The 128,807-nt window shown below is 37.2% G+C and overlaps 1 protein-coding gene across 1 annotated transcript; it reads left to right on the forward strand.

The window, feature by feature from the left end:
• The first annotated feature begins 37,932 nt into the window (after positions 1-37,932).
• On the forward strand, positions 37,933-114,925 carry LOC146001305 (E3 ubiquitin-protein ligase TRIM71-like). Its single transcript, XM_083138614.1, has 2 exons — positions 37,933-38,064; positions 112,186-114,925. The coding sequence occupies exons 1-2, from the start codon at positions 38,003-38,005 to the stop codon at positions 114,467-114,469; spliced, it is 2,346 nt and encodes a 781-aa protein (XP_082994740.1). The 5' UTR covers positions 37,933-38,002; the 3' UTR covers positions 114,470-114,925.
• The last annotated feature ends 13,882 nt before the right edge of the window (positions 114,926-128,807 follow it).

Below are 128,807 nucleotides of genomic sequence, written 5' to 3' on the forward strand. Positions count from 1 at the left end.
TGTGTTTACCTCCCCTTTTTCTCAATTTAAAATTAGGAATTGTGAAGTTCGTAGTCAACTTTGAGGCGCCGCGAACAACGTGGCAATATCATCCACCCCCCAATTGATTTTGCAAGTTCGTACCAAGGTGCTTAAAACTCTTCCACGGCCTTTGAGCTAGCATATAAGATCAAGCCCAGTCACGACTTTGAAAATAAAATGCACCTTGCAAACTTGAACGTACACATTGAACGCGAATATCTCGAAAAATCAAGTTTTCATCCTATTGTCGAAATGTCAGAAATAAAAGCTATTCAGCCTCTGAAAAGCATAGGAATACAACATTCTTATGAAAATCATTTCTGGTTTGGTCTGTATAGAAAATGAGTTTCAAGCGATTATTAGCATTAGGCTCGAATTTCCCGAAAAATCAAGTTTCGATCCCATTGTCGAAATCTCAGAATTAAGATGCTTTACAGGCTGTGAAAGGCATAATAATACTACATTTTTATGAAAATCATCTTTGGTTTGGTTTGTGTAGAAGATGAGTTTCAAAGGAGAATTAGCATTGAACGCGAATTTCTCGAAAAATCAAGTTTTCATCTTATTGTCGAAATGTCAGAAATAAAACGCTTTTCACGCTCTGAAAAGCATAATAATTCAGCAATTTTAAGAAAATTATCTCTGGCATGGTCAGTAGAGAAAATTACATTCAAAAGAATATTCGCATTGAACGCGAATTTACGAAAAATAAAGTTTTGATCCTATAGTTGAAATGCCATAATTAAAACGCTTTTCAGGCTCTGAAGAGCATAATAATTCAACATTTTAAAAAAACTCATGTCTGTCATGGTCTGTAGAGAAAATGAAATTCAAAAGAATACTAGCATTGAACGCATATTAATCGAAAAATCAAATATTGATCCTATAGTCGAAATGTAATAATTAAAATACTTTTAGGCTTTAAAAAGCAAATAATTCGACATTTTAAAGAAAATCAGCTCAGGCTTGGTCTGTAGAGAAAATGAGTTTCAAACGAATATTAGCATTGAACGCGTATTTATCGAGAAATCAAATATTGATCCTATAGTCGAAATGTAATAATTAAAACGCTTTTCAGGCTTTGAAAAGCAAATAATTCAACATTTTAAAGAAAATCAGCTCTGGCTTGGTCTGTAGAGAAAACGAGTTTCAAAGGAATATTAGCATTGAACGCGTATTTATCGAGAAAACAAATATTCATCCTATAGTCGAAATGCGATAATTAAAACGCTTTTCAGGCACTGAAAAGCATAATAATTCAACATTTTTCTGAAAATCATCTCCGGTTTGGTATTTTTAGAAAACGAGTTTCAAGTAAGTGTTAGCATTGAACGCGAATAACCCGAAATATCAAGTTTTGATCCTATAGTCGTAATGCGCTAATTAAAACTCTTTTCAGGCCCTGAAAAGCATAGTAATTCAACATTTTAATGCAAATGATCTCTGCCTTGGTCTGTATAGAAAATGAGTTTGAAGTGAGTATTAGCTTTGAACACGAATTTCTCGAAAAATTAAGTTTACATTCTATAGTCGAAATGTGATAATTAAAGCGTTTTCAGGCTCTGAAAAGCATAGTAATTCAAAATTTTAAAGAAACTCATCTCTGGCATGGTCTGTATGGAAAACTAATTTCAAGTGATTACTAGCATTGAACGTGAATGTCTCGAGAAATCAACTTTTGATCCTAAAGTCGAAATGTGATAATTAAAACGTTTTTGAGACTGAGAAGCATAATAATTCGACATCTTAAAGAAAATCATCTCTGGCTTGGTCTGTAGAGAAATTGAGTTTCAAAAGATTATTAGCCTTGAACGCGAATTTCTCAAAAATTTAAGATTTGATCCTTTGTGAAAGGTATAATAATACAACATTTTTACGAAAATCATCTCTGGTTTGGTTTGTGTAGAAAATGAGTTTGAAAGGAGTATTAGTATTGAACGCGAGTTTCCCGAAAAATCAAGTTTTCATCCTTTTGTCAAAATGTGATAATTAAAACGCTTTTCAGGCTCTTAAATGAATAATAATTCAACATCTTTACGAAAACCTTCTCTGGCTTAATCTGTAGAAAAATTAAGTTTCAAATCAGATCTAGCATTGAAAGTTAATTTCTGAAAAAATCAAGTTTTAATCGTATAGTTGAAATGTTATAATTAAAACGCTTGTCATGCACTGAAAAGCATAATAATTCAGCATTTTAATGTAATCATCTCTGGCTTGGTCTGTAGACAAAATTACTTTTAACGAGTACTAGCCTTGAACTTGAATTTCTAGAAATATCAAGTTTTGATCATATAGTGAAAATGTTATAACTAAAACGCTTTACAAGCTCTGATTTTCTCGAAAATCACGATTTGATCCTATAGTCGAAATGTCATAATTAAGACGCTTTTCAGGCTGTGAAAAGCATAATAATACAACATTCTTATGAAAATCATCTCTGGTTTGGTTTGTGTAGAAAATGAGTTTCAAAGGATTATCAGGATCGAACGCGAATTTCTCGAAAAATCAAGTTTTCATCCTATTGTCGAAATGTCAGAAATAAAAGCTATTCGGCCTCTAAGAAGCAAAAAAATACAACATTCTTATGAAAATCATCTCTGGTTTGGTCTGTATAGAGAAAGTGTTTCAAGCTAGTATTAGCATTGAAGGATAATTTCTTGAAAAATCAAGTTTTCATTCTGTAGTCGAATTGTCATAATTAAAACGCTTTTCATCCGGTTTGGTTTTATAGAAAGTGAGTTTCATACTAATATTATTTTTTAACACGAATTTATCGAAAAATCAAGTTTTCATCCCATAGTCCGAATATCAGAGTTCAAACGCTTTTCAGGCTTTTGATTTCCGTAGAAAATGAGTAACAAACGAGTATTTGCATGGAACGCGAATTTCCCGAAAAATCAAAATTTGATCCTAGAGTCGAAATGTGATAATTAAAACGCTTTTCAGGCTGTGAAAGGCAAAATAATAAAACATTTTTATGAAAATCATCTCTGGTTTGATATTTTTAGAAAATGAGTTTGAAGTGAGTATTAGCATTGAACGCGAATAACCCGAAAAATCAGGTTTTGATCCTATAGTCAAATTGTGGTAATTAAAACGTTTTTCAGGCTCTGAAAAGCATAATAATTCAATATTTAGGAAGAATATCATCTCTTGCATGGTCTGTAGAGAAAACAAATTTCAAAAGAATAATCGCATTCAACGCGAATTCCTCAAAAAATCAAGTTTTCATCCTATAGTCGAAATGTCAGAATTAAAACGCATTTCAGACTCTAAATAATACAACATTTTTATGAATATCTTATCTTGTATGGTCTGTATAGAAAATGAGTTTCAAGCGAGTATTAGCATTGAACGCGAATAACCTGAGAAATCAAGTTTTGATCCTTAAGTCGAAATGTGATAATCAAAACCCTTTTCAGGCTCTGAAATGAATAATAATTCAACATCTTTATGAAAATCTTCTTTGGCTTGGTCTGTAGAAAAATTGAGTTTCAAATCAGATCTAGCATTGAAAGTTAATTTCTCAAAAAATCAAGTTTTGATCGTATAGTTGAAATGTCATAATTAAAACGCTTGTCATGCACTGAAAAGCATAATAATTCAAAATTTTAAAGTAAATCATCACTGGCTTGGTCTGTAGGCAAAATTACTTTTAACGAGTACTAGCATTGAACTTGAATTTCTAGAAAAATCAAGTTTTGATCATATAGTCAAAACGTTATAACTAAAACCCTTTTCAAGCTTTGAAAAGCATAATAATAACACAAATAAAGAAATTCATCTCTGGCATGGTCTGTAGAGAAAATGAGTTTCAAAGGAATATTAGCATTGAACGCGTATTTATCGAGAAATCAAATATTGATCCTATAGTCGAAATGTAATAATTAAAACACTTTTCAGGCTTTGAAAAGCAAATAATTCAACATTTTAAAGAAAATCAGCTCTGGCTTGGTCTGTAGAGAAAATGAGTTTCAAACGAATATTAGCATTGAACGCGAATTTCTCGAAAAATCAAGTTTTGATCCTATAGTCCAAATGCGATAATTAAAACGCTTTTCAGGCCCTGAAAAGCATAATAATACAACATTTTTGAAAATCATCTCTAGTTTGATTTCCGTAGAAAATGAGTTACAAACGTGTATTAGCATTGAACGCGAATTTCCCGAAAAATCAAGATTTGATCCTATAGTCGAAACGTGATTTAATTATCAAAACTCTTTTCAGCCTCTCAAAAGCATAATAATTCAACATTTTAATGTAAATCTTCTCTGGCTTGGTCTGTATAGAAAAAAGGTTTCAAGCGAGTGGCTTGAACGCGATGTGGCCGTTCTTTCCCCCCTGGGCCGCTTGGTTGAAGCCGAACGATAGGCGGTTGGAGACCAAGCCGTCCAGGGTTCGATGTCCGGCTGTACCTGCACGGTGCACATAAACAATAGAAAAATTCTATTGAGATTGGGGAGAAGGATGGGGTTGCATATGAAATTATAGCGATTTGATTGATGGACTGTCATATGTGAATATGTATTATGTTAAGAATCTCTACATGATATGAGAATAGCAAGTCCACACCTTAATTTCAGTTCCGGTCACACTCACACCGATGTCCTGGCGCTGTGTATTGATGTCTCCATTGTCTGCCGTTAGGGCCCCTGGTTGTCTCAACTGTCCGTGCTGTCAATCGCACTACCCTCTGGTGACGATTCCTACATATATATCAGGCCGCGGAAGCACACGTCACAGTTCATTCTCTGAAAAGCATAATAGTTCAACATTTTAATGCAACTCATCTCTGGCATGGTCTGTACAGAAAATGAGTTTCATGTGAGTTCTAGCAATGAACGCGAATTTCTCGAAAAATTAAGTTTTCATTCTATAGTCGAAATGTCAGAATTATAACGCTTTTCATCTGGTTTGGTTTGTATAGAAAGTGAGTTTCAAACTAATATTATTATTTAACATGAATTTATCGAAATATCTAGTTTTGTTCATATACACAAAATTTCAGAATTAAAACGCTTTTCAGTGTCTAAAAAGCATAATAATAGAACATTTTTATGAAAATCTCTCGTTTGGCTTGTATAGAAAATGAGTTTCAAACGATTACTAGCATTGAACGTAAATTTCTCGGAAAATCAAGTTTGATCCTATAGTCGAAATGTGATAATTAAAACGCTTTTCAGGCTCTGAAAAACATAATAATTCAACATTTTAAAGAATCTCATCTCTCGCCTGGTCTGTAGAGAAAATGAGTTTCAAAAGAATATTAGCATTAAACGCGAATTTCTCGAGAAATCAAGTTTTTATCCTATAGTCGAAATGTGATAATTAAAACGCTTTTCAGGCTCTGAAAAGCATAATAACACTGATAAACAATGAAATACGCCTTTAAATAAAACTAAGTGATCTTTATGTATTCAGATGTGCTGATAACGAATATCGCATACGTTTTCCTGTATCATCTAAAGTTTTTGCAGAACACCCACATTTTATAGTTTTATGGTTTCAGGTCTCCGCACCTTGCTCCGAATACGGCGTAACGTTTGATTCCTTCCAAATGGATATTAACCTTTTAGCGACCTTGTGTGTTTATGACTGGCACTTAATATTTCATGGAGAAAACATCTGCCAGTAGAGTAATTTCCTGTTTATCTGTTAAAATTTGTTCTTTTGTGTGTTAGTCGAGTCTTAACTTCCTCCGATAACTTGGCAAGTAGCCGTATTTTATGTTTGTGTATGTTCGTGAAATTGTGAATGTAATATTGTGTATAGTGAAGTGAAGTGTAAGTTGTATTTTAACAAAACGATCAGAGCATTCATAATTGATTTTTTAAAGAAATATATTAGAACTCAATTCATGAGTTCGCCATGTCACGCAAAAGTGTGAATAACCCGAACTTGTTTTGTTATGTTTGCGGGGAATTTACTCCGAAGTTACAGAGAAATACTATCACTCCTATAGTGAAAAAAGGCATACGATTTGTATTTTGGAAGTAAAGTAAACGAGGAAAAAAGTTAAGCACCAGGTAAAATTTGTTGTAATTGTTCGCGAACTTTACGTGGTTGGCTTAATGGCACTCACAAATCAATGCCCTCCGGAAACCCTGTAATATGGACAGAACAGAAAGATCATACTACGAATTGTTACTTCTGTTTAACAAACATAGTGGGATATAGTTCAAAATCAAATCATTCTATATCTAAGCCTCCTAAAGAATGGACAGTGGATGAAACAGAACCAAGCAGTGCTTCTCCAGATGACGAACCTGGACCCTCATATTCAAACACCGATCCAAATTTTCCTCACCCAAATATACTTCACTCTATTTCCCAATCCGAACTAAATTATCTAGTCAGAGACCTCAACCTTTCTAAAGTTCAAGCGGAATTATTAGGTTCTCGTCTCCGAGGGTGGAATTTATTACAAGATGGTGTTAAGGTGTCATATCGAAAACGCCAACAATAACTGACACATTTTTTTTTCTGTTAGTAATGAGTTAACTTACTGCAATGATGTAGAAGGCCTTCTGCAAGAACTTGGAAGGAGTCACAACCCAAACGAGTGGAGACTATTTCTAGATTCATCTAAGAATAGTTTAAAAGTAGTATTGTTGCATAATGGGAATATATACCCATCAGTACCCCTTGACTATTCTTCCACTATGAAGGAAACATGAAAATATGGATACAATATTAAAAGTGATAAATTATAAAAAATACTGTTGGCAGATATGCGGAGACCTCAAAATTATTGTTAGGCATGAAGTCTGAGTTTACAAAATTTTGTTGCTTTCTTTGCGAATGGGACAGCCGGGCAAAAGATAAACATTACAACATTGTGGATTGGCCCATACGGAAAAACTTAATTCCTGGAGAGAAGAGTGTTAGGAATCACCCTCTACTTGAGAAAGACAAGATTTTGTTACCACCGTTGAATATAAAGTTAGGCCTGATGAAAAATTTTGTTAAGGCTTTGGATAAACACGGTGAGGGTTTTGGGTACTTGAGAAAAACATTTCCTAAACTCAGTGATAGTAAGTTAAAAGAAGGAATATTTATTGGGCCACAAATCCGTGAATTCATTCATGATGACAACTTTGTGGAATTGCTAACAGAAAAAGAGAAATGCGCATGGTTAGCATTCAAACAAGCATGCTGTAATTTTCTTGGATATGTGAAATCTGACAACTACAAAAAACTTGTTAAGAACTTGTTGAAGTGTTATCAGCACATGGGGTGCAATATGTCATTGAAAATTCACTTTTTACAATCGCATTTGGAATTTCCCCCCCTAACTTGAGCGCGGTTAGTGACGAATGCGGCAAGATATTTCACCAGGACATTTCTGTCATGAAGAAACAATATGCAGGAAAATCGATACAGAATAAGTTAGCAGACTACTGGAACCTCAAGGAAGAGGTTTCTGGTGGCAGTTGCAAACGGCAGGGTTTAAGAAAGAAATTTTGAAAATGTGAGTAAAAATGTGTTTTTTTCCCTTTCTTTTTGCATGAAATTTCTTAATTGAACAGTCAAAATCGATTCTATGTATTTATCGAAAAATAAAGTTTTGATCCTATAGTCGAAATAAAATAATTAAAACACTTTTCAGGTTCTGAAAAGCATAATAATTCAACATTTTTATGAAACTCATCTCTGGATTGGTCTGTAAAGAAAATGAGTTTCAAACAAATCTTAGCATTGAACGCGAATTTCTCGAAAAATCAAGTTTTGATCCTATAGTTCCAATGTCATAATTAAAACGCAATTCAGGCTTTGAAAAGCATAGTACTTCAACATTTTAATGTAAATCATCTTTGTCTTGGTCTGTATAGAAAATGAGTTTCAAATGAAAATAAGTACTGCACGCGAATTTCTAATCAAGTTTTGATCCTATAGTCGAAATGTGATAATTAAAACGTTTTTCAGGCTCTGAAAAGCATAATAATTCAACATTTTAATGCAAATCATCTCTGGCTTGGTCTGTATAGAAAATGAATTTCAAGTGAGTATTATCATTGAACGCGAATAACCCGAAAATTCACGTTTTGATCGTATAGTCAAAATGTGATAATTAAAACCCTTTTCAAGGTCTGAAAAGCAAATAACTCAACATTTTTATGTAAATCTTCTCTGGCTTGGTCTGTAGTGAAAATGTGTTTCAAGAGAATATTCGCATTGAACGCGAATTTCTCGAAAAATCAAGTATTCATCCTATAGTCCGAATGTAATAATTAAAACTCTTTTTAGGCTCTGAAAAGCATAATAATTCAACATTTTAAAGAAACACATATCTCGCATCGTCTGTAGAGAAATTGAGTTTCAAAAGAATATTAGCATTGAACGCGTATTTCTCGAAAAATCAAGTTTTGTCGTATAGTCGAAATGTCATTATTAAAGTGCCTTTCAGGTTCTGAAAAGCATAATAATTCAACATTTTAATGAAAATCATCTCTGGCATGGTCTCTAGAGAAAATGAGTTTCAAGAGAATATTCGCATTTAACGCGAATTTCTCGATAAATCAAGTATTCATCCTATAGTACTTCACTTACTTTACTTAGTCGATCCTCTTCTACCGTCAGGTGTAGAGGTTTTGCAAAGAGCTCTCCATCCTTCTCGGTCTCTGGCTAACATTTTTGCCCTGTTGGTATCCGATCCTCTTCTCCTCAAAACTTCTTCCATCCAGACGTCCCAGGTCTGCCTTGGTCTTCCCTTTGGTCTCTTTCCATCTACTTTAGCTTGCCATATCTTTTTAGGTATCCTTTCTTCACTCATTCTGTGAACATGACCAAACCACCTCAACTGCGACGCTTCTATTTGTTGTTGTAAAGGTTGGGTCTTAAGGCTCATTCGAATTGTCTGATTCCTTACTCTATCTCGTTTTGTTTTTCCTTCTATTCTTCTTAGGAATATCATTTCAATTGCTTTAAGTTTGCTAGAATAATTAGTTGTTAGTTGCCATGATTCACACCCGTAAATTAGTGTAGGTGCATACGTTGTTTTGTAAACTGTCAACTTTGTTTTCTTCGTAATTTCCTTTTTATTTATGAAGTTTATATTTAGAGCATCATATAATCTTCCTGCTGCAGCAATACTATTATTTTCTTCTTCATCTATTTTCCCACTGCTGCTTATTATAGACCCTAAATACTTCAACTTTGTTGCTTGTCCTAAGCTCTCGCCTTCTATCTTAATGGTATGAGTTCTATGTTCTCTACTTATTATCATTGTTTTTGTTTTATTGGTGTTAATTCTCATATTTACCTTTTGTAGTTCTCTGTTCCATACATCTAAATTATATTGTAAGTACTTTTCAGTTTTAGCAAATAAAACGGTATCGTCTGCAAAAGCTAGTTCTGATATTTCTACAGGTCTCATGAGCCAATTCCCAACAGTAAAGGGTTTAATCTTTGTTTTGCAAATTTTTGTAATTTCATCAATTAAAATTATGAACACAAGTGGACTTAAAATGTAGCCTTGTCTTACTCCAGTTGATGTATAAAATTCATCAGAATTTATGTTACTTTTACGGATGTAGTTACAACAGTTATTTTAAAAGCTCTGTATGATAACGATCAGGTTATCATTCACTTTTCTTCTTTGCAGCACTTCCCATAATTTAATTAACCCTGTCAAATGCCTTTTCCAAATCTATGAAACACATATGAATTTCTTTGTTATATTCTATCACTTTTCCTGATATTTGTCTTAGTGTAAAAATTAAGTCCTGGCAGCTTCGATTTGGTCTAAATCCACTTTGGCTTTCTTCTAGTTGGTGTTCAATTTCTTGCCTGAGCCTGTATTCCAATATTCTTGCATAGATTTTACTTGGGACACTCAACAATTAAATTAATCTGTGATTTGAACATAATCGGTTGTCTCTTTTTTTGAATATTGGTGTGATCACTGCAATTCTCCAATCTTTTGGTGTGATTTTGTATTTCCAAGCAAGGTTAATACTATGGAGTAATAATTTATTTCCTGTACTTCCCATATATTTAACCATTTCTTGTGTAATCCTTTCATGACCTGCAGCTTTACCGATTCTTACATTTTTATGGCATTATTAAGTTCTTCTTCCTTAATTGTGTCATCTTCTTCCAATATAACTTATAGAGTTGTTTCATCAGCTTGTTCCTCCATATTTGTACCTTCTAACAATTCCATAAAATATTCCTTCCACATATTCATAACTTCTGTTTCTTCTGTTAACATTTTCCCATTTTTATCTTTGATGAATTTCAGTGGACATTCTTTATCTTTCCTCATATTTTTTAACACTTTATAAAACAGTTTCTTGTTTTCCTTATAATTATTTTCCATAAATTTACCAAATTCTTCGCATGCTTCTTTCTTTGCAAGAATGACCATTTCTTTAGTACGTTGTCTTTCCAAATTGTATTTTTGGTAGTCTTCTTTGTCTTTTGTTGTTAAATATTTATGCCATGCTTGTTTCTTTTGTTTCACTTGTTCTCTTACTTCCTCTGTCCACCATGGGGTCCTCTTCTTCTTTATTCCTATTCTGTATGTGCCACATACTTCCTTTGTTGCATCTAGCACTATTTTCTTGAAATTCATCCAACTTTCTTCCAAATTTATTGTATCCCCTTCCTGCTCCTAGCTTTTCTATTCTATCCTTGATTTTCTCTTTATAGATATCCTGATATTTCTTCTCCTTCAACTTATAACTTTTGAGGGATTCTGACACATGCTTTTTCTTTGTCTTAAGATTCATTTCTTTAACTTGTGTTACTAATTTCATTGTAAGAAGATAGTGGTCACTGCCAATTTCCGGGCCTCTCCAAACGCTTGCATCTCTTACATATTTCATTTGGTCTCTGTTTATGATTATGTAGTCGATTATTGATTTTTCGTTCTTAGAGGGTTCAGCTCTTGTATATATGTGTATCTTTTTATGGTCGTATTTTGTATTTGTAATTATAATGTCATTTGCAATACAAAGATTTATCAGTCTTTGTCCATTGTCTGAACAGTGTTCTTCACCGTATTTGCCAATAACCATCTCAGCCTGTTCTGGATTGTTGCCTACTCTTGCATGAAGATCTCCCAGAATGATGATATTTCCTATTGTGATATCATCTATGGTACTCTGGAGTTCTTCATAAAAAGTCTCCCTTTCTCAACTGTTTCATCTTCGTTAGGTCCATACACTATTATTAAATTCCTTTCATGGTTATCGTCGTTGATGGATACTATCATAATTCTTTCGTTAATAGCTGTCTAGTTGGTTATGTTTTTAATATTGTCGTTGTGAATGATACAACCTACTCCTGCTCTTGCCCTCTCAGATCTTGGTACTCCACTATATATTGTCGTTGTGAATGATACAACCTACTCCTGCTCTTGCCCTCTCCGATCTTGGTACTCCACTATATATTAGCATATATCCATCCTCTAATGTTATACATCCCTGTCCTTTTTTTTAAATTCTGTTACTGCCAAGTATTTCACTCCTGTCTTTTTCATTTCAGAGACAATTTCTACCTCTTTTCCATTTAAACTCCTTACATTCCAAATTCCATATGTCATTTTAATTTTCTTTAGCCAGTTCGTAGTCAGATGTTTCCGTCCGGGGATAGCTCTTTGATTACTTATAACGAGATAATTTTTTCCAGGTTGGGGGTGTTGGCCCCACGCCCAACCCCCAACCTGGGGGACCAGGATTTTCTTTCAGGGTTTACTCCCTTAGCCTTTGGATCAACACCCTTTCCTCAAGGCAGAGGATTTTTGGTTCTTCCGCCTCCTTCGCCGTTGGGATGTTTATGTATCTTCATCCGTCGTCAGAGCCGTTGACCGATTGGTTGCTTCTTTGTCTGGCTCCTCCCCTCCAGTCTGTCTGGCATTGGTGTCCCCATCGGTAGCTGCGCTACCGCCAGTATAGCCTAGAGGATCTTTATAGCACGAAAGCCCCACCACCAGCGACAAGGTCATGCAATCAATAGGTCATCAATCTTAGGCTTAGAAAAGCATTATAATTCAACATTTTAAAGAAAATCATCTCTGGCTTGGTCAGTAGAAAAACTGAGTTTCAAAAGAATATTAGCATTAATCGCGTATTTCTCGAAAGATAAAGTTTTGGTCCTATAGTCAAAATGCGATAATTAAAACGCTTTTCAGGCCCTGAAAAGCATTAATAATTCAACATTTTAATGCAAGTCATCTCTGGCTTGGTCTGTATAGAAAATGAGTTTCAAGTGAGTATTAGCATTGAACGCGAATAACCCGAAAAATCAAGTTTTGATCCTATAGTCGAAATTTCATAATTAAAACGCTTTTCAGGCTCTGGAAAGCTAACAATTTAACATTTTAAAGAAACTAATTTCTCCACTGGTCTGTAGAGAAATTGAGTTTCAAAAGAATATTAGCATTAAACGCGCGTTTCTCGAAAAATTAAGTCCAAGAGTAATAATAAAACGCTTCTCAGCCTTTGAAAAGCATAATAATTCAACATATTTGTGAAAATCATCTCTGGCTTGGTCTGTAGAGAAAATGAGTATCAAATCAGATCTAGCATTGAAAATTAATTTCTCAAAAACTCAAGTTTTAATCGTATAGGTAAAATGTCATAATTAAAACGCTTTTCATGCTCTGAAAAGCATAATAACTCTACATTTTAATGTAAATCATCTCTGGCTTGGTCTGTAGAGAAAATGAGTTTCAAACGAATTTTTTCATTGAACACGATTTTCTCGAAAAATCAAGTTTTCATCCTATTGTCGAAATGTCAGAAATAAAAAGCTCTTCAGCCTCTGAAAAACATAAGAATACAACATTCTTATGAAAATCATCTCTGGTTTGGTCTGTATAGAAATAGTGTTTCAAGCTAGTATTAGCATTGAAAGAGAATTTCTTGAAATATCAAATTTCATCCTATAGTCGAAATGTCAGACTTAAAACGCTATTCAGGCTCTAAATAATACAACATTTTTATGAAAATCATACCTTGTATGGTCTGTATAGAAAATGAGTTACAAGCGAGTATTAGCTTTGAACGGGAATTTCTCGAAAAATCAAGTTTTCATTCTATTGTCGAAATGTCAGAAATAAAACGCTTTTCATCTGGTACGGTTTGTATAGAAAGTGAGTTTCAAACTAATATTATTTATCACAAATTTCTCGAGAAATCAAGATTTGATCCTATAGTCGAAATGTGATAATTAAAATGCTTCTCAGGCTCTGAAAAGCATAATAATTCAACATTTTAAAGAAACTCATCAATGGCATGGTCTGTAGAGAAAATGAGTTTCAAAATAATATTAGCATTGAACGCGTATTTCTCGAAAAATCAAGTTTTGTTCCTATAGTCGATATGTGATAATTAAAACGCTTCTCAGAATCTGGAAAGCATAATAATTCAATATCTTAATGTAAATCATCTCTGGCTTGGTCTGTAGGCAAAATTACTTTCAAACGAATAATAGCATTGAACGCGTATTTATCAAAAAATCATCCTATAGTCCGAATATAATAATTAAAACGCTTTTCAATCTCTGAAAAGCATAACAATTAAACATTTTAAAGAAAATCATCTCTGGCTTGGTCTGTAGGGGAAATGCGTTTCAAACGAATATTAGCATTGAACGAGAATTTCTTGAAAAATCAAATTTTCATCCTATAGTCGAAATGTCACAATTAAGACGCTTTTCAGTATCTGAAAAACATAATAATACAACATTTTTCTGATAATCATCATTTGCTCGGTTTAGAAAATGAGTTTCAAGTGAATATTTCCATTGAAAGCGAATTTCTCGAGAAATGAATTTTCATCCTAATGTCCAAATGTCAGAATTAAAACGCATTTCAGGCTCTGAATAATACAACATTTTTATGAAAATCATCTCTTGTATGGTCTGTATAGAAAATGAGTTTCAACCGAGTATTAGCATTCAACGCGAATTTCTCGAAAAATCAAGTTTTGATTCTATAGTCGATATGTCAGAATTAAAAGTCATTTCATCTGGTTTGGCCTGTATAGAAAATGAGTTTCAAATCAGTGTTATCTATCATTCTACGCTAATTTCTCAAAATAATCAAATTTTCATCTTATATTCGAAATTTCATAATTGACGTTTTTCAGGCTTTGAAAAGCATAATAATACAACATTTTTTGAAAATCATTTCTGGTTTGATTTGCGTAGAAAATGAGTTTCAAATTGAAGTCGAATTTCTCGAAAAATCAAGATTTGATCCTATGGTCTAAATGTCAGAATTAAAACGCTTTTAGGTTCTGAAAAGCATAAAAATACAACATTTTTATGAAAATCATCTCTGGATTGGTCTGTATAGAATATCAGTTTCAAGTCAGTATTAGTATTGAACGCGAATTTCTCGAAAAATCTAGTTTTGATCATATACTCAAAAATTTCAGAATTAAAACGCTTTTCAGGCCCTGAAAGGCATAATAATATAGCATTTTTATGAGAATCATCTCTGGTATGGTCTATATAGGGCCCGTTCCGAAAGTCGCACGAGTTTAACGCATTAAACGAGTTATGGTAACTGGCCGTTCCATAAGTGCTTCCGTGCGTTTCGTGAGTTTCATTATGCTGTCCCAAAAGTCGCATTCCGTGCGTTTCGTGCAAGAACGAGATTCACCAAACGCACGGGCCAGGATGCTGGTTTGTTCCGTGAAAATCGTCTGCTTCTTGCAGACAAAGCGCGTGCTGATGGATTCAAACTGCACTAGTTCGGAAAATGTATTATAATTTTAACAGATAGCGATATGAAGCAACATGCACAAGATAAGTATGCCTTGACCGTTCTTAGAATGTGATTAAAATGAGTAACAGTGGCCATAATAGAGTTTATTTTTGCCATAAGGACATTCCTTCCGCTGACGCCATGCGGAAACTTTCTCTGAACAAAACGCTGCGCCTGCGCTTTCGCCTAGCGTATCCCATAAGTCTGTAAAATAACTGGTTTCACCAGATTCACGAGACCAGTTATTTTCGTTGAATGCGTTCGTTTCGTTAAGACTTTCGGAACGCACCCATAGAAAATGAGTTTCAAGCAAGTTTCTCAAACAATCAAGTTTTGATCCTATAGTACAAATGTCAGTATTAAAACGCTTTTCAGGCTCTGAAAAGCATAATAATACAACATTTTTCTGAAAATCATCTCTGGTTTGGTTTGTGTAGAAAATGAGTTTCAAACGAATATTAGCATTGAACGCGAATTTCTCGAAAAATCAAGTTTTGATCCTATTGTCGACATGTCAATGTTTGTGAACCTGTAGTAGCACCATTTTGAATTCGACGTTGGCGCCTCTGTAGCATTTTAACCAAATTTAACGGAAACGATGCCATTTCGTAGTCTAGGTTATGTTTCTTTTTGCACAACCTTCAGAAAGTTTTGAATCCGAAGGACAATTTCAAGAATTCAAATTCAAAAATACTACTATAGCAGCACCTGTTTTAAATTCGAAAAATTCCTATGCCAGGATGATCTATGGGTCTTGTATAATTTTGAACAAACTTTAAAAAGTTTTGAATCCGATTCAGTTTTTCATAATAACGAATTTAAAAATGCTACTACAGGTTGACGCCTCAGTCACTTTAACCAAATTCAACGGAAACGATGCCATTTCGTAGTCTAGGTTATGTATCGTTTTGAATAACCTTCAGAAAGTTTTGTATCAGAAGGACAACTTCAAAAATTCAAATTAAGATATGCTACTATAGCAGCACTTGTTTTGAATTCGAAAAATTCCTATGCCAGGATGATCTATGGGTCTTGTATAGTTTTGAACAAACTTTAAAAAGTTTTGAATCCGATTCAGTTTTTCATAATAACGAATTCTAAAATGCTACTACATGTTGACGCCTGAGTTGTACTTTCACCAAATTCAAGGAAAACGATGCCATTTCGTAGTCTAGGTTATGTATCGTTTTGAACAATCTTCAGAAAGTTTTGAATCCGAAGGACAACTTCAAATATTCAAATTCAAAAATGCTACTATAGCAGCACTTGTTTTGAGTTGGACATATTCTTATGCTAGAATGTATAGTTTTGAAGAACTTTTAAAGGTTTTTGTATGTTACTTTGTAACTCCATATTTTTATACTATCCAAACATAATTTGTCAAATTTTCTAATTTATGTATTGCTCAAGCAATACTAAAAATAATAGCTCTACAGGCGAAAAAAAACAACCGAATTTTGGGTTACAGATTAACGTCTGAACCTCATCATCGGTTACGGCTAAGTTATCCACATCAAAATATTGTACTATTTATGTAACATTTTGTATCCATTAGAAGCAGCTATAGAAAAAGGCGGGAACAATTGTACCATGCAGCATCATATTTATGTACAGTCTCGAGTTGCCTCATAGAGTATTATGCTATTTTCGAACTAGTTTTTAAAATTAAACGTGCTACACACCAGCTTTGGATTAAATGGATGATATCAGATTCATATATCGATGTTTGAAAGCACAAAAAATATTTTTTTGAAATCTTTGCTTATTACTTACATACAGCAATTCTCTTAAAACTTGGAAAGTATATTATTGAATGTGTGCAGTTTTTATCTCCTTAAGGTTTAAATATAATCTTCTAAATTACTACTTTCTCTAAGCTCTTTTTTTATTTCTGTACCGTCCCGGAAAAACCGGGAAATATTTTTAAAATTCTTCCTTCCTCTGCAAGACACGCACTTCACAAGGAAATATGGACCAAATATTATCGAATGAGTGAGGTTTATATTTGTTTAACTTTTAAACAAAATCTTCTAAATGAGTACGTTCTATTGAGCCCTTTTTGATTTTTGTACCGCCACGTAAAACCTGGGGATTTTTTTTAAAAACATTTCTTCCTCGATATGACACTGAGTTCACAAGAAAATATGGACCATATAAAGGGTGTCTCAAAAATACGGGCTTTTTTTTAAATTGTTAGTTTGCAACACTTCAATACATGTAGCGCCGCGTAACACACACAACGTGAAATAGGTACCATGCCATTCAGTTATCATGTAGAAGTGTACATATGCTGTTAAACGTTTTATAAGAATAAAGACAGTGTGGAGGCTGCACGTCGCGATTTTCGGCGAATTATCAACTTCCGCGACATGCACAATTTCCATCCGCGCATGCAGTCTGAACTTGGGTTAAAAAATTCGAAAAAACAGGTTCGACTTTGAAGCTGAAACAAACAGGTCGACCTCGCAGTGCTCGAACACAGGATAACTTACCGGCTTGCCAGGTTCTCGTCGAGATAAAGCCAAGACGCTCTGTTCGACGCCAATCGTCATCTCTGCAGCTGCATAGGTCAAGTGTGCACCGCATAATGAAGTTTGACCTTAAGTTCCATCCATACAAACTTCAGATCGTCCCGTAATTGAAACCAAACGACCACATGCAACGCAGAGATTTCTGTGCAGCAGTGCTGGCAAAATTGGACATTGACGAACAGTTCATTGACAAGGTGTGGATGTCAGAGAGGCCCATTTTCACCTCCAGCGGCTTCATCAATAAGGAAAATTTCAGTTATTGGGCCCCTCAAAACCATGCATGAAGTGCATGAACTGCCGTTACACAGCCAGAAAGTGACTGTATGGTGTGCAGTGTCATCATCTGGCATCATACACCCTTATTTTTTTTGAAGATGGTGAAGGTAACCCAGTAATTCCGACCGTTATGGTGCTATGGTGAACAACTTCCTTGATCAAGAACTAAATCGCTTTCCACACATTCGTGACAACGCCTGGTTTCAACAGGACGGGGCAACATCACACACAACTTCGCAGTCATTTGCAGCATTGAGAGTTTTTTTCGCAATAGACTAATTTCTTGATTTTGTGACATCCCATGGCCCCCCATATCCTCAGATCTCTCGGTCTGCGATTTCCTTTTGTGGGGTAACCTCAAGACAAAGGTGTTCGAACATCGACCTGCGCCAGTTGAGGAACTGAAGACACGAATCAACGAGGAAATCAACAAGATTCCTGGGGGCATGTTACGTCGAGCCATGCACGATGTTCCTAGACGGCTTCAGAAATGTTTACGCAAAAACGGTAGCCATCTTCAAGACATGAGGCCATCTTGTAACTGTGAGTGAAATAATTTAGTAATGGCATACACTATACTATTCATAACCATAAATACACTTAGTTCGAAGTTCATCTTCTTTTATTTACCATATCTAAAAAGCCAGTATTTTTTAAACACCCTTTATTATCGAATGTGTGAGGTTGACATCTAATTAATGTTTAAATAAAGTCTTTTAAACGATTGCTTTATATTAAACTCCTTTTCCATATTTGTACCGTTACGGAAAACCCAAAAATTGTTCTCAAATTTTAGTTTTCTTCACTTCGATGTACTAATTCGTATGAATACATGGACAAGAAGTCATTATACTGGTAAGGTTTATAGCTCCTTAATCCTTCAATAATATTGTATGAATAAGTCCCTTTTCTGATTTTTGTACCGTCACGGAAAACCCGGAAAATATTTTTTAAACTTTTCCTTCCATGCTAAGACATACAGTTCACAAGAAAATATAGACCAAATATTACCGAATGTGTGAAGTTTATATATCTTTCATTTTTTATTAATATCATGTGTATAAGTAGGTCAAAATAGGCTTCATTTCGACAACACCTTGCAAAGTGCTGTGAAATGAGCGAAAATTAAAGAATCTCGCATTTTGCAGCGAAAATCTGTCCGTCGCATAGAAAAGTGATAGCTTGAGCAATCATCAAGACGTTTCAAAGAATCTTCTACAAGCGATGTTGTAGAGTATCTTTTTCCTAAGAATTAAGGGTCGCGGGTTCAAATCCAAAGCTCTCCAATTTTCTTTTTGTTTTGCAAGTATGACATCAGATAATTGAGCATGGAGTTTAGTAATTAAGTTGAATGATTTTATTTCAGAATGTTCGCAAAAAATAATTCGGTGTTGATATTGACGAATATTTCCGGCAGCTCAAAGTATTTATTTCTTCTATCTGGCACTAACATTCATAATGTTAGATCGAAAAATACCTAAATTGTTGTCGTATTCAAACAGATATTTGGTCAAGCAAGAAATGTGCTGACTATGGCTCGGAAGTTGATGAAGAATAATCTTTTCTGAGCCTACACAACAATGCTAAACCGAATATCACGTGAATATCCGTGAGTGTACAGAAATAAGAAAGGGAGTTAATAGAAAGTACTAATTTAGAAGATTTATTTAAACCTTTAAATAAAATCTTCTAAATTAGTACTTTCTATTCGCGATTAAAATTACCACCTGAGCGCTAGTGTCGCTTCCAATATGGCCGCTCTAAGTAGGATAGATCTTTGTTTACATTCAGCAGTAGTACAAAAGAGCAGCGTGTTGTCATGACTGGTATGGTAGAAAACGTTTAAATTACGCATTATTTTTAAATATTGCGAATGCGATGTGAATTCCAGGTACTCTAACAAACGTGAAGCTGTACTGAGAACGAAGCATTTAATTATGATAGGCAAAAATAACACGGAAAATGCAGACGAAACTATGTATACGCACTGGTTGTCCAAAGCAGTGCTGTATCATCTGCACGTCATGTAACTGGGGTTCTCGGAAATTATTTGAAAATAAAGGAATTGAAATTGACCTGTACTTGAAAAGCTGGGACAGGATAAAATTGCGAACATATCGTTGCAGTTCTTTCTCGAAAGAGAAAGGCTGGTTTAATAATAATATTCACGATTTCATGACCAGGCTATACTCACTGAAAAAGGACATCGTACTGAATGAAACAGTAACATTAGCATATCCACTTTTTTTCTGGTTACATTTGACATTAATTCATTCTAAAACTATTTTCATCTTCCCTCTTAATCGACTTGCACCTGTTCCAAATTTCACACATACGTAACACCGGTAATACATGGACGCATTGGTTAAGACGCTTCATGATTTTTCGAAAAAAAAAGCTTTATTTATAAAATACAATTTAAAACTTTACTTTCATGGAAATATATATTTATCTCTCGATAAATAAAGTAAGCAGACTCGTGCATTCTTCGTAATTTCCTTGCCGAATTACAGTGTTATATCCCCCATACCAATCTTCTGTCAATTACGTTTTCCCTGATTTATTAACAAATTTCATTTTGTTGATTCCACGGAGTGGAAACACATGAAAACTTTTAATTTGTTCTGACCCATAAAACTATTTAGAGCAAAAAAAACCAAAAAAAAAAACCTGAACAGTAGACCTTACTTTCTCGCATATTCACCATGCTTTAAACGACTTCAACACAACGTATCCTACTTAGAGTACTTCCTGAAAATCCCGGCAGATGGCATATCGGTTAATTTTAATCGCGAATTAAGGAGATATAAACCTCACACATTCGATAATATCCTTTCAAGTCTTCCGTGAATTGCTCTCTTAACGTAATAAGTAAACATTTAAATAAAAAATTGTGGTTTTAAACAACGATATAAGAATCCGATATCAACGTAATCGAAGTAGGTGTGTAGCAAGTTTAATTTTAAAATTTAGTAAAAAAAAATTGGAAATTACTCCACGAAGTAACTGGAGACGGTACAAAAATATGCGCTTGCAAGATACAAATTTTCCCGTCTTCTTCTCTGGCTGTTTCTAATGGGTACGAACTTTCTAAATAGTGGTACAAATGTAACATAAATGGTACAATCTTTGATGTGGATAACTTAGCCGTAACCGATGATGAGGTTCAGACATTACTCTGTAACCCCAAAATCGATATTTGCATATTGGCGGAAAATTGAGTGCTACAAAAATTAATTTTAGTATTTTTTAGTAACACATAAATATCACAACATTTAAAAAATAAGTCTTGGATAGTACAAAAATATGGGGCTACAAATTAACGGAGTAAAACCTTTAGAGGTTGTTCACAGCAATACAAAACCCACAGATCATCCTGGCATAGGAATTTTTCGAATTCAAAACAAGTGCTGCTATAGTAGCATTTTTGAATTTGAATTTTTGAAGTTGTCCTTCGGATTCAAAACTTCTGAAGGTTGTTCAAAACGATACATAACCTAGACTACGAAATGGCATCGTTTTCCTTGAATTTGGTGAAAGTACAACTCAGGCGTCAACATGTAGTAGCATTTTAGAATTCGTTATTATGAAAAACTGAATCGGATTCAAAACTTTTTGAAGGTTGTTCAAAACTATACAAAACCCATAGATCATCCTGGCATAGAAATTTTTCGAATTCGAAACAAGTGCTGCTATATTAGCATTGACCTTTGGATTCAAAACTTTCTGAAGGTTGTTCAAAACGATACATAACCTAGACTACGAAATGGCATCGTTTTCCTTGAATTTGGTGTAAGTGCTACTGAGGCGTCAACCCGTAGTAGCATTTTTGAATTCGTTATTATGAAAACAGAATCGGATTCAAAACTTTTTAAAGGTTGTTCAAAACTATACATCCTGGCATAGGAATTTCCCGAATTCAAAACAGGTGCTGCTATAGTAGCACTTTTGAAAATGAATTTTAGAAGTGTCCTTCGGATTCAAAACTTTCTGAAGGTTAACCAAAACGATACATAACCTAGACTACGAAATCGCATCGTTTCCGTTGAATTTTGTGTAAGTTCTTCTGAGGCGTCAACCTGTAGTAGCATTTTTGAATTCGTTATTATGAAAAACTGAATCGGATTCAAAACTTTTTAAAGGTTGTCCAAAATTATGCAAAACCCATAGATCATCCTGGCATAGGAATTTTTCGAATTCAAAACAAGTGCTGCTATAGTAGCATTTTTGAAGTTGTCCTTCAATTCAAAACTTTCTGAAGGTTGTTCAAAACGATACATAACCTAGACTAAGAAATTGCATTGTTTCCGTTGAATTTGGTGAAAGTGCTACTGAGGCGTCAACCCGTAGTAGCATTTTTGAATTAGTTATTATGAAAAACTGAATCGGATTCAAAACTTTTTAAAGGTTGTTCAAAACTATACAAAACCCATATATCATCCTGGCATAGAAATTTTTCGAATTCAAAACAGGTGCTGGTACAGCAGCATTTTTGAATTTGAATTCTTGAAGTTGTCCTTCGGATTCAAAACTTTTTAAAGGTTGTTCAAAACTATACAAAACCAATAGATCCTCCTGGCATAGGAATTTTTCGAATTCAAAACAGGTGCTGCTACAGTAGCATTTTTGAATTTGAATTTTTGATGTTGTCCTTCGGTTTCAAAACTTTCTGAAGGTTGTTCATAACTATACATAACGTAGACTACGAATTGGCATCGTTTTCCTTGAATTTGGTGAAAGTGCTACTGAGGCGTCAACCTGTAGTAGCATTTTTGAATTCGTTATTATGAAAAACTGAATCGGAATCAAAATTTTTAAAGGTTGTTCAAAACTATACATAGGAATTTCTCGAATTCAAAACAAGTGCTGCTATTGAATTTGAATTTTTGAAGTTGTCCTTTTGATTCAAAACTTTCTGAAGGTTGTTCAAAACTTTACATAAACTAAACTACGAAATGGCATCGTTTTCCTTGAATTTGGTGAAAGTGCAAACTGAGGCGTCAACCTGTAGTAGCATTTTTGAATTCTTTATTATGAAAAACTGAATCGGATTCAAAACTTTTTAAAGGTTGTTCAAAACTATACAAGACCCATAGATCATCCTGGCATAGGAATTTTTCGAATTCAAAATGGTGCTACTACAGGTTGACAGACATCATTTAGGGTATGTGGGGGAAGGACCCTACTAGAGAGCCTTGAATAACGTAGTGTGGAAAGCGGTACTGTTCCGGGCTCTCTGGCTGGTTCCACTCGAATATGATACCGCTAGAGGCGCTGGTGTCGGCACAGCTGCATGATATTCGTCTGCTTATAATTGATGTAAATGGAGTTTTCGCTGCAACGTCAGGTTCTTTTACATGAAGCATTTCTATGAAAGTGATAATTGCTATGATATTTGGTACAGTGGTCGCGAATATATTAACGAACATTCTAGACAGTCGACCACGTCCTGTTATCGTTATACTTTCATTAATAATACGGGAGAAAAAATACGCGTTGAATGCTCTTGGTAACTAAAATTTTGTGTATGAATTAGGTTCGTTATTATTATCATAACCATCATTTGTTTTAAAGATATACACACTGAAGCATTTGTATTTTTGGTATCTTTTCTTCCGCTTTAAACTAATCGCGGCGATGATGATAATGATGATTGCATGAAACGACAAGGGGAAACCCACAAAACTTCCTTAGTGCCATCGACATGAGTGTAAGGAAACTTTCAGACCAATGGGACAAGCGACACGGGATGTTCACACTGTCACACTAGTGACACACACTTCTAGACTGTAAAATAGCATTCATTGCGCATGAGGATCCAAACAGCAAACGACACGTTCATATGCCGTATTCGCGTGCTACTTGTTACTTCGGACAGAAGGACACGTGTCGCTTTGGTGTGAAATCGCCGTATCGTTTGTCGCGTGTCGCTTTGATCTAAAATCTCCTTGAGGAAACGGTGCAGTCAGAGCTTGTGTCCCTACGGTTCGAAAGGCCGCATTGATTACCAACTGCGTGCTTCCAAGCGACACTTGTGGTTTGTCGCCTCGGTATGAAATATCTCTCAGGATACTATTTATATTCTAATAACATAGAAAAATAAACTCTAGTACACAATCCAACACCTGACGTCCGGAATCACATTGCGATGTTTCTTCTTGTGTTACGCATGCTATTTATTTATTAATTTTATTTTACTTTTCTTTCCAAATTAATGCCATTTCCTGACTGCAAATCACTTCACAAATATAACTGTTTCCATCAATTCACGTACCGCCTTTCAAGACAAACAAATCTACAAAATATATTCCAAAAACTAACTAAGCCGCATTACTTTCATAAGATAACACTGTCCAACAAAATTGAAGTTGTTGTCTGTTAAAAGATTAGTTGTGGGTAATTCTAATTGAATTTGATGTGCTCATTTAAAATCTAATTACAGAATTTTTCCATCACCCATGAAATTTGAGTAACAGGGTACATATAAAATATCAGGTACATACAAATCTTATATAGCTTTATAGTGATACGATGCAATATTATTTACAATGGCATATCTAGAATGTCTTCGAACTTGATTTTCAGCTGTACTTTGCCTGAGTAACATCTCTTTTTAGTGTCCACCAATAATCTGCCAACATATTTGGAGTCCATTTTTCCTGGTTGCGCCTTTCCATTTCACCAATTTCCTGGTGGAAACGTTCTCCACGTTCGTCGCTCATTGTCCCAAGGTTTTGTGGGAAGAAATCGAGGTGGGAGTCTAAAAAGTATATATTCAGAGACATATTACACCCCAGAGCATGATAGTTCTGAATCAAATTACTGACAAGTTCACTGTAATTTTTTGACTTGTAGTTTCCGAGGAAATTTAGCAAACTTCCTTGAAAGATTGCAAAGCAGCCAATTCCAGGTAATTTAGGCTGTTTTCAAAATCATTATATTTCATTAGTTTCCTGATTTGAGGGCAAACAAATATTCCCTCTTTAGTTTCGCCTCAGTAATTCGCGGAAACTTCTCTTTGAGGAACATAAATCCACTACCCTCACGGTCCATTCCTTTTACAAAATTCTTCATCACACCAAGTTTTATGTGGAAAGGAGGCAGTAAGATTTTGTCTGAACTTACAAGTGGTGGATGAACAACATTCTCGGCCAGTTCTTTTTAACATAATGATGTTTTATATCTCTGCTGTCCCATTTACACAAGGAACAGCAAAATTTTGTGTAACCTAGTTGCAATCCTAAGAGGATAGCAATAACTTTTAAATCTCCACATATCTGCCAAGAGTATTTACAGTACTGGATATTTGTTAACAACAGTTTCATGTTTTCATTACTTTCCTTCATGGCCCAGGAATATGCTACGGGAATACTTGGATATTTATTTCCATTGTGCAGTAGCACTCCTTTGAAACTTGTTTTCGAAGAGTCTAAAAAAAAACGCCATTCTTCACTTTTATGGATAACACCTAGTGACTCTAATAGACCATCGATGTTGCAACAGAAAACAAGGTCCTTATCTTCATCATACATATCTGCAAAGTCTTTTTGCTGGAAAAAAGTAACTCTAGTGTCACTCTCCAACAAATGCCATTCTTTTAATCGCGATGCAAGCAGTTCTGCTTTACCCTTACTTAACTCTAGATCTCGAACTAAATCGTTAAGATCCTCTTGACTTAAGTGAGGAGTGTTACCATTATTTGGGGGCATTTTGTAAGTTCATTTTTCTTCCATATTGAAATTCTGTGGACATTTCCTTCTTTCCAGTGTTGAAACACTCTCCACAAAATCAGGACCATTATGCAATTCACTACATTTGTTAGGAACACTTTCACTTTCTTCCGTTACACTTATGTCATCTGGTGGAGCAGGTATGGGAACTCCAGGTCCATGAGGCACCGGTCGAATTGCTGATTCTAGTGATGGATATTTCACTGTATGCCTTGATTTCGAATTTATCCCAGATATATTTGTCAAGCAAAAATATGATCCTTAGGTTCCTGCCATATCATAGGAACTCCAAAAGGCATATGACGAGAACCTTTCAGCCAACCACTCAAAAGCGTTACACAGATTCGCACAAGAGATATCAGGGGCTCATTTCTTGTTTTCGTATATCTTATTGTCAAAGTAACACTCATAAGCTCTTCTTACACGAAGAGTAAATGTTCTCCTATTTGCTTTTAAGGTCAACTCACCGCAGATATAACAGAAATTGTTCCTGTCGTTTACGCAACTTCTTGACATGATTCTGTCTTTGCTTCAAAACACTCACTGAAACTGAAGAACACTCAGGAAAAGCTTCTTTCCTCCAGACAACTTGCTACTAAAATGAGATGTAGACATAACAGTTAAATCACAGCATTGTGTTGAAAAGTTGATTGTTGTCAATTTTTTCAGTTGGATTGTTTAACAAGTTTAATTGTTGTCGTTCATGCAGACTCAATGGCCTAAAGTTACTAGTGTATTGTTGGGGCAGAGACATAAAAATATTTTAAATATTGCCTACCAAACAGCTTATTATGGACTGCATGCTGCAATAATAATGCAAAATTATATTTTTATTGTTACAATAAAATGATGGGTGATTGACAATTTCTGACTTCATTTTCGGAAACAGCAGGTGGCAAAACATAAAGAACCGTTGAAATTTTACTTTTAACAAAACCATTGTTGGACAGTGTAATTAGCAGCGGTGCTGATCGCTCTGCCATCTATGTTGTCATCCGTCTCGGGAACCAGTTTCTTGGGTCGTTTTCCACACAACGTTATTCAAGGCGCTGTAACCCCACATATTTTCGATGTTGGCCAACTTGGAGGTGGTGTGATCAGCACCACGCTGCGGCTGCCTTCATCCACACCCCTCCCACCGGGTACCATTTGATTTGAGGCTCATGGGTGGGCCCCAGAGCCGCTTTATATGGGAACAAAGCCCCGACCTTAGATCCCCCATCCCGGGTTTCCCGCGTGGCAGTCATACTAGAATTGTACGAGAAATGCAGTGGTGAAAGTTCCTTCAACCTATCTTTAATCAGGAAAAAGTTATGACTGCATGTTTGTAACAAATGAATTATTTTCCAGGTGTGGGAAAACAATGTCATATATGTATCACATCACCCACTTCCCGTTTAAAAATTTTGAGTTCAATTTAATATGGCGGACGTCCGCTTGGAACACACCAATGTGGTTCCCCCTAAGCCTAACCTTGGGGTTCTATCATGACCAATTTTACCCAGCCTAACTCTACTTTTTATAGGGGATGTTGGGGGACTTTTGAATCATCCTTTAGGCCCTTATATGTGACTTTGTCAACATGAGATCAAGAATTACACACACACACACACATACATAATATATGTGTAGTATATATATATATTATATATATATAATATGTGTGTGTATGTGTGTAAAGGTAGGTAGAAAGGAGCCTTTGGTAATATTTTGCGGGGGGCCCAAGATTTGTAGTAGTGTTGCTCACGGGACGGGACATGTCCCGTCTCGTCTCGTATCTCGTCTCGAAAACGAGACGAGACACGAGACGGGACAAGCCTTTTGAAATTCGAGACGGGACGAGACGGAATCCCTTTCTCGTCTCGTTTTCGAGACGAGACACGAGACGGGACGGGACGGCTTTTGAAAAGTCTCGTCTCGTCTCGAATGTCTCGAAAAAATAAAAGCAAAATTTTTAATCAGTTTCAAATACTTGTTTGCTTGGAATAAAGTATTTCAATTAGAAATGTTGATAAACGTGTATTAAGTCAAAATAAGAAGACTATTCTAGAGAGAGGCATGAATGAATACCTAAACTTATTTCCTATACTCTTTCGAAACACAGCGTTACTCGCCATTTATTTTAAAAAAAAATTATTCCAGGTTAATAACTTTATGTTACGATAGTACTCCAGATACTAATACAATTCTGAATAACATCAAGTAAAAGGGCAGGTAGAGAAGGTGGAAGGAGGGGCCAAAAGATCGTGGAATGTCTGCGTCCGAGGTTTGTCTTGTAAAAATAGTCTCAGCTCTATAGGTTGGAAAGATATGGTTTATTTTTATTATTTAATTTTTACATCAAAGGGTGTACAGAAGTGATTGTTATTAGGAAGTAGGAAAAGCATTGTAGGAAACATGGCAGTACAAATTGATAAGGAGTTGTTGGGAAAGTTATTAAGGAGTCCAAGATATTAGCAAGACTAAGAGAAGGAGATAATTAGGGACAATAATCTTGCATTATCCCACTCCGAACAGCTGAGAGCTAAAGAGGAGGAGAAAATACGGGAAATATGGAAATAAGTAATTTGGTGATTTTAGTGTTTACAAGGAACCACGACAAGATTTTACCACATGATTATTTGCACGGGTTGCGAAATTATTAGAATGTTATGGAAATTTCGGATATTTCTTTGTTGAGAAAAATCTTGTTGTTTCCCTCAGGCATTCTGCAGGTGGTTGGATTCGACTTTTTTCCGTCCGTTTGAAGATTATTTCCAAAGTTTTTTTTTTATTTCTTTATTTCTTATTTAAGGAGAATACTATTCCTTGGATTGTAATAACGAAATACTGAGGCTGATATAGAATAGATTTCAAATGAAGGAAGTGCACTAAGTTCTGTATAATCGTCGTAGAAGGAAACTTTGTTCTATGAGGGGACTCGCCGATGGTACAGTGGTAGCATCGTCGCCTTGTAATCAAGGGGTCCCGGGTTCGATACCCGGTGAAGGCACATTGTAATTTGAACCCTACTTTAAACTGTGGGTCCAGTCCCGATTAGCCTTTCTTTTAAACAGATGAAGGAATGTTGTAGCTGTTCTTTTTATTCTGTAAATTTAGCCTTCAAGTTTATGAGCAAAATACATGTAGTATCTACTGTCTACATTTTCACTCGTTATTAAACACATTTCACAAAGTAGTTTTATCGAACTTCAGAGGGAAGCTGACAGCAATGTCAGGGTGTCGGGAGCTTGTTTACGACCAGGGTGTATTCCGAGACTATTTTTCACCATTTCCCACTGACAAAGGTTTCGCTTTGAACAATGGACACCGTTGCTTCAAGGGGCAAACACTAAACATAGGGCGAGGTTGACCTGCAGTAGCGGGTACGTGCCATAAATCCAGGCCTAAAGTAGGAATGAAAGTTGATGCAAGGGAGGGGCAATAAAAATTCTGTAATTTGGTTTGCTTGCTGACAGGAAGTTTTGCAGGAAACGCTGAAAAGGAAAACGGCAGACTTTGAATGAAAGAGGGACAGTGAACACAAGTTATTTGTATTATTCACCGACACACAAGCTTCCATTTCGAAGGTGAGGCTACCAGCAGCGAAGTTATTAGAGGGTTGGAAGCAGTGACGACGCCAGAGGGACAGGGGGACGCCCCATGTCAGACACGTCGCCCCCCCCACCCAGACCCCCCCAACTGAAGTTAATTAAATATCGAATAATAAGAGAGTTCATTTATAAGAGTATGACGATTTTCACCTTTTCAAAGTGGTGTATTCTGCATGATATCACTTTCCTGCTTATAATACCAACTTGATTAACAAATATTAATTTGCTTCGTCAAAGATTCGAGCGCCGACCTGGGCATTGGTGATTTCTCATTCATTTATGTCCTGTAATAGCCGAGATTAATCTAAGTTTTTACCAGTCATAAGAACTGGGAAAAAGTGTTGAATGTGGATGGTTTTAAAACATCACGAATATTTTCAGGACCACAAGACATCATCTGTAGTACGGGCAAATTATTCTAATCGTGGTCGTTAGTGACAACGCTAATTATTAAAATACATTCAAAGTTGATTCAAGATTGGTTGGTTGGTTGATTTGGCGTTTGAAGTCCACTTTATGCACAGTAAGGCTAATCGGGACTGGACCTATAGTTTAAAGTGCCTCCACTGGGTATCGAACCCAGGACCAAAGGTGATCGGAGAAAAACCGACACTACATGTCAGTTGTTGTGGATTCATCGCGGTTTCTTACTATTCAGGGACTTGAATTTCGAGATGATGAGTCTGAGGAAACCTTAACAAAGGGGATTTCTTCGATACTCTTGAAGCTAATGAGGGGATGTTATTTGGAAATGTATTGAACGTGAACCTTAAAATGCAAATTACACTTAAAATTCGATTCAAAACATATCGCGGGCAGGTAAAAGAACGCTTATTAGGATTTGCCACTCTTCAATCATTAGATGCAGGTTCGCTCTTTCTCATACATATCAAAATCGAAGAAATTCTTTCCACGAACTCCACAGGTGCCTGTAATTGGATAGACAGACATACGTTGGAGTGGTAGAATAAGAGTAAGTATTGACAGGGTCAGAATATTTCTTGAATTATGAGATAACTGTAACCTTTGTCTGATTTTTTATCCTGTGATAACATTTCCCTGAAAGGTGAAACACAAATTTTGCCCAAAACTCTTCAGCGTTACGAAGATGGTTGTCCTTAAAATCTTTGAAAAGGGTTGCTGGATGCAAACTGCCTCATTTGGCTGTTCTTGCCATTGAGAAGAAATGTCAAGTCCTGAACGTACCAAAGGTGCGCAATGTGTTCTCCAAAGCACATAGAGCAGAATTCTCCCACAGGAGAATTGCACTTCACTAAGTTCCTCACATTTTTTCTAATACTTAAGAAGATTCATTTCTTCCAACGTCACGTTTATTTTGCAAGAAAATTAAACTCTTAGAAGCATTATTTTCATCATTTATATTATTATCTTATAACGTAGATATTTATATCAGTAGTTTCATCTCAAGAAAGACGATGAATTATAAAATTATGAATGTCTTTCAATACTGAAATAGGCCACTAGAGAGAATGCAACTTACCAATAAAAAAGAATTAATGTCTTTATTAAAATGAATCATGTGGAGATAAACTCGTAATCAAGAAGTAAATTTATTCAGTAAACGTCCACTCTAAATAAAAGACACACACAAAACACCATACATGAATATTATATAAGTATATATATGTGTAGTGTTTTCGGGGGTTTTAATGTGACTGCCCCCTTACAATATTTTGTTGCCAGGCTCCCCCTCCCCTAGTCAAATTTCCCTGGCGCCGTCACTGGTTGGAAGTAAATTTATTAGGACGAGGAAAGTAACATTAGCTGTTGACAGTGTTGCACCAAAGGACGTGATATTTGCTACTGTTTGTATAAATAATAGGAAATTTAAGCAAAAAATTATAATTGTTGAGACTTGAGAGTTGGTTCCTTCATTTAATCTTAGGAAGAGGTTTTCTGAGACAGAGTGGGATTATTTTACACATACATGGGAAACTTATGTCATAGAAGATGTTTAACAATATTAAGAACAATAAATGCGTTCTATTTGTAATATACTAAATATTGAAATTTTAAATAGTCTTTTGTGTTCGTACTACACATTTAAAAACTTTTTTTGTTGCTCCCCAGCGCCAAGCTTAGAATTTAAAGAAAAAATGTAAATTTTCATAGTACACGGAAGTTCGACATTCAGAAAGAAAGAAGGTCTATTGGAAAACATTTCAAGACTTCCAAAAGGTATAGCAGTAATGAAAAAGAGCACACACTTATACCGTGTTTGTTACAACCTGTCCGGTTTCCCGCAGTAGCTGATCGCTGCTTTTCTAGCATAAACCAAGCGGTGTTGCTGCTGAAGACCGCCTGAACTCCGTGCTGGGGAAAGCCAAAGCCAGGCAGCAAATTAAAATACGCAACGTGGCAACAACGTCTACGTAAGCTCCTCTCTTCTGGCTTCCATTCGCTCCTCGCTGCCCAGCAGACGACTTTTTTCTCGTTTCTCATTGGCACCAAAACTGTCGAGCGATCGCTAGCGCGGGAAACGGGACAGGTTCTAACAAACTTGGTATAAATGTACGATGGATAGACAGTTGTATGAAGCGAGAAAAACCACAAAGTAGATTTCATAAGATACCTAGCAATCAGTAACCAACAAACTGCATTTTTAATATTAATGTCCTCATGATTAACGAACCTTATTTATTCTCACCACGCAATGGGTAAAATATTTGGAGCTTTATCCCACTTTCCGGAAAAATATTTCGTGTTTCTGCTACTTTTTGACTTTTGTTGGCATGATATCCCGGATCACTTTTACGAGACGAGACGGGACAAAACGAGACGAGACGAGACGAGACGAGACAGAACCCTTCGAGACGGGACACGAGACGGGACAAACGAATATTTTCGAGACGAGACACGAGACGAGACAGCATTTTCACGAGACGGGACGGGACAGACCAAAGTCTCGTCTCGTCTCGTCTCGTGGGCAACACTAATTTGTAGATCCGGCACTGAGTAATAGTAGTAGTAAGTAGTAGTGGTATCAAAGACGTTATTATCCTCGTAAATTAAACAAAAAGCGGGTAGAAGTCTGTGCTAAAGCATCTGTGTTGGAACAAATGATTTGAATATTTTTTCAAAAGGTTGAATTTCACAATAATAGTGGAAAACGAGCACAGAAACTGTATTCTTGAAAGGCAGAAAATACATGATACATACATTCCAAATATAATTATTTTTGTACATAGCAACATGTATAACTTTCATGTACAATATATGTTTCACACATGAAACATTTAGCGACACACAATAATAATATACACGTGCAACATGTGTAACACTAAATTGTGTACGTATTGAAAGTTTTCATGTACAACATATAATATGTTCCATTGTCAAGGAAGCATGTTACAGTGACAGATTGTCACTGTACTAATGACAGGTATGCGTAGTCAGTGCTCTGAACAACGCATTGGCACGTGTCGTGTAGTGGAACTGAGTGCAATGAGGGAATTTGTGGTGAAGAAAATTAATTCCTTCCGAACAACTTTCAGAAGGAATATAAGAAGAAAGTCATCGACTCAAAAAAATCAGGAGCTGGAGCTGATGATATTTGCAAGCCAGCTTCTTGTATTTTCATATATATATTACTTACCAGAGGGTTCTGCGGTGGGATGCCGGAACCTATAGGCGTAGCTTGACAGGGCAAGGCGCAAGGGAGGACACTTCCCCCACCACCCTTCCAACACATACAAATGTTCATGTTCATTAAAATGTAGAATGGTAGAAGAATTTTATAAAAACCTTTTGGAACCTATACTGTTCATGCTCTGCTTCCTTCCCAAAGTTAGGCCCCAGATACGCTGGTGCCGGAACCTAGAGGGGAAATTATGTTGATTTGCACTTCATCCAATATTTGAACCCAGGATTTCAGATTGCAAAAATTGATATGTGGAGTCATGAAGCTCGTCATACTCTGCTACACCACGCAAATATCCATACCTCATACGGAATTCGAACCCAGTCCTACTAATATGTAATATCGCAAGAAACTAGTTTGCTCGTTAAGAGAACTTCAATATCATTGTTTTTATTGTTCATGAGAGTTGATTAATTTCGTCTAATGTAATATAATAATCGTAGTGTGCTATTTGTAATATGACTGACTATAGCAGGTCTAGAAAAATACGTGAATGCGAAAGTAATGAAAACACTTTCAAATACTCTGTTCCCAGAAGAGAATAAATTGCAAGGCATGTTTCCAACTTTCGAGATTATTCGCAATTGTTTCTGGTGCAATGGCGCAAGATTAATTAAATTATTATCATATTACATACAGTATATATTATTATCATTATTATTGCAAGAAACCAGAATCTATACCTTATTTTCTCTTTTAAAAGGGCGCTATCTAAAATAACATTGAAACTAGCAGCTCTGTGTTTTGAAAGGAAAGCAGCCAGGTCTTGCCGGGAGAAATTGACAGAATGCAATGGATGGGGTAAGCCAAGAAATCGTAACGAAAAATTAGCGGCGTTGATTCTCCAGCTGAAAGTGTGCAACTATTTGACTCCAGCTTTTGGCAATCGTAGGGTCTCGCCAATGAGCTGGGAGCATTTCCCTCTCGTTTTCTTTGTAAATGGATGGCCCGCTTAAATGTATTACATAATCAATACATCCACCTCATAATAAACCAACAACAAAAAAATATATAAATTGTCTCTCAAATGTGCACGCTCCTTTTCCTCCAAACAATTGTTCATGCATTAAAGACAAATTCCATTAAGAGAAGTCTTATTTCTCTCTCTGGTAATTTACAATGCATAGGGTGACCAGATATTTGTTGACCAAAAAGAGTATAGTCTGTAGGTTGAAGGTGCGCATGCATTTTGCTCTTTTACGGGGTCCCCAAAAATCCCGAGCTTGACAGTCTAATTATCCTGGAAATTATGCAAAATTAAAACTTCCTTTTTATTTTACACTAATTTTGCACAAAAAACTATATTTTGTGACTACATAATATCTATTTTAATATTCTGATGCAATTCTTGAATATTCTAAAGCAAATTTTTTGGTATGTTGATGCATGTAATTGGAGGAGAATATTTACACACCAATATTGATCAATATTTTGAACAAATTTTAATTATTGCAATTTTCAAGTATCGGTGGGAATCGGTAAGATTATCGGCATCGGTATCGGTTCAAAGTGGTATCGGTTCAGCCCTAATCATTATCATTAAATTCCAATGAATTTGAAATATGTTTTGCTTGTTGATGGAATATGAAAATGACACTTGAAATTGTTCATAGGAAATTCTTGAGTCAAGGAGTAAGTACTTCAGTTTGTTGACATCTTGACGTTTTCCGTTCTATACGCGTAAAATAATGAATGAAATTAAATAGCAAGGAAAAGAGTATATTTGGGGATTTTTGCAAATTGAAAAGAGTATAGAGTATATGAACCCCTAAAAGAGTATAATACTCTTAAAAAGAGTATGTCTGGTCACCCTACAATGCATTACAGAAAATAATAATATTGCTCTCTTCGCTTGCAAGGAAATTTTTAGATCCAATTTTTTGCAAAGTGATAACAATATTGATTTAACAGGGCGCCATGGTACTCTCTCGTTCACAACTTTTATAATTCAGATCGTTCAGCGCCCACGGCCGATTCCCACCACCCCGCCACGGCTCTGAACTTGATTAGACTGTAAGAACCATTGCGATCGAAGCGCGCAAGAAAATTTTACGAAATGTTTTTTTTTTACTCACATAAAATTTGAAATTGAGAGGGCAATTACCCCTCTGTGCCCCCTGTGGTTGCACTACTGAACTCCCCCCGGAAATTTTTAGTGGTAGGAAATCTCCTCTCCCCCCCCCCCCGAGGATATAGCATGCTGCGCAAAATGCACAGTTACCGATTTATTTAATTTTAAAAGTATTTCCCGGGACTTTCAAGGATGGGTTTTCTTTTATGGTATTCTATTAATTTTTCTGCGAGTTGTGATGTACGTATATATGGTTTGTGATGCAAATAATTGCGATTTACATCTTTTTTTCTTTCTCTTTCGTATTTTGCCTGGAGTATACAACAATAACAACAATGGATTTGCCGTGTAACGGTAAATGAACTGTTCGGTTCTCACGACCACAGATCCTCACGACTCCCTTTCCCTCTGGTGTGCATCTGCCAGCATCACGCAACCTCCCCCACTTCCCTCTCTGCCATCAGCGTTGCCAACCACACAATGAGAAAAAGCGTTTATTAAACTCAAATTATGCTAAATGCGACTAAATTGTGCTACGATCTATTATTATTATCATTTTCGGATGACTGTAGTTTTAACCCCTTAAGTGTGAAATTTGTTGAACAAGTCGCTACTGGAAAATGTAGGTTTTTTGCTGCAAAATGTACGTTTTTTCGTCAAATTCAGTATACGCCTTCCGCACTACAGCAGCACAATGCGCAGGGGGTTTAATTTATGCATCTATTTTGGAGTTGTGAACTTGCGTTATTTATTATTTTCTATACAGAGTGTCCCAAAATAGTGTTTACACTCTTTGGATGTTAATAACAGAGAAGCTATTAAAGATATCTGCACTAGACTTTTTGTATTTGAAGCTGCAATATGTACATTGAGTGTGTGTGTGAGCGTGTGTAGGCATTCATGGACGTCCACAGGATTTTTTCCAGGGAGGGGCAAGGAAGGTATTTTTTCCAGGGAGGGGGCAAACAAGTCACATTTTCCCCCAAATGAGTGTAGTTCCCTAAAAAAACCTTGCTTAAATTTGAATTTATGATGTTAATGCAATAATTAACACATATTATTGTGGCTAAATGAAATTATATGAGTGAAATACATAATTTTTGGTTGACTTTCATTTTCCAGGGGGGGTGGTCACGGCCCCCCTTGCCCCTTCTTCTGGACGCCCATGTAGGCATTCTGTTGTTTTTAGTTCCATCACAGCTCAGCAGTCGATAGCCATTAGTGTACCCAAAGTGGCAGAGGTGAGCAATTTTTCATTTAAGCAATGTAAGAAGTGTCAAATAACCACCCAGATCTCTCAGCTTAACCCCGTTAGATTTCTGCCTCTGGGAAACTGAAGAACTATCTGTATACCCCACAAAGCAATGGTCACTGGATGACATGAAACATGCTACCTGTGCGTCCCTTCCTGTGGAAACCATATCTGCTGTTTGTTGATTTGTCCATCTGTTCTATAGAATTGCAGACAAAGTATTGCTGCCAACACGCAAATAAGTTCATTAGTGTTCCCATAATTAACGTTCAAAAAGTGTAAACACTGCTTTGGGACACTCTGCAGTTAAACAATATTGGGAATTCCCCATTAAATTAATTGTAATGGTTAACCAATTAAATGGGTTCAACATAGTGCTTGAAAAAGTCGCTTTGAAATCAAGGGATACCGGGTTCGATACCCGGTGGAGGCACATAGTGGTTTGGATCCACTGGCGTACGCATAGGTGGGCTGAAGGGGCTGCAGCCCCCTCCGAAATTTTGAAAAATCAACTATTTTGAAATAAAAGCATAAAAAAGTCGGAAAGAACCAGTGGCGAATGCAAGCCCCATAAAAAGACCCCCAGTTGCCATTTTATTAGAGAGGAACGTTCTAAATAGCTATAAGAAATATCTTATGGTGTATGCTGCACACTAGAAAGTTGCCAGGACGCTAACTTTTAAAAAACATTGGGTTCTAGTAAGTTTAAAAAATCTTAGATTCTCCCTTCCATGTATCATGATATATTAATGCACACCATACTCACTATTTTAAACCTGTTATTTACTTATTTCAATACGCAAATATATAACAATAAAAATATAATAATAATAACAACAACAACACGACAAATTTTTAGGTGTGCTATGTCCCACGGGCCCCTGTAAGTTGACGCCACTGAAAACATCCACTTATACAATTCCAGCCCTTCCCGAAAAGAAATCTTGCGTAAGCCAGTGTTTGGATCCAACTTTAAACAGTAGGTCCAGTCCCAGTTAGCCAGTAAGTGCATAAAGTGGACTTAAAACATCAACCTAATCAATCAAAACCTTTTGATTAAAACATGCGCTCTACGAAGCCAGAGGTCCCGGGTTCGTATCCCGACATGGGCATGGGTGTTTGTGAGTGTACCTTCATCAATTTCATTGTTGCATAACTCCTCATCTTCGCAATTAACCAAAAGAGGCAGAATTGCGAAGTAAAATAAACTAAATCAAAATCAATCAGTCGGATATGTACAAATAGGATCTGTGAATTTAAAATATATATATTTCCTCAAAATTAGTGGCAGCGATTAGGGAGGGCGTGGGAGGCAGTCTGCCCCCAGTTCTTGCAACTTTTGCCCCCGCTGTATGGTAAACCTCAACTACCAAGGGCAAGTAAACTGACCTTGCTCCCCCCCCCCCAGTAATGGGCACCTTACCACCCAATTTTGGAACCCAATAGCCACCACTGTTCAAAATATATACAATCCACGCAAAAAGTTTGAAATATTGTATTAGGCACAAATAGTTTCGAATATTGTTATATTAGGCAATAGGTGACAGGTACGGTGGCATACGTCAGCGAAAACACGAGAACGTCCAGGAGGCAGATAGATACCATATGTTGTTGATATCCAAGGCCTTTGCTATTTACCTATTGCCATTTGCCTAACATAACAATATTCCAAACTTTTTGTGAGAAGTGTATATTCCTTTTATCTGTCTCCGAAGGATGTGCGTTTGAAGATGATGCTAGATTTTACCAGTGACGCCGATTTGGTTCCAAAACTTGGCAAGGACAGTTTACTTTCCCTTGGTATATATGATTTAACATAGTACTGGGGCAACTGCTCCTCCACGCCTACCCTCCTAATCGCCGCAACTGGATTTTACCATTATTCCAAGCACAGGTGCCAAAGTAGCTCGAATTGTACTAGGTTTAGAACCATTATGCTATGGTTGGCATCACTGTCTTCATTGGAAAATTGCAATTGGCCGTTCCCATCACGTGACTCAGACTCGGCGCTCCGCCTTCCCCTGCCTTCATGTTCTTGTTGTTGGGCTAGTCCATGGCCGTGCGAAAGTCGAGTACTTGTGTGTGTGGGTGAACCATTATTGTATTTCCAAGTGACCAGTGTGTGAGAGAGGATACAGGAAACAGTAAATGCAAGAGATAAGTGATAAAAATGTACACGACATCCTGGGAAGGAACCACGGGTTGACCAGGTAAGAAACTGTTTACTTGTTTCTGGAAAATGAAAATGTTTGTTCTGTTGCATGAACTGTTGCAAAAGTAAGCTAGGCATTGCATAGTGTGCCTTCGTTTTGTCTATTGTGTACAATGGAATCCACTAGTATTGCTCGACAAATTGTCCATAACTATTTTCATTGATTTTTCTCTTACATCCTGGGTATTTTTAAGCGATGGATTTTTATGTATGGTGGTGCAGAAGTTGACCAGCTTGTTTTGAGTTTTCTTTTAATTCTTGAAGCTCTTAATGGGTCAAATAAAGTGCACGAACATGGTGATGGACAATTTGCACGATAATACTAATGGTCCCACTGTACGAATGACTGACTCATCGTGAACAGCACGAATATTCACAAGAATGACATAATAGTTCGATTTCCGTCATGTCGCCCAGGAACCATGTTGTGTAGTTTCACTAGCAGACGAATACGTATGTTCTTTTGTTTTCCCTATAGAGTTGCTTTCCACAGCTAGTGGTATTAGTAAATACATATACTAAAGTTGAAACACATGTGGAGGATAGCTATGCCGTGCACAGCGAGCGAAGAAAGCATCCTTTGTATCCGTTCTGATGACGTAGGCGCCGGAACCATGACCTGCCCGAACTCCACCCGCATTGTGGAAGCCAGCTGCAAAAAGGGAGGGAGGTGAAGTCCTTGTTGACGAGGCAGGCAGTGTTGCCACATGTATGGAAACGTCCCTTTTTGCAGTGATTTTTATGCCGAGGGAAATTTGAGTAAAAATAGAAAAATTTCGATGCTAGCACAGAATATATTAGGTTCCAATTTCGAATCCATCATTATTTGCTGTTCCTTCTTACTTCTAATCCTTTCAGGATAAGCCATGTACAGTTGAACGTCAAAGTGAGGAGAAAATAATACATTTAACTGAGAATTACTTACAGATCAGATTTGGATACCATACCATATAATTATTAAATACTGTAATTGTATCTATTTTGAGGAGCAATATATACGTAATACAGGTTATTTGTGTGGTAAGTGGTAAATTAACGTATCTAAAAAGTTTGATTCAGTAGACAGTATGGTTTTACTATCCATTTTTTTGAAAAAAAAAATCGTCTAAAATAGCATTTATTTAACTAATGACTGCCAAGTGTGGCATAAGCGATGCCTAAATCTGTAGCTATTTCAGTTTTAGTTTTATGTGAATTAGCGTCCACTCTCTGTATACATTTTACTTCCTGGCCAAGCTTGTAACGTTTCCTCCTCCTGTTCCCCATGGCCGACCAGTAGCAACAAAACTTCAATGAAGAAACCACTGTTCTGTTTTTATTTTGGATTCTAATCTGTGCTGCAAATGTCAAATATCAGCATCGTTTGAACGTGTAGTTTCTGACCGCGATTACGTACAAAAGACATTTAACAACAAGAAATGTATACTCCTACGCAGTGGCGACGATTGGGTTCCAGATCGGGTGAGGCCAAGGGCAGTTTACTTTCCCTTTATACATAAGGTTTAGCATAGTGTGGGAACATAAGTTGCGAAATGTGGAGGGGCAAATGCCCCCCTAATCGCCGCCACTGCTCCTGTGACATTGTTGTAGCTTGGTTACGTACAAATCAACTGTATTTTATGAAAATTGGTACGTAAACCCTGAATTACGTATAAAGACATTGCATACAAATAAGGTTTAATTAACACGTTTTATAATTATATTTTGCCGTGACCTACAGTAATTTACTTATAAAACAGAATTACGCAGAACTGAGTTACGTATAAAGCAGTCTCAACTGTTCTATATTGCTTATTTTGTAACTTTTTTCATATTCGGTTAATAGCAACGATGAGGATGGATTTGATCAGGGTTAGAACCTAAGATATCCTCCTGCCTTTAACCTTGATTGAGGTTGGGTGAACCCCAGAGCCGCTTTATGCGGGGACAAGGCCGGAAAAATTCCAACCTTAGATCACCCACTCCGAGAATCGAACCTGGGTCCCCCGCGTGGCAGTCAGACGCCCTTCCGACTAGACTAACGCGTCATCTACATACGTGATTTTTTACGTGAAGGGAAAATTGGCCTTAATAGGGAGATTATGCTCTCGTATTGTGGCAACACTTGCAGCTCGCCGAGCAGGGGAGAAAGATAGCTTCGCGCGTCCCTTTGGAGTTGGGTATTCTGTTCTGAGCCAGAAAAAAACGGCTGGCGATCCCATATTTTGAGCAGTTTTTCTGTTAGATTTTATCACTTCCGCCGGGTTGTTGCTTTTGTGTGGGTGGATGCAAGGAGTCGTGATGTATCCCAATTCTTCATGCTTGTATTTTATGTCGCTTGCTACGTAGCTCTTCGTGGCGATGAGAATGAAATTACATGTGAAATTCATCAATGGACACTCCCAAAAGAACACTTCTTGGCCAATACTCGAACCCGGAACATCAGGTGGCGAGATCGTGTGTTCCCGGTCCACACCAACACCCGCTACCGATGTGGCTCCTCATTCTTGTAAATAATAATAATTCTAACGAAAAGAAACAAACATGAGCCCACCTCACTGGCGAAGTGGTTAGCAAAGACGCTGGAGCTCACGGGTTCGAATCCCGGCCTGGGCATCGGTGTATTTGCGAGTGTCCTTTCATGACGTCCATAATATCATCGTAGCGATTAGTTGAAAGTGGCAGAAATGGACGCTAAATAAAAATCAATCAAACAAACATGAAAACACATTTAACACAGTACAAAAAGTTTAAGATTTTATTTTCTATAACTTACATTACAAAATAAAACTATTTATTTCCCTCTATTTTAGTTCTCCTTTGTACTTTTGAGATTAATCGTGACGATGAATGATAAAGTGGGTCACTGGCGTACGCCGTTGGGAGGGGTTATGGGGCTACAATCCATCCTGAAATCTAGATAAAATAAAAAATCAAACAAAAGCAGTAACGAACTCTGGTAACTGAACCCCCCCTTAAATTAACCCCGATTACATTTTTTGTTTTTGAACAACCTTTAAGACGAAGGTGGATTAAGGTGGGTGCCAGGGAGCCCCCCCCACAAATTTTATCCCCGCCAAAAGATAATTATTTTTAACCCTGCCAAGGATTGTTTTATCCTCCTCAAAGAAAATGGAATTGACAGGATATGTGCCATTTCTTAACTATGTAAGAAGCAAACTAACAAAGTCATTCGTGTCCATTAATGGTCCAGTCGTAACAAATTTCCCTGGCAAAAAGTATGGAGCCTTGTGAATTAAAGGAGGATAACATTCTGAAACTTACCGAGCTATTTCCCACTTAAGTTTTCATGGCATAGTGCTCTCACAAGAAACTTGTAGGTAGATTATATGGACATTAAGTTTGAACTTAATTTGGTCAAGTTTTCAGTGTTACTAGTTCGAAAGCTCTTTATGTGCATGAGTTTCGGTTTTCTTAGAATGTATATATAATTGTTATCATAAGATATTAATAACCTAGGTTAGAACCATTTTTTCTAAGGTACGTACTTAGAATAATTTAGTTAACATGTAAAGATTTGCATACACACACGAAAAATATATAAGAAAGTTCCCGAAATTAAATCACAAGTACGTCACTGAGTGGGCACCCCCCCCCCCCACCAAAGTGAAAAGCTTAATTCGTACAGTGACTCCCCCAGAACGCAGCTATGTAATGTCCACCTTTACAATTCCAGCCTCCTCCGAAAACAACCCTGCGTGGGACGATCAACGATTCGAACCTACGACTACTGACTTCCTAGTGCTTTACGTTACCACTCCCGGTCATCATATACATTATTTTTAGAGTCAAGTTTTCGCTCAGTTTAAAAACAGAGTTCTTGAGAATGCTCTTTATTGTGATTCGCTGTTGCATTGTTGACCAAAAGAATGAAATTTGCAACTTATTTTTGTGCTCATCATTCAGTCCCCGCAAGACTGTTGCAGTTATTTTTTCGAACGTTTTTACTGTGCAATAATGGTAATTTCACTCGTTTTCTTGCTAGCAAAGCGTGGTCCTTTTGCCGTCGGTTCAGTTTGAACTTTTGATATAGTCAGTGGCGTAGCAAGGGGTAGGCGACCGCCCGGGGCCTCGCATTCCATGGAGCAATAATAGAATTCAGATAAAAGTTGAAAATGGCCAATTTTCGTGTGCATTAAAAGTAGAACATTCTCCTTTTAAATTCTAGTTAAACGTTATAATTTGAACGAATACCTCAAATCAGTAACATACAAGTGGTATGCCTCTGTGACGTCATAAATCCAAGATGGCTGCCTCTGCAGACACTAACAAAGAAAATCGACCATATATCCTTTAGGAGTCCTTTTGACCATATGTAACTTCGTTGGGTTTTTGCATGAAGGGAAGCCTAAGAGGCCAGAAAAATGTAAAAATTATTGTCGTATTTCGCATGTGAAACATTTGCGCAAAACTTCACGATGACTTGCTTGAACATTTATTTTTACCCATTTATTATTTTATTGAATAAAAAGCAGTTCTTTCTCTTTACCTTGCCCTCCCGATTTTAATATGTTAACAACAAAGCACCTTCAATTGCCAGGAAGCAAATGTGACGCATGTAAATGCTGCGTTGTTGAGTACTACAATAATAGCAGTTTTTTCCTTACTTCCTACAGCTTCAGATTTCTGCTCCCGGAAAACAGAGAAAGATTTTTTTAGGGTGAATAAAATTATTAAATATAATTTCATCAGTAATTTATTATTATTATTTAAATATAATAATTTCCTAGCGTATCTGAAGGTTTTGGTGGATTCACATTGAGATTTCAAATTTAAAAACTGATGGGGCCTCGCATTCTAATCTTGCCCAGACCCTCGCGATATGTTGCTACGCCACTGTATATAGTAAAAGGGTATTGTAGTAACGTATGTTTTGTACCAGTTTTCTTTTCTCTTGAGAAAAGTGAACCCCCCTTCCCTACATAAACTGGGAGTTATCCTGCAGCGTGATTTCCTGAAATACCTGTACCTCCCGTTCTTGCGCCACTGATTCTGTCCTCTTACAATCTAGGAGGCCAGTCTTCGATCCCCAGTGTTGAGTTTCCACTTCGCGAACTGTATAGTCCAGGAGTATTTTTCAATATTTCATAGGCCGTGGGTTTTTGAATGAAGGGATGATATGACTACCGCAGATAGCCTACATTGCTAATGTGGTACACAATCGTGCGTGCACTACCAGGTTTTTTGCCTGCAGTTGTGGCGCATGCCTCTGTGACGTCATAAATCCAAGATGGCTGCCTCTGCAGACACTAACAAAGAAAATCGACCATATATCCTTTAGGAGTCCTTTTGACCATATGTAACTTCGTTGGGTTTTTGCATGTATGGAGTATGCCTTCATTTCGAGGCACGCAATCATATATTACTAGCTGGAAGATGTGTCAAAGACCATACGTGACGTCGAAAATCCAAGATGGTCGCCATGGAGGTTCAGCACATAACATACTGTCCATATTCTGATTTAGAGTCGTTTATCAGATTTTTACATAGGCATTTTCTGTTAATAATTAAATTTCAGTCTCGATTTTTCATTTGCTGCACCAACGTCCCGAAAACTCATAAACTTTAATGGTTCCTATTGAGCTCCGCTGCAGGCCCTGGAATATTTTTTCTCGCACAATTTAAATTCGATCCAAGTTGCATATTGTTTAATTGAAAGAAGGTTCCTGGACCGTATTTAAATTCATCCCGTAAAAGGGTTCGTGGACCGAATTAAAATGCTTTACAGATAAAAAAGGTTTTTACGATCTCAAATCCATTTACGCTTGGTGATCTTCTCTCCTGGACCGGAATTGAATTTATTTAATATTCCTGGACTTTTAACTTTGGTTAATTTTACTCTTGAAATATCGTAATTTTTTTTACACTTTCCTTGACAGGGAAATCCCCTTTAGACTCGCAAGATTAGCGCCATAAGTGGATATTTTGGCGTTCTAGGCAAGATTGTGGTCCCCCCCCCCCCTTACGCACACACTACCGAGAGAGAGAGAGAGCTTTCTTTATTTCTCTCTCTCTCTCTTCTTATGCCATGGTTAGGGTCTTTAGAAATATTTCTTGAACGTCTTGAAAATGTACTAAATAACATACCAAATATTCATAAGAAAAAAGTATTAGTTTGTGGAGATTTCAATGTTGATTTTCTAAAAGACTGCCCTGAGCGAAACCGTTTGTTGACACTAACTTTATCGTATAATATTAACTATTTAATTAAAAAGCCTACCAGAATAACATCTAATTCCGAAACTGCAATTGACAATGTTCTTACAAATCTCGATCACGGTGACATCTCATATGACATTAAGAACGGTCTCTCTGATCACACGTGCCAAATAATGCACGTAAAAACTACACGTGTTACCAAACAACCTGTTATGCATGAAAATAGAATATATAGTCAAAGAAATATGTACAAATTTAAATCTTTGATAGAAATAGAATCTTGGAGCCAAATATATGTAAGTCAAATAGACAGTGATGAAAAGTTCACAATTTTTACAAATACACTCTACAATATTTTTGACAATGCTTTCCCCAAAAGAAAAATTCAAGCCAAAACTGGAAGGAGAAAACAATGGATAACACGAGAGGTAAAACAATATAGCAAAATAAAAAGATCCCTAATAAGTCAAAGTCAACGCACTCCCATAAATAAATCTGTAAATAAATTTTACATAAATTACTATAAAAAACAAATAAGAGATGCCAAACAAAAATATTATGCGAACAAAATTGTGTCTTCAAACAACAAAAGCAAAGCAATGTGGGACGTTGTAAATGAAAATACTGTAATGAAAGAGAGAAAAACAAATAACAATATAAAATTATGCACAAATGATATTGAAATAGACGATCCATTTGTAGTGTGTGAAACATTTAATAAATACTTCACCGAATTAGGAGATAACTTAGTAACAAATATAAATAATGCAAAAAACCCATTGCAACTTTTGTGTAACTCTAAACCACGCACTCTAGAAAGCATGTTTTTAACACCAACCACAACAAATGAAATATCGAAGGAGATATGTAATTTAAAAGACTCAAAGGCTGTAGGAGACGAATTTCCAATCAGAGTAATAAAAGAAATCAAGGAGTTGTTAGCACCCATTTTAGAATATCTCTTTAATGAATGTATCGCGAATGGTATCTTTCCCACTAAACTAAAAATAGCAAAAGTCAACCCAGTATTTAAAAATGGAAGTAAAAACATGGTTCAAAATTACAGACCAATTTCATTACTACCTGTGCTAAGCAAAATTCTAGAAAACTTACTAAAACGTCGCCTTCTACAGTTCCTTAATAAACACAACGTACTATCAAAAGAACAACATGGATTTACTTAAAATAAAAGCACAGCAAGTGCAACACATACATTAATCGAAAACATCTTGCAAGGTATAAACGATAAAAAATTAGTTCTCGGAATATTTTACGACTTGACAAAAGCCTTTGATTTAGTAAACCACAAAATATTAATTTCTAAAATGGAACACTATGGGATAAGGGGTAACGCGCTTGAAATTATGAAATCATACTTATCAAACAGAATGCAATGTGTTGAAATTAGCCACGAAAAAGAAGGAAACGTAAGAAAATACAAATCCACTCTAAAGACATTAAAATATGGAGTTCCCCAAGGATCAATATTAGGCCCACTACTTTTTCTTTTGTACATAAATGATTTACCATTTAATATACAGAATACAAAGATTTTGTTGTACGCAGACGATACTAGCGCAATAATAAAGGGAAATGATGTGAACGAGTTAGAAGCCAACATTGAAAAAACAATGGAAGAAATGAAATCTTGGTTTGACAGTAATAAATTACTATTGAATGAACAGAAAACAAATTACGTGCTATTTCACACAAAACAAAACAATAAAATTAAAGATGTAGTAAAGAATAGCCATCTTCCAGTAATATTAGTTAGAGAAACAAAATTTTTAGGAGTTACTATAAATGAAAATCTAAATTGGTCAAACCACGTAAAAATACTTGTTAAAAAACTAAATTCCAAAATATTTGCACTGCGGTTATTAAAACAAACACTTCAAACAAATTCACTAATTCAGGTATATTATGCAATGTTTCATTCACTAATAAATTATGCAATAGAATTTTGGGGGAACTCACCGGCAAGTTTAGAAGCATTTAGAAAACAAAAGCAAGCCATTAGGATTATAGCAGGTATAAAGCCTAGGGAATCGTGCAAAACGTTGTTTAAGAAATTTAAAATATTAACCCTCCCTTCTCTGTACATATATGAAATGTCATTATATGCCAGAAAAAATGTTGCGCTGCGAAGTTCAATAGAACACACATATAACACCCGAAATAAACAGCTCTTAAAGCCTTACTTCACCAGGCTAACATTAGTTCAAGAAGGACCCCAACAGATGTCAATTAAAATATTCAACCATTTACCAAATGATATAAAAGCAGAAAGTATGACAAGTTTCAAAAATAAATTAAAGAAACTATTAGTTAATAAGGAATATTATAGTGTTAGTGAATATCTAGATTGTAAATTATAGAAAATTTGTAATTACATATTTTTCTCTTATATGAACTGTACTGAACCCTCCAAATACCAATGTATATGGTTTATATGGAGTAATAAAATTGAAAATTGAAATATGATATTTACATCCTACAAATTTTGAAATGAGGAAACAAACTCATTAAATAATAATATAGGTTATATTTAAAGATTCGTAGTTGTTTGCCTTGGGGCGGGGAGGGGGGAGGATGCACACTCGGTGGCCTATTTGTGCTTTCATTGCGGGAGATAGATTTTTTGGGGATATGCAAGATTGTACATGTTATGAGTCGGTAAACTAAATTATTGGCTATCGGTTCTAAGCAGGGTTGTTCAAGGTCCAGGAATTTTAAACACATTCAATTCCGTTCCAGGAGAGAAAAATCCCCAAGCGTAAATATGTTCTGGACCGTAAATAACTTTTTTATCTGTATCTAAAGTATTTCAATTCGGTCCAGGAACCTTTTTTCTAGTGTTGCCCACGGGACGAGACGGGACAGGCTTTTAAAAATTCGAGACGAGACGAGATTGATCATGTGTCCCTTTGACAAACGAATATTTTCGAGACGAGACAGCATTTCACAGCATTTCCACGAGACGAGACAGGCCAAAGTCTCGTCTCGTGGGCAACACTACTTTTTTCAGCTAAATGTAAATACGGTCCAGGAACAATTTTTTAAAAATTTAAATACGGTCCAGGAACCTTTTTCTGGATCAATTTAAATACGGTCCAGGAACATTTTTTTGCGGACTCAATTTAAATTTGGTCCAGGAACTTCTTTTAATGATACAATACGCAACTTGACCGAATTTAAATTGTGCGAGAAAAATGTTCCGTTCCTGCAGCGGAACCCAATAGAATGGGTGCAAAATATACTTAGCAATGTGTGTCAATATCTAGTGCGTACAGTTTACTGCTCGCACGAGGAAATACGAAAAGAGGCCATAGTGCAGGAGGAAAATATGGCAAAAGGCGGGGGGCAACTGGTCCCCACGCTCCCCTCTAATCGTCGCCACTGCATTTAAACGTAATTTAAAAACAGTACATTTATTTACATTCTAAGAAAACCAAACTCTTACACAAAAAGAGCTATAACACCGAGAACTTAGCCAAATTTATGTCCAGCTAATCACTACATGTTCCTTGCGAACACTTTAATACAACTACAATCACAGACACTTTTGAGTTGTAACAATTCCATTAAAACTAAATGGGATTATTACAATCCATAAGTGTCCGTGACTTGGACCGAATTTAACACTATCAGCACTATGAAAACTCAAGTGGAAAACAGCCTGCTGCTGTTTTGTTCAGTTGCAGAATGGTGTCATTTTTTAATCCCCTTACTTTACGGCAGGAAAATCTTCGATGACTGGATTATTAACGGACACGAATGATTTTTTAATTGTGTTTGTGACATCGGTAGCAAATAGTATACTAAAGGGTTTTCCAATAAGAATGATATGATTTTGAAATGAACTGGCAACTATGCTTCAAATGTTATAACTGTCACTAGTTGTCATTTGTGTTTAGTATACTGTGACAATTCATCATGGCTAAATACACGCTTCAAGAACGTTTGGTTATTATCAAAAAAAAATATGAAAATAGACGTTCTATTGAACTTGAACCGGATCATAATTTTGGGCAAAAAAAATATCTTCTCAGATGAAGCTCATTTCTGGTTAAGTGGATATGTTAAACAAAATTGTCGATTTTGGTGCGAAAACAATCCACAAGAGATTCACGAGAAGCCCTGCATCCGCAAAAGGTCACTGTATGGAGTGCATTGAATTTAAGCTTCAAATATAAGGATAACCTTTCTTAAAAATGGCAACCTGTATGGTGTGGTTTGTGGCATGGTGGCATCATCGGACCATTATTTTTTTCCAAAACGAGGAAGGAGGTGCAGTTACAGTGACTGGTGAGCGGTACCGATTGATGTTACCAGATTTTTTGTGGCGAAATTTAGATGAAATTGATTTGGAGGCTATGTGGTTCCAACAAGACGGTGCCACATGTCACACTGCTAATGCCACTATCGACGTATTGCAAGAAGAGTTTGGTGAAAGGATAATTTCAAAAAATGAAACTGTTAGTTGGCCTCCAAGAAGTTGTGATTTAACTCCTTTAGATTCCTTTTGTGGGGTTATTTGAAATCTATAGTCTATTCAAACAGACCACGAACCCTTGATGCATTAACATTGAACATCGAACGCTATATTCGTGACATTAGGTCCGAGTTATTGCACAAAGTCATCGAAAATTGGGTTCATCGAATTCACTCGTGGTCACGAAGTCGAAGTGGACACTTAAGTGATGTGTTATTCAAAACATAATGTAATAAACTCTGCTTCAAAATAATATAAAAAAATTGGTTGTATCTGAAATAGTTTTTATTTTATTTCATTGTAAAATCATATCATTCATACTGGAAAACCCTATATATGCTTTGAATTCCATTTTCTTTGAGGGGTATAAAAACATCCCTGGCAAGGATAAAAATAATTTTCTTTTTCTAGGATAACATTTTTGTGAGGGGGAAATCCCCGGTCTCCCCCCTTCCCGTTAATTCCCACACTGGTTAGCATTGCCGATTGAAAAGAAATAGCATATTGAAAAATATTTCGGTTATGTCTTAGTGGCTGATGAACATCTACTATTGCTACTACTTTGGGAAACAGGAAATACCAGCAGTGTGTTACCAGAATATAAGTCTACCAGTAAAAGAAGAGAAAAAGGTTAAGAATTATAATTAAATAAATAAATACAGTGCGTAGTACATTCTCAGTATAAAGATTTGTAATTTAAAATGATTCAATTCTACACAGAGAACCCAAAACGTGTTAATTGACACATAACACATTAACGTGCATAAACTGCAAATGATGCACCTTTTGGTGTGTGAAAATACACACAGAAATGCATATAAGGGCAATTTTATCAGCTGGTGTTCCGTGTGATGCACTAGAATGCATAATGTGGGAAGATCAGACAAGTTCATTTCAAAGATAATAAAATTACACATTTAGCTGTGTCAGTTGATGAATTTTAGTGCATCACACAGAACAGCAGCTGATAAAAAGTGCCCTTATATGCATTTCTGTGTGTATTTTCACACACCAAAAAGTGCACGATTTCCATTTTATGCACGTTAATGTGTTATGTGTCAATTGATGTTTTTTAGGCTCTAAGATAGGAGAAGAAAGGAAACAAAATATAGCTATAACTGATGTGATAAGCTCATACAAAAGAAAATGTAATATATAAACTGAACACAATTGAAGTTGTCTTAGTTTAAAATTTAATAATTTTTATAGGCAAAAATAGCAAATATTTTGGGTAGAATAATATACACATGTTTAACGGTAAATAGTGTCATTATCATTAAACTGTAAATAAACATGTCATCTGATATTTTGCAACCTATCATTTAAAAAATGCCAGAATTCCGCTACAAATACTATAAAAAATATTTTAAGATACAATTATATAGTACATCCAGAATGTTTTGTTTTCACAATATATGAAACAGAAAAATGTATATTTACATATAATTTTCCATTTTTATTAAACTGTTCAAACATTTTACATCGTCGTTTACCAGAAATAGCTTTTCTATGTAAAAAAAAAAGTATATCTAAATGTACGGTGCTGGAAAAAAAATACAAGCAGCTTTAAGCGGATTTTTTTAAAAAAAATAAAGAAATCGATTTAAATAAAAAATCTGGTTTAAATAAAAAAAAAATCTAAAATTATTTTTTAATAAAAAATATGATTTTTATCCACCCTGCTTCCAATAGAGCAAAATCGTCAATTACAGTATTATGCAATCAAAATTGATTAGTTGTGAAGTTTCTTTTTCAATTTACAATATCGATAAATTATTTTATTTAACCTCTCCTGGCCCATTGACCATTTCAGGTAGCTTTTTATTATTTTTGTTGCTGAAACCAGTTTCACAAAAAGCACTCCTGACAGGCAGTGTCAAAAACAGTCTCAAAGCTATGTCCAGGTTGCGATAAGAGATGCCGAGTGATATTTTGTGAATCAGATTTAATAGTGTTGTAGGATGAGCGCACGTACTCTTCGCAACATCTTAATTGACCGCCCTGTAAAAATTCAAAGTCCTGAATTCGTAAATTTGGCAACAAACATAGCGTTTCAGAGTGCACAAATAGTATCCAACTTAGCAACAGTGTTTCTTTCTAAACGAAAATGCTCATGTGAATTTATTCCATTCTTTCACATTCAGTGAAGTTAGAAACCCTAAACCAGTAATATAATTAATATAATACAAATAAAACAAAAATCGTAAATTGGAAATACGAATATTGATATTTTTTTTAAAAGAGTATTCGTTCTGATATTGAAAAAAGGGGAATTTATGTGCGGATGGAAACACTGATCTGGTTCTTCACCACCTGGAGAGAATTGACATCACATTGCAATGCAATGAAGCAAATTTCTCTCGATTTTAGGCAAAATTACAGTAAAGAAAATTGCACAATACCGGACGATTCTACAAAGTGCGTCTTCCCCCTGATCTGTGGCGAAAAATGGTTCTGAACTCTGGCAAAATGTTATTTCAACTAAGATCAACTTGTTTTACAGAGTTTCACGTTAGTAATCTCCTGGAGCAGTTGGTTAGACGGTCGTCTTGTTATGCGTCAAGAACGAAACATCGTAGGTTCAAATCTCGCCCACTCCTGGTTATTTTTTATTGTTGTTTACAGAGTAAGAAGTGATGTAATAATGTAATATAAGATTATATTAAATCACTGTAAATATTTATGCGATGCGTACCTCGGGATTTTTCAGTGATTGGCAGTGTTTTAGGCAAGACCTTTCTATTCATTGAGCTGCCAAAACTTATGTTAACACACATTTAATATTTATAAGTCATAAATATATGTTCTTAAACAGGATGTTGTAATCAATGTGTCCCGGGTTTTATAACAGGTGGAGGCTCATTGCACAGTGGTTCGGGTTCCTGTTTAAACTGTAGGTCCAGTCCCGATTAGCCTATCTGTGCATAAAGTAGACTTAACACAACAACACATACACACACACACACACACCATGATACACACAAATACGATGTTCTGTTTTTGTGCTCTTCACTGCGGACCTAAAATATACGTCGGATTTTCAAATGATACAACCACAGATATTATGCTATATTCAACGTTTGAAACTACCCACCTCAGACTTTACATCGCATGTTTCTGCATCTGGAAATGCTGGACGTAAATCGCATAAATATCAACGGAAATATCCAAGAAACGTAGATAAGCATTCTTGCCCAAAGCTGTTTACTTTCCGAAAAAGATTTTGCAAAGAAGTAGGTCTGAACCCACGACCTTCCATTCCCCAAGCAAACACGATACTCCTACACCACACGGTTCACTTTGTTTTATGCACTCAGTTCGAGTGATGAAGACACACACAATTCTGTTGTGCTGTAGTGCAGTGTGAAGTGGAAACTTTAAGGTGTTTTGCTGGAGTCTTTAGGATAGCTGAGGAATGCTTGTAGGATTAAACATGATGACTAATGCTCGGAAGTTGGTGACCTAAAACAAATTCAAAAGATGACCAATAAAATGGCCTAAAAATAGTAAAAAAAAATTATAAAATAATTTTTCCTGTAAAAATGAAAGCTTGATTCTTTTCATAAATTACAAGAGATTAAGTAGTCTAATAAGTCGATGAAGCCAGTTGTTTGGTGGTTGAAACCACTTTCTTTGTTTACTTCAAGGTTACATAAATTATACATCCAGGTTTTTCTTTATAAATCATTCATCTCCTTTCCTACTGTAGATCCAGTCCCGATTAGCCTTACTGTGCATAAAGTGGACTTAAAACACCAAATCAACCAATTCATCTCCTTTCAGAGTGGGCCTTCTACGATATTGAAGGCGGCCAGAATCCAAAAATACAGTTCTGCTTCGCGTATACAAGAGTATAATTTCATTTAATATTGTGACTAATTTTACTTTAAAACCACAGATTAAAGATAATAGTGTCCAGCAAAAAACCTCAAAGTAGGCATCACACAAAGTATTTTAATCCACTGCCAAACATTTCAGTTAAGAATAATATTATGCTTTTCCATTGACCGTATTTTCGATTCATGGTGAATGTGCTAAAAGGACCATGTCAAGAAATTTAAATATATAACTTTTACTAGTAAATGCATTTAAAATGCACGAAAAAACAGGGGACGAGAAAAATAAATAAAAATGCAACAAAAACTGTTAAAAATACTGACAAATCAACTAAAAGCCAAAAAAAGACCGAAAAATGCAAAAAAATGTAAAATAGAAACTGTTTTCAGGCTCTTAACTGAAGGGAAACGAACATGATATCAGGTTTAGCATTGTTTTTAAGGGTAAGAAAAAAGTTGATTTTTCATTAACGTCCGGACCCTAATTACTAATTATGACCATTGAAGAAGTTGGAGGGAAGGAGGCGGCTTACTTAATTTTTTTTTTTGCTGAGGGATCGTATCATCCATCCCATATCTCCACTTTATAATACAGAAAAAAGTGAGGTTCATATTTCGAAAATGACTTCCAGTTTTCCACCACAAAAATATGTTTTTCATAGTTTGAAGTTCGTTAGTATTATCTTGCAAGGTTTCCATTGTTTTAATTTCACACATATTTTATATTTCATACGTTGAATATCCCTTTCCTCTTTCTTTTCATACAGTCTTTGGAAAGAGCTGAAGTTTCTTGGCAACCGGGTTCTGGTTCAAATGACTCCTACTTAAACAAACAACAAAAGACTTCGTAACTAAAAGATTGCTTGTTCAAAACACGGTATGTTTACACAATTTACAAAATATGACAAAACACCAATAGAAATGTTCATCATTCTTCCGTTTCACAATTTCTCGATTTTTTCTGAATTAGTTTCCTTATAAAAATTGCCATGAGGAAATTATAGACATGACATTATGCGTGATTTGGCTTCTTCAAACTGGTAGCAAATTTTAACATGAGCTACCTGGAGAAGAGGTAGCGTGCTTGATTCTCACGAGGGAGGTCGTAGGTTCGATTATCCACCGTGCTAAGAAGTTAACATTGGTCTTTGTATTTCACGAGGTGAAAGGAAATAGTAAGAGGAAGTTATTTCGATGATAGGAGAAAGTCGCATGCCACGTGGAATGTGCAGAATCGAGTTACCTAGAGCTAAGTCTCTGATGGTGGTTTCCAATATTGCAAAGTTAGTGGGGAAACTTTGTTAGATCCGATACTCTTACTTTCTGCAGAAATAAGGCAAACATTTTAGATACAAAGCAGTGACGAATCAACGATCATTATGAGGTTTTGAATTTTTTGTTTGTCACTCACTATATAAATACTTATTGGCTAGTAGTTTCTTATCGCATCGGCCTCCGTCGCAATAACCATTTACTTACGTAAATTGGCGATTTACTCTTAGTTTTAGACGCATGGTAAGATGGTGGTTAGAGGATTGATAACAGTCATTACGAAGGAACGGACATAAAATTACCAATCTTAGTAATTTGAACTCATTAAACTCTCTCCTTCTTTACAATAATGCACTACATCACTACTTAACATAACTTAATTTCTCAAGGTTCTTTTTCCAATATATTATTTCTCTTTGTGTATTACAACTATATTAGCGGTTTATAGTTTCTAAGTTCATGGAAAGTGCTAAATTGAAAACCTCTCACCGCAGCGTTTTTCGTCTAGTGGAAGGACCAACTCAAAGTTGGCTACTCTCACCTGGAACCGAAGTGCAATGTTGCTAAGTTTACGAATTCGGGACTTAGAATTTTTTGGGGCGGTCAAATAAGATGTTGCGAAGAGTACACCCAACGGCGAAAGAAACAGTAGGCGAATTGTCCACCACCATTTTAATTCGGTCTGTATTACACAATGTGATGACAATGAATTGAAATAATGACGTCAATAAGCAGAGAACAATGCCTGCTTCGAACCAACATAGTTTCAGAATAATATGTAATGAAAATAGTGGTGGACAATTTGCCTACCATTATCTTTGCCGTCGACTGTACATCAAGCGCACAAAGGAAATTTCGTACATCAGGCGCACACTTCCTGAATGACCTTTAAACTACCGTATATCGAGCGCACACTTTTTTCCAGACTTGGGACTGGGCAATGCTGGTTTAAAGGTTGTTGTCTATAAGCACTATTCTGCCACTGTCACTTCCAAACACCATGCATTTCTTTCCATTATCCAGAGTTACGTCGAACATAAGGAAGCTCGTCCCGTCGTAAAGTCGCAGCATCTCCTCATTGAAAGAAATTTCGGAACTGTCTGCCCGATTTTGCGTAGATTCCAGTGCTTTTCTGCGTTCCTGGCACAGATCGCCTTTCACATTCTCGTATCTAGGAACTTCGGCTTGTAGATGCCGTTGACTGGCGTCAAAAGGTCCTCTCTGCCTCTTTTCTTGCACTTATGCTTGGCTTTTTCTACTTCCGACTCGGCAACGTTTGGCACACATTGATGAGGTGACGATTCCAAAACATCGTTGTTCGATGACGTTTTCACTGAACCCTTGCATTTGAGTTGCCGTCCCTTCACACACCGCCAGTGGATAATGTTCTCAGTTTGACGGCCAATACGGTACCGATATCCGTCGAGCGGAAGACTAGGTTTATCTTGTAATTGTTATTACTTCCATTTGAAACAAATACAAAAAAACAAAGCGCTCTGAACCACGACTTTCTCACTACAAATACTTTGCAAAGAATGAACTCACTTTACGAATTTCAATCTTCTCCTTGCCTGCACCTTGGATATGATAGGATGACGCTGTTGTGTGACCTTCACGTGCGCTCGATAGACGGCTTCTCTTCTGTGTGCGCTCGACGCACATAATCGATTTAATAGATCGTAAGAGAGGTTGCTTTGGACATACATAGTAACCTTCTCTTTTAATAAAGACGCTGCTTGAAACCTGAAACTTGATATTTCACCCTCTATTTCAATGCTAAGTTTTTTGCTTTGTTTTGCAGTTCATTGAAGCTCAAAATGTGTAAACCTGCTAGAAAACCAAAGTGATCCCTATTGCTCGGAAGTTGACCTAAAAAATCTCAAAAAATTACCTTAAAATTATTTTAAAATGACTTAATAATTTTCTCTTCTAAAATTAAAACTTGATTTTTCATAAATTACATGAGAGTGGTTGAATAATTAGATAAATCCCATTGATTGGTGTTTTAAACTACCGAAGCAAAGGAAAAAACGCAATTAATGTCTAATGCAGTTTTCTTTATTTTAACTTCAAAGTTTTCGTGTGTAAGTCATTCAGCTCCTTTCAGAGTGGACCTTCCATGATACAGTAGTCGTGGTCAGCATCTGAAAATAAAGTTGTGTTTTGCGTACATGAGATTATAATTTTTTTTTGTATTGTGATTAAATTTACAGATTAAATCAATTATAGTGGCCAGCAAGGGAATGCACACAGTATTTTAAATTTGCTGGAGGAAAAATAAATGTACCACAATTAATTATTTAATCCATTCCCAAATATTTCAATTAAAAATAATGCTTTTTATTGTGCTTTTCCATTGGCCGTATTTTCGAATAATGGCGAACTTGCTAAAATGACCATGTCAGGAAATTTTAGTACATAAGTTATTCTTGCAAATACATTTAAAATTTACGAAACAACTAGAGAAGAAAAATAAACCTCCAAATGAAGAAAAATTCAAAGACGAAAAAAATACTGAAAATGGCCTAAAAGTGCAAAAAATGCCGAAAAAAGTAAGAAACGTAAAATGAAAACAATTTCTTCTGGTGCTAACTTGAGGGAAATATGGGGAAAAAAGATGACTTTTCATCAACTTCCGACCCCTAGACATCACAAACATCCGTGTTATATATATTATATATATAACATAGTTATATTATATCAACCTCATAAATCGAAAAGGATTTGTGATCAGGATTGGCAAAATTTGTTGTTGTTTTTTCTCGAAAATATGTTTTTTTATTTGTTTTAAACATGTTTTTAATGTTTTAAACAAGAACAAAAAACATATCTTAAACAAATAAAACGTTTATAACATAATGCCACACGGGCTTTATCTTCTAAGAATAGTGATTAAGATGGAATCTCTTAATAATCCGAGGAAGGACTATGTTCCTAGTTATAAAGCAAACGCTTGACTAACTTCTTAAAATATTGATTTTAGTTAATCTTAAATCTCACATGTACGCTGTTCTGTTCAAGAATCTCCAACTCGTGCACAGTTGCCAGGCCCCACTATTCACATGGTAGCTACTGTGTTTCGAAATAGCTACATTATTTTCGTGAATGCAACAAGATACATATTGACATTAACAACTGTGTGACGTGTATTAACTATTGAGGAACAAAACTGTTTCATCCATATAGTACATAGTATTCAATTTTTTTAACACTTCTAAAAAAACATAGCCAGATGTTTTAAAGAGGCCCACAGGTACTCATCACGATAAGTTTCTTTGTTAACGGATTATACATTTTCAGCCACTCAACAAATTTCTGTGCAGAATAAACAAAATGACACAGAATAAATGAAAAGTTGCAAACCACACAAATAACACAAACTATCAAACATCAAGTATCAAAATGTGTTTTAAACATGTCTGAAAAAAACACATTAAAAAACTACATTGATTTAAAAGTTTTAAACATTTGTAAAAAACAAAGCCGTGTGTTTTAAACATGCCTACCCTGTTTGTGATACACATCTATTCGTGATGTTCAATCATGACATCTTCTTTCATGTGGTGCTCCCCGCCACCAAAGGAAGCATCTTGAGGTCCCTTCATCACTTGAAAATCTTGAATGGAAACAAGGATCCAGTAACACCTTGCACACTTTCCTTTACCTCTGCCAAGTGTAGGGTCTCCCCTATGACGTGGTCGCCTTGTAATCAAGGGGCACAGAGTTCGATATCCGGTGGAGGCACATGGTACAGTCGTTGGGATACCACTTTAAACTGTAGGTCCAATCCCGATTATCCTTTCTGTGGACATAAAAAATCAATTCAACAACCACCTCTGCCAAGTGTAAATTTCGATTCATGCCCAATCCAGACTTCCTGAATTCCTTCCCGATTCACCGATCATGACCCCGGGCGGAGTGTGACACATGCAGTCTTATCGAAACTCTTACAGATTCACAGATTTCTCCCCTCCTCCCGTCCACAATACGCCCACCTCCTCGGAGGAAGTACCTTACCACTCCCCCACAAGCACCTTCACAGATTCATTCAAAAACACACACACAAATCGATGTGGTTGTGCGAATTGAACATTTTGTGATCCAAGTGAAAGCTGTTTGGTTTATGCGATATGTACTTGCATATAGATTTGTTTAATTCTCTCTAATAGGTAGAAAGACAGTCTCCTAACCTAACCTAATCTATAGTGGGGAGGGGAGGGGTGAAATCTATGAATTGGGAAGAGGTTGCACGTGCCACACTCCGCCGGGGCGGGGGGGGGGGTTCATTATCGGGAAGGAATTCAGGCAGTCTGTGAATTGGGAATCTGTGAACTGGGAAGACACCTAAATATCTCAGTGGCACATTCTGACTTTGTTGTCTTTTAAGAAAAAAGTTTGATTGGCGCCCTAGGCTTCAGTCCCCCTAGCCCACCCCTAGCCACGAGCCTGCAAAGATGGAGGGTTGGAACCAGTGACGTATGCTGGTTTTAACTAGTGGGTAATCTCCGATCCTTGATTCATCCACCCACTCATAAAAGTCTCCCTGCAAATTTATCTCACCATCCACACCGGATTTACGAATATTGTGTGGAAAAGGAAAATTTTACCTTATTGTTGCGACTACTATCAATTAATTCTTCTGATTGCAGTTAATTAAGTTTAGAATTTCAAATAATAAAACAAGAAAGTACAAGAAAGAGAGCTTATAAAATATAATATGAAAGGCATGTACTAGTGAAATAAAATCCCTCAGCATTAATTCAAGTGTATCCAGTTGGCGAAAATTAAAGTTCCTGACTAATATTTTATTCATATTATTATAAATAGTAATTTGCAAACATATATCTTTGGTACCGTCTTCGTTGTATGATCCCAATATAATCCATGCCTTCCAATAATGAATAAATTGATTGATTTTGTTTATTTTACTTCGCTTTTCTGCCACTTTTGGCTAATTGCTAAGATGAGAATGAGTGATGATATGATAAAATTGATAAATGGACACTCATAGACATCCATGTCCAGGCCGGGATTCGAAACCGGGACCCCTGGCGTCGTAGCGCTGTGTGCTAACCACTTCACAACGGACGCCGGCTTACCTTCCAATAAGCTTGATAAGTCTTTCGGGGAGGTTCTGGACCCCCCCTGAATACGTCCTTGCCTGTAGATGCTAAAAAATTCCCTTTCCCAACTTGAAAGTCCCTGCGATGCCAGAGGTCCTATAAGTTGTAATAATTGTTTGTTCTTCATGCATTTTTCATTCATCCATCGTTTATCTTCATCGTCACATATTGGTGGAGCAATGTAAATGAACTAATATAAAATTTATTTCTGATACCTTTCTGTTTCAAAAATTATTCAGTTCCATGAAAGAAGTACCTCACTGATTATGAAGGCTGCAGAGAAAGTAATCACGCATTTTTAAACAAAAATGGATTTAAAAAAGTCAGCAAATGCTTGTTTAATTACTTAATTGATCGATTGATTGAATTAGGTTATTTTCCGTCGCTTTTCTAACCCTTTTGGTACATTGTGACGATGAGGATGGGCGATGATAAGATGAAGGGATATTCACAACGAACTCTCATGCCCAGGTCGGGATTGTAACCCGGGACGTCTGGCGTCGTAGCACGTAGCACACTGTGCTAAGCACACCGCCAAGAAGGTCGACCTCAATTACTTGAGCTTTAAATTTTCATTATCGTCATCTTCAAAGTTTGAGCTTTTTCCCTTTGATAAATTTCTGTGCAGAAATCTTGAAGAGAGAATCAAATGTAAAATTGAAATTAGAATATCATTGTTTTACACATGTTGTTCAGATTTTCCTGTTTCTCGCACACTCTCAGATGTACCCCACTTGCCTTTTCAGTACGTAATTTGTGAACCCAGAATTTCCGTTCCTGATAATTTTTTATTGGTTTGGTTTATTTTACTTCGCTTTTCTGCCACTTTTAGGTTAAGCGCGAAGCTGAGGATGAGTTATGATTAGGGAACGGATTTTCCAAAAATAAAGCTGTTTTCATACCCGATCGTTCGGTTTGAGATATGTATTTTAGGACATGAAATCAAGTAAAATGAACACACTTTGTTGAACCTTTTCGTGAGATAAGCACATTTACCCTCTTTTTACCCTCTCTTTGTAACTTCCGCACCTTTTCCCATCCTTTTTTATCATGTTTTGTTAAAAAAAGAAATGGACAGAGAAATAAAATGATTCTCACTCTTCTTGAGGAGCTACATAAAATCCTATAGTCTCATTTTGTAGAGTAGAACGAGAGCTACAAAATGGTATAATATAGTCATTGCAGCCCAAATAGTTCCCAAGATAATGTAGCAAAACCCGCGAGAAAGAACACAAACTTCAACAGAACCTATTCGGCAGAATCACAGTTCTCTATGCTTGTCCGCGCGCATTATATACAGAAGGTGCAGAAAAGAGAGCATCGAATAAATGCACTTTATCAGCCCTCTCTTTTTTTTTTTTTTTTTTGCAACTTTTTGAAAACATTTTCAGAACTTTGTTCCCCCTTTGCGACCATAATGTTGCACCTTAAAATCCTTCCCCTATAATCGAACCCTGGACCAAATGAAAAATTTCCCAGCTGTAAACAACACAGCTCCTATATTTTAGCTCCTATATTTAGCGGCAACACAAAGGCCATCGGGGGAGAATGGCAGAGGAGGGCGCTAGGAGGTCAATGAACGCCAGCCGAGAGAACGACAAAGGCCCTGGGGTGGAGAGTGTGGCGGGTGGACCAGAAGGCAGTGTTGCCACAATCTGAGGACACAAGTTCCCTTTCCAAGGAGTAAAATTTCCCTTTTTGGACCAATTTTTCCCTTTACCTAAACAAATAAAATAATAATGATTATTATTATTATTATTATTAGCAGTAGTAGTAGTAGCAGCAGCAGCAGTTATATTTTCGTTGGTCCATGTTCGTATGAATAAAAATTGTTAAACAAATTTTTCACATACATGTCAGCTTTTCTGGCCAGATGTCCCAGGTTTGAATCCTGGTCAGAAATCCACTAAATCGTTGATCCTCATCGATACAATTATCCGAAATAAAATCGACCTACAATAAACTTAACAGATATATAAATTGATATAGGCGTGTATTCAAAGAAGCAAAAATAAATAAATAAATAAAATTTAAAAAATGCCGACATGAAACTTGAACTTAACATAAACTGTAGTAATGTAAAGTCAGATGTCTTAAAATTTCCCTGAAATTTTGATATTTTCCATTGAATTTCCCTTCTCGCTTAAAAAAACTCAGAATTTCCCTACAAAATGGAAATTTCTCTTCATTTGGCAACACTATGGTGCAGAAGCGTCTTTCTTGGAAAGGCCAACGCGTGGGAAATTCCATCCCATGATGTCGCACTGAACCTGCCAAACTGAATGGAAAGGGTGCTCCTCCTGTGGCCATTCATTTCGCTATACAGTGATTTATCCACATACCCCTAACCCCCCCCCCAACACCCTCCCAAATTTTGATGAACACTCCCCTCCCCAAGCAGAAAAGTTGAATCCATAAATATGGATTTTTATATCAACGATGGAATGACAATACTTAAATATTAACAGAAAGACCATTTGTAGCTCTTCAAGAAGCGTAGTGCAATGAACCTTTGGATCGACTAAAACCAAAGTATTAATGAAGGAGGGTGGAATGTGCAGCATGGTCATTTCCTGGAAACACTAGCTCCCTTGACAAGGCCTCGGTCAGCTCTAGGGAAGGGACATTACCATTTAGCACAGAGGTGCAAACACAAATTTTTGTCTGGGGGGGGGGCAAGTACCAGGATAAACGTACCAATAATAATAATAATGTTATTATAACATCATTATTATTATTATTATTGTTATTATTGATTTGCTTTATTTTACTTCGCTTCTTGTGCCACTTTTGGCTAATTTGCGAAGATGGGGATGAGTGATGGGATGATGAAAATGATGAATAGACACTCACAAACATCCATGCCCAAGCCGGGATTCTAACCCAGGAACAGCATTATTATTACTATTAGTAGTCGCAGTATCAAAGACGTTATTATCCTCGTAAATTACGCAAAAAGGGGGTAGAAGTTTGTACTAAAGCATTTCTGTTCGAACAAACGATTTGAATTATTTCTTTAACACGTTCAATTTAACGCTAATAACGGAAAACAAGCACATAATATATTTTCGAAAGACAGAAAATGCTTGATAAATGCATTCCAAGTATAATTATTTTTTACATTAACATAACTTACATGCACAATATATGTTTCAGATATATGCAGCTTAGAGTGACGTGGACACTAAATTGTGTACGTATTCAAAGTTTCTTTAATAAATGTTATATACAGCATATACCGTGCGTCCATTTCTATCTTCAGCCGAGAGATCGGGGGAAGCGTGGCGGGCGGCGCTGACGGAGATGCCGACATTTGCGTCCTGTAATGACCGCTTATTTTTATGGACATATGCATACATTCATATAAATATTGCAAAACGAGCGCTAACCTGTGTTATAATTCATCATCTGTAATTCATCCAAGTTCTGCCCTTATATACACAAAAAAATACGCTTTAGAAACGATGTTAAGGGCCACAGATAATGAAACATTTTAATCATAGTTTTGACCAGTAACGTCCTGCTTAAGTTTATATCCTTGAAAGAGTTTTGTGTCGATCGTTTGGAGGTTTCGAATGTGCAACACTGTATCAAGATTACGCTGCAGACAAAACCGTTAAAAGTCAATGGTTTTCGTGAGCTTCCTTGCAATCCGAAATCTCAGAGCTCGAGTTTTTTGTTCCTTCGTGACTAGATGAAGACAGAGCTGTGAATATAGTGGCGAGCAGATGTAAACCAAGAGCGTGTTAATTTCGTACTGTACGCAAGAGTGATATTCTTGGTTACTTGCAGTTACTTGTTTGTGTTATTGCAGTGTGTATGTGTGTTGTGTCAGTGAGACAATTGGAATGCCAGCCGCAAGGTTCACGTTAGAACAAAGAATTCTTATGTATGACACTTACGTGAAAACAGACTCGTGTCGAGACGTGTGTAGGCAATTTGTACAGAAATTCCTAGGCGTTTCACCTCCACATAGAGATACGATTAGATGGATCGTTAAATTTTAAAACACCTAAGCAAAAACGACGGATTCTAACCGAAGCAAAACTCAATGAAATTGGTGCAGCGTTAGAACGTTCTCCGTGAACGCCGTGAGATGGACGTGTCAAAATCATCAGCACATACAGCTACTAAGCTACTAAAATTAAAACCGTACCCTTATAACACAGGTTAGCGCTCGTTTTGCAATATTTATATGAATGTATGCATATGTCCATAAAAATAAGCGGTCATTACAGGCTGCAAATGTCGGCATCTCCGTCAGCGCCGCCCGCCACGCTTCTCCCGATCTCTCGGCTGAAGATCGAAATGAACGCACGGTATTATTTAAATACATTACACAACCAAATCATCCATCTCACAATAAACCAACAGCAAAAATTACATAAATTGTCTCTCAAATGTACACACTCCCTTTTAAAACAAAATCAATGAAGGTAAGTCTTATTTCTCTGCCTGGTGATTTACAATGCATTACAGAGAACAAACATAAATTGCGAGCGAATCGAGGAAGAACATTTTTGGATTTAATTTTTTTGCAGGCTGAAATCAATATTAATTGAATAGGGCGCAAATAATTTCACGGAACGCCATGGCATTAGTCTATATCATTTACAACTTTTGTGCCTCCCCGATGGTGTAGTGGTAACATGGTCGCCTTGTGATCAAGGGGTCCCGGGGTCGATACCCGGTGGAGGCACATAGTGGTTCGGAACCTACTTTAAGCTATAGACCCAGTCTCAATTAGCGTTTCTGTGCATAAAGTAGACTTAAAAAAGACAAATCTTTTTTTTTTTCGTTTAGAACGTTCGGCACCCAGGGCTGTCTCCCGCTGTCCCGTAGCTACGGTTCTGAACTTGATAGACTAAGAAAAGCAGGCATTGCGAGCGAAGCTAGCAAGAAAATTTTACGGAAAATATCTTATTTGCATAAAATTTGAAGTTGTGGGCGGTAATTGCCCCCTGCAGGTACACTTGGCCGTCAATGTTTGCTCCCCCTAGACCAAGGTTGGGGGGGGGGGGGCAATGTCCCCCCCGGTGGTTGCGCCACTGATTTAGAAAATGTCAAACTGACCTCTCGCCGTCCTTCCAGGGAGCACATGCCACACACAGTGTTGACAGTTCAGCGTTTGAATACCTAAATAAATATTTCTTAAATACGTTACAGATTTGCATTGGATGGTAAATACGATTAAACATCCATGTCAAGCTCTACGAAGCATAAGCTTCATATTATGTACAATGAGCAAGTACCAACGATTGGAATGATGTTGGTAATGTAATAAAGGTGTGTTGTGTTCGATACCCGTTGGAAGCACGAAGAGTACATTTTTAGATGGGATGCGGGGCAATGGTATCACCCAGCTAGCAAAATTTTCGTAAAATACCCTCCAGTTCATTAAGATGTGGCACACACAAACCTGTAGCGATCCAGGGGCAACGAAAAATTTGGTCAAGCCAGGCCGGTTGGTAGGTATGCCAAAGACTCGGGTTCGAGTCCTGGTTGAGCCTGCATTTTTCGCTTAAATTCTATACGCCCCAATTGTATCCCCAGCTCCAAGGCTCGACCAAACATCTCCCAGCACCCAGCTAACATTTTCCACTTCCGCTGTGCGTGTCTGCTCAAGCCTTCGGGCTAACTGAGGGATGTTCCTATGATTTAAAATGGTGACAGGTGGGGGATGCTTTGCGTAAATATTCTAGCCAGAGATATCCCCACCCCTCTCCACTTCGAGCACATACTGGTTTAGGTCCCACTTTAACCTACAGGGCCAGATCAGATTAGCCTATCTGTGCATAAAGTGGGTTTAAATTCAAAATTCGTGAGACACTTTGTTGCATGGGAACGGAAAAGACGCGTTGTTAATGATGATAATTTCTAGAGACGTTCTTCGAAAGCTTTCCTGTTCTACAAACGCTCCATTTAACTAGGATTGGCGCCACTGCCCGTAGCGTACGCTCTGCCATCTAGTTTCGAAAATTGAAACAGAAGCAGGGTTGGCATGTTTAAAACAAGAGTGTTCTGTTTAAAACACATTTTGATACTTGATATTTGATAGTTTTTAGGTTATTGCGTGTTTTGTAACTATGCCTTTTCATTCAATGCGTATAATTCTGTTTATTGTGCATTGAAATCTGTTCAGTAGCTCAAAATGTACAGGGTGGCTCAAAAAGTCACTTAACACCTTCGGTACAAGGCCACTGCAGCGCGCAACATGGAAATGGTAATGACCAATCGTTGCCAGGCCAAGGGGGGAACATCGGCCGCCATCTTGAATTCAACTTTAGAATTTTAAATGGGAAGGGGGTGATATGATTTCAAATAAAGCTAGAATTTCACGAGAAATGCAATGGTGAAGATTTTTTCGATGTATCTTTAACCAGTAAAACGTTGTGACAATTCTTGTACCAATTTGCTCCTTTTCGAGATGTTACAAAAATGCCTTAAAATTTGTTTAACGCATCGGTAATGCATCAAGATCAAAGTGACGTCTAGGGAGAGAAGTTCGCATGCCATTGCACAATATTCGATTCTTTTTATCTCATAACTCATTTTCGACAGATCAAAGCTCAATGGTTAGTGCTGTTAATTTAATGGTGTGGCATACTGTGTGGAACACGATTGGTTAGTCAATTTTCCATCAACGGAACCTTAAATGCTTAGGGCTACTTGGATTTGTTAAATAAATAGGTTTTTTCATCCTTGCTTATGGAAGAAGGTACTTTTTACAGAGGGTTTTTTTTTCAATAGGGACGAACACCAGAGCACTATGGGAACGTTATGAAGCAGTTTCTGTCCAAAGTTAGTTATCAGATGACAAGGGTCGCATATTATTTTTATGAACTTCCTTATGAACATAAACATTAGCCTTGTCACTGTGAAGGACTTTTAATTCAATGGAAGCGTCACACTGTAAATTGTTCGCGACACCCATTCATAATGCGCAGCTCTTCGTGGATGTATCCGATTAAAATCGTGTGCAATTGCATGCAAACTTCTCTCCCTAGACATCACTTTGATCTCGATGCATTACCGATGCGCTAAACAAATTTTAAGGCATTTTTGTAACACCTCGAAAAGGAGCAAATTGGTACAAGAATTCAGTCATAATTTTTTACTGGTTAAATATACGTCGAAAAAACCTTCACCATTGCATTTCTCGTGAAATTCTAGCCTGATTTGATGTATCATATCACCCCCTTCCCATTTAAATTCTAAAGTTAAATTCAAGATGGTGGACATCAAGATGGCCGCCGACCGCGCGGGTGGCGTCAATGTGGTTCCCCCTTGACCTGATAACGATTGGTCATCATTTCCATGTTGCGCGCTGTAGTGGTCTTGTACCGACGGTGTTAAGTGACTTTTTTGAGCCGCCCTGTATATTGAATTAACAAAGAAACATATGGTCATTTCTAGTCTGTGGTGATGAATAGCGTGGGTCACGTTTATAACACCTGACTATATATTTTTTTTTTTGCAGGTGTTTAAAATATTTTTAAAAATTTCATACTACATGGATGAAACCGTTTTGTTCCTCACACAGTTAACGCACTGCAAAATGTGCTCATTGTTGTTAATATTTAGTTGCATTCACGATTTAAAAAAAACAAAAACAGTAGCTACCACGTGGACTTATTTTTGGGGCCTGCCTGGCAACTGTGGATTACTTGAAGCTTCTCGAGCAGCATACATGTGAGATTTTTAAGATGTTTGATTTGATTTGAATTTAAAATTTTTGAGTGCGTCAGCACTAAGGCTGTTTTGCACCCGTCACATTATACGGGGTCCAGCCCCTTATCGTTACACAGAACAACTCTAACGTTGCAGAACTAAAATCATAAAATATTAAAATCTGACTTTCGTTAAAAGCTGAGGCTGTAAAGGAGCACTCAAATAAGGACAAAACACAGGACAACACAAACAAAATTATACTGGCCATGGGGCCAGTCGCCAGAGCCCCGTTAGTCTGCAGTCCAGGTTGTACTACGTGGAAGTGAGGTTGACTATTGAGTGCACTACGTGGAAGGAGCACCCCTTACACCCCTTTTAAGATGTTAGTCAAGCGTTTACTTTATAATAGTAACAGTTGGGCTGAAAAGTTCGTAGGCTAACATAGCAAAAAATATTTTTTTGACAAAATTCGATCTTATTATTCAATATAGTTGCCTTCGAGAGCGATACAACGATTATAGCGGTCATACAATTTTTCGATGCCATTTTTATAGTACGATTTCTCTTTAGCCTCAAAATAGGCCTCAGTTTCGGCGATTACCTCTTCATCAGTGCTAAATTTCTTTCCAGCGAGCATTCTTTTAAGGTCTGCAAACAGGAAAAAGTCACTGGGGGCCAGATCTGGAGAATATGGTGGATGGGGAAGCAATTTTATTACGGTTGAATATCGCTAAACATTGCTCCGAATCATCAAAACGTTGTTGCTTTTGATCGATTGTGAGCACGCGCGGCACCCATTTTGCACACAGCTTTCGCATGTTCAAATATTCATGCACAATATGTCCAACACGTTCCTTTGATATTTTTAAAGTCTCAGCTATCTCGATCAACTTCACTTTACGATCATTTAAAATTATTTTGTGGACTTTTTTGATGTTTTCGTCGGTAACAGCCTCTTTGGGGCGTCCACTGCGTGCATCGTCTTCGATGCTCATTTCACCTCGTTTAAATTTAGCAAACCACTTCTCAACGGTTGATTTTCCTGGTGCAGAGTCCGAATAATGTTTTTTCGCCAAAAAGCAATGCTTTATTAACACACGAAATTCTTTTTTATCAATTTTTTCACAATAACAAAAGCTGCTTCACTCACAATGCTATATCTCACGAACTAATTATCCGGCAGCTGTGAAATTTATACACGTATCTTTTGAAGGTTAGTACTAAGTAAAAATCACATGGATTTAATTCTAGTAACGCCATCTATGAGTCAGCCTACGAACTTTTCAGCCCAACTGTTAACACAGTCCATCGTTGGATGATTAACCGTTTCCTTATTAATCATTATTATTAGAAAATAAGTCGTCTTCGCATTATGTTTTAAACGTTTTATTTGTTTGAAACATGTTTTTTCTATTCTTATTTAAAACACTGTTTAAAACATTAAAAACGTGTCTAAAACAAAAAAAACTTTTTTTTCTTTTTTAAAAAACACATTTTGCCAACCCTAAACACAAGACAAATAGGAATCCTTTTTGGCAAATAGTTCCTATAATCTTTCGTAGATGTCACTTGCGTCCCCAGAGCAGACTAAGGGAACAGAATACGTCATTAAGTTTCATCCCGTTGTCTCGATTAAGCTGCTTGTGTAATTGGTGCTTTCGAACTGCACTAGGTGACGTCACTTCCGTCAAGACTGGAGCAGGTGCAAGACCGTACTTGAAGCGAGCATCCTGGGAGTATGGTCTTGCAGTGCGGTCTTGAAGTCGTGAACTGGAAGTGAAAGTCTTTCGAATTGCACTTCGACTGCAGCGCCAGATACGATCAGTAGATAAAACGGAGGACACGTTGTTTTCCCCGCGTTTTAAACACTTGTTTTTTAAACATAGAAATCACATAGCATTTTCAAGTGTTCTTACACATACATTTCCCAGGGTTGCTACGCTACTGGAAAACCTGGAAAACAGGGAAAAGTCAGGGAATTTGGTTGGTCAGGGAATAGTCAGGGAATTTTTCATATTTTCTGGAATTTACGTGCATTTTGGAGTTGCAGGAGAACCAGTCAAAATGAACGAACGGTTCATTTCCACTTCCGAATTTGGTTCTTGTGATTCCAGTCCCCCCAAAAGATTTAGTTCAGAAACTTGTTCCTCTCGTCATTATGACTTCTAGTCTGTTACGTATAAAATTATGGTTCCTTCGCATTTCAATTCTATATCTATTCACTCGGATCTAGGTTCTTGGATTCGTTCATTTTGCAACTCGTTCTTGTGAACCTGTTCAAGACCGGAATTTGGAGAGGCCTGAGATTTTTCCTTAGAGAACAAGCTACTCAAGACGAAACCTACGCAGCAGCCATCCTCAGAATTTCTTGCGGAAAAAATGTTGCTTTAGATTTGTGTGTGGTGAGGAAATGTTCTTTCTTCAAGAATACACCCGTTCGGAACCCGTTCTCTTTTGATACGTTAAGCGGAGCAGGTTGGTGTTCGGGCAGTTCATTGGTTTTGGATGTGCAATAAAGCTTGACGAGCAGAATTTCACGTAACTGGCTGTGGTTGACATCACACTGGACGGGTGCGGACGCCGAGTAAAAACAAAGGGATTCACTACTTCGTTCCCCCCGTGAACCCATTCTGTGAATTTCAGTCCTTCGTTTGCGACCCGTTCAGAAGCAACCTGATCAACAAGTTCATTTGCTCGTTGTCGTAGTTTTTACATTGCAGAGATGTGTTAGACCCGAGAAATTACTGATTTTATGCAGTATCAGTGACGTCATTATTCGAATATGCACATGTTTTGTGCATGTAGAACGAATTTATTTTTAAAAAACTGGTGCGAAATAGAGGAATTAAACGTACGCTGGTCACACATCGTTGTTAGGTTAGGAATGTTGGTTTCATGCCGATAGTAATTTTACGTATTGTTTGAGTGTAGAATGAAATTATGCAGAAATGTGGTGAAAATGAGCCCAAATTTCGTTTGTTTTATTACGATTTCATCATGTTACAAATGCAACTTTTACATGGTTCGATTTCGATTTATGTCTGTTAACACATACTGCAGAGTTTTAGCGATTACTTAAGATTTTGTCAATGTATGCTTTTGTAGTTAGGTTAGGAAGGTCAGGTTTGGTTGTCTTAGAATTAAAATAAAGACCCTGAATGCACTCTACCAAGGTTCCGATTTATTTCTACATTCATTCCCACTAGTTTACGATACTTACTGTCAACTGGAGAATACCTTGTCCGTGGGAAGGGTGTATGATTGAGTAAGGTCATTTTAAAGGATTTTTTTCAACATAAATAACTTTTTGAATCCAAATAGTGCTCATTATTTTAAGGAAGGTTCAAATTTTGTGTCACAATGATTGCCAAAATTCTATGATAATTAGTCTTCCTGCTAGGAAAATTTGAAAAATAAAATCATAAAACATTCGGAACTGTTACCTTTTAAAAGACAGATTTCGATGTTTTCTGTAATATAAAATTGGTTCCAGCATGTGGAAAACTCAAATAATGGAGATATTTGATCCCAAAGTATGGCCTGCGTATATATATTTTTTTAGGTGTATGGTTCGTCACCGGCCCCATTCAAGTTCTGAATTTCCGTAATATGTACTATTTTCAATAAATTAAAAAATATATAATCATTAAACTTATTGCATATTTTCTAAAGGTACATGACCTAATTTTCTGTTGTTTCTCATTTGTATTGATATAGGCTAATTGAGGTTGTATACAGGTTACATTCTAAAGCTTTGATATATGCCACATTTTTTTATTGATTTTTTTACATTGTAATGACTTAGTGAAAATGGGGAAGTACAATAGTTATTTATTTTTTCATTGAATAATGTTATATTAATCACTTGGTAAATTTTCAGCTAATAACTGTGTATATTCATAATAATTAATGTGCCTGCATATTTAATTGAAAAACATGAGGTTCAAAAGCAAAAATCATGACGACAAACATGTCTGGTAAAATTTTATTTCTGGTCTGGAAAACCTGGAAAAGTCAGGGAATTTGATAATAATTTCTGATTTCCAGACACAGTGCAGTAAATGGTCCATTCACATTCTCGCCACTGGTTCGGGATCGAGTCTCAGCGTGGACTGGGTGTTTCATTGTAAGTTTCCATTCATCAATTTTATCTAATCACTAGGGCCCGGGACTTTGTCCTATAAAACTGTAAAATATGTATGTAATTATGTCATAAAAAATTAAAATATGTCAGAAAAATGCAGAAATATTCCCAGAAAAGTAAAAAAAATGCACAACAGTACTTTCGAATTTCTCATTAAATGGGAAGTATCCAGGGAACATCGAGTAGGGGGAAGTCGGAATCCCTTAAACCGAAGAATGTAGTGGGGAAATACTAAAAATATCGCGGGGTTCACTGCAATTATCCAAAGTTTCATTTACTATTTTGTCAGATTTACACCTTTGTGGAAACTAAAGCATAATTGACAGTGAATCTAGGCAATGTATACATAAACAACTTTTTTAGACAGATTTTGCGATATAGAATATGAAAAACAGGCTACAAAATTTTTGTTGGAAATTGTTACACAATAGTGGAACCACAAGCAAGAAAACCTGCGCAGAACCGCATTGTGCTGGCGGGTGTAGGAAAGGGCAGGGGGGGGGGAGGAATGAGCAATTAGCGCGACCCACGTCAGTGTTGCCAGGCCTATTTATTTATCGGGAGAATTCCTTTATAAACTATTGCTATGGAACCTCCAACGGCCTGCTCAAAAACACGTTTCCTGCTCATCTTACTTGAACATGGAGGGGAGAGGTAGAGTGGAACTCCACTCAGCCGTGAAAAGTGCTGTTTGAACTGTGAAATTATGCCAAACGCTACTCAATTGTGCTAGGACATAATTATTATTTTATCACTATTACTACATTACTATTTTTAAATGGTTATATTTTATCCCACTCCAAAATCTATTTCAATTTTTGTTACTTTACGTCGCTTTGGTGCCTCTACGGGTAAGTATGACAATATGGATGAATGAAAAACTGCTAAAATGGATGAAGTGAGACAATCACAGTGAAACGTCCATACCTTACTACGTAGGTAGAACCTCTGACTTCGTAGCGTGGGCAAATTATTTTATACAGGTATATGTGTGTGTGTGTATTTCTAGCAGATTGGGAGAATAGGTGGAACCCTAGCATAAGCGTTATCTTCAATTATTGAGGAAGATATGCTGTATAATTCACCAGTATATTTCACATACGTAATTCATTTTCTCATTATGGTGCAGGACGCGTGCCCACCCCTAACGATACTTGTACACCGAACACCAGCAGAAGGCAAATTGATTTGTTATTGTTAGCATTCGTCTTGAAAGATTGTGAAGACAACTTTCTACGATTTCCTGTCATAGATATTCTTCGAGAAAATAGAGGTATCGCAAACCTCTTGTGTCGGTGCTGACAAAGGGCAAACTTGAAGAAGTTTTCCACGCACCCTCTTTTGTTTGAAACATGTCCACTCCTGAAATGGAGATCTTCGGTGTATTTTCGCCAAACACAGGGTGCTGGGTTTAGTACAATTGTTACAAAAGTATCTGTGACGTTTACACCGTAAACAACGTGCGCCACTGCAGCAGGGGGCTTTTATTGTGACCCTTTGCTTGGCGACTCTAGGTTTTACACAACCTATCTCATTCCCTCCCCTTCTGGAAAATGAGTGTTGACATAAAAGTACTTATTATTTCAGAGATATGAGTTGATTACAGTCACAGTAATTTACATCCATTATTATAATAGTGATGTAGGAACGTGATAATTTCAAACTCAAGTGGTGTTTTCTGAGAGGGCACCGCTATTACGGGTTAATATACCTCGTTTACCCGCCTGATAAAAATACATTGTTTCCCCCTCGCTGGAAAAAAATTGCTGACGTCCCCTTGCCCTCCAGTGCGCACGCCTATGCCCCCCCCCCTCCCTAGATCGTCGTTCATCCGCTACTATTAGATCATCGGATTTTGTAGCAGATCTTCTGGTTTCCCAAGGAACAATCTCCCGATTTTTCAAGTCTGACCTGGCAACAGTGCCCCGAGCGAAGATGCGCGAACGCTTTTGACCGAAGGATTTTTTCCGCAATGCACTTACAATCTTGGCGCAGAAGTTTCTGTTTGTGGCATTCTATTCAATCGCACTAACAGTGATACGTGCCTGGCTCAAACGACAAGTACGAGAGGTACTCGATTCAGTAGGGGCTGTAATGTACGAACAATTGAAACTTGTTTACTTCCTGTCCTGTAGTTCTCGAGCCCGCACAACAATGACCGAGAAGGTTTCTTGTCAATAATGCTCACACAGCTATCAATTGTCGGCAGGATAAAAAAGAGGGGGCGTGTATTATTGTTCTCTACTAGTTGTTAAGAAAAGACGGCATCGTCTTTAACTTTCTCCCGTAATTCCCTTATCCCGCCCTCGATAATATAAACCATCCGTTGCGCTAGAGGTACGAAAAATAAATTATTAAATAACCGATTATGTGCAAGATAATTTCGAAATTATTCAGAAATATATCTTATTACGAGAAAATTGAAGAAATGTGTTGTAAAAACGCGAAATTGGTAAAATATGCCTTATAAGTTCGTCTATTTCGGCTGATTTTCATCAGGTATGTAAATATCTCACCCCAGCATTCGATCCAACGCCAAATAATAAAAAAAATAATATAAAGTCCCGGGCCGGCTATGGCTCTTTTTCAGTCTTACGGCGGGCGGTCTACATGTTGGCAACGGCAGTGGGGATTGGGGAAGCGACCAATCCAGCGCGATAAGAAATGCAGCAGCCTGTAGAACGAGGTGCGGATAGTACTTCCTCCCGCCACGTCGTAACACTCGGCGCCACCGCTGTTGTCTGGTTGGTCTGCGGTGTATTCCCCGCTCCCCACTTCCCTTGCCAGCCGTAAGAGTAGAAAAGACCTATAATCACCATTCGTTCTCATCGTCGCGGTTAGCGTAAAGAGCGAGGAAAGCGACGTAAATTAAGGAAAATACAAGAGTACAGTAGAGATTAGGGGTGGCCACTCTTTTTTTAAAAATTCAAAATCGAAAAATCCTTTTTGGAAAATGAAGTACGATTTATTTTTTTGAGATACGAAAAACAAAAACTTTTTTCGAGAAACTACAAACTGATTTTACCTCCAATAAACTTGTAACGGTCGGATTGACCATTACTGGTTTTGGTATATTGTAATAATTAATTGCTGGCCAGCTACAAGGTGTAGGGTTTAGTAATATGTATCCATGAGTGTACTTTTATGTTATTATTGCTTGTAAGTGTATATTATTGGATTGTGCTTTGCTGGATGTTAGATTCCCCTGTTTTTTACCTCCCCGGTTGGGGGAGCTAGCTGTCTTACAAAATACCGTTGGCAGTGGAATTTTCCAACGCTACGGGGTCCACGTCCACGGACGTTTACCCCGACTATAAAAAGAGCCAGTGGGCTTTAGCAGAAAAACAGTGTTTCCCCTTTGATCGACGAAAGAGGAACGTCTCCTCAAGTTTAGTCCACTTATGGTGGCTAAACTGGATATAAAAATGTAGCATCTGGTTATGCCAGCCCCTGTTGCTGTCCCAAGTCCCCTTTTAGAAAAAGCTTTGATTATGTGGATATTTCCGTATTTGATTAATTGATGCCCAAAAGAAGGAGTGAAGGCGTAAGGAAACGCATTTGTAACGGAATATCATTTAAGCTGAGGATAGGCCCACCGAGCTAGTTATGCTAACTCGGTGGTAAGGGAAGTGCCGATGGTTATGCCATTGGTGCGCATATATATTGATTTAGAGATTTGGTAATTTTGGTCTATGCAAGACACTCATGGAAACGCTCTGTAAAATATGTATATATATAACTACGTATAATAAACCAATATATCCTACGAGAATGTTATAATTTCAAGAACAACGGTACTGTCCATTTAACAACCTGTATATTCACTTGCTGTATATGTGTAAACGAACCAGGGACATACAAATATAAATTGTTATGTGAAACCCCCCTTTTGTAATTCCGGCGCAAATATAATCTGCTCGCTTTGCACCCAGGGTGAGGTGAAAGGAGAGATTGAGGGATGAAAGTAGGAAGTAATCCAGAGGGCCGGATAGAAACGAGGGATAGGGGGGCGACGACTTTCACATATGGGGGCTCGTCCGGGATATATCTTGTTGTATAAATTGTCGTCAGGTCTATAGGTTTGAAAGATAGACGGACTGACGGACGGATAGATTTTTTAATTTTTACAACGAAGATCGTACAGAAGTGAATGTTATTACGTAGTGGAAAAAGTAAAGTAGAAAAAATGGCAGTACAAATTGATAGAGATTTGCTTGGACAGCTATTGGGTAATCAGGATATAAGCGATAAATCTCAGGAGGAAATTATTAGGGACTTAAATAATCTTGCTTTATCTCGCACTGAACAGCAGAGTGCTAAGGAAGAGGAGAAAAAAGTTCAGAAAATTCTCGATAAGTCAAATTTACCGATTCCAGTCTTCACAGGGAGCGATGACAAGATTTCGCCGCATGATTATTTGCAGGAGTTGCGGAATTATAAAGATGTCATGGACATTTCGGAGAGGTCATTGTTTGACAAGATTCTTCCGTTTTCGCTAAGGAGGGCTGCAGGGGATTGGTTTAGATTTTCACGCCCGTTTGAAGATTTCAAGAGCTTTGAAAATGCTTTTTTAGAAGAATATTATTCTGTAGATTATAAGAATGAGATCGACCGTTTGATTCTGAATCGCTTCCAAATGAGCGAAGAATCTCTGGTTTTGTTTATTCGTCGAATGAGGAAACTGTTTTCTATGAGGCAAAAAGAGACAGACGAATGTGAAGTAATAGAACATATTCTATCTCATGCACACCCTAGTTTCCGAAGGCATTTGTATGGAATGCAATTTCAGACTTTGAAGGAGTTGGAATCTGAAGCAGCCATTGTTCAGAGAAGGTTGTATTCAGAAAGGCTTTATTTTTCACCGCTCGCCGGTGAGACGGAATTATCTTTTTCTGAAGTTTGCAACACTGAAGAGGACACCTCGCGAAGAACAGGAGTAAAACATTTGGCTTTGTCTGCGAGGACAAGCGAAGGTGGAACCGAGAGTGACCAGCTACCCTTATGCTCTCTCAATCCAGGTTTAGGAAAAAGGATCAAGTGCTTTGAAACAACCGTTTTACCAAGAAGGGGCATTGGCGGTGACGCGACCGTAGGGCACAAGAGACCCTCTTTTGATGCAACTTTTGGACAAGCGGGGGCCAATAAAAATTCTGCAAAGTTAATTTGTTGGGGCTGCCGTAGTGAGGGCCATAAACTTCAGGAATGTCAACAGGCCAATAAAAGGAACCAACCCTCTGGAAAGGGAGGTCAGCAGCGTCCCCAAATAAACATTCTGTCGCCCGCCGGGAGAAAACGCAGAAACAAAGGCCGTTTTTTGAATGGAGAAGGCTGTTTTCAGCAAGACCTCGAACCTCTCATTCAATGTAAGATTAACAAGAAACGCTTTGTATTATTTGCAGATACGGGAGCTTCAGCTTCTACGCTAAGTTTGGAAACAGCCAAGTTGTTAGAGAGGGATGGAAATAAATTCATGAAGACGAGAAAATGGAACATTTCATTAGCTGTGGGCAGCGTTAGATCAGTTGGCGAGATGTATGCTACTGTTTGTATTAATAACATGAAATTTAGGCATAAATTTATCATCCTTGAGAATTGTTTCCGTGACATAATCGTTGGAAGGGATTTTTTGAAGCAGAGTGGGATAATTTTGCACATTGAGAAGAACGGTTGGTCATTCAAAGATAGCGACGTGATTTACACGTTCTCGAAGCGTGCATGTAAACGAGAATTCGCTGTTACAGTTATGCAGAGAAATAACGTGGTACAGGAAAGGAATAACTCGTCAGATCACTCGAGCCTGGATGGATGCAACACACATGCACAAGAGAATAGCGGGAAGTCTACGAATGAGGATACGGGCCAATTAGTGGATTCCCAAGGACTCGAAGTTCAGAAGACTGCAAACGCTGGTGCATTATGCTCTCTGAAAATCTCGAAAGAGGTAAAGAGAAAACGGAGGAAGGGAATAAAAAGGGAATGCAAATTTCCTCGAAAAAATTCCATTTCTTCGGACGAGAAGAACCATTCATTATCATTGTTGCCTTTTGCTTTAGAGGACAATGAAAAGGATGAATTACTGGTTTCTGAGAGGCTACAAAAAACTTCATCGCTTGTTTTAGAGCAAATGAGAGACAGTTTGCTATCTCATATAATGAAACAACTGAAGGGAAAGCATTTCTCTGGAAGTAGGAAGTATAAGGAGAAAGTTGCTAAGTTGGCCAATCAGTCGTTTTTGGATGAGGCGGGAGTTTTGTGCAGGAGGATAGACTGCAAGCAAGATTCTAAGGGAACAGCCAAGATATGGGTCCCGTTGAGTTTGAAATCTCAAATATTGACGTCACATCACGATTCTGAATTTGCAGGACACAATGGGAAGCAGAAAACTTTGTCGAAAATCAAGGAGAAATATTCGTGGCTTGGAATGACACGAGATATCGCTTGCTACGTCAGAAGTTGCGTTCCCTGTACTGTTTCCAGCAAAAGGAAGACAGAAGAAGTGAGACCGAAATATAAGAAAACGAGCCCAGCCTTACTTCCGGTGTTCCAGGATGAAGAGAACGAGATCAAACGTAAGCCATGTAAATTTCGCATTGGAGACAAGGTGTGGCTGAAAGAGCACACTATATCTGGCAGATTGCGTGGCGTTAATGGTGAACTTGAAACAGAAAACTCAGGTCCATGTTTAATGTCTGGAAGGATTAAAGAAGATACTTTCAGGGCAAAGAATGGGAAGGATTGTCCGATTGAGGAAGGTGAACCAGGCCAGTTGTCCAGCCATAAACCACCAGCTTTTTGCTGCGAGGTGGAGGGACAGCAAACGGTTGAGGGGAGCCACGCGACAAACTCCTAATGAGGGTTAGGAAGACTACCGTCGGGCCGCCTAGACAGCAATCCCAGCTGTCAGAATAGCCGACCGCCGATCTTCTTTTATTTGCTATTTTTTTTTTAATTTTAGTTTTCATTTGTATATAACTTACCCCCATTTCCTTCATTCACACAACACAGTTTATTTATTTGCGTGTCTCCAAGTTGTAAACAGAAAGACACATTGTGGATTTAGATTCGAGAGTCGAACCAAGGACTCGGTCAGGAGTCGAACCAAGGACTCGGTCAGGAGTCGAAGCCAGAGACTGGGATGAGAGTCGAACCAAGGACTCAGTTGGGAGTCAAACCTAGGACTCAGTCGGGAGTCGAACCAGGGACTCAGTTGGGAGTCAAACCAAGGACTCAGTCGGGAGTCGAACCAGGGACTCATTGGGGAGTCAAACCAGGAACCAGAGAAAACCAACTTCAAGGAAGATGCTGTCAGGAAGACTTCATCCTAGAGAGGATACTTCAGTGGCGGACTTCACAAGGAAGAGGAAGCTTGGTGATTTTGTGAACATTGTGGACAATGTGATAAAGTGAATGAACTAGTGACTATTTCATTTTTCAGATACTCTGAGAACAGTTGAATACTTTAGTGGGTATTGTGTAATTGTGTTGGATGATTTTGTAAATATGGTAATCTTGTTTTGAGTGTATTGTTTTTTCTTGTTCCTCTTGAAGGGGGGAACTATGTAACGGTCGGATTGACCATTACTGGTTTTGGTATATTGTAATAATTAATTGCTGGCCAGCTACAAGGTGTAGGGTTTAGTAATATGTATCCATGAGTGTACTTTTATGTTATTATTGCTTGTAAGTGTATATTATTGGATTGTGCTTTGCTGGATGTTAGATTCCCCTGTTTTTTACCTCCCCGGTTGGGGGAGCTAGCTGTCTTACAAAATACCGTTGGCAGTGGAATTTTCCAACGCTACGGGGTCCACGTCCACGGACGTTTACCCCGACTATAAAAAGAGCCAGTGGGCTTTAGCAGAAAAACAGTGTTTCCCCTTTGATCGACGAAAGAGGAACGTCTCCTCAAGTTTAGTCCACTTATGGTGGCTAAACTGGATATAAAAATGTAGCATCTGGTTATGCCAGCCCCTGTTGCTGTCCCAAGTCCCCTTTTAGAAAAAGCTTTGATTATGTGGATATTTCCGTATTTGATTAATTGATGCCCAAAAGAAGGAGTGAAGGCGTAAGGAAACGCATTTGTAACGGAATATCATTTAAGCTGAGGATAGGCCCACCGAGCTAGTTATGCTAACTCGGTGGTAAGGGAAGTGCCGATGGTTATGCCATTGGTGCGCATATATATTGATTTAGAGATTTGGTAATTTTGGTCTATGCAAGACACTCATGGAAACGCTCTGTAAAATATGTATATATATAACTACGTATAATAAACCAATATATCCTACGAGAATGTTATAATTTCAAGAACAACGGTACTGTCCATTTAACCAGTTGTATATTCACTTGCTGTATATGAGTAAACGAACCAGGGACATACAAATATAAATTGTTATGTGAAACCCCCCCTTTTGTAATTCCGGCGCAAATATAATCTGCTCGCTTGGCACCCAGGGTGAGGTGAAAGGAGAGATTGAGGGATGAAAGTAGGAAGTAATCCAGAGGGCCGGATAGAAACGAGGGATAGGGGGGCGACGACTTTCACAAACTGAAAATCGAAGAATTCTGTTTCTTAGCTTTCCTTTATAAGGCCGAGTTTTCAAAACCTGTCATCTTCAGGTAAGTACTGTATTTTGCTGCCATATGCCGGAATATCGTGAAGTCGATTGTAGCATATAGTCATACGCAGTGTACGAATTGACGAGGGGGGGGGGGCAGGGATTTCCTCCCACAACAATTTTATCCCCCCAAGTGAATGGAATTGAAAGCATATAGTATACAATTTCTTAACTATAGAACTATCACTACTGAAATATCTTTTGGGAAAATAGTTCTTCTAGGGCTTCTCTTCAGCTTGAGCTCTGGCCTTCAGTAGGGTGACCAGACATACTCTTTTTAAGAGTATTATACTCTTTTAGAGGTTCATATACTCTATACTCTTTTCAATTTGCAAAAACCTCCAAATATACTCTTTTCCTTGGTATTTAATTTCATTCATTATTTTACGCGTAAAAATGCCTTAAAATCCACAGAACGGAAAACGTCAAGATGTCAACAAACTGAAGTATTTACTCCTTGACTCAAGAATTTCCTATGAACAATTTGAAGTGTCATTTTCATATTCCATCAACAAGCAAAACATATTTCAAATTCATTGGAATTTAATGATAATGATTAGGGCTGAGCCGATACCACTTTGAACCGATACCGATGACGATACTCTGACCGATTTCCCACCGATACCGATACCGATACTTGATAATTGCAATAATTAAAATTTCTTCAAAATATTGATCAATATTGGTGTGTAAATATTCTCCTCCAATTACATCCATCTACATACCAGGAAATTTGCTTTAGAATATTCAAGAATTGCATCAGAATATTAAAATAGATATTATGTAGTCACAAAATATAGTTTTTTGTGCAAAATTAGTGTAAAATAAAAAGGAAGTTTTAATTTTGCATAATTTCCAGGATAATTAGACTGTAAAAAGTCGCGAGGGGTTTTTGCGGACTCCGTGAAAGAGCAAAATGCATGCGCACCTTCAACGTATAGACTATACTCTTTTTGGTCGACAAATATCTGGTCACCCTACCTTCAGATGCGCAGATGCCTGTCGCTCAGCCCGACGATGCGAGAGTTTCACTAAGTTCAGAGTTGCTAACCACCTTAACAATTACCTACATCCATAATCTGACTTTAGAGCTTATGGACAGGCTAAGCGTGACGTCACCAGAGCCAATGTCCGGGATGCACGTTTCCAAACAAACTTCCACGTGGCGAAGCCCCTATGCTTCGGCATAGCAAACTGATCGCGAAGATGCACCTTTTATTACAGTGACAGCAGTTAAGAAACAGAAAGATGATGTGCATCGTACATCAATGTAAAGACTAGATTCTGAAGAATACCTGGATATTTTACTCTTTCCTCACGGATGAGGGGTTAGTGAAGAAATAACGTAAGAAAATCGGATAGTTTTTCAAGAAACATGTTAACAATTTACTACAGGAACGTCGATATAGTTAGTCTTTACACTGATATAGGATAGAAATCAGTATTTGTTTCTTAACTGCTGTCACAGTAACAAACAATAGCATTCTGTGATCAGTTTTCACCACGTAAGATATCTTCATATATTTTTTTAAAATATGGGCTAAATCGTCGAACAGACGGCGCCAGGATAAAATAAGTGGGGGCTACAGATTTCGAAGTCAGATTCTCGGGGAGCTAACTAATATCGGCTAAAACGTAATAGTTTACTTCTGTGTAATTTTACCAGTGACATATTTCAGTCAAACACTGAGATGCTGTGTTGCATTTTGTTCCATAGGTAAAAATCTTTTATGTCAAATAAAATGTGCAAGAATTTTATTGCTTTCTTTTCTTAAGCCATTATCAAGACGAATAATACCACAGACTTACAATTAATGTGAACAGTAAACAAAGTACACCATAAAAACTACACTCATTATCAACTCGCTGCATGTACGTTTAAAAGACGTAACACCCTTTCTATGTAAAGAGTGTGAATGCTTTATTTTGGTCAAATAAGAAAATAACCACAACAAGAAACTACGATAAGATACGCCTGTTTTTAAGAGCAGCTACAGCCTTGTTTAAAGCCAAAGATTTTGCAAGCTCTCAAAGGACAGAATAGATAGATAGAGCACTGAACCACTCATTACCTTCGATTACGAAGGTAACACTTGATTTGCCGCAAGCACCCGTTCAATGACAAGAAGCTTATAAAGTTCGTAAAAGGCCATTTTGAATGTTTCAATTGCAAGGAGGTGCTGAAAGGTTTTTATTTTTAGTTCCTTTCTGCCTCATAGTGTGCCATAACTCGAACTAAACTACAAATTACAACAGTAGGGAGAGGATAAATATTGTAGCTTTCCGTGCTTCATAAAAGCAGCACTAACTTAATAAAGTAGGTATCAAATAAACAATACCACCCTTGAATAGAAAGTGTGTTAATGATACCATTTTTTCTGTCATGATGAAATATCTTACGTTTTCTTGTTCATCGATTGGAATTAAGAGCTTAGGTCTAAAAATTGGGAGGATGCGAGAAATAACGTCCACTTAGGAGAGGTACCACTCTCGAGGAACAAAGGAACTAACATATTTATACAAATTCAGCTCCACTAGGAGACAAATACATTGACATAAAAACAATGAATATTGTTGCAACTATTGCGCTGGGCATTTTGATTAGTGAAAATAACTGCTGAAGATTGTAATTTAATTTCAGGATATATTATGCATAAATACTGATCAGATTGGATCAATAGTTTTAGATGTGCTTCAAAGATTGATTCTCCTGCACGGAATCAAGTTTGGCCACTATGGGGGTTCTGCAAATATTGTTTTCTAACTTTAAAAAATATAATTATTTAACAGGACTGCGAGTAATAAAGTTGCCCAAGCGTGCTTATCTTCGCACCTTATTGCAATGATTACTTGATTGGATTTGTATTAAGGTTCCTTATATTCACATAAACTAATCGGGACGAGAGCTACAACTTCTAGTGGAATTGAATTATTTTTGAAGTCCACTTTATGCACAGATAGGTTAATCGGGACTGGGCCTACAGTTTAAAGTGGAATCCGAACCACTTAATGAAATGTTACCTCCACCAGGGATCGTACCTAGGATCCCTTGATATCAACGCAGCAATTTTATTGCTAGACTATAGGGGCTGGGAGGCCAAATTTAATATTTCCAATGAATAGCATTTAGGAATTAGGTAGTTTGTGTACGCTTTGATTCTTCAGCTTCGTATTTCTCCTCGAATATTTGCAGCGATAAGGATAGGAAGGCTTGTGTTGCTGGAGTCATAAACCTTCGGGTTTAAGAATGCTGGATAGTTAGTTAAGAATAGATATAACATTGAGACCAATAAGAGAACTTCGCAATTGTCAGTACTCCAATGAGAAACTAACAAACGGATATTGAACGTTGCCGTAGTTATAAAAATTCATTTTTCACACATGTTAGACCTATTCCGAAATATAGTGATACGATTTACAGAGGAGCCGGCCCCGTGGTGCAGTGGTTAGCACATCGTGTTACGATGCCAGGGGTCCCAGGTTCGAATCCCGGCCTGGGCATGGATGTTTGTCAGTGTCCATTCATTAATTTCAACTCATCCCCATCTTCGCAAATTAGCAAAAAGTATTACAAAAGCGAAGTAAAATAAAGCAAATCAATCAATGAATCAACTATTTACAGAGGCTAATAATTATAATTGTACACATTTAACTGTATGTGCCATCAACAATCAAAGAACAATTTCACAGCCACTGAATATGTCCACCTACCAGGCAGGCAGCAGACTCCGTAGCAAGGTTGGCGACTCATGATTGGTCAATTACTTAGTATCAAGTTATCAGTGGCCCCTTGATTTTAGAACACATCGTAATAAAGTAATTGCGATCTAACCGAACTAAAAAATGTATTTAAACATTGAACAATGGAAGTTTTATAGTGGAAAATGTAAACTTTACTTTTTTAATATTCGGTAGAAATGTGCCTACCGTACTACAAAAATCTAGGGGGCTACAGGGAGGGCTGAGGCCTAGTTTGGGGTGGCTTCAGCCCCCCTGTAGCACCGTCCCTGGTTACGAAGGCTTCATTTTTTACGTGTTTCCTAAAAAAAAATACTCAATTTTGTTACGTTATTTCTTAATGAACCCCTCATCTGTAAGCAATTGGTAAAATATCTGTGTATTCACCAGAATCTAATCTTTGTACTGATGTGCGACACATCTCACTATTTCGCTTGCTAACAGCTGTTACTGTAACAAAAGCTCTCTCTCTCTCCGATACGTTTTCAATGCGAAAGTATAGGAGCAAGTGGACTGAAGGTTTGTTTGGAAACATACATCCGGGAAACTGGTTCTGGTGACGTCACCCCTTAACCAGTCCATTAGTAGGGATGTTCGGGACTTGCTGGTGTCTGGATTATTATTATTATTTTTACAGTTCGAAGGTGATAGTTCAAGGAAAAGAATGACAGAGGATTTATTGTTGATATCGGTGAAACCCCTCGGCGAAGGAGGCATTCTCCTTCTCCTCCTATTCCTCTCCAGGGGGGAAGGGGGCTGATCGTGTTACCACGAGGAAGGTGGTTGTTGCCCTGTTGCTTAGGGTGTTTTTATTCAAGGTGAAAATGAAAACTGGAAAGAAGATTGGAGTAGAGAAATTATCTCAACGTGACTAAGTTTATGAAGAAAGAAGCTGACAGTGGTCTTGCATTGAATGTCAAACAAGTAGAAAAGCGTGTTTCCGCAGCTACTGGTGTGTCAGTAAGTACTTTGAAGTTTGAAATGCCTCTTAAACGAAAATGATTGCAACAAAGTAACTGGGAAGTGATTAGTAACGCCTAACAAAACATGCAGAAGAAAGAATTTTACATGTTTGTTATTCGTATAATAATTAACGAATTTAACGATCATGAAGGACATGAAGGATCCTACTTTAGGTTCGTAATTATTTTTTTTTAATGAGACAACAGCATATAGCCTTTGCCAGTTTCATGTAACTTCCGCGAATTGCAACACTTCTCCTATGAGTCACGTGACGTCTTCCGCAGACGACAAACATTTCCAGCTTTGCGCATACCAGAGCTCGGGCTAAAGCGAATGCGCTGTACATCGTACTTCGCATCTTTAGTTCCATTTTATATTGGTGATTGTTTACTGTTTTCATTGTCGTCGGGTGCAGAGGTTTCACGAATAGCTCCTTGAGATCCAGAATAACGCCTTTATTTATTCTGTCCATGTGAAGTTTACTATACGAAAACCTACCGCCATGACAAATAGATTTGATTTCGTTAGCCTTATTCGTTGTAGGTAGATTTCATTTTTGGAGGTATGTTGCATTTTTCGCCGTACGCCGTCATTCAGTTGAACGGGCAATAAAAATTTGGTCAAGTTTTAACAGTGTTACTAGTTCAATATTTTTTTGTGTATTGCGTTTTCTCATAACGTAAATTACGTGTAAATGTTATCATAAAATTTTGAGGTCCTAGGCTACACGTAGAACAGTTATAAACATTTTTATCTAGTTCAAGCACAAAAAAATAATAAACTTCTCTGTTAAAAAAATGAAATAAATCAAGTCAAGGGGTAGGGCAAATGAGAACAGCCACAAACAAAAATTGATCACTGAAACTTGGCAAATAACTTTCACCAGACAAACGTTCTAAATCACTTAAATCGTGTGTCCAAATTAATGGAAGTATAACTGTTAGATAACTGTTGATTTTATAGGCAACTACGATTTCACAGAAAATTGATTTGTGCAGGTTCATTATCGGCACATTCTTCGTGCATCCATTGCTTGCAATGCACACTCTGAATCCACTCCTCCAGTGGTGTGTCGATATATCTTTCTCTACATGAGAGGCACACCGATCTGTTTTCATCAGCATCCACAATTTTTTCAGGAGTGTTCTGTTCAGGAGTATTATTTATCTCCTTAAATTATCGTCACATTTTTCAAGAAGCCAAAAACCTCATTTAACTTTCGGGGGTTCCCCCTTGGATACGTGCCTGCGGACATACAAAAGCGGAATAATAAGTTTTTTTCTTCTTTCTTCAGCCAGGGCGAGTCAGCGGGATGTGGTAATGCACATGTGCTTGTTTCGTTCCTGTTTGAACGCAGAAATATTGTTATTTTCAGTCAATTTTCTGCTATTTGTGTTAATCATGACGACGAGGATGAATAATAAACTGGAAAGATTAATGATGGGGCAAACACAATGATACACCATTGCCTGACCAGTGTTCAAATCTAGGACCCCTTCTCTATCAACACGCTAAAGACAAAAGTTAATAATATAATACACCCATTTAGTTTTCTAGTTACTCAAAAACATTTTTTCTTGTTACACTAAAATATTTTTTTCTGGTTACACAAAAATTTTATACAGTTCATGTGTTCTTCAAAAAAGTAACTTTTGAAATGAAAAGTAATATCACAGACAGTCTGTGGTAATATTCTCGCTCATATTACTAAAACAGAAAGAGAAAATCGAGATTTGAATGATTTTACTTTTAATGAAGTGCAGGGTGCGGGACGCAAAATTTTTGGTTGGGACGGTATCAGGATGGAAAATTTCGAAAAGCCTTCAAGACGGAAAAAAGAGATATTTACCGACTGACGTAAAATATTCAAAATTAATTGACACTGAAAAATTTTAATTATGCACACAATTTCACCTCAAGTGATGAACGATTTTGCATTTTTGGAACAAAACAGATAATTTCAATAAATTTCGGATACTTATAGTGCAAGAAAAAATATATATGTAAGTAATACACCACTTTTAAACAATATTATTTAGATTTTCCTGAAGTCGGGATCGGGGCGGAATTTTTTTCCCGGTCCCGACTTTTTGCGATCCTGCACATCCGTTGTGATTACTGCGGAGTCTACTGCTACTAATGGGCTTCCAATTTTCAGCTGTCAGCTTGAATGCAATATTTTCGGTGCCATGGATCTCGAGGAAATGGATGAAGAGAGATCTGTGAAAGATTATTTAGCACTGATCGTAGTTTATATCCATCCTACTGTTACACATGCTTTCGTTCCTTTCCTGTATGACACAATCTAACTCCATTTAGCGGCATGTTGTGAGCCTACGAACCGGAAGTTGTGCTACAACTATGGCGTGCGCGCGAAGGCACTTCTTCCGGGGGATAGCCCCTATAACAAAGAATCGGCGTATACTGTGAAGCAGGTCCAGGAACGCATAAAGTCTAATGGGTCCTATTGGGTTTCGCTGCAGGACCGGAACCCTTTTTGTAGCAAAATTTAAATTCGGTCCAAGTTGCGTATTGTTTTATTTCAACACGCAACTTGAATCCTATTTAAACTGATCCGGAAAAACGTTTCCTGGACCGTATTCAAATTGATCCAGAAAAAAATGTTCCTGGACCGTATTTGAATTCAGTCTGAAAAAAAAATGTTCCTGGACCGTTTTTAAATTCAGTCGGAAAAGTTTCCTGGACCGTATTTAAATTGATCCGAAAAAAGGTTCCTGGACCGTATTTAAATTCAACCGGAAAAAGGTTCCTGGACCATATTTAAATTTAGTTGGAAAAAGAGTTTCCTGGACCGTATTAAAATTGATCCGGAAAAAAAAGTTCCTTAACCGTATTCAATATGATCCGGAAAAATGGTTCCTGGACCGAATTGAAATACTTTGCAGATAAAAGGTTCTTTACGGTCCAGAATCAATTTACGCTTGACTTTCTCTCCTGGACCGGAATCGAATATATTTAAAACTCCTGGACCTTTAACAATCCTAGCTACAATGCAGAGACTGTATTTTATGTAGGTCGTACATTGTCTTATATTACTAAAAAGGTAATTTTTTACAATTTTATGTCCAGATTTAACTCCATATTTTGGTGAAAATAAGTATATACATATCTAGCACGTTTTTACTACTCCGTTCCCTGATTATTATCAATCTACGGTCCCAACCGCCCTCCTAAAATAACGGGAAATCTATTATACATATGTTTCAATCTGTTCCTCCCTTCCTTCAATGTCTTCTGAAATAACGAGGCGACCGGTACACCAGCACAAAGCCTTAACGGAGAGGATGCAAATTAACTCAATGAGCACGTTTCAACAAATTTCAAAATCGTTGACAAGGCGGCGCTGGTTCAATTTCCTGCAGTGATACCAACCCTAGCATAATGGTGCTAAACCAATACCGCTTTGTGTATCCACGCTTTTGATGAGCAATTGTTCTTACATTTAAATACATGGGGAACGTGCTGCTATTACATTAAATTGCAAGTTTAACTTCATCTTATCATCAGAAATTATGTCTGAACATGATACATGAACAATCAGTGCTGTAAATAAGATTTTTCAAAAGTCGTTGCCAAACGTACTGAAAAACTAGGGGCGTTGATCAGCGCCTTTACTGGATAAAAATTGTACAATAGTACACAAAGCACGGAAAATGATTACACAAATCACGCAAACACTTTACAAACAAGCCAATAAGAACAAATCACAATGGCCAACCTGATGGCGTCATCGCCTTGTAATCAAGGAGTGCCGGGTTCGATACCCGGTGGAGACACATAGCGGTTCAAATTAGCCTTTCTGTACATAAAGTGTACTTAAATCAACAATTCAGGAACAACTGACAAAAACGGACGTACGCTTGGCAACGTTGTAAATGGGAGAGCGATGTTACCCCTACAGCTTTTACTTCGCAACTGATTTTGTTGACTCATCCAGGCACGCCGCCGAAGACGATTGGGCGACAGATAGAACTATGTAGCAAAAAGTAGATCAACAGTCAGTTGGAAGTGCGATCAGTATAGCACCCTGTGTTTGGCATAATGGTAAAATATAGCATGGTCTGTAAACGGCGTCCCTGGGAGACATAAATTTAATTCAATGGGATATATTTTAAAAAATATATATATTTTTATAAAATCCGCAAATCTTATTTGTGCAGACATATTTCAAACAAAAAGTTACCATGTTTACCCAGCCATACCCTGGTCCATCCTATTATTTTAACCCTAGCTTATCTGTGCCGCACGATACCTGAGGAAGGGGGTTACATGCCCCCACTTTTTTTAATCACTAAAATTCAACAAACCATTTTGTTATTGAATCAAACTGCTTCCCTTGTTGATTATGTATGTGTAAGTTATTTATTAATTATAATAATTACAAAAATTACCATCATTAATAAAAATAACAACAGATTATTGCAATGATTGTCACATTATATTTTACCATTCGTTAGAACTCACAAAACAATATTTTTTTATATTTTTTTGTTTATAGAGGGGCAGTTCTATATTGATTATGATAATTACTAAATTAACATCATTACGAACCAATTATACTCTGTCACTGGCATGAGTGTCTCAAATAACACACATTCAAAGATGGCGCCTGATACGCCCACCTAGTGCATTTTTCCTCTATTTACATTACATTTACATTTTTATGAACAAAACTATTACAGATATATTGACAATACATTAGGGAACAAGGTAATGTATTTTCAATAAAAAAAAAATAACAGTTGAAAAATCGAGAAAATTAGAGTGGTGGGCCTGACAGCCCCCCTATCGGGTAAGCGAGGGTTGATCATTTCTTCATCTTTCCTTACGTAGCTTAGGAGGAACATTTTATTAAAGGAAATCTGCAGAAAGTTGGGGTCACTAATGAAACAACAACCCTTTTCTAGTCGTTGAATATTCTCAAACTTATCAAGCGCTATATTGAACACATCTAATTTGTTAAACCAATGTAATTAATTTAATGGGGGAAATTCCCATTATTATTTAACTACAGTAAATAGTCAATAACGCCAGGGGTCCCGGGTACGAATCCCGGCCTGAACATGGATGTTTGTGAATATGCATTCATCAATTTCTCACATCATCACTCATCCCCATCTTTGCAAATTAGCCAACAGTGGCACAAGAAGCGAAGTAAAATAAAGCAATTCAATCAATCGATCACAGTTTAGCTTTTATTTTTATCGAAGAAGGAGAAGAAGCAGCTTCGTGGAAAGTAAAACACAATTCTCTCAATCAGTTTGTTTTCATAGTGTATTTAGAACAATTTTTCGTAGATATCCCGTAACATTTGTGTTTGTAGATGTATTTCTAGTCTGAGTATGTGAAATGATAGTCTGAGTATGTGAATTGACAAATGTAAACTCCAGACCTTAAATTTAATATATATATACCGTTCAATTGAGTTAGAATTCTTTGATACATTGGAATCGCACAGGCCCTTTATATTGTTATTTTATTTGTGTGTGCGTGCGTGTATGCGCGCGTGGGTGTGTGGGTGGTGAGAGGCGGTAATACATGAGGTTGAAATAGAGAAGGCATCTGCTTGTACCCTTGCATTTTTAAAAGTTCGCCCTGAAAACTTGGAATTATACTTACATTTTATCATGTTTCTAGAGTGGCCACCCTGATTTAGCATAATTTAAGAGTTTAATCAGCACTCTTCCTGACCGGGAGGTTGGCAACGCTGATTTCCTGTCATAAATCGTTTCTGCGAGAGGACAGTCCTCACAGAATGACCTGTGTCGAAGCTGACAAAAGCACACGAAAACCATAAAAGGAAGGGAAAGAAAATCAGGGGAAAGTTGTCCCCGTACAGAGTGCTAGGCGCCACAAAGGTCCAAATTACCATTAGTCTCTATGGACATCAAAAGACTGTTGCCGACAGAGTCTACCAGACCCGTACCCAGAGAATGGGACCATGTCCCCCTCCCCTTCGAACCCTGAATGCAAAATTTTATTGCATTTCTCAAGGATAGGATTCGTCCTATTTATATAGCATTTTTCGAAGCATAACCAATCATATGCGAGCTCTAGGTCAGAAGTGCACATTTAATGGCGGCCACGTGATATGCAACCAACGTGGTCATTTCACGTTTTAAAAGCCTATAACTAACTATTCAACCGAGAGATAGTATAACGTTTCATATAAAACGGTATTAGGTATAAAACAATGGCGTTGTTTAAATATATACTGTATGACGTAGACAGTACACGTATGGAAGAATATTTTAGTTGTTTCAAATCTGAACATCGTGCACTCACCATAGATGTCCAGCCTCCGGAGGCCGGGCCTCAAGAGGCCCGACCTCAGCCTCGGCCCCCAGGAGCTTTGCGAGGCTGAGGCTGTGTGAAGCCGAGGCCGAGTTGGAGTCCGGAGGCTGAGGCCATGTGAGGCCGGAGGCCGGCCGACCTTGAGCTTGGAGGCTGAGGCCAAGTTGGAGATCAGAGGCTGAGGCCAGAGACCGAGATGGAGTTCGGAGGCTGAGGCCATGTGAGTCTGGAGGCCGACCTCGAGCTTGGAGGCTGAGGCCGTGTGAGGCTGGAGGCTGGGCCTCGCAAGCATATCGAATGAACAGCTCTCCAGATAACGATAGCAGAATCCGATCTGCATCTCGCTTCCAATGGATTGTACTACGGGAATTATTATGAAGTTCGGACTTTGTGAAATTGTCCTTGTCCTTCAGAAAGGAAGCCCGCCTTCTACCAGTTGTTGATATATGAGCCATGGCAGAGGTGATTTTTGGCCTCGAGGGTAGGTTGCATTCCTTTATTTGACATCTGACTTGGCTCTGTTGCGTAGGGTTCAGTCTGTTTCTTCTTTTCTGTTTCACTTTTGTCAGATGTTATGTCAAGTGTCATCAAGAAAGTAACTTCTGGACTATCTAGAAACCACATCCAGAAATTGTACAGTCGTCCCGTGCCCCCTGAAAAGGAAAGTATGCTCGTGTTCACCACCTCTGTTAGCAAACGCGAGGGCAGCAGACTATACCTGAGGTGCTTCTTATGTTCTGAAAAAAGTGCTCTTATATACACGTCCCATACCTCGTAAAATTCTATGTTAAATTTAACATGATTATTAATATTATGTAATCATTAGCCCCTTATATTCAAACACACAGGATTTCCCATGAACTGTGTAAGAAATTGGCCAACTTTTTGCCAGTTCAGCTTCCGGAGACCGACCTCGAGCTTGGAGGCTGAGGCCGAGATGGTGCTCGGAGGCTGAGCCCGTGTGAGGCCAGAGGCTGAGGCCTTGTGAGGCCGGAGGCCGAGATGGAGTTCGGAGGCTGATGCCATGTGACGCCGGGCCTCACAAGGCCGAATCTTTTAGGTGTAAAAAATATAGCGTAATGGAAACTATAGGGAAAGTTATAAACCTCGATTCATATGTGGCCCCCTTTGTCATTTCTATAGTGGGGACACAGAACTGGTATAGATGCCACTGATGTTTTAACTAAAGCTACGGCCATGAAAATAGGCCGGTGACAGAAGTTCGCGCTGTTGCCAATTCGGAGCACAACCATGTGTTTTCGGAGGTTTAAGAGAATGAAAGATCTCGTTGTACCTAGAGTTGGTCTTTGTAATCCATGTGATACAAAGTGACAGTATTTGCTCGAGAGGTCAGGGATGACACAAAAGTGCCCCGGAGAGAGGTCGGTCTGATGCTCCAACTAGGCAACGCAGCGTGGTTGACGTTGCCACACAGTGCGTGGGAACCATTGACTTTTCGTTTTCTTGCAAAAGAAGAGAAAATAGTATTGAATCCACAATTCTCGGTAAAAAAAAACATAATTTTATTATCAACGAAAACACAATTAAATTTGTCATCCATGGAACACAGTTCATTGATACATGTTCAATATTCACAATGTTGACCTGTGAAACCTTTTTTTTTCTTCTCTTTCATACTTCTCCTGATGCATAACATCTTGATGGAATCTTTACCCTTGCTCCTCACTGTAGGCTCCTAATTTTTCAGAAAAGTAGTCCACGTGGGAATGTAAAAAATGGACCTTTAAGCTCATGTTGCAGCCTTGAGCTTTAAATGCAGACAGCATTCGTTCTACAATGTTTTTGTAATCTGGATCTTTGTTATTTCCCAAAAAATTGTGCACCACATCTTTAAATGAATCCCATGATTCTCTTTCAATTTCATGCATGGAGTCTGGAAAGAAAAACTAAATATGCTGACCAAGGCAGTAATTTATTTTATTAAAAACATAAACTAAACGTAACGTTTCAACCTTCTAGCAAGGTCTTCTTCAGACTCTGTATCAAGTACAAAAGTTTTGTACTTGATACAGAGTCTGAAGAAGACCTTGCTAGAAGGTTGAAACGTTACGTTTAGTTTATGTTTTTAATAAAATAAATTACTGCCTTGGTCAGCATATTTAGTTTTTCATAATCATGGAAACAAGGCTTAATGGTGTTATAGTCTGGAAAGAAGGAATCAGACAAAAGTTTACGTATGTCGGGTCCTACAAAAACTCAACAAAAACTCCCTCTTTTAACTTCCGATTCAGACAGTTTCGGGAACTTGGAGCACAGATATTTGAAACACTCCCCATCTCTTGGTAGATTTCACAAACTGCTTCATAAGTCCCAATTTGATGTGAAGAGGCGGAAGTAGAACTTTTTCACGTGTTTCACGCAACATGAGCTTAAAGGTCCATTTTTTACATTCCCACGTGGACTACTTTTCTGAAAAATTAGGAGCCTACAGTGAGGAGCAAGGGTAAAGATTCCATCAAGATGTTATGCATCAGGAGAAGTATGAAAGAGAAGAAAAAAAAGGTTTCACAGGTCAACATTGTGAATATTGAACATGTATCAATGAACTTATGACGTTCTTTTCACCAAGAGTTAGGGCATCTCGAAGTGGCCAGTCGGTTTTTTTCCAATGAAGATATCGGGCTCGACTATCCCACAAGCACAGGAAGCAGGGATACTTTGTATATCCTGACTGATGGGCGAACAACATGGTTAGTATCTTGAAGTCTCCACAGACCATCCAGCGATGACCTTTGTACTTGATTTTCTCAAGAATTAGAGCCAAATCTTTATAACTTTCTTCCAGATGCACAGGGATTGAAGCGAATTCATTACCATTATGCAGCAAGACTGCTTTGAGGTTTGTTTTGGAAGAGTCTAAAAAAATAAGCGCCATTGGGATGATTCGTATTTTATGTCAAGTTGCCTCATGAGCCCAGGGACATCACTACAAAAAACGAGATTTTCCTCTTTAGAATAAAACGATGTGAATTCTCTCTCTCTCTCTCTCTCTCTCTAAGCCTGTACCACGAAAACGACGTACCAGGTGATAGAAGATTTTTATCCTTCAGTCTTGATCCCAACAATTCAGCAGCATCTTTTGAAAAGCACAGATCTCTAACGAAAAGAGTAGAGGCACCTCATAGATAGAAAAATCAGAGCCAGAATCTTCCTGTGCTGGTATTGAATCTTCTTCTGATTCCAATCTGATATCATCCAAATTAGGGGGTGGACGTGATATTGGTATTTCGATGGAGTGAAGGATTGGACGAATAGCTGAATTTAGGCAAGTCATGTTTTAATAAGAATTTTCAAATCGAGAATAACTCAACACGATTTTTTGTTCAGTGTAAGATTCCGAAGCTGTACACCCAAAGAGCAACTTTTGCAAGAAACTCTGACGAGATGGAATTTTTTTAATATTTTTCCCGTATTCAGCATACAAAAATCGTAAGAAACAGTTGAAATATCCTATCCAGTTTTTTTGGTTGCAGACCTGTGTAATCATATGATTTCTTTATCACATGTTTAAGCAAATTTTTGTCTGTCAAAAACAATTTTTTGGGTTATTCCAAACTTTTTCTGCATGAAGCGTTAACATTATTTTCGGCTGAAAATAGGTTATGAAAAGGGGTGCTGAAGGATCCCCCCCCCACTGCCTGGCTGTGAACTAATGGTACCAGCTGACTAGCTGGATAATCTGAAGAATTGAAGGACAAAGTTTTTTGAGTAACACGAGCAGAGAAAGAATGCTAGAGATAATAGGGTGGCTACTTACCGGGAATTTCTTGAATTCCGGAAATTATGCGTGAATTATTGTCTCCCAGAATTTTGCTTGAATTTTTCCCCGTAGACGTCAAAATTGCGTTTATACATAGTTATTAATGCTCTGAGGCAAGATTTTCACAGTTTAGCTTGTATTTCTATCGAGGAAGGAGAATCAAATAAGGAAACTGAAACAGAATTATCTCAATCCGTTTGCTTTGTTACTGTCCTTTGCAGACAGACGGAAGATTATTGCAAGATAAGATATCTTGAAGTTGATTAATTAAATTTGAAAATCTTATACAATTAACAATTATTCGTAGATTACTATATCACGTAACATTTGTGTTTGTTGATTGATTAATTTACTTTATTTTACTTCGTTTTTTGTGCCACCTTTGGCTAATTTGCGAAGATGGGGATGAGAGATGGTATGATTAAACTGATGAATGAACACTCACAAACATCCATGCCCAGGCCAGGATTCGTACCTGGGACCCATGGCGTCGTAGCGCGATGTGCTAAGAACTGCGCCACGGGGGTCGGCTTGTGTTTGTAGATGTATTAAGAAGGCATGGAAGGACATGCGAAAGCAATACGAAGAAAATGAACAGTTGGAAAGATAGGTAATTTTTTTTTAAAACTTGTATTATTTTTGCCACTAAAAGACGTCCTTGCCCATCCCCCTTCCTGCCGAAACCACAGCACGTGCCACGGTTGACAGTCGAAAACTCTGCCACATCTTTTACTTCTTCTCGTCTGCCAGAAACCTGCCTTTCTCTGGGTATATACACTGCATCACCCAGCGGCATGTATTCTCTATCCCAGGAATATTTGATTGATTGATTGATTGTTTTGGTCTTTTTAGTCCACTTTATGCAGTAAAGTTAATCGGGACTGGGCCTACAGTTTAATGTGGGATCCGAACCACTATGTGCCTCCAATGGGTATCGAACACTGGGCCCCTTGATTGCAAGGCGACAGGTATTCCGGGAATCTCTGGAGCAGGCGAAGGAAAACGTGTATCTGCGCAAGTAGTGTCAGCCAACCTTCTTGGCAAAGTGGTTAGCGCAACGCGCTACGACGTAAGGTAAAAGTAAGGCTTGATTCACATCTACGCTCATGTCACGCCAGGGTTGGCATTTTACCCGTTTTTTAAAAAAATATATATATTTAAAAAATGAAATACATTTTCCCCTGGTAGTAAGTATTGCTTTATACCCTGTCCCATCTATATCTGGAGCAGGGGAACGAAAACAAGTCTTTGCGCAAGTAGTGACGCAAAACTGCTCCACCAGTCAACACGTGAGAGCAAACTGGATTGCGTGGAAGGGGGAGGGGTAAGCAACTACAGTGACCAGCCTTCGTATGAGCTCTGCCCACTCGATGTCTTGCCACCTTCTCTAACGTTATGCGCAGGAAGTTAGCAGCCTCTCCTTAATATTATACCCCCTTAACTGAAGTAGTAACGATTTCACATCCTTTTTCATATTTTTTTTTTATAAAAAAGTGAAAATATTTTTAGTGTATATTAAGTACCTTTTTAGCCTTCTTCAAGCATCGCTCCAGAGATAGTTGGGACAGGGTATAGTTAACTGAATCAGAAACTATTTAACGTTTCTGTTAACATATTCGTTTGTCCAGCAGTTTGATTCTACTCTTCCTGGATGGTGTAATAGTTAATGCTGTTGTTTTGTGATCAGTTTTCAGGGTTGCATTCCCTGAGGCACATACTTTGGTGTATCCAACAATCAGACTACAGGGAGGGGGTGTACAAAATATGCTATAACTAGGGCTGAGCCGATACCAACATCGGCGGTATCAGCATCAGTGAGTGTCTGTTGATTTTCTTTACCGATACCATCAGATACCAAAGATTTTCAGTGGCTAGAAGAACGGGCAAAGCAACAGCTTGTCTCAACATTTGTCCTTTTTGAAAGTTCGTTCACCCTTCCTTGTGACAGATTGGGAGACCAGCACAAGAAGTTTCATAGATTTTCTTAGAATCACTGGATAACCCTCCTGGGAAGCAGATGACAAGATCAAAGGCTGAACCCAAATGTGACCATGAACATATGGAACTGCTTAGTTAACGCTGTGGGAAATAAACCATTCATTGCCAATTCTTGCTTGAAGCTCGTGATGGTAAGATAGGTGGATGTTTTTAAACCACACGCCGAGCAAGTGCCAGGTCAGGTGGTTGCGGAGTTCTTGGAAAAGAGAGATTAAGGTCACTGTGAAATTAGTTTTCTTTTATCTACGTTCAAGCGCGAAGGGGAATCAGCAATTTATTTTTGTCCTCTTCCCTTTTGTGTCAGTATTTTGTGTGACTGCCAGTATTGGCCAATGAGGGTTATTTATTTTCGCCGAGATTAGATTGGGAACATACGGCTTTGAATGACAGCAGTAAGGAAGATTAGTTTTTGTATCAAGTCCAATTTATGCACAGATAGGCTAACTGGGACTGGACCTACATTTTAAAGTGAGATCCGAACCACTGTGTACCTCCACTGAGTATCAAACCCGGGATCTATTGATTACAAGGTGACGGCCCCTCTAAAGATTTATGTACACCACTACTTACAATAACGTACATAAAATATTATCCGGAACTTTACTTTGCATCAAATGGACGTACATGGTATTATTTTTGGTATTCAATAAATATTCCATTTTTTACTTCTTTGACATTAATTTCCTTGCCATGACTGTTGTTTTTACACAAATTCTAGCGGTCTTAACTACACGGAAGCAAAATGAATATTTGCTGTTTTATCTCTGTTTTTATAGCGTCTTTTTACTATTTATGTAATAACAATATTTTTTAGTCAAGAAACAAAGAACAAAATAGGTATTAACGTTGTCTTTCCTCCGTTTCTTAGTCTGTGGTTACATACAACAATGCTCCATACGCATCGGAGAAATTAAGTACTAATTAATTAATTTACGTATTATTACTAATCAACATATATTAACGTATTAAATAGAAACACTAGATACGTGCCTAGTGATGACTCGGTATCTAGCCTTTGTTATTTTATACTAGAATTATACATGAATCGGTATTGGCTCAGCTCTAGTTATAACCAGTGCTTTTCTTTCTGGCAGTCAACAACGCTACTCTATACTGGCACCTTATTATAGGTGAGAACTAATAACATTTTATTTTAACAAGAGAAATGCCTACGATGCCAGAGGTCCTGGATTCGAATACCAGTTTAGGCATGAGTATTCTTTGTATGTCCCTTCATCAATTTCATCATATCATCACTCATTCTCATCTTCGTGATTAGCCAAATGTGGCAATAAAGAGAAGTAAATACACCAAATCTATCAATCAAATACATCATCGTTTGTGAACTTAATACAATTTTGAGTAGTTGTTATGATGAACACATTAAGGGCATGCGAGACAGTCTCCGCCTGGCTTTTCCCTCCGAGTCAGTGTTGCCAACTTAGCTCTCTTGGAGCCAGATCTGGCTCTTTCGTGCACTCGTTTGCCTGTGAACTGGGGCGCCCGCCCCCGTGCCTCACTATGATACCATCACTGGTTCCGGCCCACATAGACCAACTTTTGCCATGATTATACATTTTGCACGTGACGTGATATTAGACTGCGTCACCTCACCCCCTCTTATATCCTCAGCTACTTTTTATAGCTCCGTGTTGACGTGAAATTGGCATATATTGTTATTAGGGAATCCTTTATTTTCGATTTCGTACGACCATGAGATGGGTGATGCCGCCGGATTACTCTAGGAAGCTCTTCGTAAATCTAGCTACTTGAAAGTCAGTTTTAACTCCATTTAAGGTGAAATTTAGCTCTTTTATGCGGACCACGTTTGGCAAAACGGCCACAAGGAGAAATGCATTGGACATGTAGGAGTATTTTTTGATTTGTTATCTTGGGAATATCAAACTTCCGATGGAATAGAAAATGATATCAAGGGGAAGAGGGCAGTTTGAAGAAGTGATTGCCCAGCTGAAAATTCGAAACTCCCATTTGATTAGCCGTAACTTGATGTTGAAGTTCATTCCCCATAAGGAATACATGGGATTCCGAAAATTTTTATTCGTCATATTTTTTACAGGTCGTATCTAGCTTAATAATCAACTTTGAAAAACGCTTCTACCTGCCACTTGTGGAAAAATTCACTCTCTCTGTACTCCCACGTTTTTCTTCAGTAGCATTGCCCATTCCGACGATATGCAAATAAATGCACACATTGTGCGTAACTGTATCTCCTCGCCTTAACATAACAAGCAGTGGCGTAGCAACATATCGCGAGGCCCTGGGCGAGATTAGAATGCGAGGCCCCAATGCGTTCTTTAAATTTGAAATCTCAATGTGAATCGATACAAAAATTCGGGCATAATGGGCCAACTTTGGGAGGGGGAGGGGAGCAGAAACTCTCTACGCCCCAAAATTCCTCAAGTAGTAGCCTATACATATTATACGTAAAAAAATATTGTTGTCAATCTCCCCCCCTCCCCATATTTACATGAAATTGCCGCCTCGTGAAATGTCAGCAAATTATCATATTTAATAAAATGCTACGGAGAAATTTAGACTTGGCAGATGTATAGTCTTGTAATGCACTGGTGAAATTTTCTGTAACCAATTAGTACCTTTATGAAGATGTTCTTCAGACACTAAAACATAACTGAAATATCCTTAAATATCAAACTTTTTAAAAAAAATCAGAAATGCAAACTACGAGTCTTTAAATATAACCTATATTATTTTTAATGAGCTTTTTTCTTTCTTTTCTCATTTCAAAATTTGAAGGATGTAAATTTCACAAACCATTGCATAAGAGGGCCTCCCCGATGGCGAAATGTAGTGTCGTCGCCTTGTAATCAAGAGGTCCCGGGTTCGATACCCGGTGGAGGCACAAGTGGTTCGGATCCCACTTTATACTGTAGGTCCAGTCCCGATTAGCCTTACTGTGCATAAAGTGGACTTAAAACAACAAATCAATCAATCAATCATTGCATAAGAGGAGAATAAGGACGCACATAAAATGTCGGTGCTTTGTAGCACGGAGGAAGGGGGCGCTAAAACACAATCCTGCCTAGGGTGCCAAAATATCTAGCTACTAGCTAGCTCTTCAATACAATCGGTTTCATTATCAACAAATCTTAAAACGTTAGTTATTTGCTCCATACGTGTGAAACTTTTGGAACAACTATTTTGACTTTCTTGTAACATAGCAATTTTGACTTTGTTCCACATTAATTGTACCATATAAGTTTGAATTTCAGGACTCATAGGATAACTGTGAATCTCATTTTGTTTTACACGTCTGAAATGTTATTGGAGTACCAATTATTTGATGCAGTGGCGTAACAAAATCGTCAGGCACGCGCCCGCAAGAAACAAATTGGGTCCCCTGTGTACAGTCCGATTCTTACAAAAAAATTAAGTAATTACGTTGAATGGCTGCTATTATATTATTAATTAATAATTATATTAATAATTACACAAATCTAGCATCTACCTGTGAATTTTCATAGATTACCACTTATCTTTCTTTGACATGTGTGTGTTCGAAAGAAGAAAAGACAATAACCTGCTTATCCCCCTCCCCCTGTCCCTCTTAACAGAAACCTGACTTCTGGGCTGCGAATGATACTTTTACTTCACAACATATATATATTGCCCTTTCACGTGAGTGAAAATACTGAGTCCGCTAATTTTGGCCTGAATCTCTACCCAACTTCCAGAAGTAGTTCTTAGGTTTTAATTTGAGACAGTTCTGTCGTGACTGTTACTGGAAGAGTAAGAAACAAACAGAAGGCGGTACAGAAAGCACTGGAAACTAGTGTAGAGTTATGAAGGAGAAGAAACTGTCAAAGCACTTATTGATGTTGCTGAGGTGATTTCAGATTTAAGCACGGTCCTGAAACGTAGAACTGTATTAGGAAATTCGGAGGATAAAATCATCTTCGTTCAGGGGGGTAATAGTTGCAGGATGGAAGAAAGAACTGCTAATATTATCCATACCCTTCTTGAGTTGAAAACAAAGCAAGCATTTAAATACCTCGCACCTTGCTCCATGGCAGTAGGAGGTGCTTTATTGTTAACATATTAAAATCTGGGGGAGTGCAAAGTCAAGGGAAAGAAGAAAAGAGAAGACAAAATGCTTTGAATTCATGAAAAGAATAAATGGATAAAAATGTCCAGGCAAGTCATCGTGAATTTTTGGCGTAATTGTTTCATGTGAGAAATAAGACAATATTTTTTACTATTTTTTGGGCTCCCTTGGACTTACGACTCTTGACTGACGTATTCATCCTAGTTATAACATTAAACTAGAATTTTAAGCCAGATTAAAAAAAATGTTTTAATTTTATTGTCTACAAAAATGGACCTTTTAAATCTATTTCTCTCTTCTGTTTACTACATTTTTCGTATAAAACCATGGGATGCGAGGCCCCAGGCGGTCACCCGTTGCTACGCCACTGATAACAAATCAACTTGAATAGTATCGGAACCATTCTTCCCAGAAAAAAAATCCAATAACTAACGTTTTTACAGTGAGATTTCTAATTTTATCAATCAGGTTTCGTACTTTCTTCTCCCTGCAACAATACTCAAATTTGAGCATGTTAAGGCGAGGAGGGACAATTACGCACTAGTTGTGCATTTATTTCAGTGTCGTCGGATTGGCACTGCTATTTAGAAAAGGGTTTAGTATGCAAGAGGTATGAATTTCTCTCCATGTTGCAAGTGGAAACTGTTTTTCAAGTTGATTAGTAAGCTAGACACGATGTTTGAAAAATACGATTAATAAGTACACGTATTTACAGAATCCCATGTATTCCTTATGGGAAATCAACTTCAACCTCAAGTTACGGCTAATCAAATGGGAGTTTCGAGATGTCCGTTCATATACTTTTCTACGTCATTGGATGTTTGATATTCCCGAGAGAACGAATAAATAATGGTCCCATAAACCTAATGAATTTCTCCTCGACTCCTACGGCCATCCTGGCAGTGTTGCCAAACCTGATGTGCATAAAAGAGCTACATTTCACCATTAATAGAGCTAAAGATGACTTTCAAGTGGCTAGATTAACGAATGCTGCATAAAGTGCCTCCTAGAGTAATTTTAGGTGTCAGAGGGGTGGGGCTGCTGCTATTACCGTTAGCTCTTAATTTTTACCGCCTAGATTTGGCGGCATCACCCATCTCAATAATCCAATGATGTTCATATGAAATCGAAAATAAAGGATTTCCGGATAACAATATTGTCATCTTCACCTTAGCCACAGCGTCATATATAAAAACAGCTGGAGAGGAAAGAGGAGGTGGGTGACGCAGCCTATATATGAATACCACGTCGCGTGCAGAATGTACACTCGTGGCAAAGGTTGCTCTTTATGAGCCGGAGCCAGTGGTGGCGGCATGGTGGGGCAGAGGGCGGGTGCCACAGTTCACAGCCAAACGAGTGCACGAAAGAGCCAGATCTGTCTCCAAAAGAGCGAAGTTGGCAATAGTGATCGGCAGCTGCCCCAGCGAGAAAGACTTGGGAAATTGTCCCTCTCCCCCTTAAAGTATATGTTTTTCAAGAAGCAGCACATTTTTAGTATTTAGTGAATAGTCTATTTTGAACTTCAGTTTATGAAACAAAGTTTTTTGTGAATGGAGTGTTGTGCCAAAGTTGAAATGATTTATGCTACAACACATGTATTTCATTTGCCATAGACCATTAAATAGTCCAAAAATACTATGCAACACAATGTTTTAAATCTGCTTAAATACAATTTATTCACAGTTTATCGCAGTTGGTTTTTCCATTATTCAAGCATAAATACCTCCTCCGTCTATTAACCATGCCAAATTATAAGTTTGTCATATTAATTGTCTGGCTGATTTCGTCCAAATGGAATACCTTGTACATCCTCCAAAATATCTGGCTGCTATGAAAATGGCATTTTCCATGGTTAAAATATTAGTGGCTTCTATTTGGTTCCCAGCGCTCCCCAAACATGCACTATATTTCAAAACATTTTTTGTCAAACTATAGCTTAAGTGTTGCCCTAAAATTCTTGAGTTTTTTTCTTAATCTTTTTTTAATCATCAGAATTTAGAATCTACCTCAGCATGTGAAAAATCAATTTTTCATCTACAATCTTGAAACAAAATCATTCCCGAAGGTGTATCTACGTAGTTGTGATTAATTTTAGCTAAAACATCTAAATTTGCTGCACACACTATATTAGAGATTTTTTATTAAAAACTTAAAGCTGAAGTGATGAACATTGCTGAGACTTGTGCTTCTTAATCTACGAAAATGTAACCTAGTCAAATATGAGCATAATTTAAAGCTTTCAAAAGACATGTTAAACCAGTCTATCTACTATCTTTAAGCATGATGACTATTTTTTCTCAAATAGAATGTGAGACTAATCCTTCAAGTTATCTTGCAACTATAAAAATTGCAACTCAAAAGCTTAATCATAAATACAAGGTTTGTGATTTTTCCACCACTCCTCTCCTAAGCTATGAAATATTATTTTAAAAGTTTGACTGCAAAATTGCGGACCAACGAAATCTCTAAAGTGACTCAGTTTAATTATTTTTCCTCCGAAAATGTAGGGCATAGCTTAGAGCCTGCAACATGGGGAAAATCAGTTTTTCATCCACCATCTTGAAACACATTGTTATCATGGTCACTAAATCATAAATCATATTTTGATAATTTTATTGTCAAATTATAGTTCAAGTACATAATGCTCCTGTAAGTTTCGTTCCCAAAGGTCAAAACTATAGTCTATTCAAAGGTTTGAAAAAGTCAAAAATGATCAAAATATGTAAGTATACACATACACTGTATTTACTTGAGTACCATACACCCTGAAAGAAAGTATTTATAAGAAAAGAACTGAAATTCTGGTAGATCATGAAGGTGCATGACTTACATGAGTATAGAGCTCCTAATCTGTAGGTCCGGTCCCGATTAGTCTTACTGTGCACAAAGTGGACTTAAAACACCAAATCAAACCAAACCAGTTTTCGTTCGGTCTGAATTACACAATGTGATGACAATGAATTGAAATAAAGACGTCAATAAGCAGAGAACTATGCCTGCTTCGAACCAACACAGCTACATTCCTTAAAACAACACAGGATGTAAAATAAAAAAGTAATGAAAATAGCTGTGGACAATTTGCTTACCATTATCTTGGCCGTTGACTGTACAGCTATCAATCAATGCAAACGTTTTAACTTAAAATGTCTGATACTTTTTTCTTTTTTGTTTCATGGATACATATTCTTTTTGTTTCTGTTAAAATTCCATTTCTAGTACGAATTGAGGAAAATAGCCTGAAAAAGGAGAAATCCCACTATGACGTGTACTACATCCATTATTTTTAATATTAAAAGCACTGCTAACCCTTTTCTTTCAAGTTTTCCAAAACAATTTAACAATCGTAGAATCTCACAAGCATTTGAGGCAATAATTTAGATTTTCTGAAAAAAAAAATAAACACTTTTGACGGCTTTTTTTGTTTTTTTTCGACGTGGGTTTTTCTGAAAAAACCCACGTGGGGAAAACTGGACTGGGACCACCCGGGCCAACCCTGGGTCACACTCCACTCACGGTCTGGTCAAATATTGTTAAATGATTTTTAAATGGAAGCATTCACTCCTAGCGGTTCGCTCCGATCACAGTCCGGTCTCGATCAACTGGAAAGAATATTTGACCTGAGCGTGAGCGGAGCGGAACTTGACCAGCCCGAAGCTTGATCACTGATGTGAACGTGTTGCAACCTATAGACGGTCCAGTAGCAGTCTTCAGCCTCGTTGCAAAGGACACGTAGCCCAGTTTGGTGCTTAGAAAATGAACGACCAAGAGTCGAAGACCTATTGAAACACACAGAAAGGCGAGTATAGATAAAATTGATTGGTGGGGACAATGAGCAAACAATCCCAAATTATTTTCTTCTCAATAATGTTTGTAGAATAGCGATCAAAATAACCCGAGTAAAACAAATTTAAGAAGAAAAACTACTAAAACAAATAAAGTACAATTACAGCCAATAAAAAAAGTGAATGAGGAACTAACCATGTAATTCATAATCCATGACTACCAGTTATTAGGACCTCAATCCTTAAATCAAAAAGCTAACCTATGACGATCATACTTATCTTTTTCCGGACAACCAAATTGTTATTTTTGTGTGTGTGCAAAGGGAAAGGATTTATTGGTCAACCCTCTAGGAAGGGAAAAATCGTTCTTGATATCTAGCTCCGAATTAAATTTAATAAGGAACGTGTTTTTCGTTTACGGAAACGATACACAATTACAGTCGAGGGAGGCGACTTTCCACATGATGTGCATAAACTAGGTTTACAACCTGAGTGATGTATATGTTTTGTGTCGGAAACTTTCTAATAAAAGAAATTGTCAACAATGTTGATATGAAACAATGAGTCCGAAAATGTTTATGCCAAACCTAGACTGACGAAATAGTGTTTACCATTATTGACATTTAGTTTTGCAAATTGTAGCTGCATATACACGTTTGCCGCTTTCAAACAAAAAGTATAACATCAAAAACAGTGAGTATGATATTTATAATAGCTGACCTCCGTGGCCGTGTGGTTAGCACAGCGAGCTACGACGCCAGGTGCCCCGGGTTCGAATCCCGGCCTAGGCAAGGATGTTCTTTGTGATGTCCCTTCATCAATGTCATTATATCACCACGCATCCTCATCCTCGCAATTAGTCAAAACCGGCAGAAAAGTGAAGCAAATTAACCAAATCAATGAATCGCCGCTTTCACAACTATTTTTCTTCTTTCTCATTTTCTTCTAATTAACGTCGGTGCTCTAACAGACAAGTCTGTCGTTGAAAATCTCTTAAACATTGTTGTCAGCACATTCGGCAGGCTTTTTATACAGAGAAATCTGTGTACATTGTGAAGAAACTAATACCAGACTGACGTTGATCGTACCTTGACCGGAGCGAAGCCTCACCGCTAGTGTGGGTACCCCCCTGACCGTGACCTGAGCGTAGATGTTAATCAAGCATGTGCATGTAGCACCGAGCCATGAAGGCACACTTAGGGAATGTAGGGGTACGTCCCCCCACATTCTCGATATCGGCAATTTTGGAGGTGATGTGATCAGCACCACGCTCCGGCTACCTTTACCCCCCCCCCCCCCGGTACCCATTGATTTGAGGCTGGCTGAGCCCCAGAGCCGCTTTATGCGGGGGAAAGGCCGGAAAAATCACAACTTAGATCACCACCCCGGGAATCGAACCCGGGTCTCCAGCATGGCAGTTAGACGCCCTACCGACTAGACAGACCACCGCGGTTCTAGGGGTCTCGGCTTCGAATCGGGTGTTCTTGGGATCACAGTGCAGTTGTACTAAACGCGCGGCCATGAAAATAAGCGACTAGGCAGAATTGCGCTGGTTTCCGACGTCAACCGGGCTGCGTTGCCTAGTTCGAGCGTCAGACCGACCTCTCTCCGGGGCACTTTTGTGTCATCCCTGACCTTTCGAGCATATACTGTCAGTTTGTATCACATGGATTACAAAGACCAACTCTACAACGAGATATTTCATTCTCTTAAACCTCCGAACACAGGGGTTGTGCTCCGACGTGGCAACAGCACGAAATTCTACCACCCGCCTAATTCATGGCGGTGCGTAGGCTAAAGTTAATCAGAAAACTAAAATTTGTATATACTATATTTACTATATCTTATACGCCACGCACCTCACAGTCGGCAGGATTTGCAATCAGCACGTTCATTCTTACTAGTCTATGGGCCAGCCAAGAAGTCGATATAATTTGGGGGTACTAATTTTCCTTTATTCCGCAGTTACATGGGTATGTAAGGATAACAAAAAAACATGCTTGCCATCTCAAAGTGGTAGCTAATAGAAATGGCGGCCAATCCAAGATGGCGGATGTTGACATTTGAAAAAAATACTATATCTCTGACCAACGGCCAGATCTCAACTAACTTTTTTAAATGAAAGCTTAATATATGGTCCATATTTAATGTTATCTTTAGTTTTTCGATAGGAGCAACCGTTAAGTAGTTATTCACGGATTAGTAAAAAACATTCGTATTTTTTACTATTAATTTTATATTTATCATTAATTTATTAATAACCTAGGCATCTGAGAAGAAAATGTTCCAAACAAACATTGTAGCGTAGGCGTTTATCTTTAATTTGACATATTACACTTGTTGGTTTTCACCTTAGAATTCATATAAAACAAATGAATTATGTAGTGTGTACATCGAATTCTTCTAGCAGCATGTTTTTTGGTATCCTTACACACACTGTGGAATAAAGGACAATTAGTACCTCCAAATTATACTGAATTCTTGATTTTGGCCACTTGGCCCATAGACTATACAGCTCATTACACTAACCACGAGTACAGGTCGACAGGACCAACTGCACCAAAATAGTTGTGTGTGCTGTATGCACAAACGTTCTATACCTTTCAAATGGCCTACACACAGTCACACATAAAGCCTTTCCTGCACATTGCAACATATAATTAGGGGATTTGAAGGTTGTGTACCCACACAAAAATTCTTGGACATTTTGGAGGTGATCTAATGAGCAATAGACTCCCTCGAGCTTTATCTCCAGGATTGCATCCATTTCACTTTAGGTTGTGGGTGAAGCTGTCCAGTGGGACATGTTCAGAAAAATTTCCAGCTATGATTAGTGCTTGCATGGAACAACATGGAGGTAATGCAGTAATTGGGGATGCATATCCAAATTATCCCAGCTAGGAGGATGCTTGGTGAAAAAAATTCTTAATTATGGGGATAGCTTGCCCTGCATCCTCCTCCTCCCTCCACCCCACTTCGAGCCCTGCCTAAGATCGCCTCTTTCAGGTCTGCCAGGTGACATTCAGACATTCGACCAAACTGGACCACCTTGGCGTACATATATACAATTAACTAACTCACTCACTGTCTAGCATTCTTAAACCCGAAGGTTTATGGCTGCAGCATCACAAGCCTTCCATCTGTCCCTATCCTGGGTAAGATCAATCTAATCTTTTCCATCCTTAACGACTTCCTGTAGGTTCAACTCAACATTATCCCTCCATCTTCGTCTTGACCTTCCTACAGGTCTCTTAATGTTCCGAACAAGAATCCTGCCCCATGGCCTGCCCACTCAAGTCTTCTTGATTTCATTATTCTAATAACATCTTGACATGAATATAAATTATGGAGTTCTATATTATGTAACCTTCTCCACTCCCTTTTAGGTCCAAATATTTTCCTAAGGATTTTATTTTCAAATACTCTTAATTTATGTTCCTCTTTGAATGCAATGGACCAAGTTATATCATATATCCATACAACAACATAACCCGTGACTCTACAGCCCTGTAAGGGCCTAGGCCGATCTCCCGACTGCTAGTCTCCCTCCTACAATCCTACCTAGAGGTGTGAAAATCTTCAGCCAGTAGTGGGGTCAGCACGCTGAACCCTCAGCTGTTATAGGAGATTTCCCAAACCGAGTTACGCTACTCACTCCTAACTTTCCAATTTCCTCATGATGGTGGGTTGCCACCAATCCTATAATAATAATAATAATACATTTTCTTTATTCAGCGGGCGAGGTTCAGCCAAGGGCTGCTCTGCCACCTAACCCTTGTCAATATGATAATACATATGAGATGATTATAAACTTATGGAGCAGTAAGCTAAACGTAATAATAATAATAATAATAATAATAATAATAATAATAATAAAAATTGAAGAAAGAAAAAAATACATAGGAATTAGTTGCATACAAAAAAAAAGTGTAACTAGAAATACAAAAGACAATAGTAATAATAATACAATAATACAATTCCTTATAGTGAGTGACTTGATACCCTTGATACTCTGCCATTGTTCCATTAACAGCAGATCTTTTATTTTACCTTTGAAATATAATGGGTTGTTTACACTAGCGATATTTGCAGGCAATGCATTCCATGCTTTGGGAGCCGAAAAGGAGAAAGATGATTTGTAGGCCCTGGTACAGTGATGGGGTAAATCGAAGTTGTTCCGCTTACGGGTAACATACTGATGGATTTCCCTACGGAAATGCATCTTCTCAAACAGGTACTGCGGTTTACCTTCTGTCAGTATGCGGCGTATAAAACAGAGATAGTGCAACTTCCTTCTGTTTGCCATGATAAGAACCTGATTATTATTTAAGAATGGAAGAATATGATCGGATCTTTTTGCTTGAAAAATGTATCGGAAGCAGGCATTTTGCACCATTTGTATTTTTTTACTGAGCTTTTGCGAGAGTTGAGGCCCGTAAACATTATCACAATAGTCGAACAATGGGTAGATTAATGCTTGGATGAGTCTGTATTCCGCAGGGAGGAAGTCACGGAAACGATTCAGATTCCTGAGTGTTCCATAAGGTTTCCTACATTGCGTCTTTACATGTTCTGTCCAATCAAAAATTTCGTCAAAAATCAGACCAATTTTTAGCAGTGTTATTCCTGACAATGGGCAAATTGTTTATTTTGAGCTCGATCTTAATAATTTGAATTAACGACCTTGAATAATTAGAACCAATGATTATGAAAGTGGATTTTTCTGGATTTATTTTAAGACCGTTAGATACACACCAGTTACTGACGATGTTCAAGTCAGAATTTAGTGACTGAAGCTTATGTTCCAACGAAGCGTAATGATCTGAGAAATATAACTGGGCATCGCCTGCGTAAAAATGTGGAGTGAAGAATATTATGACTTGCTGCAAATCTGCAATGTAAAGGGTGAAGAGGAGGGGGCCTAATATCGATCCTTGCGGCACGCCTGCTTTCATCGTTATAGGTTGAGACATGTGAGATGGTGAATTATGTAATACGACCCTTTGACGTATGTTAAATAGATATGTTTGAAACCAGTTTAATGTTGAAGGAGAAAACTTGTAATATTTAAGTTTGGCTAATAATAAATCATGCTGCACAGTGTCAAAAGCCTTACTGAGATCCAGAAGTACTAAAATAGTGATTGCTGTTTATCAATGGCATAGAGAATATCATCCACAACTTTAGCAAGAGCAGTGGCTGTGCTGTGTTTCTCACGAAATCCCGATTGCAGCGGGGGCAGTAAATTATTCGTGTTAACGTAGTTTAACGTCTGCGAATGCACTATTTTCTCGAGTACTTTAGATAACACAGGCAAAAGGCTCATAGGCCTAAAGTCATTGTAAGAAGTGGCGATCTGCTTTTTCTGAAGTGGCAGGATTCGTGCTTCTTTCCACATTTCAGGAAAGACGCCACTGGAAAGAGAGGAGTTAATGACGTGTGTTAGCGGAGATAAACCATAAGGCAAAGAAAGTTTGAGCATTTTAGTGCTGATACCATCTTCTCCAAAACTATTTGAGCGTATACTATACACCAGGCCGAAAACCCAGAGACTGAACCCAGGTAGGGAGTCCCTGATGGTGCAGTGGTAGCGTCGTTGCCTTGTAATCAATGGGTCCTGGGTTCGATAACCGGTGGAGGCACATAGTGGTTCAGATTCCACTTTAAACTGTAGGCCCAGTTCCGATTAGCCTTACTGTGCATAAAGTGGATTTGAAACACCAACTCAACCAACCAACTCAGGCGGACTTGAACCCATGTCGTCCCGCAGGCAGAGTCCAAAGCACAACACCTTTATATGTGCAGAAGGACACGGAGGAGGACATATCCATACATTAATACAGGCAGACCTTAAAAATGTCAAAAATGACCAAAAGAATGATCATGAAATTCATAAAAATGGCAAAAAAAAAAATTCGCTCTGAAAATGAAAGCTAGATTTTTTCATATCTTACAAGAGAGTAGTTGAATAATTCGATAAAACCCGTTGTTTGGTGGTTTAAACTACTGAAGCAAAGGGATAAAAGCAATTAAGTGCTAATGTAGTTTTCCTTATTTTTACTTCAAGGATACATGAAGTACATCACAAGGTTTTTCTGTACAAGTCATTCATCTTCTTTCAGAGTGGACCTTGTACGATACAGTAGTCCATCAGCATCTGAAAATGCTGTTCTGTTTTGCATACATCATATATAGCTTTTAAATATTGTGACTAATTTTACTTTAAAACCACAGATTAAAGCTGTGACAGTGACGCCCAAGGGAACCTCAAACTAGGCATCACACACAGTATTTCTATGTTTGCTGGTGGAAAAATTACTGCACCACAAATACATTGCCAAACATTTCAGTTAACCCTTCGTCGGTCTGATAGACCAGGCTTTTAAAATACGAGGGTCATTTGGAAAGTAACTGCCGTTTGGCTGTAAATAGAAAACCCACATAGATACAACACATTTTTACTTTACATCTGAAAGGTACAACTGTTCTCCATTTTTTCAACATAGTCGCCATGTAAATTCAAGCATGTGTCATAGCATTTCACCAACTTACAAACCCCTTCTGCAAAAAACTCGGCCGCCTGGGAATTCAACCAACCTGTCACAGCATTTTGAAGATCCTCATCGTCAGTGTCCCAAGCCACTTCTTCATGTGTGTAAACAGATGAAAATCAGAAGGAGCCAAGTCTGGGGTGTACGGGGAATGATATTAAAAAAACGTCCCATTTAAATTGGCGCAAAAGGTCTTGTGTTCGCCGAGCAGTGTGAGGGCGAGCGTTGTCAAGCACGAACACAACCCCAAATGTCAGCAGACCGCAACGTTTGTTCTGGATGGCTCTTCTCAGTTTCTGCAAAGTGTTACAGTAAACTTCAGAAGTGATTGTCGTACCACGTTCACGATGAATGTCTGCAGTTTACAGATTTTTTGCCCAAAGAAATCTTATCACTCCGCGTACCTCGCATTTGGCGGGATTTTCAATGGCAGCACACATTTTGTGACGTTATAACCAGCACACGCACGGCACTATGATGCTCTCACTAGCAGAGCTGGAAGCTTACTGAATCACAGATTGCGTGATGTAACAACGGTTGTGCTCTGCCAACTACTACTAGCACCACGCCACAATGGCGGTTACTTTCTGAATGGCCCTCGTATGCCAAATTAATGGTCTAAACTGCCAAATCCTCAATTATTACAATTAGATCTTTTTTTCCAACAATTGAGATTCTATAAAACTATAAAAATGGAAATTCTATAAAATTATAAAAAGGAACATTTCGTTAATCGGGCATGGAACAGCATATCGAATTTTCAGTGAAAACTAGGTACGACTATAGCCGTGCATGGACTCATACAGCAAGTAGCTTCAACGAACCAAACCCCAGCAGCTCGAATATCTTGCTAACACTGAAAACAAAATCATGGGGTAAAAGAGAAAGGTTGCCAGAGGAAGGGAGTTGACAAAACAATCATTGGTAAATAAGGATGTTAAAATCACACACCCGGAATGAGAGACTGTGCGCGACCAACGCAGGGTTAAAATAATATTGAACATTTCCATCTACTGTATTTTCGATTAAGGGAGAACTTGCTAAATGGACCACGTCAGGAAATTTAAATATGTAAGTTATGCTAACAAATGTGTTTTAAATTGACATAACAACAAGGGAGGAGAAAAAATAGCCTCAAAAATGAAGACAAATGCAATAAAAACAGTAAAAAATACTGAAAAATGACCTAAAAGCCAAAAAAGGCTGAAATTGAAAAATAAAAACCATATCTTCTGGTTCTAACTTAATAAAAGTGACTGATATTAAGGTTTAGGATTGTTTTCAAGGCTCAGAAAAAATGATAGAATGTCATCATCTTCTGAACCTTAGTCATAACATTTTACACATTTAAGAGAAACTTGGCTTTAAGATTGAATTGAATTGACTTTATTGCTAGGCGAGGTTCAGCTGTTGCTGGTCTACCGCCTAACCTAAGATCATGTACATGGTATTGCATTATAATTCTAGAAGTTCCTTATTGTTCTTTATCAGGAAAATTCTGTTTTTATTTGGAAGTTACTTTTTGATAAATATGCCCAATTGCAAATGAGTTCATTGTTGAAAGTTATTGTTATTTTTATCTTCCACAGAATGGCTGCAGCATACCCAGAGGGAACAGATAACAAGCGAGAATGTCCTTTGTGTCTTGGAAAGATTGATAAACCCAGAACTCTATCCTGCCTTCATACATTTTGCAGTGTTTGTGTTGATAACAAATCATTTCTAGAACCAAACATGATGTGCCCATCCTGCAACCATGATTTGAACACAACTGATGGAAATCTCGACAACTTGTCAAACAGCTCTTTTATTGCCGATATCCTTCAGGTGGTCAGCAGTGAAGATTTTGGCACATCTTTAAACGGTCAAGCAAATTCTCATCACACGTACGTTTGCTCGAATTGCGACGAGGGAGCAATGGTGACGTCAAGATGTCGCGACTGCAGTGAAGTGCTCTGTGACACCTGCGTCAGGGCACATCAAAGAGTCCGTCTTACCAAAGATCATTACATAATCAGATTCATTGATGACAACTCAAAAACAGCAGCGTCTCTACAACCCCTTCAACTATATCAAAGCCGTTCACATTCACACTGCGACATCCATCACGGTGAAGTTCTTAGATTGTATTGTGACATGTGCAACACTGCCATTTGCAGCGAGTGCACTCTCAGGGATCATCGGGGACATTCAGTAATATACCTTCAGGATGCCATTGACAATTCAAGAACGATCATGTTGAGATTGCTAGCAGATGCAAAAGCTGGTGTAAGGGCTGTTGAGCAGAGCCTTGAGCTCACCAAAAAAATGGCTGAACAAGTTGAGAAAAGAGCTAAGCAGGTTGCAGCAGAGGTGAGAGCTACTACCAGGCGCTTTATGAATGCTCTTGAGGAGAGAGAAAAAGATTTGCTGCAAAAGGTGGAAAAGATTAGGCAAATGAAAGGCAAGTCCCTGCATCTTCAAATGGATGACTTACATGTAGCTCACGGTCGACTTACTCAAACGGTTGAGATGATAAGCCAGGTAATGGAATCAAGTAACAGTTTAGATATTCTCAAAACAAGAGATAAAGTTGTTACAGAATTTAAGCAGTTACGTCAGGTGAAAAATAGTTTGCAACCATATGAGGATGATATAATTCTGTTTACTCCTCCCGATTCAGTTTTATTTCAAGCTATCAGTACATTGGGATTTATAAGCAGTTCGGGGTTTGCACCAGCTACTGTAGCAGGTGGGGAAGGACTTAAAAGGGCTTTGCGAGGAAGAGTTGCTACATTTACGATACATTGCAAGGATCACTTGGGAGAACCTAGATTGTCCGGAAGAGACCCAGTTTGTGTTCTTATTAATGCTCCTGATGGTTCCATATTTTCAGGAGATGTAAATGATAAAGAGAACGGCAATTACACTGCCAGCTACAGACCACAACTTGAAGGACAACATTTCATTAATGTCACTGTACGTGGACGAAAGATTTTAGGAAGCCCCTTCACAGTCGCGGTCCGTAGTGGAAGAAATTATACTACAGTGGGAAAACCCCTTTTAATTTTTGGTGGGGAGGGTGAAGGAGAGGGTCAGTTATGCCGGCCATGGGGAGTGTGTTGCGATAAGGATGGCCATATTATCGTCGCCGATAGAAGCAATAACAGAATCCAAGTGTTTGACCACGACGGAATGTTCATTCATAAATTCGGTTCTCAAGGGTCTGCTCCGGGTCAGTTTGATCGCCCTGCAGGGATTGCATGGGACAGGGGGCGCATAATAGTTGCTGACAAAGACAACCACCGAATTCAAATTTTTTCCATTGAAGGGGTATTCATTTTAACTTTCGGAGAGAAAGGTAACAAAATTGGACAGTTTAATTATCCCTGGGACGTGGCAGTTAATTCAGACGGTCAAATAATTGTGACAGACACACGAAATCATCGCATCCAGCTGTTTACACCAGAAGGACAGTTCATAAGTAAGTACGGCTTTGAAACAACTAATTCAATGTGGAAGCACTTTGATTCACCAAGAGGCATTTGCTTTAATCCAGAAGGATTTGTAATAGTAACAGATTTCAACAACCACAGGCTCGTTGTTATTAATCCGGATTTTCAATCGGCGAGATTCTTAGGGAGTGAGGGTTCAGAAACAAAGCAGTTTCTTCGTCCACAAGGAGTAGCAGTTGATGATGAAGGGCATATTATTGTAGCAGATTCTCGAAATCACAGAATCCAGATTTTTGAACCCAATGGCAGCTTTCTGTGGGAGTTTGGTAGTGCTGGTTCAAAATCTGGAGAAATGGATCGTCCGAGTGGCGTTTGTTTGTCCCCAGATGGTAAGATAATTGTTGTTGACTTTGGAAATAATCGTGTACAGGTATTTTGAAATCATAACATGAAGAAACTAATCATTGCTTAATCAAGGACAAGGTAAAAATTTACTGTGAAACTCACTCAGGTATTCATCAGTATAAGGAATCTCAGGTTTATTACACCTCGTTGCTTTCAAGGCATATATTAAGCTTTGAAATTAAAGCTAAGTGTATTCAACAATATTAGTTGCAATTTATATCATGTAAGGAATAAGAAGTAATCCATATACAAACATTTATACCATTTCAGTGCCCTAGAAACTGTAAAGCCAAAGGCTTGTCTTCAAGAATATACTACCTCAGGGATAAGAATAATGCTAATGTTACATTAGTACAGAAGTGTTAAAGATATTATGATTATTTACAGTTGTTTTTTTTTATCCCAGGCAAAGGTTACTAATGACCAAAAGAAAGAAAACAATGTGTTTATAAACATATATGATCTCCTGGGTATCTACAACTCTTTTATGCCACATTCACTTATGGATATTTTATTTAGTATTAGAACACGACTATTTTGTTTTGGTAAAAAATATATTTTCTGTTGAAAAATATGTATAAGTATATATATATATATATAGTTCAGAAAATTATTGTGTACTTCAAGAATCCTATGAAGAGCATTTTCTATTAGTTTTACTAAATATTATACAAGTTTTTAATAATTACCAGTTTAAATAATAATGACAATTGTAACTGAATTCATAGATACTGTCGTGAAAGTTTCATCATTTTTTTAAGTTTATGTGATTAAAGAATTCAGTTCTAGAAATGATAAATTTTCAATAATGCAAAGCATATGTTCATTGAATTTTTTACTTGAAAGTAAATGGTACATTTTTAAAGCAAGATAATATAATCATTTATAATTCTTACATCAATTTTGCTCTCATTATAACCCAAAATTTGTTTTATTAGAGTATGGTAGCCTAGTGTGCTGTCTACTTATATCAGTTTCTTTATATTTTTGTTAATTGTTATTGATTTAATAATAGAAAATTTGTTTATGAAGATTACTTTGATACTTGTAGTTCCTGTATTTGTGAGACTGACTTCTTTTTAAAAGTACAAAACAAATATATAGTTGTGTGGCACTAACATGAAGATTTATGTATGAGAACAATGTGTAAGAGCTTGACATTGCTTAAGCAATTTTCCTTCACAACATTTCCTGATAAGTTTTATTTTATAATTTTAGTTTGAAGTAGAATGGTAAGACATTCAGGACTATAGTGCATAGTTTATGAAATAGGATAAATCATTAAATAAATTTTCTGTGACCCAGAAGTTCCTCATATTCTCTTACTGTACAACAATAAAATTGTATAATGGGAATTTCTGAAATAACTTAGAGGAAATTTCCTTAAAAAATATGTATTAAAAAATACTTAAATGTCACATTAGCTGTTTTTTATATATGAGACATTTTTCACTTAAATATGTTTATGTAAATAGTGAAGATGTTTCATTACCAGTTTTTATTTTCTTAATTGAGTTGGTTCTTATATTTTAACACAGACTTCTGTCACATGAAGCTAATGTATAGTTGCTGACATAAAAAAATGGATGGTGAGTTGACTTTCTGACAGATTTATTAAGTTTGTTTTCATTAATTGAAAAGGATAATATCTTCCTGTCATTCCAAAGAAATGTGTAATGACATTCTCTAATTGTATACGAATAACTAACAAGTTAATATACTTGAGCACTAAAAATCAACAATGGCTCAAGCACCCTGTGCTGCCTGCAATAGAAATGCAAAATGAAAAGAGAAAGCAGCATATATCAAAATATAAAAGATTCAATACATAATAATGTATGTTTTTAAAAACTTTGGTTAGTTTTTGCTTTGTTATTTTACAGGATGCAGAAGTTCCTATTAGTTTGAATAAAAATATTGGAATATTGGGTTTTACTTAGTTAAAAATTAGCTAGCAAATATTATTCTGTGTGTAAAACACTTTATGTTGTTTTTAATTATATATTAATATTAAATATATATATATAGAAGTTTTTGGATTCAGTAAGATTAAATGGTTGTCTGTATAACATGATCTGCAATCAATGTGTGCCAAATGTATGAGAGATTTATGTTAAACATTTTTATTTGACAAGGAAATTAGAAGTCAGTGTGCTGTGTTTGAAAAGCAAACTAGGCTTTGTTCAGTGACTTATAGCAGTGTAGACCTCTTAATTATGTTTTAAGTTGTATCTGCTATCAATTTTCCATCACTGACAAGCTAAAAAAAAAGAGAGTATGTGTACAAATGTTAGGTTGTAACTACTTATGGAAAAGTCCTGAAAACCTATATATCCAGTAAAGAAATTGTGCTGTAATTGTATAAGCTAAATGTATGAAGAGTGTAAATCATTTATCTTACTGAACCATCTAAGTATTATTTCCTCATTTTTACGTTTTCTCAATTATCCTTTGTTTATAAGTACACAGGTAGATTTAATTTATGTTTCCTTTGTTGGAATGGCATTAACCAATTGAATTCTCTATAGTTCTCTTTTAATCTTACCTTACATAAACATTGTCAAATGTTGAACAGTTGAGTTACTAGTAAATTTAAACTACAGCTTACTGGGTGCCAGGTGCTATAATATGGTACTCAGTGGAGGGAAAGTCGTAGTTTAAAATCAACTAAACAATTTATAACAATTTGAATAATTCCTGTAATAATATTACAGTATGTTGCATACTTATTGCCTGGCGTGAATGTAATATCGAATAATGGTCGCTCAAAGTGAAAATAACGCACTGTAAGTGGTTCAGAATTGCATTTGTAATATGTAAGCATTCTAAATAGTCAGAATTGAATTTCAAAATTCATGGATGCATCATGGAAGCTTTGTCACTGCCTTGAAAATTTACATATATCACAGAATTTCATTTCTTAATACTCTTGATAGCCAACAATTTATCTTATATTTTTTTGTTCTAGAAATATGTGAAACCATCTCTTCTTTGATTCTGAAAAATTAAGGAAGACTGATCTATTTAAGATATATGTTTATATATTTGGATATTGTGGAATTACCATTTATTTAAGCTATACTTAATGACAATTTTACAGGTATTCTATTACTTTGTTATACTATCAGAAATTATTTGTATGGTGTAGAACAATAGTGAACCAAGTGACATTTACGAAATTATGGAAAAACAGATCTAAAGTTTTTATTGTTTACAAAATTATTGCTTTAATTTTCAGATTATATGTTTTTATTAATAAAAATAAAGTAAAGTGTCCCCTTTGCTTTGTACCACACCATGAAGGCATATAGGGGGTGTCAGGTTAGGGCCCCACACTTTCTTGATCTCAGCCAAGCTGGGGTTCATGTGATCAGCACCATGCCCCTGGCTGGCCGCCTTTACCCCCCAGATTTTCCTCCAGGTATCCACTTTATACGATGCTGGGTGGACACCGGAGCCACTTGAACAAGTTGAAAAAGTCCCGGTTCTCCCCCATCGAGGATTGAACCCGGGTCTCTCGCATGGTAGCCAGACCCCCTAACAACTGAGCTACCACGACTTTTGTTTTTATTAATGCATGTACAAATACTGCAAATGTTTTTTTATAACAATTTTATAGACAAATATGCAATATTTGCTATTTTATATATATGATCTAAAAATAGTGATTTGGAGATAGTTCAGTACGGCACTTTGTAGTGTGTGTGTGTGTGTCCAGCAGCAATCTTGTAACAGGTTTGTGTTCAATTTTCTGCTCTATCCCATTTCCATTTCATATTGTGCCCCAAGACATGGTATGAGAGTAGTGCTCCATGATTTTTACATAAAGCCTCAGACTTCTTATTTTCCAAAAGGGCATGACATTTACTTTTCATTTAACATGTTGGTCATCAAATACTGTGCTTTCCAAAACCCACCAGTGGATGGGCTGGTTCACCGCTGATGCACGATTCAGTGTTCTGTATTTCGCCGGTGTCCGCCACAGCTTTCACCAGGTTAAACCATGATGCCATCATTTACACCAGAGCTGGTGCAGCTAGTAAATCAAAATGGCATTGTGTGCTCTGAAACTTGTTCCGATTCATTATATCCATTCTATATCCATTAGTACGGAATGTCACACCAATTTTGTTGCATTGAGGCAATGAACTGGATGCAGGCATAAACTGATGACATTTTTAATAGTACTGCTCCTTCATTTGCATGCAAAGTGAAATAAAGTGTGCTGATGCATCAAGACATGTGTCCGTAGCCTCCATTCACAATATTCAATATTTTTTCAAACAATACCATTTAAATTCATAGTGCATATGCAAAATGAGATGTCATTAAGTTAAAATATATAATATGCAAGAAATATCTTCTGTGATTTAGTCACCATTAGTGACTTTTTCCTGATAAACATGAATGTGTGTGTGCATTCTGAATCTAGTCTTCATTTGTTTCAGTATGAATCTTTCCGTATTACACCGAATTTGATGTCATCTTTGGTTCACGAATCTGAAGCATGCTGATGAATTCTGGAGAGCGCGGATGGTTTCTACTTGTGAGCAGGAGACTACCTTACTTACTTATTATTATTCTGACATGGTCTAAAATGAAAACTTTTGTTTCGGATAAGCAAACCCCTTCTTTTTCATGCATATATGAGACACACATGAAGTAGAGTTTTGTCACAATTTACTACATTCCTTCCAATATGAAATATTTCTGTTTGAAGTAGTCCAAAACCAACACATTCTTTATGTCTAATTTTGTGGTTTAGGGGTAGGGGCTTCCATCCTCAGCCCAACTTAAAAGTTTTGTCATTGTTCATTTCTCTAAAAGTATAATGGAAATTGAATTTCAAGTTGATATATCACAAAATTGGTGGTTGATGGAAAAACAATGCCGTTTTTAATTCACCATCACAAAATCTATAATGATGGATTGTTTTAACAAAAACATTTGATGCCAACCAGTGTTTTCTGTGCAGTTCCTTTAGTTACTTTCTGAAAAGTTTCTTTCTTTCCAGAATGTGATATGTTGTTGCCATTGTTCTGACTAGAGTACTGCATGGGACCACTTTCGCTCAATCACACTCATTCAAATCTCCCATGCTCGAGTGTATAGAATCAAATAGTATTTCAATCCAACAATAATTGCAGAAATATATGTGTAAAATTCTGCCCTGGTAGTTTCAGCTCATAATCATCTATTCATTTTCATATTTTGCTTTGTATTGGTAAGATAGACTAAACTACATTTTAGGCCACCCCGATGGCACAGTGGTAGCATCGTCACCTTGTAATCAAGGGGTCCCAGGTTCGATACCCAGTGGAGGCACATAGTAGCTCGGATCCCACTTTAAACTGTAGCTCCAGTCCCAATTAGCCTATCTGAGCATAAAGTGGACTTAAAACACCAACTCAATCAACAAACTACATTTTAACATGGAGATAATGACTATGTTCACTTAAATTTCAATTTCACTGCATCTTTCACTTCACGATCCATATTTGAGGACCCACTACCACAGACACATTACGGTTGGTTATACATGTACTACTCAGTTTCGAGCATATAGACTGTGATAAAAATGTAAACATAAACATCGGTTCCCCCGGAACTTCCAGTTTAGGTCAGTCAGTCCCCGTTGTTTGCAGTGCAGTTCACAAGTATATGAAGTAAGAAATGAGCACTTGTTTTCATCAGTTGTGGATGATAGCATCACAGACTGGCGATAGTCAAGAAAAGTATTTGTTTAAGTTTTACCATGAAGGAGTGAACTTATTGAATCCTTTGGATGAGCAACTGCAGTGCAGATTATTTATAAACAATGTTTCTTCTTTAAAAATAACTAAAGTGCTGTGATACGTTTAAAGTGTTCATCGATAGTTCGACTTGCATTGAACATTTTCAAACCCAAAAGTAGATGGCAGCACTAATTATATGTCTTATCTTTTCTACAACCTTACATAATCTCATACGCTTGATCATACAGAAGTAGGCTACAAACAAAATAGAATAATTCGTTGTTCTGATTGCTTCACAATAAAGTGGTGATTTAATTAAGACTAAACCACATATATTTGTTTTGTGATGAGAAGGTGTTCATAGATTTCATCAATTAATATTTAAAGGTATGTTGTAGAGTTAGAGAGAATAAATACACAAGAACTTGTATGTCTGAATATACCTGAACTATGTCCTTTGGAAACCTATGACGAGATACTTGACTCAAATAGTTTGTTCCTTATTGAACTGTGCAACCATATGTTGCACAGCTGGAACCCTTTTTCATTGTAAAAGAATCTCCACTTTGCCTTTTCATACTAACATCCATTGAACCATCAGCGTAACCGGATGTTCGAGGGGAAACAGATGAGTGTGCAAGCTCAGCAGTAGCTCCACCTTGAACACAATCTATATCGATCGTTTGAGAGTTATTCGCTAGAGCGAAGAAGCTGTTAATTCCGTACACTATCTAGCATCATCCGTGCAAACTATTACACGCTCAAACAGAAAAACCTTGATGCAGCACTCTAGTACTGAAGGTGTCCACATCGCTGTGATCATCACCAGTTGCTTTGATACAGTGACTTACCTAAACACCTCTGACACCCCCAAAATTTCCTCAACAACCCCTTAAAATGTTTCACAAAGGCCCAATTTATGGCAATTTTGGCATTGGGAACTTACACCTTCCCCAATTGGAAAATTTTGAATAAACCCCTGCTTTGATATTGTGATGATTTTATTTTATGACTGTATGGCCACCCAATATATTTACTAATTGATTCACTCATTCCTCCACACTGAGTTTTGTAGACATCCGATGAAACTTCAAATTACTTTCAAATGAATTGCAAAATTTATAGTTATACATTGCACATCCATATGATCTATTAAATTTCCATTAATACACACTGCCATTAACTGTGTGTATCAACAGATTGCCAGTTTGAGGCAATATGGAACATGAGCTTCATAAGTCACAAAAATTTCCAGACATTGCTTCCATGATGTTCATGTTGTGATTAGAATATATTTTGAACAAGAGCTTCATGTGTATGTTGTTTGACAGACCTAAAATGGTCATTTATGTTTTAATAATCTGACAATTAGATTTAAAAAGAAAACAATCAAATGTATCCACCAGTATGTATATATTTTGTGTACTTTGTGAGAAAATTTCCTCTTAAAAGAGGTGTTGGGCAAACCATTGTTTGTGACCAACTGTGGTATCGTGTTCTGCTATGTTGATATAATCTACCTTTAATATTTGTAACTGTTCACATGAGGTGGTATCAGAAAATTTCGAGACTAGCTCCGTTTACAAGAAAGTACTTTATTTATCTACGTTTACACACAATCACCTTCAAAATAGTCCCCTTGCACAGCAATACAGTGCTCCCAGCCTTCCTACCACTTCTGGAATATGTCCTGGAAGTCTTCTTTTCGAAGTGTGTCAAGCACCTTCTGCAATTCATGCTGGATCTCCACAATGGTGTGAAAATGGCAACCTTTGAGCTGGATCTTCATCATCAGGAAGAGGGCGAAGTCTGCGTGAGCTAAATCTGGAATTTGATGTTCACTCTTTGTTCTAATTTTCTGTCCATTATGAAATTGCAGAAGTAAAGCACGTAGTCAGAATAGCACCAGTTGAACAGCTCCCAATGTACACAGGACAATGTATCTTGGCACACTGACTTATCAAGGTCAGTGCTCCCTGTAACCGTGCGTGCAGCCTTTTTCTGCCATCTGTTGGTATGTTTCAGAACTAGTCTCGAAACTTTTTGGTAACACTTTGTAAATGACTGAATTGAATGGTGTGAAGTTCCTTAATTTTTTTTTACCAGAAGAATTGAAGAATCATGAAACAGAACATTTGTAATTTTTATCGAAGTTAATTAGATGATAGAGTTAAAGTACATAGTTATATTAGTATTGTAGATTTTTCAATTGCAATGTTGTGTCCTAGTATGTAGTTATTGCTTCAAGAAATTGTGAGTGATTTAAATTAAACTTGGATGTAATCCATCCATTGTTTCTGTAGTGTGTTGTGCTATTGAATTTTGTGAAAGGTCATCAGGGCTTTCAATTAATTGAACTCTTGTGACTGAAAAATAAATATTTTATGGTGTTTACTATTGTTTATAATTCAGTAATGATACTCAGGGAACTTAAGGCATGTGTTCCACAAATGATATGTTTTCTTAGAGAAAGTGCTTTTATTATCATCTATATGCAAAATCTTTACAGTAATGATAAGATACTGTAATTGTAATTAAAGGAGGTGGAAGTATAACATAATTTTAAGAAAAAATACATTTTGATACTTTTAGTAAAATAAATTAATAAATTAAACATTCTTATATTTTTTAAATAAGAAGTTTCTCACTGTGAAATATAATTCTACAAATCTTGACTGTAATCTTTAATTGTTTTCTCTCTCTACATTATTGTTTTTAGCAATAATCAAGCAATTATCATGTTGCATAAATAGCTTTATTAGCAATGACAAAGCCAGAATGTGATTTACAGTGGCAACACTTGATAAATGTCATTGGCCTTTAGTGTAGTTTTCTTCACACTGTGAAACAAGATCTGAATGATAAATTTGCTTACTCCCTCTTTCTTTAATTTTTAAACTTGGATTAACTTCACTACATACCTCCATAGGTGATATTAAATATTACAAATCGTGACTGTTTTGAAAACTGTAACATATTCTCAATATGTTAACACATGTTTTGTTAAGGACAGGACACGAACTATATCAAAGACTGATTTTTCTTCTGTGATGCTTTAAAATAGATACGCTGCCATAACATGAATAAGTATAATTGTTCTCACAGCAAGTGCAATAATAAGAGCACTTAATGCATTTCATGTGGAATACATGTCTGGTATATACTAGTAAGTATTTGTTAAATGTAAGCTATAAGACTGAATTTGTATCAGGGATTTTTAAAGAATGGCTACTGAACCTCATTTTCATCTTTGTAATGACAATTTTTGTCTCTAAAGAATATAGTAAAATCTACCTCACGAGTCGAGGTGTAGTCACTATTCAATAATATTGCCTATTGGTCTGCGCATGCAGAATTTGGGGTATGTATATTTCCATATACAAATATGCAACATGCAGCTTAAAGTTTGTAGCATATGTGGAAGGTGATATAGGAAAGTATGTACCTTGTGTGACGATTTACATCTTTGGATTGTTGTAAGTTCATGCATCTAGTTGGTTATTTTTTCATGGAGAAATGCAACTAAAGTTTGTTACGTGAAATTGTTTCAGTACTAGAATTTGTCATTTTGCATTTTGAAAAAAAATAGTGCCATGAATATTGTAAGGTTGCAAACCCTTTCTCTATAATGTGTTGACAGATGCAAAGTGGATCATATGATGATTTGCCTGAATGTTTCTAGCTAAATTGAAAAGAATGTAAAAAATTGTGCAATTTGATGTGAAATTAAACTTTTTTACAAATATAACATTTTTTATTTTTTTAGACCTTTCTTTTGTGAACTTAACATGCAGCAGGGTTGTTAAAGGTCCAGGAACCCATAAATTTTAATGGGTTCTATTCGGTTCGGCAACAGGACCGGAACCTTTCTTCTCACACAATTTAAATGCGGTCCAAGTTGCATATTGTTTCATTTCAATATGGAACTTGGACCTTATTTAAATTGATCTGGAATAACTGTTCCCTGAACCGTATTTAATTTGATCCAGAAAAAATGGTTCCTGAATGAAATTTAAATTGATCTGGAAAAAAAAGGTTCATGGACCATATTTAAATTCATCTGAAAAAAGGTTCCTGGGCCAAATTAAAATACTTTAAACATAAAAAGTTCTGTGCTGTTACACTTGCTGATGTTTTCTCCCAGATGGGAATTGAATTTATTTTAAATTCCTGGACCTTTAACCAACCCTGGGAGTGTTAAAGATACAGGAACCCATCATTCTAATGAGTTGTATTGGGTTCACTAACAGGACTGGAACCTTTTTTCTTGCACAATTTAAGTTAGGTCCAAGTTGCATGTTGTTTAATTTCAATACTGAAGTTGGATCCTATTTAAACTGATCTCGAAAAAATGTTCTGGACCACATATAAATTGATCCGGAAAAAGATTCCTGGTCAGTATTTAAATTGACCTGAAAAAAAATTCCTGGTCCATATTTAAATTGATCCAGCAAAAAGGGTCTTTATGGTCCAGAACCCAATAGGTTCCTGACTTTGTCCTGCACCCAAATTGAATTTATTTAAAATTCCTGGACCTTTAACAACCCTGACATGCAGTAGTAATTAATTGTTAATTCCACAGTAACGGATTTATATGTAGTAAAAATGTGCTGAATATGTAAATACATATTTAGTTATTTTCACCAAAATATGGACTTAAAAGTGTAAAAATTTACATTTTTAATAATACTGTATAAGACACTACAGGAGCTACTTAAAATACATTACAATGACATTAATTCTAAAACAACACAAAATGTGTTTTCATTTTCTGTTTCCAAAATGATTAAAAAAAAAATTGTTGTAAGTGTTCAAATGTGAATTTCCTTCTGTTGTCTCTTAAGATGGATTTATATTGACTAAAACTGCATTCAATATCGCAGAAAGGATTTTAAATTTGTCAGTTATTCACAAGAAATTCACCCAACTCTTTCGGTCACATGCCAAATTGTAGTTATTGCACGATTGATAGATTGATTGAGTTGGTGCTTTAAGTTCACTTTATGCATAATAAGGCTAATCGAGACTGGACTTGCAGTTTAAAGGTAGATCCGAACCACACTATGTGCTTCCACTAACATATCGTGAGCTCAACGGTGCGTTTCAGGAGGAGTGGCTTCATATCACTCGCACCACTGTGCAGAACTATCAGTCCTTCCCCAGACGTGTTGCTACTGTACTGGCTGCCAAAGGTGGCCCAACACTATATTAAAAAGGTTAGTGTCTGCGTTCCAGGTGTTTCAGTTTTGATGTCCACCATCTGTATATGGTCATGTAAATACATAACAGCAAAGTGATACAAACATCGTTTAACCAAGAGATATTACGTGCGGTCAAAGACAAGTTCGGCCGATGAAACTGCTACACTGAGGATGGAAGGACGGAGAACGGCAGAAAGAACACCATCACGTGCATGAGAGAACTGGATTTACTGTGATCGTACCCTAGCCCCCCCCCCCCCCACTTTCATTATTTTTTTTCTCAAACATCTTTACTCTTTTTTTCTTTATTATTATTATTTTAATTTTATTTTTTCATTTTTATCCCCCCCCCCCCTCCATTAGCAAAAGTGTGTAACCAAAGTTTAAATCGGTGATCATAGTGTTATGTGTCAGTGATGCTAGAAATTCATAAAACTACGTTTGGTATGGTGTCGCATCTGCTGTATGCTCTTGGCAGAGGTAAGTCTTTGCTAACTTGTCAATCTTTTTTGCACTCAATAGTTGGTAGCACTGAATAGCATGAAGACAACCTGCATTCCTTGCAATTCCAAAACTGTAAGCAAGGCACCCCTCTTGTCGTTTAACCCTCCAGGCGACACTGACCCATCACCAGCACAGACGTTGCCAAATGTCTCCTTCTTCCGTGTGGGAGTCGCTAACGTGAGGTCATTGCTTCCAAAATTGGACAAATTAAATTATGTAATACGTAAGTTGGATTTAGACGTATGTGTAATCATGGAAGGTTGGATAAGCGATTCCACACCACAGTCTGCATTTAGCTTGCCGGGCAGAAGTAACTAGAGGGGAGGTGGAATTCTTGTGTATTACAAATATGGGTTAAAGATACAGAAAATAGAGATCGGAGTGAACACTGATGATGTCGAAACGCTAAGTTTCATATTATATTACAAAAATGTGTGACTTGGCATGTGCGCTGTTTATCTATTACCCAAAGTACTGTCGGTACTCGAGGAGGTGATATCTGAAATATACTGGTCCGTCGATAGATTCTTGTTGCTCAGTGACTTAAATTGCAATTTTTTACAACCAAATAAATCAGAAACGTGGTTTCTAAAATCAATAATATTTTCCTTCGGGCTAACATAAGTTGTAACAAAACCAACGTGCATAACTGAAACTAGCGAAATGCTGTTCGATATTATAGTAATAGATGATGTTACCAGAATGCATGCAACCGATGTCACAGTGCCTATCGGTAAATCGGATCATTGTGTCATGTACATCAACTTAGTTTATGAGAAACCCGCTAATGAGAGAAAATATTTGAATTACAGAAGCTTCTCCTCTTTCGATATAGACAATTTTGCCGAAGACATAACAAACGTTCAGTGGGAAACACTGCAATCACTTGATACAGTTGATGAAAAAGTAGACTTTTTTAGCTCCAATATCGTACGTTTATTTGATTGCCATGCACCTATGAAAACTGCCCGAGTTAAGAGGAAGCGCGTTCTGTGGATTACTCCTAATGTCAAGTTACTAATGCGTATTCGAGACAACGCTCTGAGGAAATTCAAACGTATGAACAACGTTGCCGATTGGAACCACTACAAAGAACTCCGAAACTTTACGACTACCTTTATCCGACAGGAAAAGAAGTCATACTTCTCTTTTAAATTTGGTGCTATTCAATTAAATAAGAAGGAAATGTGGCGTGAACTAAAACAGTGGGGCATGCTGGATAATAAAAATGTCTATGCGAACTTATCCTCACTTGTGAACGCAGCAGACGAGCTATATGCTCTTAATAATCATTTTGGGCAAATTAGCAATATCTCTAGTATTCCCACTCATCTTAAACACAACAAATTGAGTACTTTGAAAGCTGTAGCTTTACCGATGAAAATAAATTATTTTGTTTTAACACAGTAACCAAAATTGATGTGCACAAAGCAGTGCATAAAATTAAATCAAACAGTGTTGGAGCAGATGGCATAAACACTAAGATGTTAAAGATTGCACTACCATATGTACTTACTCCATTAACTCATATAATCAATTATTCTTTGTCTAAAGGCATGTTTCCAGAAACATGGAAAGAAGCGCGAGTCTTGCCTCTTCAAAAGAAAGAAAGAGAGCAGTTCTTTCGATGACTTAAGGCCCATAAGCCTATTGCCAGTACTCTCTAAAGTACTAGAAAAAATTATATTCTCGCAACGAATATGTTATGTTGACACGAACAACTTGTTACCTACAGTTCAGTCTGGGTTCCATGCACGGCATAGCACAGCAACAGCTTTAACAAAAGTTACAGATGATATTCTTTGCGTAATTGACAACCGTTGTTCTACACTTCTCGTATTACTGGATTTTAGTAAGGCTTTCAACACAGTCCAACACAATTTGTTAATATCTAAACTCAAATACTATAAATTTGACTCTGTAGCCGTAACGTGGTTTGAATCCTATTTACTTAATAGAAAACAGAGAACATTCCTTCCAAAATTCACCCTCGCAGATCTCCGAAGCTATTAAAAGCAGGGGTTCCACACAGATCAATTTTAGGGCCTCTCCTTTTACCCTATACACCGTAGACTTAAATAAAGTTATAAAATTTTTTCACACCACATTTCTATGCAGATGATGCACAACTGTATTTTTCGACTAGACGTACAGCGCTAGAAAGTAGTATTTCCTCACTCAACACCGATTTAAATAATATTTACACATGGTGTACATCAAGTGGACTTAAGATAAACCCTGAAAAATCACTTTATATGCTAATTGGAATGAAACAATCGCAAAAAATTCTATTGTTGACCCAATTGAACTTAAAATTAATAATGAAACCATTCCATGTAAAAATTCAGCAAAAAATCTTGGTTTGATTGTTAACGATACGTTGGACTGGACAGACTACATCAATGCACAATGTAAAAAAGCATATTTTATTCTGAGAAACCTCTATCGTTTCCAAGTTCAACTACCTGCAGAATGTAAACTTAGACTAGTTCAATCTTTAATTTTTCACTATTTGATTATTGTAACACTGTGTATGGGTCCAAACTTGCGAAAAAAAACTCAGAAGAAAAATTCAAATCGCACAAAATGCATGCATCAGATATACTTGTGGCCTGGATAAACGCGATCACATCCTTCCCATCTTAAACAGATATAATATTTTAACAATGGCCAACAGGAGGCTACTGCACTATCTATCTTTCATTCATGATCTGCAAACTGAAGGCAAACCCGCGTACTTATTTGAAAAATTATGTAATCACAACACAATTCACAGACACGGGACAAGTCATCACAATGAACTTGACATTCCTCACCATTCGATTACGCTATATACCTCATCCTTTTCTATATCTGCCCCGAAAGCATGGAATGCACTACCAACAAATGTTAAATCCATAAAACTCAATAAGAGTTTCAAAATTAAATTGAA

This window comes from Lepisma saccharinum, chromosome 17 (genome assembly GCF_977018435.1).
Source record: "Lepisma saccharinum chromosome 17, izLepSacc3.1, whole genome shotgun sequence".
Classification (NCBI taxonomy): domain Eukaryota; kingdom Metazoa; phylum Arthropoda; class Insecta; order Zygentoma; family Lepismatidae; genus Lepisma; species Lepisma saccharinum.

Excerpts from the sequence above, each read along its gene's own strand:
- LOC146001305 (XM_083138614.1), top strand. The coding sequence starts at position 38,003 with ATGCAAGAGATAAGTGATAAAAATGTACACGACATCCTGGGAAGGAAC. Across the intron at positions 38,065-112,185 it reads AGGAACCACGGGTTGACCAG|AATGGCTGCAGCATACCCAG; the intron begins GTAAGAAACTGT and ends TATCTTCCACAG.